At 43.6% G+C, this 144,179-nt stretch overlaps 1 protein-coding gene across 1 annotated transcript; it reads left to right on the forward strand.

The window, feature by feature from the left end:
- The first annotated feature begins 393 nt into the window (after positions 1-393).
- Positions 394-76,108, forward strand: LOC140455347 (N(G),N(G)-dimethylarginine dimethylaminohydrolase 1-like). The gene is made up of 6 exons (XM_072550131.1): positions 394-1,741; positions 53,045-53,144; positions 59,718-59,791; positions 63,032-63,151; positions 67,866-68,009; positions 73,598-76,108. Exons 1-6 carry the CDS (start codon positions 1,451-1,453, stop codon positions 73,712-73,714), a joined length of 846 nt encoding a protein of 281 aa, XP_072406232.1. The 5' UTR covers positions 394-1,450; the 3' UTR covers positions 73,715-76,108.
- The last annotated feature ends 68,071 nt before the right edge of the window (positions 76,109-144,179 follow it).

Consider the following 144,179-nt stretch of genomic DNA (forward strand, 5'->3'; position numbering starts at 1 on the left):
TGAGAGAGCGAGGGGATCCAGACCGGTGACCGAGCCGGTGCACACCCGCAGGAGCGCCGCACTGTCGGAGACGCCACGCCGAAAAACCATGCAGTGGTGGAGTTGGCGGCGATTGGGTGGGTGGGGAGGAGGTGGAGGTGGAGGTTGAGGTTGAGGTACACCCCCCCACCCCCTTGAGGGAAGTGTCAAGAGTGAGGCGCTGGAAAAGCACGGCGGGTCAAGCAGCATCCTGAGGAGGATGGACATTTCGAACATCAGCCCTTCATCAAGAAATCTCTGGGGTGGGTGGGGAAGGGGGGTTCCTGGCTATTGGTGGGATCTTGCTGTGCATCAGTCCAGCTGCCTCGCAAGACTATTTCCGGGGAGTAAAGGTCTCAGAACTGAAAGGGGGCCGCGTATCTTAACGTGTTGCAATGAAACTTCGCCCACGGTCCTACAGCGTAGGGAGTTACTGACTGGGTACATCTTGAAGAGAGGAACCAACCGTTACCTCATTTCACCTTCCTCCTTCCCTCCGCTCCGCCTCTCCCCTCCCTGTCTCGGTCCTGTCTTTGCTACCCCTCTCTCTCTCTCTCTCTCTCTTTGTAAACACTGCCCGATGGAAACGCTTTAATATCGAGTCACGTTTAAATCTCTGTCTCTCGGCGGCGTTATCACACACAGTATCCATCCGTAAACGGAGCGGGATCCGGAGAGAGAGGGGACAAAGAAAGAGAGAGAGAGAGAATAAAGACAAAAATCGATAGAGAGAAAAAAGAATCGGGGGTGGGGGTGACAAAAAGGGGACTCTACAGATCCGATGTGAGGATTACTGTAACTATGAGTGAGTGAGTGAGTGAGTGCGTGGCGGAACATGAAGGGATTTGTGAGTCAAAGATTTTAGATTTGTCTGGGGGTCGGTGCGTGGTCAAGCGCCGATTACTCTTGGGGAAGAGAAGATATCAGGTCAGATTATACATCGAAGTCGTCCAATTGACAGGAGGCGGCCGTGAGGAGCAGGGGGAAAGAGGGAGGGGGGGAAAAAGAAAAGTCACATTTGTTTTGAATTTTGAAAAAAAGTGCGAGGAGTCCGGGACCCACACACGGTTCGAGCGGGAATGACATGATCGGCCGGTGCTGGGTCAGTGAGGATTCCGAGAGAAGGTTGAAAAGGACGGGAGAGAGAGAGAGAGGGAGGAAGGGATTCTTAACCATAACCAAGTGGGTTCATATCAAGTCGGGAATAAAGCGGTTAGGAACAGAGGGGGGAATACAGGGAAAAGAATATAGCGGGGGGCGAGTTGGACAGGGGTAATTGTACTTTCATAACGGGCACAGAATTAGTTAAACAGGAGCGAGGGACAAGCAGAGACGATTTAGACCGGAATTTAGCAATTGAACGAAAAGTCGAATTCAGATTGATCTGCTGGTCTCCAGCTCCCGGGAAAAGGTACAGTTTCCACCGGGAGCCATGGCTTTGTTCGGGAAGTACACCCACGCCATCGTCAGGGGCATCCCGGCCGGAGTGGGAGTGAAGGACGGGGAGGACAGCGAAGGCTGCGGGCTGGACGCTGCGAAACTGCACCGCCAGCTCGGCGTTTACACCGGGGTCCTGAGGCAGAAACTGGGCCTGCAGGTGATCGAGCTGCCGGCCAGCGAGCAGCCCGGGCTGCCCCTCAGCCTCTGTGTGGAGGACATTGTGGTGGTGCAAGGAGACACCGCTCTTCTGACCCGCCCCGCAGACCCGGACAGGAGGAAAGAGGTGAGAGAGAGAGACAGAGACGGTTCAGGAGGGACTCCCTCCCCCGTCTCTGCTTCCGCACTTTGCTGACGCCCGTTGTGTATCCCTAAACGCACTCAACTGCTCTCTTCACCCTTTGCCCACCCCCCAATTCCTCCATACTCCTCGACTGGTTCTCCTTCCAAACTTTCCTCCCCTCCCCAATCTCTTCCCAAACTTTCCCCCCCAAACTCCGCCTCCTCTAAACTCCCCTTCCCAACCTCTCCCCTCCCCAATCACCCCCAAACTGCACCCACCCAATCTCCCCATCCCCAATTTCCCCCTAAAAATCTCATCCTTCCCAATTACCTGCAAAAATCTCCTCCCATATCCCTGCCCCAATCTCTCCACAAACTCTCGTCTCCCACAATGTCCCCCCAACTTCCTTTTCCCCTAACTCCCCCTCCCCTATCTCCCCTTCCCCCAAAGTCCCCCAAGCTCCCCCAAACACACCTCCCAACAAATCTCTCCCCTCCCTGAAAACTTTCCCCCAAACTCCTTCACCTCCCAAACTCTCCCCCCTCCCTCCAAAGTATCCCTCTCTCAAATCTCCTCCCCTTTCCCAACCTCCCTTCATTTACCCCCACCATCCTTCCCAGTACTCCAACTCCCTTATTTATACCACCCCCCAACTCCCACCTACCCCAATCACCTCCCCAACACCCCCATTTCCCCCTCCCAACTCCTCCCTCCCCCCATTAAACTAATCTCCGTACCCCCTCAACTGCCCCTGTCTACCATTACCCATCATTCTGCTCTAGGCTTTCATTTTCTACGTTTTTTACTTGATCTGATCCTCACCCATCTTCCAGTCCCCCCTCTTTCTTTCTCCCTCCCTCCATCCCTTGCCACACATGTAGCTCTGCTCCCGCAAAAGGTTAAGCTGATTTGTTCTGACAGTCACTGAGGGCCAAGCCTGAGGCTTGGGTGATTTTGAAACATGACACATATTATTTTGTTAATACAGGGCGAGTCACTGCCTTCAAACTGTGATTCCTAACATCTAGCATGCTAGTTCTGTTTCGGGTGACCTATGTTTTTGGGATGTACCATTTTGTCCGTTCTCTCTTTTCACTCCAGCTGCTGGCTCGAGATATCTTTACAGTGTCATTGATCATTCTATTAGTTCAGCCAGGCAGATATTATTTGTTTGTCTGTGTCAGTGTCATCTGTGTCTGAGTGAGAGAGAGAGTGTGTGTGTGTGTGTGTGTGTGTGTGTGTGTGAGAGAGAGAGAGAGACTGGACAACTGCTCTTCTATGTAAAGCAACAAAGCTAAGCCTAATCCCAGTTTCTACTGTCAGTAACCTTTGTTAAACTGGATTTGGATCAGTGTAACATTGTGAGGAATATCTCCATGGGCTTGGCTGAGTGCAGAACACTTTTTATTTTGCCTTTCAGGCAATTCCTTTTTCAAAATCTCAAATGTAACAGCACAGAAGGTGGCTGTTTGGCCCATCACGTTTGTACTGGCTGTCCAACAGATCAATGTAGACTTGTGTCATTACCTAACGTGCTTCCTGTGACCTTACATTTTCTTCATCCTCAATTGACTATGCCTCTGTCACCCGCTTGGGTGGTAAGTTCCATTTGGAAAATGTTTATCTTCTGTCGACTTTGCTGCTTTTGACAATCATCTTCAGACTGTACCCTCTGGTACTTTAACCATCCAATTATTATAACAATTTCCCCTCACTACTCTTCCAAGACCCTTCGCCTCATGATTTTACTCATCCTTGTCAAAGCTAGGAGCATAAGAAAAGGCTGCTGTAGGAAAGATGTTGGAGAAAGTGAGGACTGCAGATGCTGGAGATCAGAGTCAAAAAGTGTGGCACTGGAAAAGCACAGCAGGTCAGGAAGCATCCGAGGAGCAGGAGAGTCGACATTTCGGACATAATTCCTTAATCAGGAATGTTGTTACACTTGTAAAGGTGCAGAAAAGATTTACAAGGCTGTTGCTGGAGTTGGAGAGTTTGAGCAAAATGGGGAGGCTGAACAGGCCAGGGCTATTTTCAGCATCAAAGGCTGAGGCGTGACCTTATAGAGGTTTATAAAATCATGAGATACACTGATAGAGTGAATGGACAAGATCTTTTTCCTCAGAGTGGGAGAGCCCAGAACTGGAGGGCATAGGTTTAGCATGAGAGGGGCAAAGTTCAAAAGGGACCTAAGATGCAACCCTTTCATGCAGAGGGGGTGCATGTATGGAATGAGCTGTCAGAGGAAGTGGTAGAACCGAGTGCAGTTATAATGTTTAAAAGGCATCTCAATGGGTACAGGAAGGATTTAAAGGGATATGGGTTTAATGCTGGCAAACAGGACTAGATTAATGGTGGCTCAGTGGTCAACACTGCTGCCTCAGCAACAGGGACCCAGGTTCAATTGCAGCCTTGAGTGACTGTCTGTGTGGAGTTTGTATGTTTCCCCTGTGTCTGTGTGGATTTCCATTGGTGCTGTGGTTCCTCCCACGGTTCAAAGATGCATTGGCCATGGTAAATTGCCATTGTGTCCTGGGATGTGGAGGTTAGGTGGATTAGCCATGGAAAATGCAGAGTTACAGGGATAGGGTAGTAGGGTGACTCTAGTTAGGATGCTCTTCAGAGAGTCAGTATGGACTTGTTGGGTTGAAGGGCCTGTTTCCACACTGTTGGGATTCTATGATGATGATAAATTAATTTAAGATATTTGGTTGGCATGGATGAGTTGGACCAAAGGATCTGTTTCCATGTTGTAAAACTCTCAGACTCTGAGTAGGCCATTCAGCCCATTGAGATTGTTCTGGCAATGCCTGTTACTCTACCCATTCCCATAATATTGAATGCTGCTGGTAATTAGAAATTTCTGAATTTCCCCTCGAATGTTTTGTTTCTCAAGGACGTTATTCCCAACTGCTCCCATCGATCTTTGTAATTGAAATTCCTCATCCACTCTTGCAATTAAGCGATCTTTATCTAGTATCTCTCAGTTCTAGCACATCAGCCAGACTTGGAGGACAGACTTTCATGTTATTGAGCACTAGTGTGATCTTAGACTTGTGCAGTTATGACAGGTTTTCCTCATCCAGGCAATTCTGCAGTGTGCGATTTACTGAATTCCTGTCGTGTTCTGTCCCCCTCCACTGACCTTTCTCCCTGCTGATTCCCACAGGTGGCGACTTTCTGTTGGGTGCGTGGGAGGACAGAGATGATTAGCTGGAAAATTTTTCAGGACTTGCAAAAGAAAAGGAATGTGCTTGTGCAGATGTTTGGTGTCCTGCCAGATATAGCTGGGCAGGCTGCATAACACTGACAACCCTGGGGAAATCTTCTGGCTGTGAATAATTCCAGATCTTAACCAGTGCATGTGGCAACTTTTTGTTTTTAAAACCTTTCTTTTGCTTTTGTCCATCCACTGGAGACGTTGATAAATTTCAAAGACTTTTCACACTGGTCTAGCAGTAATAGAGCAAAAGTGAGGACTGCAGATGCTAGAAACCAGAGTTTGGATCAGAGTGGTGCTGGAAAACCACAGCAGGTCAGGCAGCATCCGAGGAGCAGGAAAATCCATGTTTCAGGCAAAAGCCCTTCATCAGGAATAGAGGCAGGAAGCCTCCAGGGTGGAGAGGTAAATGGAGGGGGAGGCGGGTGGGTGGGATGGAGGTGATAGGTCAGAGAGGAGGGTGGGGGAAGGTAGCGAAGAGTACAATAGGTGAACGGGGGTTGGGATGATGGTGATACGTCAGAGGGGAGGGAGGGTGGAGTGGACAGGTGGGAAGGGAGATTGGCAGGTAGGACAGGTCATAAAGATGGTGCTGAGCTGGAAGGTTGGAACTGAGGTAAGGTGGGGGGAGGGGAAATGAGGAAACTGGTGAAGTCCACATCGATGCCCTGGGGTTGAAGTGTTCCAAGGTGGAAGATGAAGCATTCTTCCACCGCCACCGCCTGATGCCTGGAGCAAGAACACCTTTATCTGCTGTGCGTTTCCAGCACCACTCTGATCTAAACCCTAGCAGTAATAGAGTGGAATTGGAATCATGTTTATTAAACATTACATCCCATCCATCCCACTCACATGGATTCCAGTTTAGTTGTCATTCCTCTGATTCACAATTGGTTGTTCAATTAACTAGCATCAATCTCCTGCGTGTTTCCCCCCCCCCACCCCCCAATATCCCTGTACTCCATTTCTATCCAAATAATCATCCAATTCCCTTGAGAATGCCTCCGTTGAACCTGCCTCCACCACATTTCCAAGCAGTGCATTCCACATCCTAACTCCTCACTGTGTGAAAAAAACTTTTTCTCATGTTACCCTTCCTTCGTTTGAGCATCACTTTAAATCAATGCCATCTTGTTTCTGAAAAAGCTTTTAACCACCTTCACTGTCCAGCCCCCCCCCCCCCCCAATGTAAAGTGTTGCTTCACCTTCTATTGAGGCAGATCTTTGTACCTGCTTACTTCAATCATCATGATCTTGAGTTCTCTGATCAGGGCACCTAGCAATGGTCAATAAATGTTGGCCCAGCCAACGATGTCTATATCAGAAGTAAATAAAAAAAATGCATGAACCCACCTCTGTTGGTTACCACATTCTGGTGTGGGAGTCGAGCCCTGAGCTTCTTGCTATAGGCAGCTCACTGTGCCACAATCTCTCTTCCATGCCTTGTGCCCCTTCAATATTTCTGCTTGAAGTCACTTGCTGCAAAACGTTTTGTCATTCTTCTGAGCTGAACTCACTGAGCTAATTCAAAAACAGAAAGTGCTGGAAAAACTCAGCAGGTCTGTTGTGGGGAGAGAGAACAGAGTGAAACATCTTTAGAATGTTCTGATGATGAGTCACTAGACCCGAAACGTTCACTCTGCCTATCTCTCCTCAGATACTGCTGAGTTTCTGCAGCATTTTCTGTTTTTATTTCAGATCCTCAGCACCTTCTTTGTTTTCATTTCACTCAGCTAAAATGTTGAGTCAGCAAACAACTTCCATAACTGCTCCAGTTCCACTCTAGGGGACCCAGTTAGCTAAACATCTGTGCAAACGTCACGTTTTCATTACCACTGAATCATCAAATGGTTACCCCCACACAGGGACACCATTCAGCCCACCGGCTTTGGGCCAGCTCTCTGCAAGAACAACTCAGCTACTTCCACAGAGCCTGCCCATTGACATTTTCAACAATTTCCTCTTTTGATGATCGTTCTCTTTTGCAAGTTGTAATTGAACATCTTCTCTGCGTTTCTTTTAAAATTAAGTTCTAATGCAGAGTTTTAAATAGAGTCTGTGTCCCTTTCTTTCAAGTAAAATGAAATATGCAAGCGAGCTGGTACATATTTGTGCTGCAGTGATTAGAGGGAAAGCAAGTGGGTGAAGTAGAGACCGCCAATCGACGTTATTCATGACCTTATTCATTGGTAGAGCAGGCTTGAGGGGCCAAATGGCCTACTCCTGCTCCTAATTTCTAAGTTTGCATAATTTGCTGCTATTGCCAACCAACAGATGAAACTTTTTGTTCAGTTGAAGGTAAAGAATAACTTCTGAAAAACAGTTTGTACTCAAGTTTTTTTTATTTTTATGATTAAAGCACAACAGGTTTCTGAGACAAACTGAATTTTCTTTTAAAATCATTTCAGGAATATAGGGGCGTATTTATTATACACTTCTATATCCAGAGGAATCCGTGTTGCTGGTAATCCAACCCTGCTCTCTCAAATTCTGGGTAATTGCGTCCACTCCATTTACCTTCCAGTCGATTTTGTTTGAATATGCATTGACTTGGTTTGGTGGGGATTTGGAAGAGGCAGGTCAAATGGAGGTGTCACTTCATTTGTATATCAATTCCCACTTGTATTCACAGTGCACTGATATCAGTGACATGCCTGTATGCAACTATGTGTATGAACAGACTGAGTTACATTGTTACATGTGGCGGCTGTGACAACAATGGTACGGAGGCAAGGCGTGCTGCTAAATGAAAGCATAACAGTTTTGAGAAGCTGCATTTGTGGGTATCTGTATCTTCAGAACAGAGTGATCGACTTATGTTACAATTAAAGTTTAGGGTTGATTGTAGAGGAGCAATGGTCTCCTCTTTCAGTCACACAATGCAGTATTGTGAACTTGATGTAGCTTATTAAAGTGCAATAGGATCATTACAGGGCTGGATCACAGGTGGGTGCAGACAAGTGATGGTAATGTGGGATGGGAGGGGAGTCGCTAAAAATGATTTTCTTCTCCCCATTACCTAGTTGATAAGCTGCAGGAATTTTGAATTAAGAAGCATATCGCTACGCGTAGTTTGTATCTGAATGCAGTTAAAGTCCACTAGTGTGTTATCAGCTTACATAACATGGAGCCACTTCAGCACATGTTGAAACAATTCAGCAGGAATTTGGTGGAGGATTGATGCTAAGGGCTGCTTAAAGGAGGAGCATGAGTTTGGATGTTGCAGGACAGGGTGAGGTTGATTGCATTCGGTGGCATTACCTTGGTCACCAATGGTGGATCGATGAAATTACTGATGCTTAGAGATGTTGGAGGAGTGTGGTGCTGGAGAAGGCTATGAGATATGTGAAGGAGTGAGGCCATGGTGCAATCTGAAAAATCGCAACATGCGTTTCAAAATTTCATGTTGCTGGACTGCTAGCTGGTTGCGATGAGTGAGTAAAGGGGTGGACTCTGGGGTCTGGGGCAGGGAGGGTTGAGTTGAGAGCAGCTTAAATAGTAATTTGGCAACATTTATATAGTTTCACTTTGAAGGTCAGTTGATTTCTTGTTGGCCGTTTGGATTGTGCTGATTTGTACGGAGTGTGCTGGACTTGTCAGTGATTGATAAAAGAAACTAACAGACTGCCCGTCATTTCAATCACTCTTTAAAAATCAATCTTTTGCACACGCACGCTCCTCATTGGCTGTTACATGACATCTGCTTCTCAGTGACTACAGCTTCTGAGAACATAGGATGCTATTCCACATAGAAAGACATTTCAATGAATGCTGTTTTCTGAAGGTTGGTAAGGAGCTATTATCATTGGTATAGTTATAGAAATAGGGTCATTCAACCCATTGTTCAATTAGGTCATACAGACCTCTGTGTTCAATCAATCTAACTGTCTTGGTGTTCTCTGTAATCCTTACTACTCTTTGCCTAGTGAGGGTCAAAGTGCAAAGTTCACAAGCATACTTTGACTGGCAGGGGTCACTGTGTGTTATGAAGGAGCCTGGACTAACAGGGGTAATTGAAGATTTAAAGTCATGACCTTCTGATTCTGTGACAGCTAATGGTCTTGCATTAGAGGTTCCTGCTTTTTAAGCTTGAATATCTTTTTATTAAGTTCACTCCTGGGATGTGGGCATCGCTGACTGCTTAGCATCTATTGCCAGCTCCTAGTTGCCCTTGAGAAGGTAGTCAATGTGCTGTAGGACTACTTTGGGCATTTGTGTTTTTAGATTTTGTGAATGCCTCTCTGATCCTGTTAGCTTTTGTCCAACAACAAAAGAAAGCTTGCAATATAAAACTGCTTGTCACTGAATCAATGCAATAAATTGAACAGAACAATAGAAGCTTTTGATCTTCATTCAGATGTGCCCAGTTTGAGCTTAATATCTGCAAGCTAATTTCAGTAGCTGGTTGTCACCTTGGTCAAGATTGCAAAGAGCACCAATTTGGAGAGAATTTGTTGAACCGTTCTTAGAAAATTAAATTGATATCATTGTAATTAATAAATCTGAGACCAGCAGATGGTGCTAGCCAAGGGTCATGGGGATGGGTCATACAGCCAAGGTGGGTAAAGATCGCCATTACTCAAAGGTGGAAGAGGCTTGAAGGGCTGAATGCCTACTGCTGTTCCACAGAGCTTGCATGCCCACTGGTTAACTTGACTCATTCTTATAACTGCCTACAGTTTTTCGTTTTCTGATCTTGTCTTGGTTTGTCATCGGGGAGTGTGTGTGTAATTTGCAAATGTGGATGCTTTGTTTGGAATGGTGCTTCTTAGGCGTGGCTTCTGCAGAATATCTCTGTGGTTGGATATTCTGGCATTATTAATGAAACGAGTTTGATGAGCAGAATGACTCACTTGAGAATGGGAGGAGCAGTGTGCAAACACACTGACGTGGCAAAATGTCCAGGTTTGTGTCCATAGACATTGTTGAAGGCAAATGGGCCTGGACAGAAAAGGCAAATACAGCTATGGGGTGGAAGTGTCCCACTTTTGAGACATCATTCCCACTTTAGCACAGGGCCAGCAGCTTTAATCACCAGAAATAGCTGATTGTTCGGGTAGGATTATTGAGAACAGCGGAGCCCCAAGGAAGCTAAAATATGGAGCAAAACTGCAAGATTGTTGCTAATCATGAGTTCAGGAGATATTTCCTCACCTACAATGTAGAAATTGCTACCAAACAGCGTGGTGTTAAGTCAACAGTGTGATTAGTGGTAATGATGAAGGCTATTTGGCCCATCCATCCCTGCTATCTGGAGACCAATCACGCTCATTTCCCCAGCTCTAATTCCCTAACCTTGCAAATTTATTTGTTTCCGTGCCCAACCAATTTCCATGAATTGATGGTGGGTCACGTGCTTCGGAGAGGAAAGTCAATGCACTCAAAGGGGCAAAGAGTACGTCGATGGAATTGATGGTGCAGCGTAGGTTCCTTGGGCCAGATGCCTGTGTGTGTTCTGTTAACTTAGTAGTGAGAAGATGAAGCTTTGCATTTCACAATCTGTCAATAGGAAAGGAAGACAGCGCAAAAGGGTTTCATTGTATGCAGTCCTGTGAGAGATTCAGGGAGCCACTCTGTCCTCTCGCTGTGACAAGTCTTGAATGAAAGCTTTTCATTTCACTTGTGCCTGAATAATGCAATTCCGCCTGAAATTGTTTCTCAAATTGTTTCTCTTGCAAGATCGGAGTTGATGGCAGACGCACTCCCATAAAGACGACTTTGTGTATACTCAAGGGTCTGCCTTTTTCTTCCTCCACCCAGGATTCAGGAGTGCAGCTTCTTATTATTTCACTGTCGTTCAGTGCCTGGCTCAGATCCAGAATTGGTTAAGCAGAAGATCGGAATTTTGAGTGTATGGACTGGGCATTTGTGCCTGCAGCAGAAATTGGTTTGACCTCAGACCACCCAGTTCATTCCGGGTGCACCAGTGGAAATTCAACTTCTACCTCTAATCTAAGCAGCTTAAAAAAAGTGGTCAGCTAGTCTTGACACCTAGGAAGCTGTTCGGCATTGTTGGAACAGGGTGGAAAAGTGGGTCATGAGACAATATTCTATCCATTGACATGTTTAAAAGCCAGGCAGCGAGGACACAAATGTGCCCCTTTTTTGTTTAAGAGGGTTGACGTTTGGAAGAATTAAAAACCATCGGTTCAGGCATGAGATTCCTGTTTAAGGCTTAAATCTCCATCTCCTGTGGCGTAATGTGGATTTATGATCCCATGACGGATCCTGCAGAAGGAATTTTCATGTGGTGTTGCGCAGAAGATTTACAGCATGAGAGCAGACCACTTGACCCGTCTGGTCCGTGCCAATGTTCGCATTGTCACCCCACATTATCTCCACTTATCAACATGTTCCTTCTATTTCTGTCTCCCTCCTGTGCTCCCCCCCGAAACGTGTCTATATTATTCAGCTCAAATGTTCCACATGGTTGCAATTCCATTTGTGAGGGCTGGTTGTGTCTATATTTAATAGCGACATCCTTGGACCACCCCGCCCCTTCCCTCTCTCTTCCGCTCCCCCGAGTGAAAATACCTTCCTGTACAACCCGTTCAAAATTTGAAGGAACAACATCTGGCTGCCCATCCACCTCCCTCCTGAGAGGAGAACTGAAGTCTTTATTGATTTGGTTTGAACTTTTACCTTGACCTCTGTGACCTCGGCAAGTGTTTTTTGGAAGGGTTTGTGTGGAGCGTTGGAAGACTGTCAAGTTGGAAATGCTCAGCATCTGGTTGCAAAAAAAAACATTCTTGAGAGCCAGCATCCTCTTTTCCTGCTGAAATGGGGCCTACATTTGGACAGATTCCTGTTGAATTAATGCTCTACCCCGTGGAAATCCTCGCAAAATCTTTCTTTCTCTTTTAAAGATTCTGAAAACGCCTTTTCCAGTATTTTGTTTTTTAGCCTGCAAAGCAGCGCAAACATCTTTAATGAAATTTATTAAATTTAATTCAATGTACTTTTGAAATCTTAGTTACCGACTGACCTTCTGGAAATCCTGTCAGCAATTAGACCAGGAAACAACAAATATGTTTCCTCATCTCCCTACAGCAAGACAGAAAATTCCAGTGACTGGGTTTTCTAATATTGCCTTGTCTGTCCACAATTTTTCATTTTAACTCAACGTCCCCTTCCAGAGGGGACAGAAGAATACAATGACAAACAGTGTGCTTTGTGATTTGAGACTATTCAATAGACCAGACTGAGAAACTAGTAACACTGGTGTAGAGCCAGATGTACTGGTCACTGTGCCAATCATACTGCAATCAGAAGGGTGTTATTAAATGGGAAAGAGTGCAAAAAAAATGTTACTGAGACTGGAGGGTTTGAGTTATAAGGAGGGGCTGATAGGCTGGGGCTATTTTCTCAGCAGTGTTGGAGGCTGAGGGATGACATTATTGGAGGCTTATACAATTATAAGGGGCATGATAGGGTGAATAGCCAAGGTCTTTTCCCCAGGGTAGGGAAGTCCAAAACTAGAGGGTATAAGTTAAGAATGAGAGGGGAAAGATTTAAAAGGGACCTAGACTTAAGAGGGTGCTGCATGTATGGGATGCCAGAGGAAGTGTTAGGGACGGGTACAGTTACAACATTTAAAAGACATTTGGACATGTACATGAATAGGAAGGGTTCAGAGGGATGGTCAGGGGTGGCACAGCGTCATTGCCAAGGTTCAGTCCCTCATTTGGGCGACTGTCTGTGTGGAGTTTGCCTGTTCTCCCCACGTCCGTGTGGGTTTTCACCGGGTGCTCAGGTTTCCTCCCACAGTCCAGAGACATGCAGTTTAGCTGGATTGGCCATGCTAAATTGTCCGTAGTATCCAGGGATGCGAAGGCTAGGTGGATTAGCTATGAAAAATGCGGACTCATGGGGATAAGGTAGAGTGCTGGGTGGGATGCTCTTCAGAGAGTCTGTGCAAATTCAATGGGCCGAATGGCCTGTTTCTGTTCGGTATGGATATGGAGCAAATCGGACTACGGTTTAGGAAGTAGTCAGCATGGACGAGTTGAGCCGAGGGAACTGTTTCTGTGCGGTTTGACTCTACAGTCAAGGTGCTGTTGCAGTGTAGCACCGTGGAAGTGTGCATTACGCTATCAGTCTGTGTGCAGTAAGTGTTACCGTGATGTTATATATATAGCTGATGCCGAGACAGAGTCACTATTTCCCCAGGGTCTAACAAACTAACTATAAAAATATGTATGGTGAGAGTTTGTGCTGCTGAGGTTGGTATGGTGCCTGCAGGATTTGTAGGATAGTTTATTGAGAATGTGAGAGTGAAAATGCGCAGTTGATATATAAAAAGAGAACAATTCGCATTGTTAAAAAAATAGGGACTGGAAACAGTTCAGAAAAGGTTCACGAGATTCAGTCTAGAGGGCAGAAGATATGGTGGCTCAGTGATTAGTGCTGCTACCTCCCGATACTAGGTACCTGGGTTCAATTCCACCTTTTGGGCAACTGGATGGAGTTTGCATATTTTTGTCTGTATGGGTTCCCTCTGGGTGCTCTGGTTTCTTCCCACCGTCCAAAGATGCGCAGGTTAGGTGAATTAGCCATGGGAAATGCAGGGTTATAGGGAATGTTGGGATGCTGATCGGGGTGGACTTGATGGACCAAATGCTTCTATCCTGTAGGAATTCAATGAAAAGCTTGCCTTACGAAGAGAGATGGAGCAATTTAGGCCGAAACTCAATAAGGTTCATAAAAACGAGGGAAGATCTAATTGAAGTATATACGATGCTAAAGGCAATTGACAATGTAGAGGTGGAGGAAACATCCCACCCATGAGACAATTTAGAACGAAATTCCCTAGCTTTAGACTAAGGGGTAGTAGATTTAAAACAAAGAAGAGGAGGAATCTCTTTTCTTGAAAGGTTGTAAATCTGTGGAGTTCACCCTCCCAGAATGTGGTAGACACCAGGACATTGAATAAATTTAAGGAGGAGGTAGGCAGATTTTTCACTAGTACCGTAATAGCTTAAAGGGTTATTAGATTACTTCGTGTGGAAACAGGCCCTTCGGCCCAACAAGTCCACACTGCCCCGCCGAAGCACAACCCACCCATACCCCTACATCTACCCCTTACCTAATACTACCGGCAATTTAGCATGGTCAATTCACCTGACCTTCACATCTTTGGACTGTGGGAGGAAACCGGAGGAAACCCACGCAGACACAGGGAGTATGTACAAACTCCACACAGAGAATCGCCTGAGGTGGGAATTGAACCCGGGTCTCTGGCGCTGTGAGGCAGCAGTGCTAACCACTGTGCCACCGTGCTGCCCACGGTTATGTTGAGAGACAAGAAAAAACTGCAGATGCTGGAATCCAAAGTGGAGAAGTAGGAGGATGGAAGAACACAGCAAGCCAGGTATCATGAGGTGGCGGTGAAGTCAACGTTTTGGGTATAACTCTTCTTCAGGATCTCTCCTTCAGGAGAAAGGGAGGACTGCAGACGCTGGAGATCAAAGTCAAAAAGTATGGTCCTGGAAAAGCACAGCAGGTCAGGCAGCATCTGAGGAGCAGGAAAGTCAACGAATTCCTGACGAGGGGCTCATGCCCAAAACGTCGACTCTCCTGCTCCTCGGATGCAGTCTGACCTGCTGTGCTTTTCCAGCACCATACTTTTTGACTCCACCTCCCGATGCTGCCTCTCTGTTCTTCCAGCCTCCTGCTTGTCTGCTAAAGGGTTATGGTGAGCAGATTTGAAAGTGGAGTTGAGGCTCTAATGAGGTCAGCCATGATGGTGTTAAATGGTGAAGCAAACTAGACAGGCTGAATTGCCTACTCCTGGTTCTGGTTCTTATGAACCTTCTGTTTTAATAAACTGGGAGATATGATAGATCTGTTAGCACATACTGTAACTGTAGAAAGCCTTGATTTGTAGGCCCTGAGTTTGCCTTGGTAATTGGAGGGAGCCAAACCGGTGGGATTTCTTAGTTTGACGCTGCCTGCAGTCACTAAAGGTAGAGGATGCTTCAGCCGCTCAACGCTGAATGAGTGAATCTTTGAACGTACAGTGACGTTGGCAGGTTTGGGTGGGAGTGGCTCAATCCGCGTTTGCAACAGGCAGCTTGTGATCCAAGCTCTGCAGTGTTTCAGGTCAGACTTTTAGATTTGTTTGCTCAGTAATTTTAGTTGTTGTTGATTCTCTGGTCATGGAATATTCCAGGCAGCTGCTCTTCAAAATGCAGAACCATCCAGGGGGCAAAGTGAATTGAAAACGTTTGAGATCATGTGCTAAGGTCACAGCCCTCCGGACCCACGAGAACTGTGTGACATTGGCCCATCCAGCATTCTCCCTGCAAAGTGATGAGCCCTTCCGCAATGGCAATAGGAACCTGCATTTACATAGCGCTCTTCCCGGCTGCTGGATTTCTCGGTAGTGCTGGACAATCCACGAGCTGCTTTGTTGCAATGTGGCAAAACTAATCTGCAATAAATGCACGCTAATGCCAGTGTGATGGTGACTGTTTTTGACTGAGGGACAATTACTGTCTAAATCTAATTACAGTTTGAAAGGGAGAGGGTAGAATCGGAAGTGACAATATTTCAGTTGAATAAGGGGAATGATGGAGCTATGAGGGAGGAGCTGGCCAAAGTTCAATGGTACAATACCCTAGCAGGGATGGCAGTGGAACAACGATGGCAGGTATTGCTGGGTATAATGCAGAAGATGCAGGATCAGTTCATTCCAAAAAGGAAGGAAGATCCTAAGGGGAGGCAGGGGTAGCCGTGGATGACCAGGGATGTTAAGGAACATGTAAAGACAAAAGGGAAAAAGTATAAAATAGCAAAGAAGAGTGGGAAATCAGAGGACTGGGAAGCTTTCAAAGAACAAAGAGGATAACTAAAAAGGTAATACACAAAGAAATAATAAGGTGCGAAGGTAAACTGGCCAAAAATATAAAGGAGATGAAAAGTGTGGTGCTGGAAAAGCGCAGCAGGCCGGGCAGCATCCGAGGAGCAGAAGAATCGATGTTTCGGGCATAAGCCCTTCTTCAGGCTTTTGCCCGAAATGTCAATTCTCCTGCTCCTCGGATGCCGCCTGGGCTGCTGCGCTTTTCCAGCACCACACTTTTCAACTCTGGTCTCCAGCATCTGCAGTCCTCACTTTCTCCAAAAATATAAAGGAGGATAGTAAAGGCTTTTTTAGGTATGTGAAAAGAAAAAAAAAATGTTTAAGACTAAAGTTAGGCCCTTGAAGACAGAAACGGGTGAATTTATTACGGGATACAAAGAAATAGCAGAAGAGTTGAATTGGTACTTTAGATCTGTCTTCACTGGGGAAGACATGAGCAATCTCCCAGATGTAATAGTGGCCGAAGGACCTGAACTGAAGGGAGTTTATATTTAGCAGGAAATGGTGTTGGAGAGACTGTTAGGTCTGAAGGCTGATAAGTCCGCGGGACCTAATGGTCTGCATCCCAGGGTACTGAAGGAGGTGGCTCTAGAAATCGTGGATGCATTGGTGATCATTTTCCAATGTGCTATAGATTCAGGATCAGTTCCTGTGGATTGGAGGGTGGCTAATGTTGTCCCACTTTTTAAGAAAGGAGGGAGAGAAAACAGTGAATTATAGACCAGTTAGTCTGACCTCAGTGGTGGGAAAACTGCTGGAGTCAATTATAAAGGACGAAATTACAACACATCTGGATAGCAGTAACAGGATAGGTCAGAGTCAGCATGGATTTATGAAGGGGAAAATCATGCTTGACTAGTCTTCTGGAATTTTTTGAGGATGTAACTCTGAAGATGGACAAGGGAGATCCAGTGGATCTTTTAGAAAGCCTTTGATAAAGTCCCACATAGGAGGTTAGTGAGCAAAATTAGGGCACATGGTGTTAGGGACAAAGTACTGACATGGATTGAAAATTGGTTGGCTGACAAGAAACAAAGACTAGTGAAAAACAGCTCCCTTTTGGAATGGCAGGCGGTGACCAGTGGTGTGCCGCAGGGATCAGTGCTGGGACTGCAGCTTTTTTCAATGTACATTAATGATATAGATGAGGTGTTAAAAGTAATATTAGCAAATTTGCTGATGACACAAAGCTGGGTGGCAGGGTGAAATGTGAGGAGGATGTTAGGAGAATACAGGGTGACCTGGACAGGCTAGGTGAGTGGACAAATGCATGGCAGATGCAGTTTAATGTGGATAAATGTGTGATTATCCACTTTGGCAAGAACAGGAAGGCAGATTACTACCTAAATGGAGTCAAGTTAGGTAAAGGGGCAGTACAACAAGATCTAGGTGTTCTTGTACATCAGTCAATGAAAGCAAGCATGCAGGTACAGCAGGCAGTGAAGAAAGCTAATAGCATGCTGGCCTTCAGAACAAGAGGAATTGAGTATAAAAGCAAAGAGGTCCTTCTGCAGCTGTACAGGGCCCTGGTGAGACCATACCTGGAATATGGTGCGCAGTTTTGGTCTCTAAATTTGAGGAAAGACACTCTGGCTATTGAGGGAGTGCAGCGTAGGTTCATGAGGTCAATTCCCGGAATGGCGGGACTATCTTGCGCTGAAAGATTGGAGTGACTGGGCTTGTGTTCCCTTGAGTTTAGAAGGCTGAGAGGGGATCTGATCAAGATGTATAAGATTATTAAAGGATTGGACACTCTGGAAGCAGGAAACATGTTTCCGCTGATGGGTGAGTCTTGAACCAGAGGACACAGTTTAAAAATAAGGGGTAGGCCACTTAGAACAGAGTTGAGGAGAAACTTCTTCAACCAGACAGTGGTGGGTGTATGGAATGCTCTGCCCCAGAAGGCTGTGGAGGCCAAGTCACTGGATACTTTCAAGGAAGAGTTGGATAGAGCTCTCAAGGATAGTGAAATCAAGGGTTATGGAGATAAGGCAGGAACAGGATACTGATTGAGGATGATCAGCCATGATCATATTGAATGGTGGTGCAGGCTCGAAGGGCAGAATGGCCCACTCCTGCACCTATTGTCTATTGACATTGGGTATAAGTGCTCCACTCGTCATCTTTGTATTGGTACCTTGTGAGATCTTTTGGTCTGGATCTGTTTTAAGATGATTCTGAAAACCCTACCTCTTTCAATGAGCTGTTGGCCATTGACCTCACCTATATGGCTTAGCATAAGCTCAAAGAACTATGTTTAATTATCCGCTTGGGAATCCTGTAGCCTCTAGGACTCAACATCCAGTTCACTTTATGCCTGTCTCCACCCTCACTATCGCGCCCCCCCCTTTCACCCACTTGTTTACTGAGAATCTCTCTGCCTCTGCCTTAAAAAAATTCATAGTGTCTGTTTCCATCACCTCTTGAGGAAGACTGTGGGCGGCACGGTGGCACAGCAGTTAGCACTGCTGCTTCACAGTGCCAGAGACCTGGGTTCAATTCCCACCTCGGGCAACTATCTGCGTGGAGTTTGCACATTCTCCCTGTGTCTGCGTGAGTTTCCTCTGGGTGCTCTGGTTTCCTCCCGCAGTCCAAAAATGTGTAGGTTAGGTGAGTTGGCCATGCTAAAACTGCCCGTAGTGTTAGGTAAAGGGGTAAATGTAGCGGAATGGGTCTGGGTGGGTTGCTCTTCGGAGGGTCGGTGTGCACTTGTTGGGCCGAAGGGCTTGTTTCCACACTGTAAGTAATCTAATCTGACCTAAGATGGTTCTGTAGATTCTCAATGCCCAATGAGGAGGAGAATTTTCTCTTCCTCCATTTGTGTTTTAAGGGAGTGGCCCCTTATCATTCAGTGGTGACCTTGAGTTCTAAATTCTCCCATCTTCGACACATTTAGCCTGTTGAGGCCTCCATTATATTTGTGTGTGGAAGAGTTGAGAGATATTATATGGGTCAGAGCTCCATTACAATGCTGGGCAAAGGGTTGGACCGCCAGTTTCAGCATTCAGGAGTTTCCTGGAAGTGTGCCAGAAGTATTCAGCCCTTGTTTCATTGATCACAGTATTTACGCTTGTGTACACAAATAGAATGTTCTTTTCATATACATCTTTTAAGGGTTCATTGATATGGAGGAAGCGGTGGGTGATGTGAATAACTGTGAGGACCCCATGCCAGTTGCACAAGGAAGAGGGGATTTGAGGACCAGTGGGCTGAGAAACTGCACAGATACTGCTACCAGACATAGAGGGCATAAGGTTCAGGGTGAGAGGGAAAGATTTAAAAGGGACCTAAGGGGCCAACTTTTTCACCCAGAGGGTGGTGCATGTATGGAATGAGCTGCCAGAGGAAGTGGTGGAGGCTGGTACAATTGCAACATTTAAAAGGCATCTGGATGGGTATATGAATTGGAAAGATTTCAAGGAATCTGGGCTATTTGCTGGCAAATGGGACCTAGATTAGGTGAGGATATCTGGTCAGCATGGGCGAGGTAGACTGAAGGGTCTGTTTCTGTGCTGTACATCTCCACGACTCTATGTGAGGATTGCAGGAAACATCTTCAGGTCTCTGTGACTGTTTTGAATGGGTTGAACCACAAACCATGTATTGAAATAAAACCTTATGAACACAGGCGTGCACATGACCAGAACGTACTGAGTGCTTTTTAAACTCTACATTTGAAGAAAGTGTGTATGTTGAATCACTATTCTTAGGTAGGAGTTTGATTTCCATTAGTTTATTTTAATCTCTGTCACTGCTGACATTTCTGGTCAATTGAATGCAGGCAAAACTAGCAGATGGTGCTTTTGGTCACCTAAGCTTTTGTGTTGTTAATGCTGCTAACGTCTCTGACTTCCTTTCACTTGGCACAGAAAGACGCAATTCAGCCCATCCAGTCTGTACTTTTTCCAATTTGTTTCTCTCTCTCTGACCTTGCCTCCTGTTTTCCCCTGTGAAATCCATTCCTAAAATACTTGTTCCCTAACACCTTTAAATCTGGTTGCTGACCCTTCAGCCATTAGGAACAGCTTCTCTTTGTTTTCTCCACCCAATCCCGCACAATTTTAACAGCCTGTTCACCACCTCTGCCCTCAGGGGCATAATCTCATTTTCTCTGGTCTATCCACAGTTGTATGAATCCCTACAATTCTTCAAGTAGATCCCTGAAGCCTCTCAGCAGCTTTGAACACAGTAATGAAATGTGTAACTTGGAATTCTAAAACCAACAGTCAGGCATGCAGTCTAGGTCTGAGAAGAACAACTATGCCAGAGTGTTATAATACAATGAACAGTATTCTGTATATTTAGGATATATGTAGAAGTGTTTATTTGAACTCCTGAGAACTGCATGTTTTTCAATGCCGCTTCCTTTGAAACAAAGGCCTATATTCCATTTGCCTTCCCAATTACCTCTGAACTTGGATGCTATCTTTTGGCAATTTATACACAAGGACTCTCAATTCCCTCTGTGCTGTCGGTTTCTGTTGTAATAATATTCAGCTGTTCTATTCTTGTCAAAGTGCATAATCTCACACTTTCCCATATTATAGTCCACCTGACAAGTTTTTTTTCGTACTTGCTTGACCTGTCTATGTTTCTCTGCAAAGTGTTTGTGTCATATTGTCCATTTGCATTTTTGTGTTATCTGCAAACTTGGCTACTGTGCATTTGTGGGAAAATTCATGCTTTTTAGATCATGTTTACTGCAGAGAGAAGGAGCGAGAGACAACTTCTGCCCTTTTACGAAATCTTTTGGCCACATCCTTCACAACTGCCAGTTGTTAAATTTCATCATCCAAGTCAAAATATGTATCATAGAAAACAATTGTAAATAGAAGTATTTATTTCTACTCCTCCTTTTGACCCTTGATTATTTAGCATTATTTCTTCGACATCCTGGCTTTGTACTTGTTGCTGTAGCTCGTAAAACATTTGAAAACCTGTATGTTCTTACCTGTATCACACCTCACTGGAGTGGAAAGATAAAAATTAAGTCCTAAGTTTAAATATTTTCTATAAGTTCACAAATAACTCCAGTTTACCTGTCTTTTAGATCCACATTAATAGGAAGCACAGACCAGGTTTCTGTAGTTAAACAGAATTTCCATCCATTACAAAGAAACAAATTCTAGTTAAAGTAAACAATTATGAACCATTGTCATATAACTTTTCTCGATTAAAATTCCAATCCCCTTATAAAACTCCTCCTATACACATACAGAGATAAAAACATTGGTGTTATGAGTTGAACAAAAGCTATGAAGGCAGTTCAACAGCCCCTGTCCTCAGGGTTCACTGAGATGATTCTATACCCGGTCAGGATTTGCTGTTTATCTATCTCTCTCTTCCCAAGGAATTTCTCACTTTCTTGGAGGAGGTGCAGACTGGTTCAGAAATTGCAAGTCTCTGGTCCCTGGTTAAAAGCCACAGCTCACAGCAAATACTGAGAAAATGAATGACCCATCTTCAGGCTTTAGGTACTTTTTATGTTGCATGAGAGAGAGAGAGAGAGAGAGAGAGAGAGAGAGAAACCTGGTTTCCCTGCTATCGAAAGGATTTTGTGAAACTTGAAAGGGTTCAGAAAACATTTACAAGGATATTGCTGGGGTGAAGGGTTTGAGCTATAGAGAGAGGCTGAAGAGGGAAGGGGATGTTTTCCCTGGAGCACTGGAGGCTGAGAGGTGACCTTATAGAAGTTTATAAAATCATGAGGGGCATAGATAGGGTAAGTAACCAAAGTCTTCTCCCTGGAGTGAGGAAGTATGAAATAAGGGATCATGGGTTTAAGGTGAGAGGGGAAAGATATAAAAGGGACTTTAGGAGCAACTTTTTCATGCAGAGGGTGGTGCATGTCTGGAATGTACTGCTAGAGAAAGTGGTGGAGGCTGATGCCATTACAATGTTTAAAGGCATCTGGACAGATGTATGAACAAGATGGGTTTAGAAGGACATGGGCCAAAGGCTGTAAATGGGACTAGATAAAATTAAGATATCTGGTCAATACGGATGAGTTGGACTAAAGGGTCCGTTTCCATGCTGTACAGCTCTGTGACCATTCCACTTTTGAAATCTTCTGGTCATATTCTTCATAACCACCAGCTGTTCCCCTACAAGCCAATCACATAGTTGTTGCCAGGCAGAAGGCCTTTCTCACTGACAACTGATCACTCCACAGTCCAATCAGCTACTTTTTCACAGCAGAGTCCCACTTTGTATATACCCCTCTTGCTAATTTGTCGACGAGGAAACACCACTTACAACAATAGATTTTGCTCCAAAACAAAATACATCAATCCTTTCCATGATCCTTGCTTTTTTTTGTAAACAGTCCCTTTCCCATAACAGTTCGCAACCAAAACTACAGAAAATAAAACACCTGTTGTTGATGCTAATCTGGACTGGTGCTTGGGAGATCTGTGGACAAAATAATCCCAGATTTTCAGTTTCTGCATCCTATTTGCCTTCTAGACTCACTTTGATGTCCATTAGCCGTTTTCAAGCATTTTTGCAACTTCACAGAACCTGACCTCTGTGCAAACTGCAAGATTTTCTGCAGGCTGAAACCTAGAGGTGACTTTGGTTGTGTGTTTTTCGGAATTGTGCCAGTGAGCTTGTATTCTCTCTCCCTATGCTCCTCACATTTCCTCCACTGTGTATTACTTGCTGCTTCCCTGTCCCCTTGAAGCCTGTTACTGTCTTTCCTGATGCATGTTCTCATAGAATCTCAAAGTGTGGAAGCAGGCCATTCAGCCCTTTTGAGTTCGCACCAACCCTCCAAAGAGCATCCCATCCACCTTCCCCCATCCCTGCATTTCCCATGGCTAATCCACACAGCCTGCACATCCCTGGGCACTATGGACAATTTAGCATGGCTAATCCACCTAACCAGCACATCTTTGGACAGTGGGAGGAAACCGGAGCACCTGGAGGAAAACAACGTAGACGTGGGGAGAATGTGCAAACTCCACACAGACAGTCACCCAAGGCTGGAATCAAACCCAGGTCTCTGGCGCTGTGAGGCAGCAGTACTGACCACTGAGCCACCGTGCTGCCCACAAATAATTCCAACCTTTTGCATCATCCAAAATATTTGAAGGTGTAACTAACACCCAACTTCTTCCCCGACCTCACTCCTACTTTGCCCAATGTATTTCAAAAACAGCAGCCTTCAGAGTACTGAACCTGAGGGAACATCACTGTATACCTAACACCACTACCCTTCCCACCAACCCCTCTCGCACCAACCACCACCTGAAAACCACCTTCAGAGTCCACACCAACTCCTATCACTCTTTGTGTGATCAAATGGAATCTCCCAAGTTTACAAAATACCAGATTAGATTTAACCCCTAGAGCAGTTTAGTTGTATTTGGTGCTGGTCATGTTTTTTTAAATGAGTCATTTCATGGACTAGAGCATTAGATGATCCTATCATCCTCTGGGTTATATTTTCACATACTTACCATTAAAATGCAATAATTGTGAATTGGACCCAAAGTCAAATCACCTTTGGTCATCTTTTGAATGATGACTTCCAGAAGTCCTTCCCAGCATGAAGTTGGAGGATGTTTGATTTGCACAAGCTCTTTTCACAGTCTCAGAAGGTCTGTTTGATTTGAGGTCACTGTAAACATGTAGAGAGGCCATGGAGGGAGTTGAAAAAGGTGAGATGTTTTCAAATCTAAAGCAATTTCATAGAACATAGAAATGCACAGGACAGGAACGGGCCCTTCGGCCTATAATGTTGTGCTGAATGTGACTGTTTAAACTTATCTGGCGGCTCAGTGGTTAGCATCGCTGCCTCACAGCACCAGGGACCTCGGTTCAATTCCACCTCAGGTGACTGTTTGTGTGAAGTTTCCATGTTTCCCCATGTCTGCATGGGCTTCCTCTGGTGTTCTGGTTTCCTCCCACAGTTATAAGATGTGCAGGTTAAGTGGATTGACCAAAGGAAATGGGGTGGGCCTGGGTGGGATGCTCTTTGATGTGGACTGAGAGTCGTAGAGATGTACAGTACAGAAACAGACCCTTTGGTTCATCCCGTCCATGTTGACCAGATATCCCTACTTAATCTAGTCCTATTTGCAGACTTGGCCCTATTCATACACCCATCCAGGTGCTTTTTTAAATGTTGTAATTGAACCAGGCACCATCACTTCCTCTGTCAGCTCGTTCCACACACTTATCACACTTTGCGAGAAAACGGTGCCCCTTAGGTCCCTTTTAAACCTATCACCTCTCACCTTAAACCATGCCCTCTAGTTCTGGACTCCCCCCAACCCCGAGGAAAAGACCATGTCTATTTATCCTATCCATGCCCCTCATGGATTTTATAAACCTCTGTAAGGTCACCCCTCAGCCTCTCACGCTGCAGAAAAAAACAGTCCCAGCACATTCAGCTTCTCCCTATAGCTCAAACCGTCCAACCCTTACAATATCTTTTGTAAACCTTTCCTGAACCCTTTCAAGTAGGAGAGAACCTTTCAAGTTTCACATCATCCTTTCTAAAGGAGGGAGACCAGAATGTCACACAATATTCCAAAAGTGGCCCAACCAATGTCCTGTACAGCCGCAACATGACCTCCCAACCCTGATACTCAATGATCTGACCAATAAAGGAAAGCATACCAAATGCCTTCTTCACTATCCTATCTACCTGCGACTCCACTGGATGGGCCGAATGGCCTGCTTCCACACTCTATGATTCAAATTTAACTGATCCATTCTGCCTGCTCTTGGGTTCACATCCTCCGATTTATTCAAGTACTCATCTAAAAGTCCCTTAAACGCCCCTATGGTTATCTGCCCCCACCAGGTTATTTAGCATATAGGTCCCTGTGATCTTTGGCCATCAAAGACGACCACCAAACTTCGAGGGATTTTTTGTTGTTGTTGTGGCCTTGAAGATTGATTGATCCTTGTCTCCAGATCTTGGGTGGAGAGGTGATTGGGAGTGATTTGTTACTGCTGGTAGTTTTGAGTTATCTCCAGTGAGAGGTGTCATGTCCATTTTTATATATATAAGAAAGTGATTTGTTCATTGGAGAGATTGGGTGGGGAGCACCAGGCATGAGTTGAGTGTAATGCATCATTGCTTTACAGTCAAATGTCATGTTATTTTTAAAATATTTAATTATTTACCGCTGAGAGACACTCCAGTCGCTCTCCTGGTTAAGTATTTCCACTTAGAAAGATTGGTTCTCATTTGTCCTTTTCTTCCCCCCTTTAAGAAGCACTCCAATCCATTTAAATCTCGCATTCCCTTGAGATCTGCTACCCTGGGGCTGGTCTTCCTTCAGTGACTCAATTGTGAAGCATTAACATTTACCAATTTGCCGGTCGGTAGTCGTGGCAACGGCAACCGGGCCTGAAATCCTTTGCCTTATTGTTCATAGCTGCCTCCTGACCTCTGCCTGCACTCTCTGGTTTTTTGAAACAGTTTTTGGGGGTCCCCGGTCACTTACCAGACTGCAGGTCACCTGCCAGACTGCAGGTTTTTTTTTACCGAGGCAGTGATTCGCTCAGTGTACTTTCATAACTACCTAACTGTAATTGGAGACTGAAGTTTCTGAGTTTGTGCAGTCATTACTTAAAATTGTCACATCAGCCATCAGCGCGACGGAGGGATGCCCTTTTAAATTCTTCCGTTTCAAACATTTGCCTGTCCTCCTGATTCACTGGCCGTACATGCCCTTCACATCTGGCACCAATGCAATGTTGCCAGTAAATCTCCAGGAATGCCCTGGGGTCTTCCAAGGTTCACCTCCGTGGAACTGCTACAAAGCAATCACTGGCAAAGATATTTGAGCTCATGAGGATTAATGTAATGAAAACTTGTTTTGAAGTTGTTTTTCTTTAATAAATAACGCTGTGCTGGCTTTTGAAAAGAAATGATTGGAAGTTGGTTGCAAGAGGTATGTGTGTGTGGTTTTCAGATTCTTGACTGAAAAACTCATTACCTAGGTAATAGACTGTTTTATTAATGCTTTGCATTCGGGGTTGACAAATGTGATTAAACCTGTTCCTGGCGGTTTCACCCTAAACCAAGGGGAGACCAATAAAGACTGAAAGAGGTGATGCATGGCTGTCGCTCAAGTTGCCCTTTCTTCACCCCTCTTTCCAATATCATATCTGATCAAATGAAGTGGTGGTGTAGAGGACTAATGTTAGGAACCTCAGGGGCTAAGCACTGGGGGAGATAACATCTCAAAGGTGAAATTTGAATTTAGTACAAAACTGGAATTATGATGTTAGCCAAAGGGTGATTGTAAAACCATTGTTGAATTCTGTTGAGAAAACTCATTTACATAGAACACAGAATAGTACAGCACAGGAACAGGTCAAAATTAAACTAATCTCTTCTTCCTGTCCTTGGTCCATATCCCTCCATTCCTTGCATATTCATGTGCTTTTCTAAAGGTCCCTTAAATGCCCCTATCATATCTGCATCCTCCACCACCCCTCCTCGCACATTCCAGACGTCTATCACTCTTGTGCAAAAAAACTAACTTGCCCCTCACATTTCTTTTAACTTTCCCCCTCTCGACTTAAAAGCATGCTCCTTGGTATTAGATATTTCAACTTGGGGTTGACAGTCAGAATCTTTTTCCCACCTAATCTGTGTGTCTTTTCACTGGAAACGGAGTACCTGGAGGAAACCCACGCAGACACTGGGAAAATGTGCAATCTCCACACAGACATGTCACCCAAGGTTGGAATCAAGCCTGGGTCCCTGGCACCATGAGGCAGCTGTAAGCCAATGAATTGCCTTTCAATCATGTGTAGTTGCTTGGGACTTGCCATTTGTTGAACTTCTCTTTTTTTTTTGTAATTTGGGTGTTGCTGGAAAGGGCACAGCTGGAATACTGTGAACCATTTTGGGCCCTTTATCTAAGGAAAGATATACTGCCATTGGAAGCAGTCCAGTGAAGGTATGGTGTGACTGTTTCTATGAGGAGCAGTTGACTAGGTTGTGCCTGTACTCATTGAGGTTTAGAAAAATGAGAGACCGTATTGAAGCTTAAAATTCTTGGGGTAGATGCACAAAGGGTGTTTCTCTTTATGGGAGAGTCTAGGGCCAGAGGGCATCATCCCAGAATAAGAGAATACACATTTTAAGACAGAGATGAGGAGGAATTTCTTATGAGGTTAGTGGATCTGTGGAAGTCTTCCTGCAGAAGGTTGTTGAGGCCAGGTCATTAAGTACATTCAAGGCTGAGATAGGCAGATTTTAATCAGTAGGGGAATCAAGGTGGTGGAGAGGCAATGTGAGTAAGTGGTGTTGATTTGATTAGATTACTTGCAGTGCGGAAACAGGCCCTTTGGCCCAACAAATCCACAGCAACCCGCCGAAGCGCAACCCACCCAGACCCATTCCCCTACATTTACCCCTTCACCTAACATTACGGGCAATTTAGCATGGCCAATTCACTTAAACTGCACATTTTTGGACTGTGGGAGGAAACCCAGGCAGACACGGGGAGAACGTGCAAACTCCACACAGTCAGTTGACTGAGGTGGGAATTGAACCTGGGTCTCTGGCGCTGTGAGGCAGCAGTGCTAACTACTGTGCCACCATGCCACCCACAATTGTCAGTTGAGGATTTGCATTGAATGATAGAACAGACTCAATGGGCTGAATGGCCTAATTCTGTTCCTATGTCTCAAGGTTTTATGGCAGCATTTGTTTATCATTTCCTTTGGATTGAGTGGCTTGCTCTGGCGATTTTCAGAGGGCAGGTCAGAGGTGACCACATTGCTGGAGTTATCTGTAAGCCAGACCCAATGAGGGCAGCAGATTGACTGACTATTGTCTGGCAGCAGATTTCCCACCCTAAAGTCCGTGAATGAACCAGATGGAGTTTTATGATAGTTGGTGATATTTTCATGGTCACTGTGAGCTGCTGCTGCTTTACTGTGAGATTTGAGCCTATACATCCACAGCATTAACCTGGGCATCTGGATTAGTATCCCATTGGCAGTACCACTCTGCTATCCTCTCACTGTGTTCTCAGACAGATTGCTGTTTCTCACACTCTCTCTGCTGGTCAGCGTGGAACAGCTGCAACTTATGTGATGCATGTGTTGATTTTAGCATCAAGTGACATTGCTAGTTATTGTGAAGTTGTCTCTCTCTCTCTCTCTCCCCCACTCAGTCTCTCTCACTCTCCTCTCTCTGGCGTGAATACATATCACCAATTCTCCAACCCCAACACCATGCCCAGCATCACCATTCAAACCCTGAGTCCTCATTGTTGTGAAAACTTTTAAACTCTATGTACAATGCTTTGTTTCAGGGTCTCTCTCTCTCTCTCTCTCTCTCTCTCTCTCTCTCTCCCTCTCTCTCTCTCTCCCTCTCCCCCTCCCCCTCCCCCTCTCTCTCTCTCTCTCTCTGTCTCTCTCTCTCTCGCTCACCCTTTTTCTCTCTCTCTCGCTCACCCTTTTTCTCTCTCTCGCTCACCCTTTTTCTCTCTCTCGCTCACCCTTTTTCTCTCTCTCGCTCACCCTTTTTCTCTCTCTCGCTCACCCTTTTTCTCTCTCTCGCTCACCCTTTCTCTCTCTCTCGCTCACCCTTTCTCTCTCTCTCGCTCACCCTTTCTCTCTCTCTCTCTCTCTCTCTCTCTCTCTCTCTCTCTGTTGGTTTTGAATCAAACCTGGCCCCAGCATGAGCTCAGTTCAGACACTTTTTGTACTCAAAATAGTGCTTTAAAGGATGGGCTTCTGTAACTGCCCGCATCAGGTTTAACAACTGGCACTGTCAATATTTTGTCATGGAGTAATTTTCCAGGATTTGTTCTCCCCCAGATTTTCTACCATCTTGTAGTCCACAGCCATTGAGGAATGCTGACTTGAAAAGCAGCTGTGATGGGGGGAGGGCAGTGGAGGGATGGACAGATTAATTTATTCAGACTTTGTGATGAGACAAAAGGAAGTGGCCACGTGCATGCTGTCTGCACAATCTTGATTAGAGCGCCAGGGCTTCTGCTTAAACCTATGTAAAAGATTGATTTTAACAGGGGTGAAGGTGATGTTGGAAAATGGGGGGTGGGGAGGGGGGGAACGGGCGGAGAGAAAGAGAGAGAGAGAGAATTAATTCTCAGTGTATGCTGACCCTGAAAGAGTGCAAAGAAGATTTAAAAGGATGTTGCTGGATTTGGAGGGTTTGAGCTATAAGGAGGGGCTGGGGGTGTTTTCCCTGGAGTGTCGGAGGCTGAGGGGTGACCTTTGCAGAGGTCTACAAAATCATGAGGGGCATGGATAGGGTAAACAGACAAAGAATTTTTTCCCAGTGTAGGAGACTCCAAAACTAGAGGGTACAGGTTTAAGGTGAGAGGCAAAAGATATAAAAAGGACTTGAGCAGCAACGTTTTCAAACAGAATGCAGTGTATGCATGGAATGAGCTGCCAGAGGCATTGGTGGAGGCTAGTACAATGACAACATTTAAAAGGCATCTGGATGAATATATGAATAGGAGGGGTTTAGAGGGATATAGGCCAAATGCTGGCAAATGGGACTAGATTAATTTAGGATATCTGATCGGCGTATAAAAATTGGACTGTCTCCATGCTGTACCCTGTATATCTCTATGATTCCATGATCTGATGACCAGAGAGTGGGCCTTGCCCTTCATTCAGGGACACTGAATTGAGCATCTTCCATGAATGGCACCAGCACCACGGATCAGGCCGTATGTTGTTAAATCCTCCCGGATGCTGCCTATTCTGAGGTCTGGGTGTTGGCATTCTGTCGTGCATTGTCGAGGCTGCTCTCTGAGACTGGACTTGTCCTCACTCTGAGTCTGCAGCAAGTTGACTCTGCCTTATCTAAGGTTGACTGTTGTCTGGCTCTCAGGAGTTCTAACAAACTTTTTTTAATGGACAGTCTAATGTACATTTGCAGACCCATGCAAAAGCCTTGCCAGCAAAGTCCTTAATTATTTTTGATGCAGGCAATCTTTCTGAAGGCAGGGATGGCTGATTGAATGAATGCTAAAACCATCCCCACTTCCTCCCCCCCCCCCATAAGCCACAAACATATACAGTAATTGACAAGTGCAGTGGGTGCAGAGGTCAATTCCTCATTCTCACACTGAATATACAGCTCTGAATCCAGAAAGCCCATTGCTTCTGCAGAGTTTGTAAATATCTCTGGAGAGGAGAGATGCTAATATCACAGTAGGCCTTACCTTTTCCAACAGAAAGTGGCCCAGGGATAAAGTTACTCGTGTAGTAAGCCAGTCCTGGGCAATGCCCTGGGGACATGGGTTTGTATCCCACTATGGCAGAAGGTGACATTTGAATCATGTGAAATCTAGGCTTAAACACAAGTCCAATGAAAACCATATAATTGCTGCCTATTGTGTAAAACCTCATCGAATGCCCTTTAGAGAGAGAAATCTGCCATCAATACCTGAGCTGGCCAATATGTGACTCCAAGTCCACAGCAATGTGTTTGACTGGAAAGGCGTTCCATTCAAGGGCAAGAAGGGATGGGCGTCAGTGTCTGCAATCCATGCAAGAATTAAAAACAAAGTTTCTGAGTTGGGATTTGGAATGGGAATGGGAATGCTGTCTCCATTCCAAAATCCGCCTGCTCTGAGGCTGGCTGTAATTTTCTTCCTTCAGCTGCCTTGCTTTGATTCCAAGCTGGAGATCAATCCTGGGACTCTCCTGTTCTTTTACTCAATGTCAAGCAGTTACCATTTTCGTAGGAGTGCCACAATTCCATCACCCTTTGTCTGTAAAAAATGTTTCCCAATTTTGTCCAGCAAGGTCTGACTCTGTCTTTTATAAATTAACCCCACCCCCCAATCCCTGTATCCTTTGCTCTCTCCAGTAAGAAGAGAGTATTTGGAGAGAAATTATCTGATTGTTTTTATATTGAAATCTTTGATCAAATCATCCTTGACCTCGTAAATGTGAAGAAACACAGTATAACTCTGGTTTGTTGAAGATTTCCTTGTAACCTTTCTTAAATCTTTGGAGACTATGAATTATCTTTGTAAAGCTTTGCAGCAATCTCAGCAAAGCCAGCACAGTATATTCTGTTTCTCTTCTGTTTCTTGGCCACCACAGACACGTTGAGTGAATGGTTAGCTTGTTCGAGCACGATCCCCGATGGTAGGAGATTGACAGATTGTTTGGCTCTTGAAAGAGCTTGGAAAGCCATCAGTTGTGTTCCTTGGGGAACGGTTATTAAATTTTGCTTCTGCTCCCTTATGTGCAGACCTTCTCCAGTCACTATCCTCCTGGTGGCAGAGAAGGGCAAGATGTTAACCCTTGCATTGATTTTCTTCCCCAGTTTAAATGATCTTTTGCATGTTTTCACAACATTGGTGATAAAGCATTACCCCAGCATCATTGCATGTTAATACCAAGACTTGAAAAAACATCTTGATGCAATCAGTTTAGAGTCTGGTAGTGTTGATGGAGCAGGAAGGGTCATCATCCTCGGATTGTTGAGCACCATTCTAAAGCATTGTCTCCATGAGAAATCATAGATTCCCTACAGATTGGAAGCAGGCCCTGAAGCCCATCGAGTCTACAGTGGCCTTCCCGACAGCATTCCATCAAGACAGCCCCCCCACCCAATCCCTGTAACCCTGCATGTCCCATGACTAACCCACCAAGCCTTCACAGTCCCTGGACAATATGGGCAATTTAGCATTGTCAATCCACCAGACCTGCACATCTTTGCGACTGTGGCAGGAAACTGGAGCACCCAGAGGAAGCCCACGCCGACGCAGAGAGAATATGCAGACTCCACACGGACAGTTGCCTGAGGGTAGAATTGTACCTGGGTCCCTGGCAACTCTGTTAGCTGGAGTTGCCAATGCTCCTCCCTTTCTTCAGTCGAGGAAAGAAAATTCTAAGAAGAGAGAAGTCCAGGCTTGCGTTGAACACTGGAGTACTTTGTCGTGCCTTTCGGTGCAAGAAATGCAGCGGCCAAATTGTGCACAGCAAGATCCCACAAACAGCAATGAGAGAAACGGGCCAGGTGATATGTGTGTTTAATGATGCCGGCTGGGGGTTAAATGTTGTTAATTGTGGGAGAAGTAGCCCATTCTTCAAATGGAAACACAGCAGAGCTGACAGGACACCGGAGGTTTGAAATTACTCGTTAGGAGTGAGGGCTGTTACCACTGACTGGAATCGAAACCCGAATCCATGGTAAATAGCCACAGTAGGAGGTCAGAAGTTGGAAACTCTGAAATGTGTAACTCACTTCCTGACTCCCCAAAGCCTGTCCACATCTCCAACGCCCAAGTCAGGGGTGTGATAGAATACTCCCCACGTAACCTGCATGAGTGCAGCTGCAAAACAACTTGAAGCTCGATGACACCCAGGGCCAAGCAGCTTGATTGATTGACACCACACCCAACACCTTCAACACTTACTTCCTTCAGCGTGACGGCGATCTGCACCATCTCCAAGATCCATTGGAAAACTGACCAATGACTCCTGAAACCAAATCTGCTACCACCTGGAAGGACAGGGCCAGTAGGTGCATGGGACCACCACTGCCTGCATGTTCCCTTCCATCCTGTTGCTAGGTCAGTATCCTGTAACTCCCTGCCCCACACCCTTGTACATGTCCCTAGGACTGCATCAGTTCGACCAGGCAGCACACTATCACCTTGAGGGGAGTTAGGGATGAGCCTTAAATACTGGCCCAGCCAGCGACACGCACATTTTTAAAAAAGAAAAATCATAACCTCACGTCAGTTTCAAATGAAACGCCGTTGGCTTGAAGCATTAACTCTACTCTTACAGACAGTCATGATTTGGAGATGCCGGTGTTGGACTGGGGTGTACAAAGTTAAAAATCACACAACACCAGGTTATAGTCCAACAGGTTTAATTGGAAGCACACTAGCTTTCGGAGCGACGCTCCTTCGTCAGGCGATTGTGACACAGACAGCCAGCCCAGAGTGTGATTCCGGTTTTTCTGCTTGGGCTTGGGCTAGCAGCATCTGAAGCTTTCTCTGTTTTGTTTCTCTCATTAATTTGAACCTGATTCTATTGGAGAGATGCCAGCTGCACTATTGTTGTTCGGGGGAGGCAACGTGTTAATCTCTGGAGATGTGGTCAAACTCGGTTAGACTGCTGGGAGAAACTCTTTGTTTGCCTGCTGGCTGTAAGTCCTATAACGTGCCTCAGATTCTGTCTTAAATTTGTTGGCACTTTCAATGGGAAGATTCGTTTTCCTTTCATTGCCACTTTCTTTATCTTGCTTACGATATGCTGCTTTTAGTTTGGTTGAACAAAATGCTTCTTGTGGTCATGTTGCCTTTTTAAAAGCCCGTTTGTACTGAATTTTGTCCTTCACTCCACTAATGTCTTTTCTTTTCCTCTTAAAATTCACATTCTCCTCTAGATTTATCCTGCACCCCTTCCAATTCTTGTATCACTCTGCTCCATGCCCAGGTTTTTGAATTATTTTACCATCCACCCTGTCTTCCTTGGACCTATCTCTTCACCAGGTTTTAAGAAAGGCGGTGGTGGGGGGTGCGGGGGGGAGAAAAAGTTTATTTTGCCCAGATGTCTCAAAGCATTTTACAACCAGGGAAATACTTTGTTACTTTTAAGTATAGCCACTGCTGTAAGGATTGTAAAGGGGACAATTCACCCGTCGGGTCTAATTAGCAGAGATTACAGAGTCTACTGTGTGTTAACAGAAACTAGCTTTCTGTCCTCTTGTAAACCATGTACTACATCCCAGTAAATTTTTGACTCCATGCAAGGTCATCAAGCCAGTGGGTGGTATAACTCACGCTCTTCTTTTAGATTAGATTGGATTAGATTACTTACAGTGTGGAAACAGACCCTTCGGCCCAACAAGTCCACACCGCCCCACCAAAGCGCAACCCACCCATACCCCTACATCTACCCCTTACCTAACACTACGGGCAATTTTAGCATGGCCAATTCACCTGACCTGCACATCTTTGGACTGTGGGAGGAAACCGGAGCACCCGGAGGAAACCCACGCAGACACGGGGAGAACGTGCAAACTCCACACAGTCAGTCGCCTGAGTCGGGAATTGAACCCAGGTCTCTGGCGCTGTGAGGCAGCAGTGCTAACCACTGTGCCACCGGGCCGCCCTTCTGAATGTTAACACTTTAAGACCCTTATATTTTAGTTACTGTTATAACTCAGGGAATGCAGCAGCCAGTATGCACACAGCAATCTCCTACTGATCAACTAATTTGCTTTTGACATGGAACCAAGGGAATCTCCACCTCAAAGCAGTACCGTGAGTGATGTTGCAGACACCTAAGCAGGCAGGTAAGGCTCAGCTTAGTGTCTCATTGGAATGACGGCACTGCCGACAGTGCAGCCTTCCAGCGGTGCTGCATTCTGTCTTGCTTTTTGTAACTAAGCCTAAAGCCTTAAACTGATGATGACACGTCTCAAGAGTGCTGTCAACAGTGTGATGGTTAAAATGTTAGATCTGTCACTTTATATCTGAAGACTTGGTGTTAGATTTTGTCATCTTTCCTTAAAAGCACAGTGAACTGCTTTTTTAAAGAAAAAACTGCATTATGACTTGTATAAATAGAATTTGTGGCTCTGTGCCGGTTCTGTCAAATGAAGGAGATGGTAGCTGGACTGGAACAACCTGGTAGAAGACAGGAAAGGCTAAATGGCAGAGAGAATGATAGTGCAAGGCATAAAGGAGCCAGTAATAAGAAACATAAAGGAACGAAATTAGAGGTAATTGGTAATTTCTCGGCTAAAATACGGGTTTGAATCCCACTATGGCAAATGATGAAACTTGAATTCAATAATAAACGAAATCTGGAATAAAATGGTGAACTTGCAACTCTTTTCGTCTGTTGTAAAAGACCATCTGTTTCACTAATGACCAGGCCAGATATGGTTGAATTACAGGTCCAGACCCACAGCCATGTGGTTCACTGAACTTCTCTCTGGGTGACTAGGGATGAGCTGGAAATGCTAGTCTAGCCAGTGATATCTCATGAATGAATTTAATAAAGTAAAAGTTTAAATGGCAAAGTAAAATTATCAGCAACAATCTCTGTCTGAACTCAATACCCCAAAAAATGTACAACAAACTGGGCACGGTGGGTTTTGAAGTGAAATTGAACTCAGTGTTGGGAGACTGTGAAATGCCCAACTGAAAGGTGAAATGATCAGGTTTTAGAATCACAGAACCTCTGCTGTGTGGAAGCAGGCCATTTTGAGTCCACACCGACCCTTCGAAGAGTATCCCACCCAGGCACACCCTTCTGCTCTATCTCTGGAACCCAGCAATTCCCATCCACCTAACCTGCACATCTTTGGACCCACCTTTTACAGTCGAGCCCGATGGGAACGGTGAGAACGATGGAGGTCACCATGGGAGTGAAGAGAATAATTAAAATGGCAGGCGACTGTGGTGCGGTTGGCACTGGCCCAGTTGCTCTTGCAGGGAGCACGAATGGGCATGACGGGTCAAGTGGCAACCTTCTGCCGTAATCATTCTATGAGCAGCAGTGTTCTGCCAGGTGGTTACCAGATCTGCAAAAATCCAGCATCTAGTGGCAATGCATAACAATGAAGCTCAACATAATTTTTCTTGAGGCATGGGAGAGAGAAGGGCGATGGTTGGGTGTGATTTTAGTTTTGTGCTTGGTAAGGATACTGTTACGCTTACTTGCGTTCCCTAGAATCCATGCCACTGCAACATTGCCTCAGGACCTGCTCTTCATACCAAACCCCTCATCTTTACCATACAAGGGCAAGAGAATAATGTATCACTAGACTAAAACAAAGAATTGCGGAAGCTGGAAATCTGAAACGAAAACAGAAATCGCTGGAGAAACTCAGCGGGTCTGGCAGCATTGGGGGAGAGAAAGCAGCATCAATGTTTTGAAGTTGTTTTGGAATGTAATGGCATTGGAAAAAGTCAAGATGGGTCAGTAAGGGAGACCAGTGGGTGTTGTGGAGTAAGCTGACAGAACGCTAAACAAGTATAAATTTTCAAAGCCAACAAGATGTAATTTGAACATTTTTAAGATGTAGGCGAATGACTGTTAATTCCACTCTCAAAGACCAATGTCAAAGTATTGAGTCTATAATAAAATGGGAAGATGCTCAAAAGACTTGCAGGCAGCAACTGAGAGAAACAGAGTTGAATCGTAGAGTCATAGAGATGTAGAGTACGGAAACAAACCCTTCGGTCCAACTCGTCCATGCCAACCAGATATCCTAACTTAACCTGGTCCCATTTGCCAGCATTTGGCCCATATCCCTTCAAATCCTTCCTATTCATGTACCCATCCAGATGCTTTTTAAATGCTGTAATTGTATCAGCCTCCACCACTTCCTTTGGCAGCTCATTCCATATACGTGCCATCCTCTGTGTGAAAATGTTGCCTCTCAGGTTCCCTTTAAGTCCGTCCCCTCTCACCTTAAACTTCTACCCTGTAGTTTGAGACTCCCCTACCCTGGGGAAAAGACTTCGCCTATTCACCCTATCCATTCCCCCTCATGATTTTATAAACCTCTATAAGGTGCCCCACTCAGCATCCGACACTCCAGGGAAACTAGCCCTGGTCTATTCAGCCTCTCCCTGTAGCTCAAACCCTCCAACTCTGGCACCATCCTAGTAAACCTTTTCTGAACCCTTTCAAGTCACTGAGAGATCCCAGCGGTTCTGGGTTTCCAGCACTTGTTGGCTTTTGCATTTTACACAGTTTTGCAGAGACTGTCTGACACGAGAGCTATTTTCCAGACATTTCTTCCCTCAGTATCTTTCCTGATCACCCTGAGAGGGTTCCGGTGTACTGTGTCTCTGAGAATTTCTTGGCAATTTAATCTGCTGGAGCTGTTGGAATGTGGAAGTTAGAGCGAGGCTGTACTGTTCTTTTTTACAATGAAAGCAGAAGGCTGACCTTGTACAGTAACTGTACTGCCTATTATATGACAAGGCTAATGGGCTAGTGCTTTGACTTGGCGTTTGGGCCCTGACATTAATTGAAGAGGCTGTGATTTAAAGGCTGATGTGCTGAAACCCTCCTCACTTGACTTGGGAAGCATGACTTTAAAAAGCCGCCTTTCCAGACAGTCAGCCCATCAACACCAAATACAGAAGTGTTCTGTGTTGAGGTCGTGTTTTCTAAATCCCTGAAAGGTGGGGGAGGGGTGATGTTACACGTAGCCACCTCTTCTTGTGCTCATTGACCAACTTGGTTTCACCCTGAGCCCAGGGTCCTCGACAGGAGCAAAACATAGGCAGGTCAGGGAAAAGTGACTGCTAGGTTCCTCCCCAACACGTCCTAAGATCTGTCTTCATGCAACCAGGATAGGGGTAGGGAGGAGATGGTGGAGGAGGGGGCTTTGGGGCTAGTGAGTTGAAGGGGGTCGAATGAAGGGTCTTCGTGAGGGTTCAGAGAGGGAAAGAGGGTAGGGAGGAAGGTAAAGAGGTCAGGGTGAGGTATTTTGAGTGGACTGCGGGAGGAAACCCATGCAGACACTGGGAGGGCTTGCAAATTCCATGCAGACAGTCACCCCAGGGCAGATTTGAACCTGATTCCCTGGTGCTGTGAGGCAGATTGCTAATCCCTGAGCCACTGTGCTGCCCTAAAGTATCACCCGACCAGAGGCGTTGACCCTCAGATTAAATGCTCTCCTGATTCGTGCTCGCTGGGTGGTGAAAGGCCTGTCTTTCTGCCTCACTGTTTTGTGGGTCTAATCACATTCCAATGCAGCACTGACTCATGCTGCACTGCCTGAGGTCCAGTCCTCCACATGGAAGGGGCTGGGGGAGGGGGGGAGGGGGGGGGGGGGGGGGGGGGAGTGCGGAGGCGGCGAGGTGTTTGTAGTGAGGGTGGGGAATGATGTTGTGAGAAGGTGTGATCTGCTCCCTCAGCCAGATACATAAATCAGTCATTTGGGAAAAAAGAAATGCGGATTAGGGGATGGTATGAGCTTGTCGTTTTAACTTTTCTGGGATCTTGCTGTGCCATCTTCATTGTAGACAAGCAGGAGGTTGGACGAGCACGGCAAGTCGATGTTTCGGTATAACCCTTCTGCAGGAAAGGAGGTGGAGGTTAGGGGGAGCTGCAGATAAAGAGAGGGGGTGGAAGGGTTCTGGGTGGGGAGAGGGTTGGAGTAGTGTGGTACTGACAGGTGAACACATGTGGTGGGTACGACCTGGTTGGTGGATGGGAGGAATGAATCCGGTTGGTGGCTGGAAGGAAGGGTCGGTGGGAGGAAGAGAGGGGGGGGGGGGGCGCGGGGCTGGCATGGGAGTCAGGTTTTAGGTGGGAAGGTTATTTGAAATTGGACAAAACTCAAATGTTGAGTCCGTCTGGGCTGTAGGCTGCCCAGGCGCAAGATAAGGTGTTGTTGTTGTGGTCTGAATCACTCCGGCAATGGAGGAGGCTGAGGATGATCTTCATCAGCAATTGCTCACTAACTCGTGTGATTGTCCACCTTAGAAACTCACTAGTCATGGCCATTGTGGTTGATGGGCCGATCCTTGAGGTGCATCTCCTGCCACACACTGGGCAGGTGCTTCCAGGAGATGGAAGCGGTCCTCAGCCTTGAGATCACCGGCATTCCTTTCTCTGCTTCCTTTTCTGTACTTCCTTTTACCAACTGGCGGCTCTCGAAGAATTGTGTTCCTTCACACAGCAGTTTCTTCACTTCCTAAAGTCTTTTTAGGATTTCCTGTTGGTGTGAAGGGCGCTGTAAGGGCGCCAGTTGGTGAGATGCTTGTGGTGAGACTTTCTGAAGTGGTACTGGGTTCTGAGACAGAACAAGCTAAAGTGAAAGACAGTGTAATGACTCTTATTTTCAATGTGAACGGTAATGCAAAAATGCCACTCAGGGCTGGGATAGCACAAAAGAGTTCATAGCTTAATGACCTATGCTGCTCATTATTTTAAAATAGAGGGTTGAGAGAGAGAGAGAGAGTGAGCCAGTGCCTGGCTAGCTGCTGTTCTGTGCATACATGAGGGTTGCAGTTTAAATGTACTCACTGCAGTGTGCCAAGTTTCCTCCTGCTTTCCATTGTCTGCATATTATTTGTTGACTTAGGCATCTGTGAGTGAATTAAATGTGAGCAGCTGCTTTATGTCGAGTGTCAGCTGATAAACAGCAAGCCTTCCCTTGGGGAAATGGTGTGGTCTCAACCTCTCATTTTCTGGTGATGTTAGACACACCCAGACCCAGATGGAAAGAGAGAGAGAGAGAGAGGACCGATAGACACTGAAACAGACACACACAAACACACACACACACACAACAGAGTGAGCACAGTGAGATAGATACATTGTCTAGGGACTGAGAGCTGGTACCTGGGACACTTAGTGTCTCTTGAGTCTGCATTAGTTTGCGGAGTTCAGGTAAAGGTGCAGATTTCTGACCATTCCCTTTGCTGGAGGGTGGAGGCCGCTGTGACTTGTCTGCTGATCTAATATTAAGGTGGTGTCACCTTTCTGATTTCCAGTCCAATGCTCTGGGAAAGCTGGGCCTAATTCTGTTTGTTTAATTCTGAATTAATTCCGTATGGTTAAATTCATGATTAATATATAAAACCGATGATATTTCTAAAGGCATATATCCCAGCCCTGCCAGTCTTGATACTACATTTTTAACCCAAACAGAACACTGGTATTTTATGTGAAGGGAGTGATAAAGATTTAAATGCAATTATTCTTAAATTTGCAGCCTTGACAGAACTGGAATAACTGGTCATTTAAAGATCTTGAGGATTAAATGATTCATTCCCAAACACTGCAATGGGAGAAACATAAAAGGAAGTAAAATTCCCTCTATGTCCGCTGGTTATGAAGAAGGGCTTATGCCCAAAACGTCGATTCTCCTTTTCCTTGGATGCTGCCTGACCTGCTGCGCTTTTCCAGCAACACATTTTTCAGCTCTGATCCCCAGCATCTGCAGTCCTCACTTTCTCCTATTTTCCAGTGGATGTCTGGCACTGAGCTGGATGGAGTTCTTGTTTTTTGGGGGGGTGGGGGGGGGTCGGGCTGCTGGTCTGAGGCGTGCAGGGAATGTATAGAGAGCCTGGGCTGAATGGCCTGGGTGATTTCTACACTGTGACGTCTAAGGGATAATCTGCGATTGGAAGATGATGCTCAACTTTGGCACTGTCATGTTTGTTCCCAGCTCCAAAATGGCAGGCAGGCACCGGGTGGATGGAGGAAGTTTCAGGGATACCCTCAAGGCCTCACTGGGGAAGTGCGGCATTCCCATGAACACCTGGTCCAGGACTGTCCAAAGTGGAGGAGGAGCATCTGGGAAGGCGTCGAGTGCCTCAAGGCCTGCCATTGGGGTGGGGAAGGTGAAGTGGGTGGGGTGTGGGGCAATGAAAGCCAGGTGAAAACAGCAAAGGGAGCACCACCAATGCCCCCCTCACTCCTTCCTGGAACCACCACCTGCCCCAGTAACAGAGCCTGCTGACTGTAAGGCCACCTGTGGACTTACCCTGACAGTGGAAGAGAGTCATCCTCATCTGTGTGGGTCCACCGATGATGATGGGGTGTTTTTGTCTATTGTGGTTCTTGAGGAAATGAGTCTGTCCTTTCAGGGTTACAGGGGACCCTCGATTATCCAAACGTGATGGACGGGCACTATTTTGTTCGAATAATCGATTATTCGGTTAATCAATTAAATGCCTTTCCTCTGGGGCTTGGAGTTTTAAAAGTCTGCTCCCCGTTCAGGAGACTGCAGCAGCACACAGCGCGCGAGCCACTGCCCACTGCCCCCTCCCCCCAACCCCGTCCAACACAACCCCCGGCTCCATCCAACACCACCCCCGCCCCATCACCTCCCCCCAACCGCGCCCAACACCACCCCTGCCACCTAAGTCCATCCAACACCCCCTCTCCCCCAACACCAGATATTGGGGGTTTGGGTGTGACGTGGGAGGATGTTGGGGAAGTGTGGGGGAAACAGGCCATTGAGTTAAATGACCACTCATGATCATAATGTTTGATTCCAGCCTTGGGCAGCTGTCTTTGTGGAGTTTGCATGTTCTCCCTGCTTTTGCATGGGTTTCCCCCGGCTGCTCCGGTTTCCTCCCACAGTCCAAGGATGCGCAGGTTAGGTTGGATTGGCCATGGGAAATGTGGGGTTGCAGGAAAGGGGTGGGGTGCTGTTTGGAGGGTTGGTGCAAACTCTATGGCCTCTTTCCAAGCTCTAGGGAATCTATGATTGCACCCAGCTGTGCTGAAGTGAAATGGCCTTGCATGAGAAACTTAAGATAGGGGCGGCATGGTGGCACAGTGGTTAGCACTGCTGCCTCACAGCGCCAGAGACCTGGGTTCAATTCCTGCCTCAGGTGACTGACTGTGTGAAGTTTGCACATTCTGCGTGGGTTTCCTCCGGGTGCTCCGGTTTCCTCCCACAGTCCAAAAATGTGCAGGTCAGGTGAATTGGCCATGCTAAATTGCCCATAATGTTAGGTAAGGGGTAAATGTAGGGGTATGGGTGGGTTGCGCTTCGGCGGGTCGGTGTGGACTTGTTGGGCCGAAGGGCCTGTTTCCACACTGTAATTAATCTAATCTAATCTAATCTAATCCATTCACACAGGCTGTGAACAATTGCCTTTGGTAACCCCACACTGGGCACCACGCTCATCCTGCTTTGTGGACAGAGATGCTGCAGAAGCTGTACTGTTTCCTATATTGTTCTGCTTAAGGCCTTCGATGGGTGATGAGTTAAAAAGTTTTACTCAGTCCGTATGGTTGAGCTGAAAGTGTGAAACCTGAGGCTGCACACTATAGGACAATGGAAAAGTGAGAAACAAGAATATGGTTTATATGTCATATTTGGAGGGAATAAATCTTGGAATGCGGGAACTGAATAGAACTGAAATAAACAAATGCCATCTTGTGATATTTTATATCTGTCCCACATGGTGATTGCAACCTGTGTCGAAGTTTATAATATTACTTCCAACATGTTTAGAATCAAACTGTCCCAAATATGATCAGATCACTGGAGTAATCCAAAGATGTGCAGGTTAGGGTGAATTGGCCATGCTAAATTGCACATAGTTTTCGGAGATGTGTAGGCTAGGTGGATTAACCATGGGAAATGCAGGGTTATAGGGAGAGGGAAGGAGGGTGAGTCTCTGTGGGCTGCTCTCCAGAGACCTGGTGTGGACATGATGGGCTGAATGGCCTTTTGCCACACTGAAGGGATTCTGAGATTATCATAAGTGAATCAAGGAACTGAAAAACTGTGTGGAGTTTGCACATTCTTCATGTCTGTGTGATTTTCCTTCCACAGTCCAAAGATGTTAGTTGGATTGGCTGTGGTAAATTTCCCATAGTGTCCAGGCTAGGTGTGTTAGCCAGGAGAAATGCAGGAATACAGGAATGGGGTGGGTTTAGGTGAGATGCTCTTCAGTGAGTCGGTGTGGACTTGATGGGTCAAATGTCCTGCTTCCAATCTGTAGTGATTCTGTTCTTAGGCAATGTTGGGGGGTGGGATTTGGCTACTTTGAAAGGTGGATAAAACACCAGACTGGATGTATGGTAATTTAAGGAGCAGAGGTAGCAGATGCTCTAGCAATCATTTTTCAAACTCTATGCATTGCGAACATTGAAAACTGAAGCACAGCCTTTTCTTCTTTAAAAATGCAGAAAGACACTGATCAAACAATTGCAGGCCAGTCTACCTAACATCACTGTTGGGAAAATTGTTGGAAAGCATTCTGAAATGAGCGTTAATAGTCGATTAGGCAAGTACAGAGTGATCAAGTTTGTAGTCACAATGGATTGTTAAAAGCCAGTCATGTCTACCTAACTTGTTTGTCATTTTTGGTTGAGTGGGTGAAGATGCACATGGGTTGTTTTTAGTGAGAAGCTTTCGATAAGGTCCCATGTAAAGCCAAGTTAGAAAAATAAACATGCAATTGTGTGGGACATTTCTTGGAAAGAATTCAGGGAAAGCATAAATCGCCATTTAGAAAGGCACAGATTATTCAAAAACAGACGACATGAATTAGTACAGTGTCTGACTGTAACCTGATTGAATTGTTTTGAGACCGTAGCAAGGAAGGTTGATGAAGATAATGCGTTGGTCTCAGATTGTATAGATTGTGGCAAGGCTTTTGAAAAGGTTCAAAATGGCAGACTGGTGAGAAAAGCAAGATCCCATAGAGTCCCATGGTAAGTGGAAGATTCAACCGTGTGACAGGGGGGCAAAAGGGTACACAGTTGAGTTTTTGTGATTATCAAGTTGTTTCCAGTAGGTCTGTCCAGGTCACAGTATCACATTGTCCTCCTTATTGTCTCACTGATTAGACTACATTGTGCTTTGGACATTTTATGAAGTTTACTGATGATATTAGTTGGTTGATTGGCAGAATGGATGAAATTTACAGACAGAAGAAGGAAGCACAGTGGGGAGGCACAGTGGCTCAGTGGTTAGCACTGCTGCCTCAGCATCAGGGACCACTTTCAATTCCACACTTGGGTGACTGTGTGGAGTTTGCCCGTTCTCCCCGCGTCTGTTTGGGTTTCCTCCGTGTGCTCCAGTTTCCTCCATGGTCCAAAGCAGATTGGCCATACTAAATTGCCCTCAGTGTCCATGGATGTGTAGGTTAGGTGGATTAGCTCTGGGTAATGCAGGGTCTTAGGGATGAGGTGGGTCTGAGTGGAATGCTGTTTGGAGGGTGGGTGTAGATTAGATGGGCCAAATGTCCTGCTTCCACACTGTTGGGATGCCATATTGCTGAGATGGTCAGGAATGACTAGTATCCACTTTCTCCACATGTAGGATTTAGAGGTTATTGCTGGAAATGTGGAACTTTGGTCACAAGGAAAGGTTGGAATAATTGGGTTACTTCCATTGGAGCAGAGGAGGCTGAATAGAGATTTAATTGAGCTTTAATCCTAGTCATTATCCATGGATTATTACGAATAGTAGATTGGATATTGCAACTGAGAATGCAGATTGATGAGAAGTCTAGATTTGTTTCAACCAGATAGCAGTGAGATGCAGTAATGTATTGCATGAAAGGATGGTGGAGATAGAAATGCTTCACCCATTTAAAATGCATTTGGATCTGCACTTGAAGTGCCTATGCCATTACCTACAGAGCTACACACCAGGAGGTGGAACAAAACATAAGGTTTAGTAGCTCTTTTTTTAGCCAGCATGGGCACACAAGGATGAATGACGTTCTCTTCCTTCAGTGCTGTAAATTTCTCTCAACCCACATGAGCTGCCTGTGCTTTCTGTTTTCTCTACTCTTGCCATCTGGTGCAGTACGGTGAGTGGTGCTGGTGTTCAGGGTGGGGGAGGGGAAGAGGAAGAGGTGAGCGGAAGGTAATCAACCCATGCTGCCCTGAGATACTGTCCATCAGCTGCCTGTTCTTTTATGTCTCATAAACAAAGATGTTTCTTGCTTTATTTTCCAATAGAACTGTAATTGGTAGCGGAAGTGGGCTGACTTTTCCCACCGTAGACGAGTGGACTTGGAGCCAGCATTTTCCCTCCAGGACGGAGCCTACTTTTTAAAATAGAAAACCTACATTTTATATATAGAGCTATATGCATGTCTTTTTCACAGCCATACATTTTGTGTGTGTGTGTGTGTGTGTGTGTGTGTGTGTGTCTGGGTGTCTGGATGTCCCAACGCACTTTATAGACAATAAAGCACATTTTCTGAAGTTGCTGGTATGAAATGTGGCAACCCACTGAACAGAGAGAAAGTTAATCTGCTGTTCAGTCAGATCAGTTAAGGAATTAAATGTTGGCAAATTATACTGATGATGAACTTCCCACATTTCGTCAAACAGCGAGAATGGAGATCCTCTGTTACTCACCTGCTTCTGTCAGCCTCTTCAGGCTGACAGAGGAGGTGTGTATGCTTTAATTCAATGCCTCATGGTGTATTCACAGACCAGTTTAGCAGGACAGCATCTAAGAGTTTTTTCCAGACTTGGCTTGGGGGTCAGGATCATTTGAAGCTCCAGTTTAATCATGGTCTCTCCAGGTTTGACATGGTTCTTAACTGTTCCCAGCAGGGACCCTTGGATAAATCCTGCAATGCAGCAAATAGTAGATTGAAGATTTGGGACCCGGCACACTTTGTTCACTGTGTCCTGTGAATCACAGAAGTTAAAGCACACAGGATGATATTTACCCCTTCAATACCCAGTGGGTCTTTCTCCACGGATCTGCATTTATTTCTCACCTATTGGGCAGAAACCTGGAATGGTCAGGCTACCTTATGAGGAAAGGTTAGACAGGTTCGGCTTGTAAGACTAAGAGACAATTTGATTAAAAGTTGCAAGATCCTAAAAGATTCTTGACCGGATGGCTGTGAAGAGGATGTTCCCTCATGAGAAAATCGAAACCTAGGGGGTCACTGTTCAATCATAAGAGGTAACCCATGTTAAGACAGAAGTGAGAGAAATTGAGGTTTGAGAGACTGCAGAAACTAATCTTTAGAAGATTGTGGAAGCAGAGTCCATGTGCATTTTAAGGCAAAGACAGATAAATTCTAGTTCAGAAAGGGGGTGAAAAGTCATTGGGCTTCAGCAAGAAAGTGGAGTATTCAGAACATGGTGGCTCATTGGTTAGCACTGCTACCTCACAGCACCAAGGTCCTGGGTTCAATTGGAGCATCAGGCAGCTGTCTGTGTGGAGTTTGCACATTCTCCCCGTGTCTGTGTGGGTTTCCTCTGGGTGCTATGGTTTCCTCCCACAATCCAAAAATGTGCAGGTTAGGTGAATTGGCTATGCTAAATTGCCCATAGTGTGAGGTGCCTTAGTTAGGGGAAAATATGGGGAATGGGTCTGGGTGGGTCACTCTTCGGAGGGTCGGTGTGGACTTGTTGGGCTGAAGGGCCTGCTTCCACCCTGTAGGGAATCTAATCTAGTCTTATCAAATGGCAGAGCAGGAATGAGGGGCTGAACGGATCTGATTCATAAGGTTCTTCAAGTATTTGTCAAATTCCCTTTTTTAAAAGTTGTTACTCACCTGCTTCTGTCAGCCTCTTCAGGCTGTGCATTCCAGAAATTATTTTAAAAATTAGCTGTGTTTAAAGAGGTTTCCTTGTGTCACTTCGCCTCTGCTCTTCCGGATTACCTTAAATCTAGGCCCTCTCTTTACAGGGTCTTCTGTAAGTTTCTCTTTGTTTACTGTTCATCAAAATGATTTATGATTTTTGAAGTCCTGTCAAACCTCCACTTTCTTCATTCTGAGGAGGCAAATAAAACAGCAATTTTGTATTGATGTTAAACTTACAACAAAACTCATGGCCATCTTGGTTTTCACAGAACAGACTTCCCTCGTCCACAATGGCATTCCTGTAAATCTCCTGTGTATTCTCTCCAAGGTCTTGTCATCCTTTCCAAAGTGTATGGTGCTCAGAATTGGACTCCTGGGCCCAAGTTGACTATTAAGCCTGTCAGTCACCTTGTGAATGTATTACACAGCAGTGAAGCTCAGTGCCATGTAACAGCTGCTGAAGGCTGAGCTTTTAAGGTCTCAGGTTCCAGGCCAGCTGGCCTGTGATGCTGGAAGTCATTGACTTCATGCTGACTTCAGTTCACGCTGCCATCTATCTGGTTGCCTTGGTAACGACTAGCCTGAACTGAGGCAGGATTGCCTTTGTCTTCTTATCTTTCGAATCTCCATTTATTTACATCTCTGTGCTCTGTTAGATGTTATGGCAGTGGTAGCTGCTGTATACTTGAAACTGAGGGTGGGACAGGGCATGTTTAGATTAGATTCCCTACAGTGTGGAAACAGGCCCTTTGGCCCAACAAGTCCACACCGATCCTCTGAAGAGTAACCCACCCCCCCCACACCGACTAATGCACCTAACAACTATAGATAATTGATCATAGCCAGTTCACCTGACCTGCACATCTTTGGACTGTAGGAGGAAACCGGAGCACCTGGAGGAAACCCACACAGACATGGGGAGAATGTACAAACTCCACACGGACAGTCGCCCAACTGTGGAATCAAACCTGGGACCCTGACGCTGTGAGGCAGCAGTGCTAACCTCTGAGCCACCACTAAAGGAGGTCAGCTCCTCCCAGTGTCAATTTCACTTCAATTTTATCTGAGATTTCACAAAAGGTGGCTGAGTAAAACAAATATATAATTGACACATTGTTAACCTTTCTTGTGGGTGGGACAGAGGATGAGAGTAAAATTCTTGCCACAAACGTGCAGGGTGTGGGTGAGACCATGCTGAGGGTATTGAGTGTGGTTTACCTGTTGGACTATAACCTGGTGTTGTGTGATTTTTTTTTGACTGTGTGGGGTTTAGTTTTTTTATGTAAGTTGAAAAATATTTGCATTGGAATCAAACTTGAGAAGGTTCACGAGACTGAAACCTGGATAAAGAGATTGTCTTCTGAGGAAAGATTGGGCCGATGTTTATTAGAGCTTGGATGAACGAGAGGCAATCTTCCTGAAGCATACAGAATTTTAAAAAAAAATCATTGGATGTGAATATTGTTGGATAGGCCAGCCCATCCCTAACAAAAAGCCAACCACATTACTCTTTTGAAGAGTCATATTGCACTTGAAATGTTTACTCTGTCTTTTCACAGAGGCTGTTGAGACTTGCTGAGTTTCTCCAGTACTTAGTTTTCATTTCATATTTCCAGTATCTGCAATATTTGGCTTTTATATTATATATACACCAGACTGGGTAAAGATTATAGCTTTCCTTCCCTAAAGGACACTTGTGAACCAGATGCATTTTTACGACAATTAACAATGGCTATGTGGTTGCCATTAGGTAGCTATTTATTCCAGAAATTTCAAATTTCTCCATCTGCCACAGTGTGATGTGAACTGATCTCCCCAAACTTTAGCCTGAGTTTCTGGATCACTGGTCCATTGACATTATGTGACCAGCTCCCCTTAACCCAGGATTTTGAGGAGCTTGACAGGTTGGACACCGAGAGGGGATTATTTCTTCCTGTGAGGGAATGTAAAATTAGAAGGAGCAGTTTGACAATAATAGATCTTCAATTTAAGATAGTCAGGACTTTCTTCTCTGAGAATGTTAACCGTGGGAATTCTCTTCCCAAGTGAACAGTGGAAGCTGGATGATTGAATATATTCCAGGCTGAGTCAGATGTGATCAGATCAGCCAGAGAGTGCACCTCCCTCTCTGTTGCCATAGTGGGTATAGTAGTAGCAAGTGGACTGCAATGGAAGAAGAAGGCAGCTTACTACCATATGCTTAAGGGGAACTAGGAATGGGCAGCAAAGATTGGTCCAGCCAGTAATTCCCATAATTTCCTAAATGATGAAAGAATGATGCAGTAGACTAGAGGGGCTGAATGGCTTACTCCTACACCAATTATTTGGATTACTCCCTGTGCCACGTGCTGGTGAAGGTAGGAATAGAAGGGCAGAGCAGGTGAAGGCGTGACTGAGGCGCTGGTGCATGGGGCAAGGATTTGCATTTTTGGATCATTGGAATCTCTTCTGGGGTAGAAATAACCTGTTTTAAGAAGGATAGATTGCACCTGAATTGAAAGTGGACCAATATCCTGATGGGGAGATTTGCTTTGCTATTTGGGAGGCTTTAAACTAATTGTAGGAAGTGCGGGAACGCAAAGGGATAGTGAGGAAAGTGATAAGTCTGAGGATGACACAACTGAGAAAAGGACCAAGTCAAAACGTCAAGGTAGGGAATGAGGTAAGTTCCAGAGTACAGATGCTAGAGGAAGGATAGAAACGGGGGCAAGAGAGAAGGGGGAGTAGCATTTTTGGTCAGGGATAGCATTATGGCTGTACTTGGGGAGGATATTGCAGAGAGTACGTCGAGTGACATTATTTGGGTGGAACTGAGAAATAAGAAAGGGATGATCACATATTGGGATTGTACTATAGGTCCCCAGTAGTCAGTGGGAAATTCAGAAGCAAATTTGTAAGGAGATCTCAACATCTGTAAGAATGAGGGGTTTGGGTTTTAGTGGGAGGGGATTTTAACTTTCCAAATGTTATGGACTAGGCCAGACCACTCAAAACATTCTTGAGCAGACAGCCCAGACCATAACTTTGCAATTTGTTTCAGTAAGTGTACAGTGAAAATTACCTGGATTAAGTTAGCAAGGTTGAATACCAGGTTCAAAACAGACAAACAATTTCTTCACAAAATTACACAATGAAACATAAAGAACCCCTTCAAAACTCAGTCTATCCAAACTAAACCAAGTATGCTGTTCTGAATATACACACAAGTCCCAATAAGCAAACCCCCTTTAAAACACAATATAAAAAATAGACAGATACTTACTGGATGAAGTTAGAAGGGCAGAAGACAGAGTTTCCACATGCTCACTGTTGAACTCTCAACCAGTTCTGGACTGAACTAAACTACTCAGCTCAGCTTAGCTAGAGAGCTGACCACTCTTCTTTCATTCTACAGGTCACTTCTAAAACATGAACACTACGGCCTGAAGTCCCATCTGTTAACATATAAACAAAAGGCTTCTCAAAATCCTTTTCATCTCTACCAAATCAGTCAGATCGGAGCCTAGTTTATTACCCCTCTGAAAAAAAATCAAGCAACAGCTTTTAGAAACAAAAACAGTTTTGTGACACAAACATAGATTGGACTGTTAGAGTGTTAAGGGCTTGGATGGAGAGGAATTTAAGCGTGTACAAGAAAAGTTTCTTATTCAGTATGTGGATGTATCTACTAGAGAAGGAGCAAAACTTGACCTTCTCTTGGGAAATAAGGCAATGCAAGTGACTGAGGTGTCAGCTGGGGGAGCACTTTGGGGCCAGTGATCATAATTCTATTAGTTTTAATGTAGCTATGGAAAAAGATAGGCCTGATCTAAAAGTTGAAGTTCTAACTTGGAGTAAGGCCAATTTTGATGGTATTAGGCAAGAACTTTCAAACATTGATTGGGAGAGGCTACTTATGAGTAAAGGGATGGTTGGAAACTGGATGGCCTTCAAAAATGAGATAACAAAAGTCCAGAGGCAATATATTCCTGTTTGGGTGGAGGGCAAGACTGGTAGGTGTATGAAATGCTGAATGACTGGAGAAATTGAGGCTCTGGTCAAGAAAACGAAGGATGCACATGGTAGGTATAAACAGTTGGAATCAAGTGAATCCCTCGAGGAATATAAGGGAAGTAGGAGTATAAGTCGAGGGAAAATAGGAGGGCAAAACACAGATAGGGTTAAAGAGAATCCAAAGGGTTTCTACAAATATGTTAGGGACAAAGGAATAACTAGAGAGAGAATAGGGCCCCTTTAAAGATCAATACGGCTGTGTATGTGTGGAAGCACAGGAGATGGGTGAGATTGGAAACAAATATTTCACTGTGAAGGAGGACATGGAAGCTAGAGAACTTGATGAAATAGATAGTGATATCTTGAAAGATGTCCAGATAAGGAGATGCTGGACATCATAAAATGCATAAAGCTGGAATCTGATCAGATGTATCCAGAACTTTATAGGAAGCGAGGCAAGTGATTACTGGGCCCATTGTTGAGATACTTATGTCATTGGTAGCCACAGACAAAGTGCCAAAATTCTGGAGGTTGGTTAATTTGGTTCCGTTATTTAAGAAAGGTGGTAAGGAAAAGCCAGGAAGCTATAGACCGGTGAGCCTGATGTCAGTGGTGGGCATGTTGTTTGAGGGGATCCTGAGGGACAGGATTTACATGTGTTTGGCGAAGGTGGGTACTGCAGATGCTGAAGATCAGAGTCAAGATGACTGTGGTTCAGGAAAAGCACAGCAGGTCAGGCAGCATCCGAGGAGCAGGAAAAATCAACGTTTTAGGCAAATGAAGGGCTTTTGCCCAAAACGTTGTTTTTTTTTCCGACTCCTTGGGTGCTGCCTGACCTGCTGTGCTTTTCCAGCACCACTCTAATCTTTACATGTATTTCGAAAGGCAACGACCAATGAGGGATGGCTTTGTGCTTGGGAGTTGTCTCTCTCTAATTTGATTCAGAATTTTGAAGAAGATTGATAAAAGCAGAATAGTAGACATGGTCAATATGAACTTCAGCAAAGCATTAGACAAGATTCCACATGGTAGACTGATTAACAAAATTAGATCACATGGAATCCAGGGAGAGCTAGTCATTTGCATACAAAATTGGCTTGAAGGTAGGTGACAGAGGATAGTGTTGGAGGGTCAATCTTGGACTGAAGGCCTGTAACCAGTGGTATGCCACAAGGATCGGTGCTGGGTATACTGCTTTTTGTCATTTATATAAATGATTTGGATGTGAGTATAGGAGGAATGGTTAGTAAGTTTGCAAATAACACCAAAATTGGTGGTGATGTCGATAGTGAAGAAGGTTACCTCAGTACAAAGGGACCTCGATCAGATGAGCTGATGGGTCAAGGAGTGGCAGATGGAGTTTAATTTAGATAAAGGTGGGTTGCTGCATTTTGGTAACGCAGTTCAGGGTGGGACTTAATGATAAGGTCCCGGGGAGTGTTGCTGAGTAAAAATGTCCTTGGGTGCAGGTTCATAGTTATTTGAAAGGTAGACAGGGTAGTGAAGAAGGCATTTGGTATGTTTGCCTTTACTAGTCAGTGCATTGAGCATGGGAGTTGGAATGTTATGTTACGGCTGTATAGGACATTAGTAAAGCCACTTTTGGAATATTGCATTCAATTCTTGTCTCCCTGCTATAAGAAAGTGTTATGAAACCTGAAAGGGTTCGGAAAAGATTTACAAGGATGTTGCAAGGGTTGGAGAGTTTGAGCTATTGGGAGAGGCTGAATAGTCTGGGGCTATTTTCCTTGGAGCTTTGAAGGCCGAGGGATGACTTTATAGAGATTGACAAAATCATGAAGGGCAGGGATAGGGTGAAGGGCCAAGGTATTTTTCCCAGGATAGGAGAGTCCAAAACTAGGGGGCATAGGGTTAAGGTGAGAGGGGAAAGATTTAAAAGGGACCTAAAGGGCAACATTTTCATGCAGAGGGTGGTACATATGTGGAATGAGCTTCCAGAGAAAGTGATGGATGCTGGTACAATTACAACAGTTAAACATCTGGTTGGGTGTATGAATAGGAAGGGTTTAGAGGGATATGGGCTAAATGCTGGAAAATACGATACACATTAATTTAGGATATGTAGTCGGCATGGATGATTTGGACCAAAGGGTCTGTTTCTGTGCTGTACAATTCTGTGATTCTGTTTATATTTTTGAGTTTTCTCTTGGGGGCAAGCTCAATTTGTTGTCAATGAGCACATCCTGAATACAATACGATGGTTCTATGGCATCTTTCACCATCCCAAGACTTCTGCTGCTAGTAGATTATTTTCCATGTAATTTTGTGGCAATTGTTCACAATTGCAATGGAAAAATGTACAGAATCCAATTTATTCACAGCAAGGTCCCACAAAGAGCATTGAGGAAATGCCCAGATCATTATCTTTTCATGTTGGCTCATACATAGACATCAGCCAGATCTGAAAAGGGCACTCTGCTGCATTGCTTCAGAATAGAGATCCGGGGATCCATTCCTTTGAGAAAGGAGGACAAATGAGGTCTCAGCTTAATATTCTTTTCCAAAGATGATTGTGGTGTAACACAGACTGGGTACTGAATCCTCCTTTGGTTGCATGGATTATTGGAGAAATGCTTAACATCCTTTTTTTAAATGTGTTTAACAACATGAATGGGCCATTTGCCCTGCTGACTCTGCTCCATCTGATTTTCCACCTCTTTGCTTTTTTTCACTGTGAATCCCATATCCTTGATATATGTGTATATATATATATATATATATATATACACACACACACAGAGGATCTATTGATTTTGGTCTTGAGCATTCTCAGTGAGTGAGCTTCCACAGCCCTCCGGTCGAGAATTCCAAAGATTCGGCTCCCTCTGAATAGACAAAATGCCTCCTCCTCTCTGTCTTAAATGGCCTGCCCTTTTATTGTCAGATTAGAGCTAGGGGAAACCAGAGTCACCAGCCAAGGGGGTATATCCTATCCACATTTAGTAAGAATTTTGTAAATCGAAACACCGTAGTACTATGCTCTTGCTGAGAACTAGTGCAGGGTCAACTGGCAGATTGGTCGCTTGCTGTGCTGTGCAACAATTCTAAATGGAGACTTTTCTTGTAAACCGATCCTGACAGGCATTGAGATTGTAGGTGGAGCTCTGCGTTCAACTGAAACAGCACACACTGCTTGGGAAGAGGGTAGTTCAGCTGTTATTGGTAGTTTTTTTTTAGTGTGAGGTTAGTTTGAACAACAGCTTTTTGTATCGCAGGTGGCGACGGTGAAGAAAGTTCTGGAAGAGCTGAAGCTGCGTGTGTTCGAAGTGACGGATGAGAAAGCCACACTTGATGGCAGCGATGTCTTCTTCACAGGTGAATAGAACATAGAAAAGTACAGCACAGCACAGGCCCTTTGGCCCACGATGTTGTGCCGAGGTTTAATCCTAATGTAAAATATAATAACTTAACCTTCACACCCTGCAACTCACTGCGATTCATTTGAATGTCCAGCAGTCGCTTAAATGTCCCTAATGACTCTGCTTCCACCACCACCATGCATTCACAACTCTGCATAAAGAACCTACCTCTGACGTCTCCTTTATACCTTCCTCCTTCAAACTATGACTCCTTGTACCAGTCAATCCTGCCCTGGGGAAAAGTCTCTGGCTATTGACTCTACCTATTCCACTCATTATCTTGTATTATCAGTTATATTTTCTCTCCCACAGCTCCTGACAACTACTTCTGCACCACTGCCAGAAACCCTGTTGTGTGAGTTTTCACTCACTCACTTGTGGTCACATTACCCATGATGGATTTGCTTAATTTACAAGGATGTTGCCAGGGTTGGAGGATTTGAGCTATAGGGAGAGGCTGAACAGGCTAGGGCTGTTTTCGCTGGAGTGTCGGAGGCTGAGGGGTGATCTTACAGAGGTTTACAAAATTGAGGGGCATGGATAGGGTGAATAAACAAAGTCTTTTCCTTGGAGTCGGGGAGTCCAGACTAGAGGGCATAGGTTTAGGGTAAGAAGGGAAAAATGGCGGGTTAGTACTGCTGCCTCACAGTGCCAGAGACACGGTTCAATTCCCACCTCAGGCCACTGAATGTGTGGAGTTTGCACATTCTCCCCGTATCTGCGTGGGTTTCCTCCAGGTGCTCCGGTTTCCTCCCACAGTCCAAATATGAGCAGGGTTAGGTGAATTAGCCATGCTAAATTGCCCATAGTGAAAAGTGAAGGGCTAAATATAGGGGAATGGGTCAGGGTGGGTTGCGCTTTGGCGGGTCGGTGTGGACCTGTTGGGCCGAAGGGCCTGTTTCCACACTGTTAGTAATCTAATCTAATCTAATCTAATCTAATAAAAAAAGAGACCTAAGGGGTACCTTTTTCACAGAGAGGATGGTACGTGTATGGAATGAGCTGCCAGAGGAAGTGATGGAGGCTGGTACAAGTGCAACATTTAAGAGGCATTTGGATGGGTATATGAATAGGAAGGGTTTGAGGGATATGGGCCAAGTGCTGGCAGGTGGGACTAGATTGGGTTGGGATATCTGGTTGGCATGGACAGGTTGGATCGAAGGGTCTGTTTCCATGCTGTATATCTCTGACTCTATAACTGCTGATTTGGGACTTCGTTTCCAGGTTCCAGTAGCCCTCTAGCATTGCCTGCGCAGTCTCCTGAGTCTGGACCCATGCCTTGCATGTGAACTGGCTGTTCAACTACAAGGGAATGAGTGAAGCTCATCCATAGAATGGCTATAGCACAGATGTCAGTATTGCTGGAGGTCAGTCATCTCAGTTCCAAGGCATCTCTGCAGGAGTTCCTTAGTCCTAGGCCCAATCACCTTCATCTGTTTCATCAATAGCATCCCTCCATCATAAGGCCAGAGTGCGGATGTTTGCTGATGATTGCACAATATTCAGCACCATTCATGACTCTTTAGATACTGAAACAGTCCATTTTCAACACAACAAGGACAATATCCAAGTTTGGGCTGACAAGTGGCAAGTAACATTTGTGCCACACAAATACTAGGCAATGACCATCTCCAATAAGAGATAATCTAACCACTACCCCTTGGCGTTCACTCATGTTACCATCCCGGAATATCCCACCATCAACATTCGTGGGGGGGGGGGGGGGGGGGGGGGGCGCGTTGCCATTGACCAAAAACTCAACTGGACCTGTGGACTATAAGAGCAGGTCAAAAGCAGAGAATGCTGTAGCTCACCTCCTAACTCCCCAGAGCCTGTCCATCATCTACAAAGCACAAGTCAGGAGTGCGATGGCCCTACTTGCCTGGATGATGCAGCTCCAACAATACTTAAAAATCTTGACACTATCCAGGACAAACCACCTGCTTGATTGGTACCACATCCACAACCATATGCTCCCTCCAACAATGACATTCAGTAGCAGCAGTATCAGTACTATCCATAAAGTGCACTGCAGAAATTCAAAGATCCAAAAGCAGCACCTTTCAACCCCACGACCACCATCATCTAGAAGGAGAAGGGCAGCAGAAACACAGGAGCACAACCAACTGCAAGCGCCCATCCAAACCACTCACAATCCTGATTTGGAAAAATGTCACCATTCCTCCATTGTGGCTGATCAAAATCCTGAATTCTCTCCCTAAGGGCATTGTAGGTATACCTACCACACATGGATTGCAGCATTTCAAGAATGCAGCTCACCACCACCTTCTCAAGGGCAACTGTGAGCAGGCAATAAATGCTGAGCAGCCAGTAATGCCCACGTCCCATGACTGAATAATGAAAAGAAAGAGGCCACTCAGCCCATTGTTTCTGTGCAGGTTCTTCACTGTGCAAGTTATTGGTCCCAATCCTTTGCTTTTCCTATAGACTTGAGAATCTTATTTTCTTCCAGTAATTATTCCATTTCCTTTTGAAAGAGTTGGCACTCCGTCTTCTTCCACAACACAATTGGGCAGCAAATCCGAGATCCTAATCATTTGCTTCAAATAAAAGATTACCCTTGCATCACCTTATAAGAACCAAATATAGAGTCATAGAAACAGATCCTTTACGGGAACAGTCCAACTCATCCATGCTGACCAAATATCCTAAATTAATCTAGTCCTATTAGTCAACACTTGGCCCATATCTCTCTCAACCCTTCCTATTCATATACCCATGCAGATGCTTTTTTAAATGCTGTAATTATATGGGCATCCACCACTTCCTCTGGCAACTCATTCCATACATGCGCCACCCTGTGCATGAAAAAGTCGCCCCTTCGGTCCCTTTAAAATTTTGCCCCTCTCACCCTGAACCTATGCCCCAGAAAAAATACCTTGTCTATTTCCCTTATCCAAGCCCCTCATGATTTTATAAATCTCTATAAGGTCACCCCTCAGCCTCTGACACTCCAGGGAAAACAGCCCCAGTCTATTCAACCCTCCAACCCTGGCAACATCCTTTGTAAATCTTTTCTGTTTCACAACATTCTTCCAATAGGAGGGAGACCACAGCTGCACATAATATTCCAAAAATAGCCAACCCAATGTCCTGTACAGCCGCAAAATGATCTCCCAACTCCTATATTGGATGCTCTGACCAATAAAGGAAAGCATACCAAAAGCCACCTTCACTCTACTTTCAATGACTATGAACCTGCACTGCAAGGTCTCTTTGTTCAGCAACACTCCCCAGGACATTACCGTTAAGATGGTGATTTGCCTTTCCAAAATGCAGCACCTCACATTTTTCTAAATTAAACTCTATCTGCCACTCCTCAGCCCATTGGCCAATCTGATGTACTCTGAGGTAACCTTCTCTGCTGTCCACTACACCTGCAATTTTGGTGTCATCTGCAAACTTACTTGGTATACCCATTACATTCGCATCCAAATCAATTGCTTTGATTTGATAATACATAAGCAATATACTGCTGATACCGGAGAAGTAAATGTCATTGGACTCTCCACAATACTGCCAGACCTGTTAAGTTTCTCCAGCATTTTCTGTTCTCACTGCTCTAAATTGATACTTTCTTGTTTTTCACTTCGTCCACTAACTGGTACGGTATCTCTCGATCTGCTCTCCCTGACCTTTCATGAATTTGAATATCTAGATTAGATTAGATTACTTACAGTGTAAAAACAGGCCCTTCGGCCCAACAAGTCCACACTGACCCTCCAAAGAGCAACCCACTCAGACCCATTCCCCTACATTTACTCCTTCACCTAACACTATGGGTAATTTAGCATGGCCAATTCACCTAACCTGCACATTTTTAGACTGTGGGAGGAAATTGGGGCACCTGGAGGAAACCCATGCAGACACGGGGAGAATGTGCCTGAGGCAGGAATTGATCCCAGGTCTCTGGCGCTGTGAGGCAGCAGTGCTAACCACTGTGCCACCGTGCCGCCCGCCCATCTCTGTCACATTGCAAATATTGGGAGGCAATCTGTCTGTAAGACTGAAGTCCCTCATCCCGAGAACCATTCTTGTGATCTTTTTCTGCACCCTCTCTAAGGCTTTCACTTATCAGTCCTAAAGTGTGGTGTCCTGAACTGGACACATCCATAGTTTCATTTTCTCACAGCAGCATTCACTTGGAAGTGATAAATGTGACTTTGCACTATCTGCCCATTTTCGTATCAGAAGATGTAGTAGTAAAAGTAAGCCATTCAGTCCATTGCATCTGCTCTGCTACTTAATGAGATGAATGGCTGATCTGATCATTTACACCACCAATTGTCTGCCTTTTCACTATAGACAGGTAAACTCAATAGGACAATGATGGGAAAGCTCTCCTCCTCAACTCAATCTTGCTTGGACACTCTACTGTACAGAGATCCTATACAGGAAAATATCAGTGTCTCCTTCATTCAGTTTAAAACTCAAGTTGCTGCTTCAACTTTAACACCAACTTTGTTTAAAATAATTGCACTTCGCAGCCTACTGTGTTTTAGTCCAGTTCTCTTCCATCTTTGTGGTTTTCCTCCAAACATCCAGCAAAGAATGTGCACTCTGGAGTATTGAACACTTTCTCACTGTGACCTTTCCTAGGGCAAGTACAGAAGAAACCTTTGTGTACACGACTCATTCCGTACTACTTTGGTCCCAATCTCCAAGTGACCAGTTTGGCATTTCTGCACATTGCACACTTTCTTGTGCCCTGTTGGAAATTATTAAAATGAGGGAGCACTGGATGAGAGTACTGTGGTAGGCCACACAGAAAGTTTTGTTCCATTTGAGACTTGAGGATCTTTGTACTGGATGTTCTACATTTTGGATCCTGCAGGTAGCAAACCCCTCCCCAGCTTGCACTTCATGTCCCCCCTACCCCACCCCAAGTCTCTGTACCTCTCCCATCTGTTGTTCATGCAGGAAGTGACACATTTAAGCTAAGGCTATTTTGGTTTTGTAATGGTTCTATTTTGGACTCTGTTTAGAATGAGGAAGTGGTTAGTGTGAAGTGCTGACAGCATGAATGTATCCGTGAAACTGCTTCTTCATGAGGGTCAGGACGAGCTCAGTACACGTGCCTGTTCCCTCTGTACGAGAGGTAATCTCCCTGAAATTGGTTTGCTTTCTTCGTCTGTGGGGTTGGCAAAGTTAGATGTCAACCTGATAGTTCTGCCAAGTCTTGTGTAAGCCTTGCTGCTGAGTTAAGGGTAGCAATGATTGTTCTCCCAAATATTTCATGGGAGGGGCATTACTGGCAAGGTCGGCATTTGTAAACCACCTCTACTTGCCCTTGAAGATGGCCATCAGCTGCCTTCTGGAACCACAGCAGACTATGTGGTGTAAGTGGTAGAGCAGGGGCTATAGGATTTTAACTGTGAGGGAATGGTAATGCATTTTTGAGCCAAGATGGTGCATGGCTTGTAAGGAAACTTGCAGATGGTGCTATCCCCACGTATCTGCTGTCCTTCAAGTAGGTAGAGGCCACACATTTGGAAGGTGCTGTGAAAGGAACATAGGTGAGTTGCTAAAGTGCACCTTGTACAAGGTACATGCTGCTGATGGTGTGTGGCATTGGTAAAGGGACTGAATGTTGGTGGATAGATGTTGTCCTGGATGGTGTTGAAGCATCCTGAGTGTTGCTAGAACTGCACTCATCCAGGCAAGTTATAGAGTCATATAAGACAAAGTCCAACCAGACCCTGCCGATCATAATCCCAAATTAACCTGCCCCCTGCGCTTGGCCCATATCCCTCCAATCATTTCTTGTTCATGTATAGTACTTATCATAATGCCTTTTAAACATTATAACTAGACCACATCCACCACTTCCTTTGGAAGTTCATTCCACGTACCCTATGCCACCTCTCTAAGAATGAGCTGCACACCACAACTCTTTGCCAATTGATCCACCAATGTGTCTGCTTCATTTATTGCATTTTGAACATAGCTGTTATATCTGCTTCCATCCTGCCTTCAGGTCACACTTTGCAAGTCATCTTATCGCAGTGTGTAAAATAACATTTGAGCTCATCGCTGCTCTGGTTCATTCTGACAGTACATGCTGCTGCTCTCAATTCTGTGCTGTGTTAATTGCTTTTAAAGTGACACTTTCATGTGATGTGGATTGTCACTGGAAAAGCCAGCACTTGTGCCCATCCTGAGTTGCCCTTGAACTGAGTGGCTTTTCGAACCACTTCAGTAGGGGGGGGGCTTAAAAATCAAACACGTTACTATGGGTCTGGAGTCTCATGGAGTGCAGACCTGATGAGGGTAGAAATTAGCCTTTAATAAAGGATATTCCTGACCCAGGTATCTTTTATGACAATTAATGATAAATTAGGTTTTTTTTGTTAAAATAACACTTACATTCCACCAGCTGCAGTGGTCAGGTTTTCAACCTGCATTAGCCTGGGCTCGTCTGGATTTCTTAGCCAGTGGCGTTACCACCCAGCCACCACAATGCTCGGTATTCACCTTCTTGTCCTCCCTCTCTCCTTCTTGGTTTCAGGCCGCGAGTTCTTTGTTGGGATCTCCAAGTGGACCAATCACAAAGGAGCAGAGTATGTGGCGGAAGCATTCAAGGTGAGTTAGATTGTGGTCAAATGCTCCCTGTTGTTGCAGGGAGATGGTCCATTGCCAAGAGCAGGCATGTGAATGTGAAGTGGACAGTCCAGTTCCATTGTAATGAGTTTTTCTTGAAGATAACATGCAAATGTGGGGCGAGAAGCTTAAATTGGGCTTGAAGCCTGGAAATAGTGCACACCCCAGGTTAAACACTGAGATATTTGTTGGTTTAGTGGAAAAGTGGCGTAAAGAGTGAATGTTCAGCTTGCTATTCAGATGTAAAGCTGTCGGTGTCCACCAAACTCCCATTACAAAAAAATTAGCCTGTTTTAATGATTAAATGTCGTTTTTTCAAAAAATTGATTCTGTTGACAAGTAGTGAATTGTTACAATATAGAAGGAGGCCCATTCAGCCCATCATGTCTGTACTAGCTCTGTGAGCATTTTTGGCTTATCTGCAATCTCCTGCCTGTTCCCTGTAAACCTGCACTTTTGTTTCAATTTAGAGGTTTAGAGTTCTAGAATTACACAGCACGGAAACAGACCCTTCGATCTAAATCGTCCATGCCAACCAGATATCCTAAATTGATCCAGTGCCATTTGTCAGCATGTGGTCCATATCTCTCTCTCTCCTCTCATACCCATCCAGATATCTTTTCATGGAATCCATAAAGTGTGGAAACCGGCCATTCAGCCCAACAAGTCCACACTGACTGTCTGGACTCAGCCCCCTAGCCTGTTCCTGTAATCCTGCATTTCCCATAGCTAATCCACCTAACTTCCAGGTCCCTGGACATTATGGGAACTTGAGCATGGTCCATCCACTTAATGTACATATTTCTGAACTGTGGGAGGAAACCAGAGCACCCAGAGGAAACCCACTCAGACAGTTGCCTGAGGCTGGAATTGAACCCATGTCCTTGGTGTTGTGAGGCGGCAGTGCTAACATAGTGAGCCAGGTGGCTGCTCCAAACTTTAGATATTGTGACTGTACTAGCCTCCACCACTTCCTCTGGCAGCTGATTCCATAGACACACGACCCGCTAATGAGAAAAAGTTGCTCCTTTGGTCTCTTTTAAAATCTTTCCCCTCTCACCTTAAACTTATGCCCCCTAGTTTTAGACTTCCCTATCCAGGGAAAAAGGCTTTGGCTATTCACGTTATCCATGCCCCTCATAATGTTATAAACCTCCATAATGTCACCCCTCAGCCTCTGACGCTCCAGGGAAAACAATCACAGCCTATTCAGCCTTTCCCTATAGCTCAAGCCCTCCAACCCTGGCAACATCCTTGTAAATCTTTTCTGAATCCTTTCAAGTTTCACAACATCCTTCTGGTAGCGGAGGGACCAGAATTGAACAGAGTATTCCAAAAGTGGCCGAACCAATCTCTTATATAGCTGCAACATGATCTCCCAAAGTCCATCCTCAAAACACTGACCAATAAAGGTGTAAATAATCATTCATTGCCCTCTTGAATCTGCTTCCACCACACTTCCAGGCAGTGTACCTTCCAGAACTAAGCCACTACTATTTGTTAAGATATGTTTTTCACGCATCTTGTTTGCTTCTTTTGCAAAACGCTCTAAAACCGTGACCTCTGGTTCTCGATCTTTATACGAGTGGAAACCATTCATTCCTATCTATTCTATCCAGATCCTTATGAGTTTGAAATCTTCTGTCAGGTCCCCTCTCATCCTTCTCCTCTCCAGGGAAAACAGCCCAGTCCCAAGTTAGAATCATAAAGTCATAGAGTTTTACATTAGGATTAATTCTTGACTTTTCAAGTGAAGATTAATAATGTTAGACTCACTGGCCAAGTAGTTCCCTGGTTTATCTCTACCACTCTTCTTGAATAATGGTTCCAAGTTAACTGTCCTCTTGTCCTCTGGCACCTCTCCCGTATCCAGAGAGGATTTGAAAATTAATGTCAGGGTCCTTGCAATCTCCTCCCTTGCCTCCCAAAGCAGTCTCAGCTGCATCTCATCTGCACCTGGGGACTTCTCCAATTTTAAGCTTGTTAAATCCGATAATACCTCCTCCCTTGTAATTTTGTTCAGATATATCACAGTCCTCTTCCCTGATATTTACACTAACAGGTTTCTTTATTGTGAATATAAATGTAAAGTACCATTTTAAATCTCACTATGCCTTCTTGCTCCATCCACTTGCCAGTTGAGTCCCTAATATACCCCACTCTTTCACCGGTCAGCTTCCTGTCACTAATATACTTGTAAAATGGGAGCTGTTGTGGTGCAGTGGCAATGTCCCTACTGCTGGGCTAGAAGGTTGATGTCCCTCCTGGACCAGAGGTTGCTTTAAAATGCTCCAGGTTTCCTTTTATTTTACTCGCCAATCCTTTTCATGACCCATCTTTGCATTCCTAGTTTTCTTTTTAAAGTAAACCCCCCTTCAATTTGCATACACCTCTGGGACATCTGGTGTTCTGAGGTCTCATTCGCTTCCCTTCATATCCTTATCCAATCCTGTACAACCCAAAACATTCAAGATTGTTTGGAATTTCTGGTCCAACTCTTCACCTTTTACGGGAACATGCTGGACTCCCACTGGTCTGATGTGAATTTTTCTCTGCCTCAGTCCACTTTCACCAGATCCTGTCTTATTGTCTTACTGGCTCCCCGCAAACCCATTTCAAACTTTTTATATCTGACCCCGTTCTTTGTCCTTTCCCGTGACCACTTGATCATTATGGTCGTGTTATGGTCTTTATGGCCAAAATGTTCTATGGATGCTTCTACCATTTTCCTGCCTTCTCCCATTTTCCACAGTACTAACGTGCCTCATCCCTGGAACTACTGCAGTAAACCTCTTCTGCACTTTTTCTCCATCCTTTCCAAAGTGTGAAGCCTGGAAATATAGACAGTACTCCAGTCCATGTTTAAACAATGTTCAGTAGGTTTTACATAACCTTGCAACTCTTGTACTCTGCTCCCATATTAATGAAGCCCAGCATACTGTGTTCATAATTGACTGCTATCTCCATCTGTCCTTCCACCTTTAATGACCTAAACATGTACACAGTCAGCTCCCTCTGCTCCTGCACACTCAAGAGAATATTCCCCTTTACTTTGCATTGCTCCCCCTGGTGGTTTAATACCCGGGAAGTTTTATTATTGACCTCAGCTTCCGTGTCCAGAGAGAAAGTAGGTTTTAGGGGCTGGGCTGATTGTTATGGATGCATCTCTTGTTTGGAGAAGGTAGATCTGTACCAATTGATTGTTCCTTCTTTTCTGTCTAGGATTTTACAGTGTCCATTGTGCACGTTCCTGAGCCCCATCATTTGAAGAGTTTCTGCAGCATGGGCGGACCCAGCACCATTATCATAGGGAACAGTGAAGTTGCTCAAAAGGCCATCAAGGTAAGGTGCTCCTCTTTATGCACAACTGCTGGATTCTCCAAACATCTCATTTGGGCCTCCTGTTTTCCCCAGTTATCTCCCCTTGTCTGAGATTCTCTTGATCCAATATGCCCAGGCTCTAGATGGAGTAGACAGGAAGAGATTCTTCCCTTAAAGACAGGTCAATACCAGGAATTTAAGAGGATCAGGCAGCATGGTGGCTCAGTGGTTAGCACTGTTGCTTCACAGCGCCAGGGAGCTGAGTTCAATTCCAACCTCAAGTGACTGTGTATTGAATTTCCTCTGGTTTCCTCCTACAATCCAAAGATGTGCAGCTGAGATGGATTCGCCGTGCTAAATTGCCTATAGGGTTCAAGGATGTGTACGTTAGGTGCATTAGTCAGGGGAGATGCAGAGTAACAGGTTAGGACAATGGGTCTGGGTGGCATACTTTTTGGAGGGTCAGTGTGGACTTGTTAGGCCAGATGGCCCTGTTTCCACACTGTAGGGATCCTTTTTTTTAAAAAAGTAATATAATTAGACAGGATATGTGGAAAAATAATTTCACTTCAGTGTCTGAACATCACTGCGTGGTTTGGTGGCACAGACAGAAGCAGGAATACACATGCTGTGGCTTGCAAGGCTTCAGTCCAGATACTGAGAGGTGAGATGGTGGCTAGTTTTGTTTTTGGCCATAAAATGGCCCACATGACTTCTTCCTGTGCTGTAACATTTCTCTGGTTTTGTATCTTGGCCAAGCCATACATCATCTCCCCCTTCTCCTGTGCTTTTACAGTAAGACTCACTGGATAGTGTTTAGGACTGGGACTTTATCCCAGAATAGGGCTGGATGTGGTTAACTTGGGAAGACAGTGGCGTAGTGGTGATATCACTGGAATAGCGCTCCTGTGGCCCAAGTTAGTGGTCTTTTGGACACAGGTTCAAATCCAGCAGCTGTTGGAATTCAAAGTCAGTTAATATAACCAACAAATTAATATAAAGCTAGCAGCAGTAATGTTGATCATTGTCAGCTGTTGTAAAGAGCCATGTGATACACGAATGCTCTTGAGGGAATAACAAGATGGTTATGGTAGGGAATTTTAACTTTCCAAACAGAGACTGGGACAACACGGCAACAGACCCTTTGGTTCAACTCGTCCATGTCAACCAGATATCCCAACCCAATCTAGTCTCACCTGCCAGCACCTGGCCCATATCCCTCCAAACCCTTCCTATTCATATACCCATCCAGACGGTTTTTAAGCATCTGGATGCTTAAGTATACTCCTGCTACCTCCATTATGTTCCTCTATTAGAGAAGGTGCAAAACTTGACCTACTCTTGGGAAATAAGGGAGGGCAAGTGACCGAGGTGTCAGTGGGGGAGCACTTTGGGGCCAGTGGCCATAATTCTATTAGTTTTTAAAATAGTGATGGAAAAGGATAGACCAGATCTCAAAGTTGAAGTTCTAAATTGGAGAGGGGTCAATTTTGATGGTATGAGGCAAGAACTCTCAAAAGCTGACTGGGGGCAGATGTTCGCAGGTAAAGGGACGGCTGGAAAATGGGAAGCCTTCAGAAATGAGATAAGAATCCAGAGACATTATATTCCTGTTAGGGTGAAAGGAAAGGCTGGTAGGTACAGGGAATGCTGGCTGACTAAATAAATTGAGGGTTTTGTTCAGAAAAAGAATGAAGATAGATCGAGTGAATCCTTAGAAGAGTATAAAGGCAGTAGGAGTATACTTAAGAGGGAGATCAAAAGGCCAAAAAGGGGACATGAGATAGCTTTGGCAAATCGAATTAATGAGAATCCAAAGGGTTTTTACAAATACATTAAAGACAAAAAGGTAACAAGGGAGAGAATAAGGTCCCTCAAAGAACAGCAAGGCAGCCTTTGTGTGGAGCCACAGGAGATGGGGGAAGATACTAAATGAGTATCTTGCATCTGTATTTACTGTGGAAAAGGACAAGGAAGATGTAGAAAGTAGAGAAATAGATGGTGACATCTTGGAAAATGTCCATATTACAGAGAAGGAAGTTCTGGATGTCCTGAAATGCATAAAAGTGGATAAATCCCCAGGACCTGATCAGGTGTACCCTAGATATGGGAAGCTAGGGAATTGATTGCTGGGCCACTGGCTGAGATGCTTGTATCATTGATAGTCACAAGTGAGGTATGTGGAAGACTGGAGATTGGCTACTGTGGTGCCACTATTTAAGAAGATTGGTAAGAACAAGCCAGGGAACTATAGACCAGTGAGCCTGACATCAGTGGTGGGCAAGTTGTTGGAGGGAATCCTGAGGGACAGGATGTACATGTATTTGGAAAGGCAAGGACTGATGGATAGTCAGCATGGCTTTGTATGGGAAATCATGTTTCACAAACTTGATTGAGTTTTTTTTGAAGAAGTAACAAAGAGGATTGATGAGGGCAGATCGGTCGACATTATCTATATGGACTTCAGTAAGGAGTTCAACAAGGTTTCCCATGGGAGACTGGTTAGCAAGGTTAGATCTCATGGAATACAGGGAGAACTAGCCATTTGGATACAGAGCTGGCTCAAAGGTAGAAAACAGAGGGTGGTGGTAGAGGGTTGTTTTTCAGACTGGAGGCCTCTGACCAGTGGAGTGCCACAAGGATTGGTGCAGGGTCCACTACTTTTCATCATTGGATGTGAGCATAAGAGGTATAGTTAGTAAGTTTGCAGATGACACCAAAATTGGAGTGGATAGTGAAGAAGATTACCTCCGATTACAATGGGATCTTGATCAGATGCTGAGGAGTGGCAGATGCATTTAATTTCAATAAATGCGAGGTGCTGCATTTTGGGAAAGCAAATCTTAGCAGGACTTATACACTTAATGGTTAGGTCCTTGAGAGTGTTGCTGAACAAAGAGACCTTGGAGTTCAGGTTCATAGCTCCCTTGAAAGTGGAGTCGCAGGTAGATAGGATAGTGAAGAAGGCATTTGGTATGCTTTCCTTTCTTGGATATAGCATTGAATACAGGAGTTAGGAGGTTATGTTGCGGCTGTACAGGACATTGGTTTGGCCACTTTTGGAATATTGCAAGCAATTCTGGTGTCCTTCCTGTTGGAAAGATGTGAAACTTGAAAGCATTCAGAAACTATTTACAAGGATGTTTCCAGGTTTGGACGATTTGAGCTATAGGGAGAAGTTGAATAGGCTGGGGCTGTTTTCCCTGGAGTGTCAGATGCCGAGGGATGACCTTAGAGAGGTTTATAAAATCATGAGGGGCATTGATAGGGTAAATAGACAAGAGGGTCTTTTTCCTGGGGTGGGGAGTCTAGAACTAGAGGATAGAAGTTTAGGGTGAGAGGGGAAAGATATAAAAGAGACCTAAGGGGCAACTTTTTTCATGCAAAGGGTGGTGCGTGTGTGGAATGGGCTGCCAGAGGAAGTGGTGGAGGCTAGTATAATTGCAATATTTAAAAGGCTTTTGGATGGGTGTATGAATAGGAAGGGTTTGGAGGGATATGGGCTGGATGCTGGCTGGTGGGACTAGGTTGGGGTTGGGATATCTTGTCGGCATGGATGAGTTGGACCGAAGGGTCTGTTTCCATGCTGTACATCTCTATTACTCTGTGAATCTAAGTAAATCTGCCATCCTTACCTGCTCTGGCCTACACATGCCAGAATTTTATTTATCCTCCTGAAATGGCCCAACAAGCCACTCGGTTCAAGGGTAATTATGATTGACAACAAATGCTGGCCTAGCCACATATCCGATGGAAGAATAAAGGGAAACAAAAACATTGTTTGCAGCCTTCATTAGGGAACCATTGATACACTATGTCCATGCTGGCTCTTTGAAAGAATAATTCATGCAGTCCCACTCCGTGCCTTTTCCCTGTGGCGCTGACAATGTTATCTCTTCCAGATACTTATTCAGTTCCCTTCTGAAAGCTCAGCTGAATCTGCTTCCACCTCAGTCACTGCAGTGTATTCCCGATCATGATGAGTGACTGCATTAAAACGTTTTTCCTGATGGCACCAACACTGTTGGTCCTTCCAGTGAGCTGGAGGTGCAGTTCCTGTGACTAGCTGTATCAAATACCACCCAGTGTTTGTGAAAGTGTAGAGGGAAGCTTTATTCTGTATTTCACTTGTACTGTACCTGTCCTGGGAGTGTTTGGGCGAGGACAGCATCGATTAATCTTAATTTTCAGTTTAAAAGAGCAGAGAGAGCTTTGTTTTGTATCAAATCCGTGCTGTGCCTGTCATGGGAGTGCTTGGTAGGGACAGTATAGACAGAGCTTTGCACTGTATCAAACCCTGTGCTGTCCTGTTCTGGGAATGTTTGCTGGGGACAGGACAGAGGAGCTTTACTCTGTATCTAACCCCATGCTGACCCTGTTCTGGGAATGTTTGATGGGGACAGTACAGAGGAAGTTGTAGTTTCAGTTTAAAAGAGAAGAATGAGTTTTAATTTCAGTTTAAAAGGGTAGAGGGGACTTTACTACTTTACTGTGACCCTGTCAAACTCCCCCTGGCACTGAACGGGTTAAATACAGAACGAAGCTTCCTTTACAAAGACCCAGGTCCAGAATGGGCACAGCCTGGGCGAATCGCTTTGTATCTGTCTGTGAGTGGAGGTCATTGAGAGTGTCACTATCACGGTACTCAGTGTGAGGTGAGTGGTCACTGGCAACAGGCCTGTGGTTTTCAGAACATGTGCCCTAATGCTCGCTGGTTTCCTCTTTCTGCCCTCAGGCGATGGAGCAGCTAACGGACTATCAGTACGACAAACTGAGCGTACCAGATGACGCTGCGGCCAATTGCATCTATGCACGCGTTGGCAACAAGTGCAATGCCTTGGTCCACCGGACAGCGGATGAGTTTCCGGAAAGTTCCAAGGTCTATTTTCCGTGTCTTGTTTTATTGGGTCACAGCCCAGAGCCGTGCCTTTGATTGGGGGTGGGGGGGAGGAGAGGGAGTGTTCTGGCAGGAGGGGATCCTTCAGTGTTAAAATCTAAAACGTTCAAACAGTTGGAAACGAGCAGCTTTTGATTCCATTAGGAGGCCCTTTAAAACAGGTCAGTTGCCAGTTCGCATTTCCCTTTAAATTGTTCATATTTACACCAGCTCCTGAGTCCAATGTTAGCTCCTGGTGGGAGGAGAGCAGTACTGCAAGGAAAGGGATGGGGGGCCCTATTTCAGGGGGGAGAAAGTAGCCTAATTTAACATTGCTTAACAATGCCTCTGCTTCAAGCTTACCTTTAAAGAGCTCTAGCCACTATTCTTCTGGGTCTGGTGACGTGAGGGACGGGCTGTGCATATTCTGAAAACTGTTAATTTTATGCTGAAAAAGAACTTCACTACATTCTGTGACTGAGGCGGCATTGAATTAGCACCACAGCTGCAACGTGTCTGCACATTGGTTTAATACTTCACAGATGTTTGAAAGCAGTGCGGAAACATGGTGCAGACACGTCAGTTGTTTCTCTCTCTCTCTGCTTTGCTTTCACCCTCTCCCCACCTCACCCAACCCGTCTGTCTCTGTGTTTCTGTCTCCCTCCCTTCCTCTGTCTGTAAAACATAGAAAAACTAACAAGTGACACATACTGGTCCAATTTGTCGCCTGTAGTTCAAAATAGAGCTCCAGCATGTTCGTTTCCCAGTATTACGTTTTTTTCCATTGTTTTCATATATGACCACCCCCACATTCTCTTTTTTTCTTTCTCCACCTCTCTCTCCCTATCTCTCTTCGTGTACCACTTTCTCTCCTCTCTCTCTTTCTCTGTCCCTGGTATGTGCTCTGTGTTCCACTTACACTCTCCCTTTTTATGTGTGTGTTTTTCTTTTTCTCTCTCTCCCTCTCTTTCCCCCTCCCCCCCACACTTTGCCTGCGTTCCTCTTTTGCTTATGCTGTCTCTCTGTCTCCAACCCCACCCTAGTTTCTCTCTCTCTCTAATTTACCCTCTTTTTCACTCTCTCTCTGTCCCTGTCACGCTGTCTCTTTCCCTCTCTCTCTGCCTCTTCTCTGTAATTGTGTTTTCCTCTCTTTCTCCTGCTGTATTTTGATTTGAACTCTTTCTGAAGAGGCCATGTAGTGAAAGGATTGATTGTATCTGACTTAATGAAGCATCCCCACTGCCACCGCCCACCCAGTTACCTCGGTGCTTTAACTCCTCCTTGCCTTGTGAAATTTATTACAATATATAATCTATTGAGTTTACTCTGCACTCAGAGTCTCCTTTCACTTCCCACCCTGATTCTTGTGTTAGTGAAAGTGCCCGGAACCAGCTGATGTCTTACATTTATCCTGATGCTAGTTAAAGTACCAGATAGGTAAATCAAACAGCTGCTTTTCTTTTTTTTTAAAAAAAAGGGGCCCATGGGAGCACTTTTAATTACTAAGTGACAGTTGCGTGAGCAAATTATAGACCTGAGAATTGCCTACGCATAGAAGGAGCATGTGCTGACATTACTGCCAGGCCTGTGGAATCATTGCCCTGCTGCTGAGGACTGTCGCTAAGGAAACGGGGCCCAATCTAACCCCGGTGACCATTTTGTTTTTTAGAGTCATATAGCACAAACAAACGCTATGGTCCCACTTGTTCGTGCCAAACAAATATCTTAAACTGACCTGGTCAGCATTTGGCCCCTCGAAACCCTTCCTATTCATATGCCCAATCAGATGTCTTTTTTTTTGATGTGTGAATGGACTAAGCAACCTTGGTTTGTCCTTGAGACTCTGAACTACTGGGGTATGTGATCAGATTTTTAAAGTCTTTTTTTTTTTTGCTTCTCTCACCCCACCCCGGCCTGATTTTGATGGTTGGATTGATCTACATTGAGCTTGGTTTTGTTTTAAAACACACAAAAGCAAGTTGGCTGTCATTTTGCCCTTGGCTCTGTAGTATGAGCAGCGATGAATGGGAACTGAGGGTATACGTGTAAAAGATGCTGGCAGCTTTAGTTACTTTTTAAGGAGCCTTTGTCTCAAGGGCAGAGGTGAACACAGCAGAAAAAGTTCAGCGCCGTGGATTTGAACATTCCTGGGTTTTCTTGTGCAGCAGTATTAACCCTGGCCCAGATTACTTAATGGTCAATCTATTCGGAATAGTAATAGGCTAAAGGCAAGAAGTCAAAGAGTTTGGGGTGGGGGAAGAGACATGATAAGATGTACTCAAAGGCAAAGGTTTCTCATCGTGCTAGTAAGGATGAATTACCCCAGAGGTCATTGAATTTAAATAATTCTGAAAAAAAATGAAAGGGGAAACTAGTAGAAATTTCTTCAGAGAGCAGTCCCTCTCTTAGAGTAGTCCTCCAGGATCCAGGATGACTTGCTTTCCCTTGAGTTCGATTGGTTAGAATCATGGGGTCGAGAGCACAGAAGGAGGTATCCCTGGTGGTGTGAGGCAGCAATGCTAACCACTGTGTCACCCCAATACATAATTGGAGATATATATTTGAACGTGCTTGAATCATATGGTTGGGAATGGGAAAGTGTATTGGGTGTATGAAAGCTAGCATGGGAGATTAAATTGAATAGGATTCTTGCAAGAATCAGGCACAGTTGGGCTGAGTTGAATGGTCTTCATTGCTACCACATTCTTTAAAAGTATATAGAGCAAATGCTTTCAGCCTCAGTCCCAAAGCATAATTCACTGTAAAATACTACCAAGAAATGCAGCAGCCAATTCATGCAAAATAGGATGCCCAACTGCAATAGGTAAATAGCTGGATCCATGTTTGTTAAATTTAGTGATGTTGACTGAGGGAAAATATAGGGTGGTAGGGTGAACCCCCCTTCTTCAAGATAGTACTGAGAGTTTTCTGCTGATTTGGCAGATAAGGCCTTTCTGCCAAGCCTCATCCAAAAGGCAGTGCCTCTGACAGTGCAGCATTCCTTCACAATGCCGCTGGCCGTATCATAAATTCATAGAGTTATACAACACAGAAACAGACCCTTTGGTCCAACTCATTCATGATGACCAGATATCCTAAATTAATCTAGTCCCATTTGCAATATTTGCTCCATATCTCTCTAACCCAGAGGTAGGGAATCTTTTCATGTTGGAAGACCACATTGTTAGTTGTAATCTAATAAGGCCGCATCCAAAAAACTTCAATTATATATTCTTCAAAATTCACATTATTTTGTAAAAATCTAACTACTATGTACTAACTAACTTAAAATAAAGAAAAAAAATGTTAATTCTAAAATTAACTAATCTTTTAATGACTTTGTTGCGACTGCTTTTTGTAGGAAAGCATTTGTATATTTGGTTGCAGCATGGAGGTTTGCAGTTCTAGCTGATCCTCTAGATGGGTATCCGTTATTTGTGACCTTAAGGGCGTCTTGATTTTGGTTAAGTCGGAGAATGTAGATTCGCAGCAATAAGTGGTTGAAAAGTGGCACATGTCAGGCGGGGAAGATAGCGTACATTCTAGAATCGCATTATAACTAAATAGCAGCATAGTAGATGTCGAAATGGCCCTTATGACTCACCAATTTTTTAATTGTAGCTGTCAGTCTGTGAGGATTATTTTGTTGAATGTTCTTTTACTGTCTGATATTCTAAATACATTCATTTTAAGATGAAAATAAAAATAATAAAGGACAAAAAAACATATTAATAAAAAATAAAAGATTTATTCTGCAAAATTTGGATTCATTCAAAAGGCCATACACAAGGTTCCCACCCCTGCTCTAAACCCTACCTATTCATCTACACATCCAGATGCCTTTTAAATGCTTTAATTGTACAAGCCTCCAACACCTCCTCTGTCAGCTCATTCCATAAACGCACCACCATTTGTGTGAAAAAGTTGTCCCTTTGCCCTCTAGTTTTGGAGTCCCTACCCTGGGAAAAAGACTTGGCTATTCACTCTATCCATGCCCTTCATGATTTTATAAACCTCTATATTTGACACTTCAGTCTTGAGTGAGACTTGAGCCCACAAATTTCTGATGTTGACGTGTGTATATGATCTCTGCAATACTCACACTTCCTGTCAGGAGGCTGAGCGTTTGGTCGGTATGAGTGAGGAACGTGTGCCAGGAATGTCCTTTAGCTCTGAGCAGGGAGCTGAGTCTCCTGCTTCTCTGCTGAACGCTGCCTTCTGCTTTGTTGTACCTCATGTGGCATATGGGTGGGGAGTTCTCTCACTCATCGGGGCTCCATACTTTACCGAATCTGACTGTCGGACATTTGTAAAATGGGACTCCCTTTCCCCTCCAGGCAGAGCCATTAGTGCAGCATCATCAGAACAAATTTGAAATATTTGTAATAGTTATTGAATGGACTTGAATGGGTTGTCTTTCTATTTTCAACTGTGAGGAAGGAACCACAAGGAATGTAAACTTCAGCTTATCCAAACCTCTGTTGCCTGGAATGTAACTCTGACCAAGTCCTGTTCACCCACCATTCCTAGGCCTCTAACCTATTTAAGCTCCTAGTCCAGCATCACTTGCATTTTGTAAGTTCTCACCTTTGATTACTTACACGGTCTTGCTTCTCTGTATCATGTAAAACCCTCCAGCCCTATTACCCGCCAAAATCTCTGTGCTCCTCCAATTCTGACCTCTTTACATCTGACTTCCTACTCTCCACCATTGATGGCCTTTAACTGCAGAGATTGTGAGATTCCCTCCATACTTCCAATCTCTCATTTCATCATCTTATTTTAAAGCCTGCATGTCTTACTACATTTTTAGAATCCTTTTACACAGAATCCCTACAGTGTGGAAATAGGCCCTTTGGCCTAACGAGGCCACACTGACCTTCCGAACAGCATCCCACCCAGACCTATCCCCCTACCCTCTCATGGCTAATGCACCTAACCTAAATATCCCTGGACACTACGAGCAATTTAGCATGGCCAATCTACCTGAACTGAACATTTTTGAACTGTGGGAGGAAACTGGAGCACCCAGTGGGGACCCACACAGACACGGGGAGGACTCCACACAGATAGTTGCCCGAGGCTGGAATCAAACCCCGGTCCCTGGCGCTATGAGGCAGCAGTGCTGGCCACGGAGTCATTGTGCTGCCTTGACATCTCATTATTTAGAAGTGCCTAGTATGGGAATCCCAGCAGTACCTGCAAGTTGCTCTCCTGGACTTATATCACTGTTCTTCCATTGTCACTGAGTCAAAATTCAAGAATTCCCTCCCTGCCAGTTCTGTGGGTGTTCCTGCACTAGTCTAAACACATGGGGGTTCAAAAATATAACTCACTACCACCTTTTCTGAGCAGAATTGGATATGGGCAGTAAATAATGACCCACATACAGAGGGTGAGTTAAAGAGCTCAGTGTCAAAATTTACACATTGCTTCTGTTGTGTATTCTTTGGACATTCTGAGTAATTTAAAAGATGCTTAAAGAATGCTGAGGGGAATTAGTTTGTCAGGGAGTTCTGCTCTTGCAAATGGGCATTGCATTTCTGTTTTTTGATAATAAGGATTTTTTTCCCTCCCATCTTTATTTCCAGGCCTTCAAGAAGCTTCCAGACTACACATTGATTCCAGCGTCCTGCACGGAAGTGGCTAAACTGGGAGCATCCCTGAGCTCCTGTTCCATTTTAATCAATAAGAAGTTTGAATATTAGAGTCAATTTGGGAGGGTGTGTGGTGTGAGGGAGGGGGAGTTGTGGGGCAATGGAAGGGGAGTGGTGCTTAATCCACAACTGCCTTAAATTCCATGGTGGAATACAATAGAAACGACTCTGAATCGACGGATATGCGAGGGATGTACTGGAATTTTTGGATCAGGGACAACCCGCCTCAACTCAATCCCAGAAATGAGGTGGAATTCTTCCATGGGGCTAGAGACCGAGTCCTCATCTTCAATGTAAACTGGGCTCGACATGCAGAGCAAAGCTGCTGTTCATGACGTTGGGTCTACCCACGCCACCTAGGGGTGAAACATCTGTATTAATGTAGCTCTAATCTGAGGAGCATTTTCTTGCCTCCGGATCCAACCCAGTGCCTCAAATAGGGATTAATCACCCTCTCAGAACAATTCCAGAAACCCTGCCTTCCTTCCGCGATTGGATTTCCTCGTGTGTGCTTTTCCAGGGTTGTTCGATTACTGACGAATCTTTACTTTGAGAGATGTTTGACCCTCATCCTGTGCAACACATCCTCGACCAGACTTCCATCTTGTCTATTCCACCCCCTTCTCTCCCACCCTAGTTTTCTCTCAACTGTTTGTTTCTCCGAGAACAAAGTAGCCATCGGGTCTGCCTTTTTCTTAAAAAAAATTGTTATTCATTTTCTCGTCTGCAACTGACTGGGCGAAATCTGAAATAAATATGTGAGGAGGAAGAGACCAAAATGTCAAATTCCTCAAACTAGGAGTCATCCCCAACCCAGCTGTGGTCAAACCCACTCTGACTTAATCCAGTATCGAAATAAACTGAGGAATGCTTTACAGTATCGTCCTCTACTGTTCTAGAACATTATTGAGAAACACAAGACAGCCTTCCTTTTAAAAAAAAGTATTAATCGTTCACCAGATGGTTAATATAATTGATGCAACAAAAAAAAAGTACATAACTGGGGATTGTCACATTACGTCAATTTGTGCCTTTGGAATTTTTAATAGATTTTCTCAAAACCAGAGCTAAAAGGAAGATCTCGAGCTTAGTTCCTGCAGGGAGCACCTTTGCTGATCAGTTGTGTGTTTTTATGCACCTCATTATTTGAACACCGATTTATTTTAACCGAGATGGATCCATTGCTAAAGGTATCTTGATCCGTCCGCATCTATAACAAGATGAGGGGCAAGAGAGATTTACGCTTCCACTGGAGAGAAGCAATTAGCTTTTTAAACAGCGTTGCAAATTTTTTGCCCCTACTGAGTATTTAACTTCAAATGGGCGCGCAAATAATGGGGCAGTTCCGGGAAAAGACAATGCCTGCTTTAGTCTCGGTTGCCAATTTGAAAACCCCGCGCGCAAAGAGGGCTTCAATTTGGCTTTAAAAAGGACTTTTTTGGGGGGGGGGAGAAAAAAGTCCACTTCTGCCTGCCATTTTTGTCTTGTGCAACAACAGCACCGCCTAGAGTTCAAAAAAAATATTATAGAGGCACACTTCAATTTACCTTGCTCCTCTTGGGTCCCTAAAACAAATGGGGAGTTTTGTTTTTTTTTGTTTTAATTGCCGACAAAGTAATTAAAATCCTAGGAGAGTTCCTTTTGATAGGATTAATGCGGACGAACAGCGCATGTCGTAATGCTGCAGAATGAGGTAAAACCATAATCTGGACAACACCTAATTGAAAATATTCTTCTCTTCACTTTTAAATACGGATTTTCAAATTACGTGCTGAGAAATTGAACTTTACAGTATAAATGGAGCCCTTTCCTTTTGTTTTTGCAAAGAAAATAGTTGCAGCCACAGTTCTACAGAACTTCCGCCATGTTGTGTGTCAGACCCCCAAGGAAGGGACCCCCTGGCAACTTCACTTTCGTGCCACAACCTTGAGTGGCCATTTTCTTGGACAGTCAGGTCAAAGCCGGTGCATATTGAATGCCTGGCAGTTTTACAAGGAGCCCCACACTTGGTGTTTCCTGCAAGTTGAGCTTGAGTGGAAACCACGGCTCATCTATGGTTCCCCAATTCTTAATAAGAATGAGCCAATTGCAGCGCTCCCAACAGCTGTCCAGGTTTAAGCTGCATACCCATTGAGATTTAGAGAGAGTGTGTGTGCCCTCTGTCTCCCCTCTTCAATCCACTCCCCTTTCTCCAGCCGAGGTCTGTGAACTACCTGTAGTTTAGTGACTAGCACTCCAATATATCAATTTAGTTTATCCACACCTCTGACTTTCATGCAGTCTAATCCACTTCCAGTGTGTTACCTCCTCTCGCCCTGGATTGGGAGTGGAAGAAGAGTCAGATCACTTGGTGCTTTTATTCTGATGCCTGAAATTCAGCTTTTGTATGGTGTCTCCTTTGTAAGCAACTCTTCTGATTTAATAAAAATGAGAATCTGCTTCAAATGTCCAGTGTGTATTGAATATTATTGCCCCCTTCCTTTCGTTTAGCTTTGTGTGTTTGGCAAAACTAATTTTGACACTTGAGCCCTTCCTCCCCTGAGGTAACTTACCTTCACTCCATATGCTACATATTTCAGTTGTGATATTTTTATTGTCTCTGAGCCTCACCAGCTTCTTGCAGAGAGAGCTCCAGGTTTTCATGCATTGGTATGGAATCCTTTATTCTGATCTATTTCCAGAATATCTTGGCACCATCGAAGGCTTTAGATTATGCCCCCTAGTTTTAGACTCTGATCATCAGAGAAAAAGAAAATTCAGATTATCAAGTTTCTTGCATCCAAAATGCATATCTTCCCAGTTTTCAAGGAGCTGCAAGCCTTGTCCACCCAAATTGTCGTTACAATTATCCCCACGAACCTTTATGGAAACCTCTTCAAACCCAGTAAAACCTTAATGATGTCAGATGCATTCCAGAACTGACAGCAGTATTCCAGTTGTGGCCTATAACTTTATCATAAGGTCTGCCTTTATTTGGTCCAGTTCTATTATTAAATTGAGTAGCAAAGAGAGTACTGATATTAGTTCACCATGTACAAGTCTTTATTAGTCTATGTTCACTCCATCTGATTTGTTGGTATATACCCAAGTGATCAGTCAATCAGTCCTTTGTGACTGTTAATATATGAATTAGGAACAGGAATAGGCCAGTTGGCTGCTCAGGATTAGTCTACCATCCATTTAGAGTTTGGCTGATTTCAACTCCAGTTTCCTGTCAATACAGGGTACCCTCCGATTCCTGCCTAATGAGGAAGTTTAACAATATGTAATGACCTTCACCACACTCTGGGGAAGTATCCACAGACTCTCAACCATCACAAAAGGAAAATATCCTCAGCAATATCTTGAGTGGGAGCTTTCTTACGTAACATTGTGTTGTCTTATTCTAATTTTTTTTATGATTAATCATCCTTTCAGTATCCACTATGTCCAGCCTCTAAGGGTTTTGTATCTTTCAATAAGAATAAGGCATCCTTTCAAGGATAAGGCATCCTTGGATGCCTCTTGTTCTTCTCACCTCCAGTGGAAACAGACCAAAACTGTAAAGTATGTCTCCATGAGATAAATGCCTTATTGTGGGTATCAGTTGGGAATCTTTTCTGAACTGCTTATAACACATTAATTTTCCTTTTAAAATATAGAATTCAAGACTTCCAATTGCAAACTTACAAAAGATGGCAAGGTACTAGGGTAATGATTTTCAAATTTGCCTATTAAATTAATGACACTAAAATTTCCAATTTGAAGGCAAGAGAGTGTTGCAAGAATGGGATAAATGCATATGTAATATCCTTACCAATTTAGTTTGATATCCTGAGATGAAAACACAGTTCACCAAAATGTTTTTCCTTTCAGTCTTGTTATTTTCTCCATTACCTTTTTGTTTAAAATTTATGGCAAATCTAGGACGTTCTTCTGCTTGAATTAGTTTTCAGTTTTCTTGTCTCCCTGTTACCTTTATCTTTGTTCTGGAATGAAAATCTGTTCCTGCCTGAATGTCAGAGAATCATTCTATTAATGTTTCAGAAACACCAGAAGAAAGCTGGCTGTTTGAAATTCACAAAAGGCCAATTTCCCTCAAGTATCTTGTCTATGCCTTTGTAAATTCTTGTTCAGATGTTCAGTAGTGTGCAGAAGAAGGAGAAAGTAAGGACTGCAGACACTGGAGATCAGAGCTGAAAATGTGTTGCTGGAAAAGTGCAGCAGGTCAAGCAGCATCCAAGGAGCCCCTCCTCCCTACCTTCCCCTCCCCCAAGTCCCTCCTCCCTACCTTTTATCTTGGCCTGCTTCCTCCAACCACAAGGGATGAACTCAGATTTCTCCAGTTTCCTCATTTCCCCCCCCTCCACCTTGTCTCAGTCAAATCCCTCGAACTCAGCACGGCCTTCCTAACCTGCATTCTTCTTCCTGACCTCTCCGCTTCCACCCCCACTCCGGCCTATCACCCTCACCTTGACATCCTTCCACCTATCACATTTCCAACGCCCCTCCCCCAAGTCCCTCCTCCCTACCTTTAATCTTAGCCTGCTGACACACTTTCCTCATTCCCGAAACGTCGATTTTCCTGCTCCTTGGATGCTGCCTGACCTGCTGCGATTTTCCAGCAACACATTTTCAGCAGTGTGCAGAAGAAGCCTTAAGGTACATTTCTAAGAATTCACAAAGTTGTGGACTGCAGATTTGTGTGTAAGGATTCAACTTGCTGAAGAATTAAAGAAGTCTCATATAATTGTACTGTAGTCATCGATCACAAGTTAAATCTACAATCAAATCATTAGTCTGCCTGTCTGTCCTGAGAAGAAAGAATAACACTTCATGATTTAAATTAACCTCCTTGTCAATGATAGCAGAACCAATTAGAACTCTTTTCTTATGTTAATATTCCTTTTCCAAATCTAGTTACTTGTATCCACATTCTGATGAGTGCAAGACAATGTCTCCATTTAACAATGATTAAGAATTGGTTGGTAGTATATAACTTATTGAAATGCATAAAATTCTGAAGGGAATATGTAGGATGGATTGCAGTAAGATGTTTCCTCTTGTAAGAGACAATAGAACTAGAGGTCACAATTTAAAAATAAATGCGATTTTATTTTTAAAACAGAGATTAGCAAAGTTTGTTTATTAAACAGCATTGGTAGTGCTTAGAACTCTCTTCCCAACAAAACACTCAAGGCTGGGATATAAAAACAATCAAGGCTGAGTTTGATAGATTTTTGATATGCAGGTGAATTAACCTTGTTGGGGGTAGACAGGAAATAATGGTTGTGATCACAGCTAGATCAGCTATAATTTTATTGAATATCAGAGCAGAGTCAGAGGCTGAATGGCCTTCTCTTGCTCCTATGTTCTATGTTCCACTGTGCTGTTATTCGAGATTTAAGGCTTTAGACTCAAATCCTCAACTTACTGATTCCAACATGTGTGTTAGACACTGAGCAAAACAGTACAGCAACACAAATGCTAATTACTCTGGAAAAGCAATGGAAAGCTTATATTTATTTGGAAACTTGCATGATCACCACATGTCTCAAACTGTTTTAGAGCCAATCAAATCCTTTTGAAGTGTAATTACTACTTCACTGTATTGCAATCAATTGTGGAAGGTGTAGTGGTTGTCACAAAGACAGCTAGATGAATCTTTTAGAATATGACTCCCTGTTTGGGCCTGTTTAACCTGGTCCAATTATGAAATCATCATCCATGTCGACCAGATGTCCGAAATTAATGTAGTCCCATTTGCCAGCATTTAGCCTATATCCCTCTAAATCATTCCTATTCATGTAGCCATTCAAAAATACCTTTTAAATGTTGTAATTGTACCAGCCTCCACAACTTCCTCTGGTAGCTAGTTTCACACATGCACCACCCTCTGCATGAAAAGGTCGGCCCTTTTAAATCTTTCCCTCTCAACTTAAACCTATGCCATCTAGTTTTGGACTCCCCTACCCTAGGGAAAAGACTCTATCCATGCCCCTCATAATTTTATAAACTTATAAGGTCACCTTTCAGCCTCCAATGCTCCAGGTAAAATAACATCAGCCTATTCAGCCTCGCCCTATAGGTCAAAACATCCAATCCTGGAAACATCTTTCAAAGGGTTCAGAAAATATTTTACAAGTTTCACAGTATCCTTCCTATGGTAGTGAGACCAGAACTGCACGCATTATTCCAAAAGTAATCACAGTGCTGCACAGCTGCAACATGACCTCCCAATTCCCATTCTCAATGCACTGACCAATAAATGTAAGCATACCAAATGCCTTCACTATCCTGTCTATCTGTGACTCTACTCTCAAAGTTATCAAAATAAATTTCACTCCCAATGTTTACCACAACCCTATAAATGTTTCTGTCCTTCAAATATCTGTCCAAATCTCTTTAGAAGCAACTTTTATATTCCATTTTATGCATTGCATCCCATATTTCAATAATTCACATTTAAACAAACATCTCCTGTCACCTTTGCATCAATTTTAAACCTGTGTCTTCTAATTATTGACCTTTCTGCCACTAGAAATAGTTCCACCTTGTTTATTCTATGCACCACAAATCGAATCTACTCAACCTTTCTGGCTGTCAAGAGAACAACCACAGTTTCTTCAATGTCTCCATATAACGGAAGTCTCTCATCCATGGCATCATTCTAAGAGCTCTCTTCTGCATGGCATGGTGGCTCAGTGGTTAGCACTGCTGCCTCACAGCACCAGAGTCCCCCGTTCAATTCCAGCCTTGGGTCTCTGTCTGCATGGAGTTTGCACATTCTCCCCATGTCTGGGTACTCTGGTTTCCTCCCACAGTCCAAAGAGGTGCAGGTCAGGTAAATTGGCCATGCCAAATGGTCCATAGTGTGAGGTGCATTAGTCAGAGGGAAATAGGCCTGGGTGGGTTACACTTTGGAGGGTCGGTGTGGACTTGTTGGGTCGAAGGGCCTGTTTCCACACTGTAGGAAATCTAATCTCTCCAAATTAAGATAATGGCTCAGCCAAAAGTAATATAGCAAGGAAGATCAATCATTGCTGAAGGGAGACAAGAAGTTGTAACTTTTCATTATTAGAACCAGGAAACAAAAAACAAATTTGAAAAAAGAATGGCGCTGAGTTACACCAAAAAAAGTTTTAAAACATCAATTGAGTCAGCAGTGATGTAGATTTCTACATGCCAGAGGCTAAAACATAAATACTCAAGGCCCTGTTTTCTGTCAATAAATGAATTTGTATATACATTGACCCTTTTGCAAAACAAGGATCATTACGACAGCCAAACTGCTGCAACACCATGGCAACAGTCTGGCCAATCAGAATCTACCTGCCTGTTGGAGAATAAAGATAGATGGTCAATTGTTCTTGCCTATCTCCATGTCAATTATCATGCGCACAAACTAATGGACAACCCTCTTTTCCTCACACTGTTTCAAACAATGTCTCTTTTCTTCAAACTGGTTCCTTGCATCTTAGTCCGGAGGAGTGCAAAACAAAAATCTTCAACTCCTGGTCTCTTTTGAGCATTTTTTAAGTTCTGTTCTACCAGGCATCTAGTTATGAAAAATTCATAATTGCTTTAAAATGCGTGTAGAATACACAATTGTTTTTAATAGATATTTGTAGCTCTTATAAGCAGTTTGCATCAACTGCAAATGCATTGATTGCAATTGAGAATGACAAGAAATACTCGTTTTGTGACCTGATGACTCTTGACCTGGAAGTAGTACCAATCAGCGAGATCAATATTGGAGATGACAAACAAGTCGTGCAGAAAGAATGTTTTTTTCCTCAGGCAAATGACAGGGCATATGAAAAGAGCATTGCAGCAGAAAGGAGAACACAGAGAGGCACATCTACAAGGAGTAAAACAGTCAAAAAAAAGGACTGGAATCCAACAGCAACAGATCTAAATTTAGATCTACAGTGGAGAGCTAAAATTTGACCATTCCATTGCTTTCTTTGATTTTACCAAAGCCGACCAGATTGGTTGTGATGTTTATAAAAGGCGATCCAGTAAACAGGTCCCTGGGGGAAATATGCATTGTCAGGATTGATGTGAACCTACATTAGAGTGACAACTATCGTCAGACGATTCTGATGGAGTGGAGCAACATCGCAGGTGACTCAAGGACGAAATCCGAAATGAGAAAAGTGCAAGATCCTGCATTCCAGAAGTCAAGCTGAAAAGACAGATGTGGTACAAAGGCTCGTGGTCTCACAAGATAGTGTTTGTTGTATCCCCAACTCCATGCATAATTTGTAGTTTGCACTGGCTCTTATTTGCCAGTTAATTCATGCTTAATTTACATTTATTTTGACTGGTGTTAAAATAAGTGCTGCAAAAAGTTGGAGATTTCCACATTCATGGGCCTTCTAGTGAATCTCATGATTTTGGTTTAGGTTCCCTATATGGTTCAGAGTACAATTGCTTGTATTATACATAAACAGGCATATCAGGAGTTCTGGATTAGTAGTGCTGGAAAAGCGCAGCATCCAAGGAGCAGCAAAATCGATGCTTTGGGCAAAAGCCCTTCATCACGAGTTCTGTTCACTGTGAGAGCTGGTTCTGCGGAAGCTGGACCAGTGTCAAATATTGTACACATTTAAATAAAGGGTGACTTTGTGATGGGATACCAGCGTCTCTGGAGTTATTTCAATGGAAATAAGAGAGGGGAAAAAAAATGCTCCTGAAGCAATTGTTCACAACAGTCATCTTTGAGTTGGGGTAAGAATTTCTGGCATCATGCCATTTTTTGGGAAGCGTGACTCATTCAATCCTGCTGTCAAAAACTGGGCCCAGTTTGCGGAAAGAATGTTTTTTATTTCCCAGGCAAATGACATTAGGGCATATGAAAAGCAACAAATAATTCTCTTGACAGCTTGTGGACCCACAGCTTTTTCAGTTATTAGGAACCTAACATTTCCTGAGACACCGGATACTACAACCTGTCAAGAGTTGACAGATTCTGTTAAGGAATATTATGACCCCCAAGCCTCCTCTCATTTACTTGGCAATTCGAGAGCTAGGGGAATCTGTGTCAGGGTTTTTGATGAGGTTATGATGACTGGCAGAGGTACATGACTTTGGTTGACCCTTCATGAAATTCTGAGAGATTGTGGGATTATTGATATAACCATGCAAAAGCTGCTAGCTACTCACTGAAGCCCAACTGGACTTCAAACAGGCGCTACAACCGACTTTGGAGAAAGTGAGGACTGCAGATGCTGGTGATCAGAGTCAAGAGTGGGGTGCTGGAAAAACACAGCAGGTCAGGCAGTATCTGAGGAGCAGGCGACTCAATATTTCAAGCAAGAGCCCCAGCAGGTCAGGCAGCATGCGAGGAGCAGGAGAATCGAGGTTTCAGGCAAGAGCCCTTCATGACTCTTGCCCGAAACATCAATTCTCCTGCTCCTTGGACGCTGCCTGACCTGCTGTGCTTTTCCAGCATCACACTCCTGACCATAACTGGCTTTGTGATTCAAAAATATTGCAACTGGAGCATATGAGTTACAGGGTATGCCAGGAGAAGTGGACACCCTTGCCAGGTGACTGAGCCTGGGGGACACCACTTGACTGAAGTTAGTTGCATAGCCTCACTCAGGACATATCATGAACATATGGATTGTAGGTCAGCCCACAGCAAAACCCCAAAACAAAGCCGAGCCTCAGCCAAATGGTTAACATCTTCTTCAGGATCCAGGCCAGAAAAACCAAAGAAAAACACTGGAACAGTCAAATTTTCCATGTCGGCAGTAACCTTGCTTGTGGATTTCAGTCCTTTATTAGCTGTTTTACACAGAGCTCCTTATCCTTCTCTGTGTTCTCCTTTCTGCTGTAATGCTCTTTTGTGTGCAGGACTCCTTTGATATCTACAACACTGATCTATCAGATTGGTACTACTTCCAGGCCAAGAGTCATCAGGTCACGTAACAACTATTATCTGTCATTCACAAATGCAATAAATGCATTTACAGTTGATGCAAACTGTTTATAAAAGCCACAAATATTCATTAAAAACAATTGTGGATTCCACATGTATTTTAAAGCAATTGCTAATTTTCCTTAAATAGATGCCTAGTAGGCCTGAAAGAGTGAAAGAGTCCCACTAGACCAAGATTGAGAATGATGACTCAATAGGCCAGCATCCAGGAGAATGCACACCCCGGAAAGCCCACCTATATCTGGCTTGGAACAGTTAGGTTGTTTAGCAACATTCAAATCAGAACCAATCAAAATAAATACCTAGCTAAAGAACCACCAAACCAGTACAGTGTATGGAATGGACAGTATGGGTCATACTGATTGTAAAGCCTGACAGCTCAGTTCACCTCCATGGGCGATTTTAAACAATTGGTAAACTGCTTCTTGCAGCTGGATAAATAATCAATCCCTTTCATCGAGGACTTATATGCAAAGTTGGTGGGGAGGGGACTGTCTTTCACAAAGCTAGACATGAGCCACGTGTACATGCAATTCCGGTAAATTGAGGATTCCCTGAAGTATGCTGCAATTAAGACCTATAAGGGGTTGTATCAATATACGAGACTGCCATTTGGGGTATCATCAGCCTATGTAATTTTTTTAGTGGACAATGGAGAGCATTGTACAAGGTCTACCCCAGGTCACTATTTATCTAGATGATATGCTAATAACAGGGACAACCAATAAAGAGCATGTAGAGAACTTAGACATTTCTCCAAGGCAAGTGTACACCTGAGAAGAAACATGTTTGTTCCTGGCACCCCAAATGACCTACTAGCCTACAGAGTGAACAAAACCATTTTACAACATTTGGAAGATGAAGTGAGGGTGGTCAAAAGTACTTAGGAGCTGAGGTCTTTTTTTTGATTGGTGAACTATTATGGAAAGTTCTTACATACCATGGCCTCCATCTTGGCACCCTTACATTTGTAACTGAAAAAGACTCAGCCTCGGACATTGCCTCGTAACCAAAATGTAACCTTTAGGGAAGTGAAGAAGCAGCTATTATTGTCTAAGTTTTCATCCCATGTGAGATCAGGAGCTGATGTGCGATTCCTCCACAAATGGTCTCGGTGTTGGCTTACAGTTGGCCCAGTGGAGCGGAACCAGCATACAGACAAGTCAAGGAAGTCCACAAAAGACTAAAACACATAGTAGAGGGCTCACACCACTCCATTCACTACAACCAAGAATTCCTGAACATTATTAAAGACACAAAGATAGAAGAGGATGAAATAATGGTCTCCTTTGATGTAACAGCTCTGTTCACATCCATTAACATCAACCTGGCCAAAGAAACACTGACTACACTACTAAACGAACCAAAGGCACAAACACCAACCAGCACCAACTTGATCAGCAAAAGTAACATTGTCAAGCTAGTGGACCTGTGCCTTACCACCCACTTCACATTCAATAACAAGACCCATAAAGAAATCAATGAAACACCTATGGGATCACCAACATTAGGTTCCTAGCAGAGGTAGTCATGCAAAGATTGAGAAAAAACAGCTCTCCCCACCATCCAACCCAAACTTGGATCCGCTACGCGGATGACACCTTTGACATCACCAAATAAATCAAATTAGAGAAAACCTACAATACCCTCGATAATATCTTCACTGGCATACAATTCACAAAAGAGGAGGAGAACCACAACAAAATGCTATTCCTAGATGTCACAATAGAGCAAACAATCAATGGGAAACTTCAAACCAGTGTCTACAGGAAAACAACACACACAGACAAAACACTTCACTACAGAAGCAATCATCCCAACACCAAAAAACGAAGCTGCAATAGGACATTATTTCAATGAGCCACCACAAACTGCAGCACTAAGGAATTGTGAAGAGCAGAAGAATAGTTAGCTAATAAACACAGTCTGCTGATTCCTCAGTAACAAACCCAAACAAGCAGACACAATGTGCCCAGAAACCCTAGCCTTACATCACAGACACCTCGGAAATGACTTCCAGATTACTCAGACCTCTTGGCATCATGGTAGCCCACAAACCTATCAACACACTAAAACAGCAGCTAATGGACTTAAAAGACTCTCTACAAACAACAAGCAAAATGGATATAATTTGCAAAATACCTTGCAAGGACTTTAACAAACACTACATCAGACACACAGGTAGAAAACTAGCCACCAAGATACATGAGCATCAACTTGCCACAAAAGGACATGACCCACTATCACTAGCATCCTTACATAAGACGAAGAAGGACACCACTTTGACTGGGACAGCACATCCATTCTAGGATAAGCCAAACAGAGACACGCACGAGGATTCCTTGAAGCATGATATTCCAACTGAAACTCTTTCAATAAGCACATTGATTTGGACCCCATCTACCATCCTCTGAGAAAAAGAATCAGTTATGTCATCACCCACCCAAAGAAACCTAAACACATAAATAGAAAATGGATCACTAACACCAGTGCTTCACCAGAGGCTCACTAATGATGTTACCTCGTATGGTGATGAAACATCTGAAAATGAGCCTTCCAGCTCAGTGAGCAAACTTGCATCCAGAGCAAATGTAAGTCAAGTGTTCCAGTATAATCCAAAGTGTCCATTATTTAAAAAACGTCACTACTTTTGCAGATTTTCAAACAGAACAATTTTCACAATTGTTTAAACATAAGTTCATTAACAAAAAAAAGTCACCATCATAACAAACGCTAGAAACACGAAAGGAGATTATCAAGGGCAATCTTTAATATCAGTTTCTGATCTGACTGAGAGGTATTAGAGAACCTGAGAAGACTTCTTAAATACAAACTGACTTCATGTCATGTGCTTTACCACTTCGGTCATTCCTTGTGGAGCCCTTTCACTTCAGTGCAGTTTTTTCAATAGCTTTTGTAATCCTGATGAAAGATGACCTGGCCATAGGAGACATGTTGATTTGAAGAGGTGATTTCTGTACCAGCACTCAGTACTTGTACTGTGCTGTACACAGGTACACAGGAGATTTGGCTTTTGACTGGCAGAACTGCCTCCTGCCTTGGACCTGTAGATATTTCCTAGGAAGAATGTTTTATTAATTTTCAAAAGTAGACTTCATTCACAAAAAAATCTTTATATACAAACTCTACAGTCTTTGCAAGGAGGTCAAACAAAACCTAGGGTATTTCTTATTTATGCAAGATACCAGTTATATATATCTGAGGCACTGGGAGGGTCAGATGCAGCACTATTTAACTTCAGAAGAAGCACCTTAGGTAGCATTCTTTCCCATGATGCTTTGGCAGCAGCTACGCCAAGCTGTATGCATCCCTCAGCATGCAGCCCTGGACCTTGGAATGTGCCAGTCTTCAAAACTTGGGCAAGGTCAACTCCTTGCTTTGGAAGGCCAACAAGTTTCAGGCAGACTGAAGAGTGTTTTTCACAGAGTTGATGATCCTCCAGGCACAGTCAATCTTTAGAAACACTCACAGAAACCTTAAAGAGCCTCAGAAAAACTGAAACCCATGCTATTCAGGAGGGAAATTTATTACTGGTTGGAATCATAGCTTGTGGTTGTTTTCAACTATCTTCTAACCCATGGCAACTGCTGCCTGAGCTCCTCAATATAGAGTCCTGGACCAAAGCTACTGTATTACAGATCAATTTTCCAATATATGATCAGAAATAGGGAAGTTCACTGTTAGAACATAGAACATAGAACAGTACAGCACATAACAGGCCCTTCAGCTCACGATGTTGTGCCGACCATTGATCCTCATGTAAGGTAAACCTAATGTACGAACCCTCAAATTCTGTGATCATATGCATATCCAGCAGTCTCTTAAATATCCCCAATGACTTCGCTTCCACAATTGCTGCTGGCAACGCATTCCATGCTCTCACAACTCTCTGCGTAAAGAACCTGCCTCTGACATCCCCTCTATACTTTCCTCCAACCAGCTTAAAACTATGATCCCTCATGTTAACAATTTCTGCCCTGGGAAAAGTCTCTGGCTATCAACTCTATCTACGCCTCTCATTATCTCGTACACCTCAATTAGGTCCCCTCTCTTCCTTCTTTTTTCCAATGTAAGAAGTCCGAGCTCAGTCAACCTCTCTTTGTAAGATAAGCCCTCCAGTCCAGGCAGCGTCCTGGTAAACCTCCTCTGAACCGTCTCCAAAGCATCCACATCTTTCCTATAATAGGGCGACCAGAACTGGACACAGTATTCCAAGTGCGGTCTAACCAAAGTTTTAGAGAGCTGCAACAAGATCTCACGGCTCTTAAACGGAATCCCCCTGTTAATGAAAGCAAAACACCATATGCTTTCTTAACAACCCTGTCCACCTGGGTGGCAATTTTTAGTGATCTAGGTACCTGCACACCAAAATCCTGCTGTTCCTCCACACTGCCAAGAATTGATTACACAATGCTAAGTACCATTAAAAGGTCCTCAAATATTGAAGTGTTTCATGTCCACATGCAACAAGATCTGGACAACATTCAGATTCAAACAGTGTTCACACCACACAATTTTTGGATAGTGACCATCATGAACAAAAGGTGATACATCTATCTCCCCTTCATATTCAATGCTGTTCCCGTCCCTGAATCCTCCGCAGTCAACATTCTGGGGAGCTGTCATTGGCAAGAAACTGAACTGTGCCAACTACATAAATGCTGTGGTTGCCAGAGCACATCAGAGACTGGGTATTCTGTGGTCATTCCTGACTCTCCAAAGTCTGTCCACCATGTGCAAGACACAGGTCAGGAATGTGATGGAAAACCACTCATTTTCCCAGATGAGGGGATCTCCAACAACGCTCAAAAAGTGCTGACCATCCATACAAAGCAAGCTGCTTGATTGGCACACCTTAGGCATTCATTCCTTTTATCACAGGCACAGTGGCAGCTGTGTGTACCAGTTATAAGGTGCACTGCAGCAACCCATCAAATTCCCATAACCACAATGTCAGAGCAAATTACTGCAGATGCCACAAGTTCCTGTCAGCAGTGTCTTTCAAATCTCTGGCAACTTAAAAAAAAGACAGCAGACACAAGAGAATACTACCACCGCAAGTCCCATTCCAAGTTGCTCTCCGTCCTATAATGCAGTTATATCACCATTCTTTCTCTATCACTGGGTCAAAATCCAAGTGTTGCCTCATCCACAGTCCTTTGGATATACTTGCATCACTTTGACTGCTGTCAATTAAAGAGGCTTCACACTAAAGACACTAAGACGCAAGCAATAAATTCTGATGACATTACATTTGTGGATTTAAAATACACCTGTTTGATAGCTAAAAGTATTAAGGCAAGGACCTTGCTACTCAGAGGCAAAAAAATTGTTCAACTGGTCCGAGTAAGTAAGTCTGTAACGTTATTTAAAATAACAATTTTAAAATGTTCTTACCTGAGCTTCAATTTCCTCTGGAATAGAAACAGATAAGGATGCACAGTTACAAAATGCAAATTAGTTATCTCTGCCCTCAAACAACTGAGCACACTTTCAACTTCCTCCCCTCAAACCCTCCTTCATTCCTGTCATGAGGATACTGGCACTGGGGTTGGATACATTTCTCGGAGTGCTCACCTTGCAATTATACTTCATGCAAGCGAACATTCCTCTTACATGGAATTTAAGCAGACAGTTCAGAATTCTCTGCACAACGTTCTTTTCACAGTGTCCAGGTACATATTGAGAATCACCGACCCCATAATTTTTCCAAGTCACCCAGGCTATGGAAGAGGAGGAGACCATTCAGCCCCTTTATCCTGCTCCTCCATTCAGCTAGACCATGGCTGCTCTGTTGACTTACCTGCATGGCCACACTTGACAAAGAAAAATCTGACAATTCAATTTTGAATTTTCAATTTCTCCATTCGGGTTTTTTGCGAGGACAAGGTTCCACCACCCTTGACATGAAAACGTGACTCCCAGGACATCATTGCTTTGAAGTGTAGTCACCATCGTAGCGTAGGGAACACAGTGGACAGTTGATGCAGTTACTCCTAAATACAGCATAGTGATAGATGGATCTGAAGTGGCCCGTCTTATTCTTTTTCTTCTTCTTCTGAGGCAGTCCCTTATGGTCAAGGAAACCTGCCTTCCTGCTATAAATGCCCTCTCAGGTGACTGAAGAGTTCACAGCATGACCCAGTCTCTGCCATAGGCGGGACAGAGGCTGGTTGCGGAGAATGTTAGGATTCCTATCACCGTCGACACTTGACCTCAGCTTGCCATCGGCGATGATACTTCAGGCATGTGGATCCTTCCCAGATGCTCTCCTTCCACTTCTTATGTCTTGGGCATGACTTTCCACTGTACCAATGGATTCTGCACTTCTTCAGGGAGGCATTCAGGGTGTCCTTGAAGCATGTCTTCTGCCTTCCTGGGGATCAGTTGTCACACTGAAGGTCCAAGTCAAAATCTTCTTCGGGAGCCTCATGTCAGATTCACAGATGGTGTGGCCGCCCAGCAGGTCCTGTGAAAGCTTCGATGCTGCAAATACGGGACTCAACACAAATGTTGACATTTGGGGAAGCAATGGCCTAGTACTACTATCGCCGGACTGTTAATCCTGGGACCCAGGTAATGTTCTGGGGATCTGGGTTTGAATCCCACCACAGCAGATAGTGGAATTTGAATTCAATAAATATCTGGAAGGGAGAGTCTAATGTTGACCATAAATCCATTGTTGATTGTTGGGAAAAAACCCATCTAGTTTGCTAAGGACCTTTAGGGAAGGAAACTGCCATTCAAACCTACATGTGACTCCAGTCCCACAGCAAGTTGGTTGACTCTTAACTTAAAAATTGGCAATAAATGCTGGCCTCGCCAGTGGTGCCCGCACCCCATGAATGAATGTTTTAAAAATGGTCTGCCAGTCCTTTTAACGGATTTGCAGAATATTGCAGACGTAGTTTTGGTTGTAACTCTTCAGGGTTTTGACATTCCTGTTGTGCGTAGGCCACATTTCTGAGCCATATAGGAGCGCAGGTATCACCACTGCTCTGCAGACAATAAGCTTGTTGCCAGTTATGGTGGTTCTGGTCTTCAAATAATTTTTTTCTCAGGTGAGCAAACACTACGCTGAGACAGTGAAGATGTTGTTGAACATTATTGATGTCTGACCTAGTTGACAGTAAGCTCCCACGTTATGGAGACTACTCCATGTTGTCCAGTGCCACATTTTGATAACCGGGGACAGGTTAGTTGAGTAACTTTGTCTTATGAATGTTTAGTGTAAGGGCCATGCTGCTGTACCTGTTCTCGTGTTAATGTTGGCCTGGAGTGAGTGCAAGCATTTGTCTGCATGCTGTAGTTCAGCGACAGATGATGAGGTGACCATGGAAATGGCTGAGCTAGAGATCTGGACAGCACATCAGCAAGAACTCCCTAACTGCATCATCATGGTGTCTTTTATGCCCAACTGAGCAGGCCAACTCGGCATTGGTTTCAGATAGTGTCTGGAAGACAGTATCTTAAACAGCTCAGAATTAAGGGAAGTGCCATCCTCAGGTTTTTTTCCTTCACTTTAAGGAGTAGGACCTGCAACCCGAACATTCTGAGACAGAGGCAAGAGTTCATTTTCTTGCCCTAGATCAAGGGCAATGAAGGGTTTTCTTTGAAGTGAAATTGTAATTTTACAGGCTGTTCTGGTTATTAATAAGTAATTTCACACCCATGTGAAACAGCTATTTATAGAATAGATATTTAAGCACGACTATGAAGTGCAACATAGTAGCAAAGTTAAATTAGTCCAAAAAAAACAGCAGATTTAACATTTCACCTTAAAATTGTCTGAGTATAAGAAATGGACATTAAAAAATTACCATATACACAGTCATTTCCTTTCATCTGTGTGACTATGTGTGACCTGCAAGACAAGATCACGTTGAAGACAATTACAAATTGCATATTGCTATGTTGTAAAAGCCAATTTGTAGTGAAAACTGAAACATTCCATACTTACTCTTTTAGCCTTGATAAAGCTAAATTAAAAAGGAAAATTCATAAAATTAGGGAAATTTAAGACACTTTCTTATGTCTCTCTGCTAATTACAGTTTTTATGTTATTGTAAATACATATGTAAATAAATGTAACTCACAATAATCAGCACCAAGCTTGCCAAAACTGTACAATTATAGTTATCAGAAATAGCATGAAAACACATAACTGCTTCTGCATTTACACCATACCTTTATGCTGACAGTATAATCGAGAGAGTAAGACAATGATCACAAGGGTGAATAATCCCAGGAGTCCCAGCATCAGTGAAAATAATTGACTGAAGTTCAATGGAGGATGATCAGCTCTATTTTCTGGTGAAGGACAACAAAGATGTTTCATTTCACCATGCATGATTGAGCAATTTACATAGCAATCTGAAGCATTTCTGGAAAAGGCAACGGGAGAATGATGGTGTGCATGTAGTATTCCAATAAAATCAAGTTCGACATTCTCGAGATAATTCACAACAGCATGCTAGTAAATGTTGCAGGGTCTATGAACTCAATACAGCTTGTTAAATATTCCTGAAGGAATAAACTAAATGCAGCTAAGGTTTCCAGTAACATTCATTCAATGCAATCACCTCAAGTTCAGTAACGCAACAAAGTGGAAACTTATATCCCTGACTGCTGGGTTAGAGTAAAATTTTAAACTCCTGCTCCCCCCACCCACCTCAAAGCCCACTGTCGGCTAGCCACAAGATCTCAATTAAACTATTCAATTTCTGAACAGTCACTCGTAGGAGAGGACTTGCAGATGGCTGAAAAAAAGAGGAAATGTTGCCAAAATGTTTTATCTTGCACTCAATAGGACAAATGAAAGGTTTCCAAATTTCAAGCTATCACAATAATTTATGCCACAGAAGAAAAAGGAACTGATTATCTGTCAATCAACTCTGATTGGTTGAGAATTTACCATGCAGAAAGCAAGGGGGAAATGTAGGTTCTTCAAACTCTCTGACAATTCTAAAAAAGGTGCAACTTGAACATTTTTTGATCAGAAATTAGGTCTCTGTGTGTGAATGCATATGGTACTTAGTAAAGGTAAATGAGCCTTTTAGAAACTTATCTGATAGTTTTAAATTGGTTGGTAGTGTAGCTAAGAGCACAAGCAGGACTTCGATCATTTGAAATTTGTCATTCTTGCATTTGATGAATGCAAGAGGCAACATCTCTCCCTTTTCCACGTGTCTTTGGAGGTGATGACTTGTAACATCAACATGACACATGAAGATATCAGAGAGCAACATCCCAGTACAGCTTTGAAACTGTCTAGGCAATTGAACAAGTAAGTAACTCATTGCAACTAACTTTGGGCCAAGGTCATTACTGACATTAAACTATAAAGTTAGAGATATGGATTGGAGTGGAGATAAAATTTCTGATCACTGTCAGATTTATTAGTAAAGTTCTTGAATCAAAATATATTTTAAAACACAGTGACATTTATAAACAACTATTTTCTCACTTGAATCCCAGTAGAAATCCAGGCTGCAGTATTTGATTACATATGATCCCCACTCCCTTATTCAGTGGGAAAGTGCAAGTCATTGCTGAATTTGGAGATCAGTCACTTGGGGGTCATAGAGATAGAGAATGGAGAGAGAGGACTTAGTGCTTTATTGCATTACAGCATTCTACCAACAAGAAGAACATCTTGCATTTGTATAGCATTTTGTATGTCCTAAGGCATTGTAGCATTAACATCGAAAATTGAGGAAGGGCATTGGAAGGAGTTATTAGAAAAGGGTTACCAAAAGCTTGGTCAAATAGAATGAGGCATTGACAGAGGACTATTCAAATTAGGAGCAGCGGTAGGCTACTCAGGCATTTGAACCTGTTCCACCAATCAATAAGGCCATGGCTGGTCTGATTACACCACATCTCAAACTATTGCTGTTAACCTTTCACCCTGCTGCTTTTCAATAGCATATACACTCCTGCCTTAAAATGATTCAAGGACTCAGATTTGACACTTTCTGAGAAGAAGTTCCAAAGACTCAAGTCCCACTGTTAAAAAGAAGCAAATTCTCCTCCTCACTTTCACAAATGGGTGAACCTTTAACTTGAAAACAGCGACGCCTAGTTCATGATTCTCCTCTCCAGACCCGCTCTCCATGTATTCCCTGCCAAAGCTCTTCCAGGATCCTATGTAGAGTCACACAGCAAGGAAGCAGACCCTTCAGTCCTTCTTGTCGACAAACAGATATCCCAATCAGACCAGTTGTGAGGGAAGGTCACTGGACTCAAAATGTTAACACTGATTTCTCCCCACAGATGCTACAAGATCTGCTGAACTTTCCCATCCATTTCTATTTTTGTTTCCAATCAGATCTTGAAAACTCAGTTCAGGTGCTTGAGGGTTACAAGGAAGTCAGGAAAGACCTAAAAAGAGAGCTCAGAAGAGCCAGGAGGAGACATGAGAAGTTGTTGGCAGATAGGATCAGGGTTGACCCTAAAGCTTTCCATAGATATGTCAGGAATAAAAGAATGACGAGAGTCAAATTAGGGCCAATCAAGGATAATAGTGGGAAGTTGTGTATGGAGTCAGAGGAGATAGGGGAAGCACTAAGTAAATATTTTTCAAGAGTGTTCACTATAGAAAATGAAAATATTGGCGAGGAAGACACAGAGATACTTGCATCTAGACGAGAAGAGATTGAGGTTCACAAGGAAGTGGTATTAGAAATACTGCAGAGTGTGAAAATAGACAAGTCCCCTGGGCTGGATGGGATCTATCCTAGGATCCTTTGGGAAGCAAGGGAAGAGATTGCTGAGCCTTTGGCATTGATCTTCAAACATAATTGTCTACAGGAATAGTGCCAGAGGACTGGAGGATAGCAAATGTGGTTCCCTTGTTCAAAAAAGGTAGTAGAGACAACCCTGGTAATTACAGGCCAGTGAGTCTCACTTCAGTTGTTGGTAAAGTGTTGGAAAAGGTTATAAGAGATAGGGTTTATAACCATCTAGAAAAGAATAATCTGATCAGGGACAGTCAGCATGGTTTTGTGAAGGGTAGGTCATGCCTAACGAATCTTATTGAGTTTTTTGATAAAAGTGACCAAACAGGTAGATGAGAATAAACCGGTTGATGTGGTGTATATGGAATTCAGCAAGGTGTTCGATAAGGTTCCCCACAGTAGGCTATTATACAAAATGTGGAGGAATGGGATTGTGGGAGACATAGCAGTTTGGATCAGTAATTGGCTTGCTGAAAGAAAACAGAAGGTTGTAATTGATGGAGCATGTTAATCTTGGTGTCCAGTTACTAGCGGCATACTGGGTCCACTGCTGTTCGTCATTTTTATAAATGACCTGGATGAGGGCTTAGAAGGGAGGGTTAGTTAATTTGTGGACGATACTAAGGTCAGTGGAGTTGTGGATAGTGACGAAGGATGTAGTAGGATACAGAGCTGGACTGAGAGGTGGCAAATGGAGTTTAATGTGAACAAGTGTGAGGTGATACATTTTGGATGGAGTAATTGGAATGCAAATTACTGGGCTAATGGTAAGGTTCTTGGGAGTGCAGATGAGCAGAGAGATCTTGGTGTCCAAGTATACAGATCCCTGAAAGTTGCCACCCAGATTGACAGGGTTGTTAAGAAGGCATACAGTGTTTTGGCCTTTATTAATAGAGGGATTGAGTTCCAGAACAAGGAGGTTATGCTGCAGCTGTACAAAGCTCTGGTATGGCCACACTTGGAGTATTGTGTACAGTTCTGGTCACCGCATTATAAGAAGGATGCAGAGCTTTTGAAAGGGTGCAGAGGAGATTTACTAGGATGTTGCCTGGTATGGAAGGAATGTCTTACGAGGAAAGGCTGAGGGCCTTGAAGCTGTTCTCGTTAGAGAGAAGAAGGTTGAGAGGTGACTTAGTAGAGACATACAAGATAATCAGAGAGTTAGATAGGGTGGACAGGGAGAGCCTTTTTCCAAGCATGGGAACAGCAAACATGAGGGGACACAACTTTAAAGTGAGGGGAGATAGGTATAAGACAGATGTCAGAGGTAGTTTCTTTACTCAAAGAGTAGTAAGGGCATGGAATGCTTTGCCTGCAATGGTAGTAGATTCGTTAATTTTAAGTGCATTTAAGTCGACATTGGACAGGCATATGGACGTACATGGAATAGTGTAGGTGGGATGGGCTTCAGATTAGTATGACAGAGTGATGCAACATCGAGGGCCGAAGGGCCTGTACTGTGCTGTAATGTTCTATGTTCTATGTTCTATGTCCCATTTGCCACCATTTGACACACATCCCTCTCAACCTTTCCTCTTCATCTACCACCCAAAGGCCTTTTAAATTATGTAATTGTACCCACCTCCACCAGATCCTGTCACAGGTCATTCCATACACACATCACCCTCTGCGTGAAAAGAATTACCCTTCAAGTCCTTTCTAAAATCTTTCCTCCTCATCTAAACCTATGCTCTCTAGTTTTGGCCTCCCCTACCCTAGGAAAAAGACCTATGTTCCAATAAGTTTGCCTCTTATTTTTCCAATGGATGCAAGACTAGTCAGTAAAACCTTACCGCATAATCTTCTCATCTAGTACAGGTGTTAGAGTTTAGATCAGAGTGATGCTGGAAAAGCACAGCAGGTCAGACAGCATCCAAGGAGCAAGACAATCAATGTTTTGGGCAAAAGCCCTTCATCAGGAAAAGAGGCAGGAAGCCTCAAGGGTGGAGAGATACACATGGGTGTGTGGGGCTGGCGAGAAGGTAGCTAGGAGTACAATAGGTGAATGGAGGTGGGGATGGAGGTGATAGGTCAGAGAGGAGGGTAGAACGGATAGGTGGGAAGGGAGATTGGCAGATTGCACAGGTCAAGAGAGCAGTGCTGAGCTGGAAGGTTGGAACTGAGGTAAGGTGGGGGGAGGGGAAATGAGGAAACCGGTGAAGTCCACATTGATGCCCTGGGGTTGAAGTGTTCTGAGGTGGAAGATGAAGCGTTCTTCCACCATGCATCTGGTGGTGAGGGAGCAGTGGTGGAGAAGGCCTAGGACATGCATATCCTCAGGAGAGTGGGAGGGGAAGTTGAAATGTTGGGCTACGGGGCAGTGGGGTTGATTGGTGCAGGTGTCCCAGAGATGTTCCCTGAAGCGCTCTGCGAGGAGACGTCCAGTCTCACCAGTGTAGAGGAGACCGCATCGGGAGTAACATATACAATAAATGACAATGATGGGTATGCAGGTGAAACTTTGACAGATGTGGAAGGCTCCTTTGGGGCCTTGGATGGACGTGAGGGGGGAGGTGTGGGCGCTGGTTTTGCAATTCCTGCGGTAGCAGAGGAGGGTGCCAGGATGGGAGGGTGGTTGGGGGGCATGGACCTAACCAGGTAGTCACGGAGGAAATGGTCTTTGCAGAAAGCAGAAAGGGGGGGAGGGAAATATTTCTCTGGTGGTGGGGTCTGTTTGGAGGTGATGGAAATTTCGGCAGATGATATGGTTAATATGAAGGTTGGTAGGGTGGAAGATAAGGACTGGGGGGATTCTGCCCTTGTTACGGTTGGAGGGATAAGGTTTGAGGGCAGAGGTGCGAGATGTGGATGAAATGCATTGGAGGGCAGCTTCAACCACGTGAGAAGGGAAATTGTGATCTCTAAAGAAGGAAGTCATCTGGTGTGTTCTATGGTGGAACTGATCCCCCTGGGAGCAGATACGCAGGAGGCAGATGAATTGGGAATATGGGATGGCATTTTTGCAGGAGGTAGGTTGAGAAGAGGTGTAATCCAGGTAGCTGTGGGAGTCAGGGAGTTTGTAAAGCATGTCAGTGTCAAATCAGTCATCATTAATGGAGTTGGAGAGGTCCAGGAAGAGGAAGAAGATGGCAGAGATGGTCCAGGTGAAGTTAAGGTCAGGGTGGAATGTGTTGGTGAAGTTGATGAACTGCTCAACCTCCTTGCGGGAGCACAAGGTGGTGCCGATGCAGTCATCAATGTAGTGGAGGAAGAGGTTAGGAGTCATGCCGGTGTAGCTATGGAAGATGGACTGTTCTATATAGCCGACAAAGAGACAGGCATAGCTGGGGCCCATGCTGGTGCCCATGGCTACGCCTTTGGTCTGGAGGAAGTGGGAGGATTTGAAGGAGAAATTGTTAAGGGTGAGGACCAGTTCAGCCAAATGAATGAGAGTGTCAGTGGAAGGGTACTTTTGGGGACGACTGGAGAGGAAAAAATGGAGGGCTTGGAGGCCCTGGTCATGGCGGTGGAGGTGTAGAGGGACTGGATATCCATAATGAAGATGTGGCATTGGGGGCCAGGGAAACTGAAGTCTTGGAGGAGGTGGAGGGCCACCTCATGCTCCCACGAGGAGATTGAGCAGTTCATCAAGTTCACCAACATATTCCACCCCAACCTTAAATTCACCTGGACCATCTCTGACACCTCCCTCCCCTTCCTGGACCTCTCCATCTCCATTAATGATGACTGACTTGACACTGCCATTTTTTACAAACACACTGACTCCCACAGCTACCTGGATTACACTTCTTCCCACCCTACCTCCTGCAAAAATGCCATCCCGTATTCCCAATTCCTCCACCTCCGCCCAGGAGGACCAATTCCACTACAGCACACACAAAAATGGCCTCCTTCTTTAGAGATTGCAATTTCCCTTCTTACGTGGTTGAAGATGCACTTCAATGCATCTCATCCACATCTCGCACCTCTGCCCTCAAACCCCACCCCTCCAACCGTAACAAGGAGAGAACTCCCCTGATCCTCACTATCCACCCTACCAACCTTCGCATTAACCATATCATCCACCGACATTTCTGCCACCTCCAAATGGACCCCACCACCAGAGATATATTTCCCTCCCCACCCCTTTCTGCCTTCCGCAAAGACTGTTCCCTCTGTGACTATCTGGTCAGGTCCATGCCCCCCAACAAACCACCCTCCTGTCCTGGCACCCTCCCCTGCCACCATAGGAAATCCAAACCTGTGCCCACACCTCCTCCCTCACCACCATCCAAGGCCCCAAAGGAGCCTTCCACATCCATCAAAGTTTCACCTGCACATTCACCAATGTCATTTATTGTATCCATTGTTCTCGATGCTGCCTCCTCTACACTGGGGAGACTGGGCATCTCCTCGCAGAGCACTTTAGGGAACATCTCTGGGACACCCACACCAATCATCCCCACTGCCCTGTAGCCCAAAATTTCAACTTCCCCTCCCACTCTGCTGAGGACATGCAGATCCTAGGCCTCCTCCACTGCCTCTTCCTCACCACCCGACGCCTGGAGGAAGAATGCCTCATCTTCTGTCTCAGAATACTTCAACCCCAGGGCATCAATGTGGACTTCATCAGTTTCCTTATTTCCCCTCCCCCCACCTTACCTCAGTTCCAACCTTCCAGCTCAGCACTGTCCTCAATGACCTGTGCTACCTGCCAATCTCCCTTCCCACCTATCTGCTCCACCCTCCTCTCTGACCTATCACTACTATCCCCACCCCCAATCACCTATTGTACTCTTTGCTACCTTCCCCAAACCTCCCCTCTGACCTATCACCTCTATCCCCACCCCCATTATATTCTTTGCTAGCTTAGCCCACCCTCCTCTATGACCTATCACCTCCATCCCCACCCCCATTCATCTATTGTACCCTTTGCTACATTCTCCCCAGCTCCCCCCCGAAACCCCATTTACCTCTCCACCCTGGAGGCTTGCTGCCTTTATTCCTAATTAAGGGCTTTTGCCCGAAACATCGATTTTCCTGCTCCTCGCATGCTGCCTGACCTGCTGTGCTTTTCCAGCACCACTCTGATCTAAACTCTGGTTTCCAGCATTTGCAGTCCTCACTTTTGCCCATTACAGGCATTAGTCAAGCAAATCTTCTCTGAACAGTGTTCAAAATATTTGCACCCTTTCTTAAAAAAGGACACATAATTCCAGCTGTGTCATGGATAACAGAAACATTGTTTTCCTACTTAAGCATTAGATTCCCTTAGCAATACATAACAATATACTATTAGCTTTCCTATTATTTGCTTTCCTCACATACTAACATATTGTGAGTCAGACATCAGACATCCAGATCCCAACACATTTCAAAACTCTGTAAATTCTCAATTTGGATGATGTTCTTGCTGCCAAAATGAACAATTTCATATTTTTTTCCACATTATAATCCATATTTTTGTCCAATTTCTTAAGCTCTCTACATCACTTTGTAACCTCCTTTGTGTCCTCTTCATGACTTATTCTCTGACCTAGTTTTGCGTTTTCAACAAATTTGGTTAAGATACCTTCAGTCCCTTTGTCCAAGTTATTTGGATAATTTATAAAAATATGAGAACATGGCACTAATCCCTGGTGCACACTTTTGAAAAGTGACCCATTTATGCCTACTCTTTCCTGTTAGCTAGCCAAACTGCTACCCATGTCACTATGCTTTTCATTTCCACGATAATCTTTGCTGCGTTGCCTTCTGAAATGCCTTATGGAAAGATAAGCATTAAAAATCCATCAGTTCCCTTTTATTGACAACACAAATAACATAATAAGTTGGTGAGAAATTGTTTCTTTTTCACAAAATCATTTTAACTCTGCCTGATTACTTTGCGTTTTTCAAAATGTACTGCTATAATGTGTTTAGTGATAACTTTTACCATCTTTCCTGTGACACATATTAACTAACTGACCTGTAGTTCATGTTTTCTGTCTGTCTCTCTCTCTCTGTCTCTCTCTTTGATTAAAAGAGTTATATTTTCCCTGTTCTATCCAGTTGAATCTATCTGGAATATTGGAAATTCTGGAAAATTAAAACCAATGCATCAACAATCTCAAAAAACACTTCATACAAGATACAATGGTAAAGACCTGGGGCATTAAGAGGGTGAATGGGGTCTAGATGGAGGGAGAAGTTTAAAGAGCATTTTCCAGAGCTTTGGGAGCTGATGGCAGGACCCTGAATGTTGCAATGAAAGAGGATAGAAATGTCAATTACTGAGGGGCATAGGTTGATGGTAGAAGGAGGAGAGTAGAAAGGAGATGTGAGAGGTAAGTATTTCTTTTACACAGAGGGTGGTAAGTGCCTGGACGTGGTAGAAGCAGGTACAACTGTGATGTTTAAAAGGTATCTTGACAGATACTTGAATAAGCAAGGAATACAGGGAAGTGGACCATATTAAGGTAAAAGGTTTTCAGTTTAGTACATTGTTGTGTGTCAAATCAAGGGTTGGTGGTTTGAAGGACTTGTTCCCATGCTGTCCTGTTCTTTAGTCCTTGTTCTTTAAATGGTGGTTTGCATAAGAGTCCAGAATTGAAGGCATAGAGAACCCCCGAGGGCAGAAGCGATGACAATAGGGAGAGGGTGTCCATGGAGAAATGTCACAAGTTGTGTGCAGCTGAGGAGTCAGCACGGACGAATGAGCACAGTAGGGGAATGGATACCCATGGTATCAGTTAGAGCAAGAGCAACAGGATGAGCTATTAATTATCCACCAGGTAGATACCGTTCTTATTGGGTTTACTTTTGTCCCTGCAAACAATTTGCCAAAACTGATCAAAATCCACGAATATAATTGATGATGCCCGCATGCAATCAGGGGGAATAGCTTGAACATAAGCTATGAAAATGCAAGGATATTGGGAAAAAAATCTCTTAAAATCAACCCTTGTCTGTTTACTTACTGTCAGTTACAACAAGTTGTGTTGCGGTCCCGTTGCCTCTCCCAATTGCCGGGAGTTCCACCTCACAGTAGTAAAAATCGGAGTCCAATTTCAATACTCTGTTGAGTTTAATGAAAGACTTGCCCTGGACAAATAACTCAGCCCCCGATTTCTCCAGCCGTTTCTTATAGAAAGGATTACTGTTCGAAACTTCCATGTTTTCAATGGCACGCCTCCAAACAATTCGTCCAACAGCGTTCGGTGGTGCATCGAAGGTGCAGTTCAGCTGCACAGATTCACCTTCTGTGACATGAACATTTGGAGACTGCAACACTTTGACTTCTCTCATCAGCACGTTGTCTGGAGTACAATGGAGCAATTTCATAAGGACACATGATCAGTAGCAGTCAGCACTTGGAGCTTGCTCCACCAATAACTAAAATAATGGATGATTTTCTACCTCAAGAACACCTCCAGAATAATTCTCAAGAAAGTCAATCCTAAGGTATCCAAAATTTGATCAATTTCTTTCATATTCAATGGCTCAGCATCCACTTCTCTCTGAGGTGGTGAATTCCTGACATTCACATCTGTTTGAAACAACAACTTAACTTTATTCCCCAAAGCCTTCCTCTAACATGTGGGATACAGGAGGGGTCTGCGATTCAAGTCTGTTCACTTGCTCAAACAGTTACAGTGTCAACATTTCAGGAAACAGACATCATCCCAGACAAAGCAGACAGATAGTTTGGCACCCCATCCATCCAAGCTTCAATATTCAAGCTTTCTGTGACATTGCAAAGTGGCAGCAGAAATAACCATCGACAAAATGTACTGCTGTACCTCGCTGAGTCTCCTTTGACATCAAATTCCAAACCTGTGATCTCTATCAGATAGGAGGATAATGGCTGCAGAGGTATAGGAAAACTACGTGTTCCCTTCCAAGAGAAACATCTTTCTGACTTGGCACTATATCATTCTTCCGTACTGTTAATAGGTCAAAATTCTGGAACTCTATTCTAAACAGCACTAGAAGCATAGCTTATTAAAAATGATGTCCAATCATCAGTCTCTCTAGTGTTATTCAGATTCAGAAATAAATGTCAGTTCTGCCAAAGATGCTCACATGCCAATAAAGAATAAACAGTGCCCCTATGTATTTGAGTGTGATGTATCCGTTAATTAGAAGGTTGAGAGACTTTTCACTTAAATGTAAAGCTCACTGGATTGGGGCCTTTTGTGGTGCAGTGGTACTCTATTTTCCCCAAAACTGATAGACCATTGTCAAGTCTCTAGATATGTGCCATAACACGAGGATAATAGGCTACATTTAAAAATAAATACTGGATTCGTAATCCAAAGGTGCAAAGGTAATGCTGCTGGACCATGGGTTCAACACATTATTAATAAAAGCAATCCAAAGATTATTAATTCTTTTGAATAACGGTGACTGTTGAAGTATCTGAAATGTTTGTAAAACTAATATGTTTTAGGGAAGGAAACCTGACTCCAGGTCCAAAGCAATTTCTGTTGACTCTAAACTGCCTTCTGAAATGGAGTCAAGAATGTGGCGCTAGAAAAGCACAGCAGGTCAGATAGCATCTAGGGAGCAGGAAAGTCGAAGTTCAGGCAAAAGCCCTTCATCAGGACTGTGGCTGGAAGCCTCGAGGGTGGAGAGATAAATAGGAGGGGGTGGGTGGGGCTGGATGTGCTCTCTGAAAAAGCCTAGCAAAGTTAATTTGGGTTTGGCAACAAGCACAAACCTTGAACAAATGCCAAGCTTGCCAGTGATGCCCACTGCCCAAGATGGAAATTGGACATAATGTGCCAGATGTGACCTCATCATTAACCTCCATAGTCAGATTTCCTAACTCTTATATTTCATTCCCCTCCAGAAAAAAAAGAATTCCAAACGTCTTGCTCATTACTCGCTATATGTGCAAACTAGCTTTTGGTGATTCATGTATCGGGTGCCAAGATCACTTTGAGCCTTTGAGTTTTGCAAACCCTTCCTATTTAAATAGTATGCTACTTTTTTATTCTTCCTGCCAAAATCGGCAAATTCACATTTCCCCATTTGATGTGAATTAAGTAAGATTTTGAAAATCTGAGATAGGAACGCCGTATCTCTGGGACTGAGTCTGTGCAACAATGACTGTGGAAAACAGATTGAATCTTTGTTTTGGTGTTAGAATTAAAATCTTCCTAGCTAGCTGTGTCTTTTATTTTTCATTTGTGTAAAAAAAATGATTGCTGTTCGAAATTATATCTGCAGATACATGGCAACATGTTTCAGTGAGAAACCACAATGTTAATCAACTACAAAAATGAGGGATATGATCGCCCAAATTAGGTTTCATGCTGAAGTCTGATTATTTCCCAGATCATGTCACAAGAGCTGCTGAGTATTTCCAGCAATTTGTGTTATTTTCAATTTCAGATCTCCACAGTATTCTTTGTATTTGCATTTTAAAAATTCTGTTAGGAGTCCAAGGGTTTGGTTATTTCCAGAACTACTGAAATTAATCTTTCGTGGCGATCCTCAGAATTTTCTAAAATGAGAATGGTTAATATATATAACATATGAAACCTGGAATTCACCAGTTAAAAGCATATTGGAAACCAACAAGCAATAAGAATACACAAAATAATTGGCTAAAAACTTGCAAAAGAAATCAGTTAAATGAACGTAGGAAAACAGCAGCAGGGTGGCACGGTGGCTCAATGGTTAGCACTGCTGCCTCACAGCGCCAGGGACCCAGGTCCCATTCCCGCCTTGGGCGACTGTCTGTGTGGTGTTTGCACGTTCGTCCCCTGTCTGCGTGGGTTTGCTCCGGTTTCCTCCCAAAGAACTGTAGGTTAGGTGAATTGACCATGCTAAATTGCCCGTAGTGCAAGTCAGAGGGGAATGGGTCTGAGTGGGTTGCTCTTCTGTGGGTCGGTGTGGACTTGTTGGGCAGTCGGGCCTGTTTCCACACTGTAGGGAATCTAATAACTCTTTCAAGGAGCCACAGGACGAACCGTGGGCCAAATGGCCTCAATCCAAACTGTTTCAGTTTATGATAAAACTGTTCATATTAGAATTGTAACTCTGTACGAAAGTACCATTTGGCCCGTCATGGACGTATGCATTTTTAAGCCTCAGTTGAGGTATTGTATACAGTTTTGGGCACCAAACTATAGGAAGGATGAGAATGCATTGGAAGGATTGAGGAACACATCTACAAAAACAGTTCCAGAACTGTGACAGCGAAAAGAAGTTTTTTCACAGAATGCGTGTTTGAGTCTAGCATCCACTGGCTGGAAGTGTGATGATGGCAGATTTAATTAAGGCATTTGATAGATCAATAGATATTTATTTAAATGGCAACTATGCACATGATTAAGGGGGAAGGTACAAAGTGACGAGGCTCATAGGATAGATGGTGCAGATACAGTGTAGGGCCGAACGGCCTCCTTCTGCATCCGGACTGTTCTGTGATTTGTAATCACTTCTGCACCAGCTCCCCATATTTGCAGCTCCGTGTTATATTTTCTGCCTTTTCCCCATAAGCATGCCCGTTGTTCCCTTTCAGATAGCAGTCTAACTCCGCTGGTAAATTTCTCTGGAATCATAGAATCACGCAGTAAAGAAGAGGCTCTTCGCCCCATTAACGCTGTACTCGACAAACAAATTTCTAAATCTATAGTAATCCCATGTTCCAGTACTTGGCCCACAACCTTGAAAAATGCATTTTAAAGGTTACGTGGTTTCCTGCCACAGCTAGCCTCCAAAGAAATGCATTTCAAATTCCCACCACCCTCTGAGTTTCTCCAAATCCCTTCGAAACGTCACATCCTTCACCATAAAATAATGTCCCCTGGTTATTCACCAATAACCTAAGGGGTTAATAACTGTTACTCCTACACCCTCTCACCACCTTTATACTCTTTTATAACATATCAGGAGAAACCTTTGAGCCAGGAGACCCAGGTTCAAGTCCAGAAGTGTGTAATAGTATTTTTAAACAGGTTGATGAAAACAACTCAATCAAGTCCCGTCTCTGCTCCAACTGTACTCCATTACACTCTCAGGCAGTTTACTTTATACCCTAACTACTCACTGCAGGAAAATTCCTTTCTTTATAATACTTTTCCTTCTTTTACTAATTGCTTTAACTCTTGCGTTCTTATTCTCCACCTTTCCACGAGTGGGAACACTTTCTCCCAAAGTCTCATGAGTTTAAACACGTCAATCAATTCTTCCCTCTGCCTTTCCTTCTCCAAGGAGGACAGTTCTGGCTTCTCCAATCTACCTTCGGAACTGAAATTCCTCATCCCCGGAACTGTTTTGTATACTTCTGCACTCTCTCCAAGGTTTTCACGTCCTTCCTAACTTATGATACTCCAGCTGAGGCTGAACCACCTTCGACATAACTTCTTTACAATTGCCCTTCATGCATTAAAAAGGCCTCGGATACTGTTTGCTACGCTCGCCACACTCAAACTGTCTTGCCACCTTTAATGACTCATGCACATTTGCACCCTCTTGTAGACTTCACTTAATGATGCCTCTCAGCCCTCTTCTCACCAAAATGTATCAATCTCCATTATTCCACGGTATTAATCAAAACGTTTTCTCTCCTACACACATTGTGACTTGATTAACCGTTAACTTGGCTCAGCAAACACCACGAGTGGCAGGGTCCAGCACTGGACAAAAAACCAAAAGAACAGCGGATGCTGTGAAGCAGAAACAAAAGCAGAAGTTGCCGGAAAACCTCAGCAGTTCTGGCAGCATTTGTAGAGAGAAATCAGCGTGTCGGGTCCAGAGACCCTTCCTCAAAACTGGCAGATAACTCTGACAGATGCGATCAGGCCTGCTGAGCTTTTCCAGCAACTTCAGTTTTTTGATTGCTCTAATATTGGATAGAACATAGAACATAGAACAATACAGCGCAGTACAGGCCCTTTGGCCCTCGATGTTGCGCCGACCCAAGCCCACCTAACCTACACTAGCCCACTATCCTCCATATGCCTATCCAATGCCCATAAAGAGGGAAAGTCCAATACTGATACTGGCAGGGCATTCCATGAACTCACGACTCGCTGAGTAAAGAATCTACCCCTAACATCTGTGCTATACCTACCACCCCTTAATTTAAAGCTATGCCCCCTCGTTTAGTCACCTCAGGGCTCACAACACCGGAGTGGAAGGAAGTCATCCTCGATGGCTTAGAACTGCTTAATAAGAAGCAACTCTCCTCGAAGGTAACACATTCTCCCTTCAGAAACAAAAACAGAAATTGCTGGAAAAGCTCAGCAGGTCTGGCAGCATCTGCGGAGAGAAACCAGAGTAAGCGGTTCGGGTCGAGTGACCCTACCTCAGAACTGGACCCGAAAAGTTAACTTCGATTTCTCTCCACAGATGCTGCCAGACCTGCGGAACTTTTCCAGCAATTTCTGTGTTTTTTTTTGGTCTCTGATTCACAGCATTCACCACGTTCATTCTTTCGCTTTTAGTTTGTCCTTTCGTCCGTGTTAAAGCCCCACATGTATATACGCGATAATAGCAGGGCAGATACTCACCTGTCTGCAGGAAAACGGTCATGACATTCAGGAACATCCATCTTTGAACGGTTTGCATCTTGTTTCTTGCTCTGCACGGTAATAAGAACTCGCATGTAATCTACAGGAATACGGAGTGACATGTAATGCTGATGCTGGCCGGAATGGAAATAAAAACAAGCGGCGTTTGGTTTCATCCCAAACAGACCAGACGTATTCATCCTCCCAATGTGATCCGAGCGATAAACAATGAGGACAGAATAGGATTTAGTTATCACACAGGCATCACCGAATACTCTGAAAGCGTTAATAAACATAGCCAAAGTTAATGTTCGTGGTTCAGTGGTTAGCACTCCTGCCTCAAAGCTCCAGGGTCCCTGGATCGATTCCAGCCTCAGGTGACTGTCTGTATGGAGTTTGCACATTCTCCCCGTGTCTGCGTGGTTTCCTCCCACAGTCCAACAATGTGCAGGTGAGGTGAATTGGTCATACTAAATTGCCCATAGCGTTAGGTGCATTAGTCAGATGGAATTGGGTGTGGGTGGGTTACTCTTCGGAGGGTCGGTGTGGACTTGTTGGGCCGAAGGAACTGTTCCCACGCTATAGGGAATCTAATCTTTACTGTTCATGCATTCCAATAGGTATTGACTCCATTGAGGGGATTGGTGAGCTCAGTTTGCTTGGATGCCGGGGTTTGCGATAAAGGGTGATGCTAACAGTGTGGGTTCACTTCAATTCAGCCCGGCTGAGGTCACGATGAGTGACTGTCAATCATGAAGACTTTCATTGGTAGTGTCCCTACCTCCGAACTAGGAGACCGGGGTTCAAGTCCCAGCTGCTCTAGAGGTTTGTTATCATAACTTTAAACAGATTGATTAAAATAAGTCTAGCTCAGTCAGGTCGCTTCTCTGCTCCAAGTGCACTCCATTACACCCTCAGATAGACCCTAACTACTCGCTGCATGAAAATTGATTTCTTTATAATGCTTTTACTTCCTTCACTTTTACTTTTTTTTTAAATTTTGCTTTCTTGCTCTTCATTTTTCAAAGAGTGGAAACATTTTCTCCTTATTCACTCGGTCTAATGTGTCATCATTTTAAACACTTCAATCAATGCTTCTCTCCTCCTCCTCCCAGGAGAACGGTATCAAACTCCCTGCCCACCCACACCCTCCGCCTGTGTTGTGGTGGCCCTCAGGTTAAAGCACCACCAATCCTCTATTCACCTCTTACCTCACCTAGAATCTTCAGATTGTTCCGGTTAATAAGGTTAATGCGAACCTAGATGAAAACTTGGCCTCCTCTATGCTCTGCACAAAACAGCTTACCTTCGGAGAACCTAGATTGTTTCCGAGCACCGGCGTGGAAAGAGAGAAGTGAAAATCAGACGGGAGGTATTGAAAATAAACCTTAAAAGCATTTAAAAACAAAACGCAAAGTCAAAGTCAAGAGCTCTGAGAGAGAGAGAGAGATCGTCACCACGCCCCACGTCAAGGGGTGAGGATGAAAAAGTGGAATCTTCATGGTAAACTGAGCCGGTAACGGAACTGAACTCACGGTGTAATTGTACATTGCAAGCCAACCGTTTAGTCTATCGAGTTAACCGATCCCCACCTCCCACCCCAAAAAAAACAATACACCAGAAGCGCAAAAGCGTGGCATTTGTAGATTTGTAAAGTGAGGTTGGCGTGGACAGTACATTCAAGTCAACTGTATACAGCCTTTGCGATTTGATCTTACAAAGTATGCAACGTTCGCAAGGGATCTTGGGTAAACAATGTGGAGCAATGGCAAGGGTTGAAATATTAGAGAAAATTAGGCGAAATTTAACGATTTGGAGGATTGGGGGTATTTTCAAAGCTGTAGTTCGGGATGAAGGGAAGGCCGAGGCAACAGAACAAGAGAAAAAGCCATAACTGTCAGTTCCCAAGGTATTTGGTAGAAACTTGTTTTCAACAGCAATAATCTGGGGGAGAACGAGTTGAATGCCAAACATTGAGTTCAGGGTGCACAAGAGTGGGAAATTTGTGACGGGGGTGGCGGGTGGAGAGAGAGAGAGATCATGGTATAAGAATCAGGAAAATAGGTTGCTGGGAATCAATATAAATATCAATTTAGTTAAAACATTTCAACAGTTCAGGTTAAAATAGACATTTCCCATCAACTTCGTCAGACAGGTAGAACAGGTGGGATTGCGATCTCAGGTGTAAAGGTATAACTGCTCCACATGAGTCGCTAACGTGTTCATTGTGTCAACGATGTGTTGCTGTCACTTCACTGAGATGGGTTTAGCCCCCCTTTATTGGTGTTTATGAGGATCCTGTTTTGCTTAGCCATGTCAAAACAAAATGTGGTCTTTAATCAGTTCCGCTGCACAGAGATACTGAAACCTGCGTGCGAGTTTTCAATATTAGTTGTTCAAAATAGAGGAGAAGTGTCAACCCGTAAAGAGCAAGTCAACTTGGGAACATATTCTTTCACAACCAGATTCACTCTCTTCAAATGTTGGGTACAATTGCAAAGTCAGTGCACTAGTGCTCAGGGGCCCAAATTCGTCCATTACCCTGTGGCTTTTAAGTCCAGCCAAAGAAAGAATGCATTGAACACCAATCTCAGTAATGAATCAATGGTCCACAATACATTCCTCCACCTTTACCTGGCCCAACACATGATCCCAGAATAAGGCTGTTCCGGTGCAGAAGAAGGTCAATCTGCCCATGGTCCTTTCTCCCTGATTCTCCAAATGAAAACCACGATTTAGCACCATCCTTCCCAGGTAAACTTGCACATTATTTCTGTTGAAGTAATCATCAAATAGATCTCTTGAATGCCTTGATTGAATCTGCCTCCATCCCATGTCCAGGCAGTGCAAACCGGACCCAAAACATGCACTACCTGAAAAAAAAATCTTCTGGGTGACCATAAGAAGTATAATTAGCAAGTTTGCAGATGACACCAAAATTGGAGGTGTAGTGGACAGCGAAGAAGGTTACCTCAGATTACTTCAGATTACCTAAGATCTTGATCAAATGGCCCAAAGGGTGAAAAGTGGCAGATGGAGTTACTTTTAGATAAATGCAAGGTGCTGCATTTTGGGAAAGCATATTTTAGCAGGACTTATACACTTAATGGTAAGGTCCTAGGGAGTGTTGCTGAGCAAAGAGACCTTGGAGTGCAGGTTCATCGCTCCTTGAAAGTAGAATCACAGGTAAATAGGATAGTGAAGAAGGTGTTTGGTATGCTTTCCTTTATCAGTCAGAGTTTTGAGTACAGGAGTTAGGAGAACATGTTGCAGCTGTATAGGACATTGGTTAGGCCACTATTGGGATATTGTTTACAATTGTGGGTCTCCTTCCTATTGGAAGGACGTTACAAAACTTGAAAGGGTTCAGAAAAGATTTACAAGGATGTTGCCAGGGTTGGAGGAGTTGAGCTATAGGGAGAGGTTGAATAGGCTGAGGCTGTTTTCCCTGTAGCGTCGGAGGCTGAGGGGTGACCTTATAGAGGTTTGTAAAATCATGAGGGGCATGGATAGGATAAATTGACAAAGTCTCTTCCTTGAAGTGGGGGAGACCAGAACTAGAGAGCATACGTTTAGGTTTTGAGGGGCAAGATATAAAAGAGACCTAAGGGGCAACTTTTCACGCAGGGGGTAGTACATGTATGGAATGAGCTGCCAGAAAAAGTGGTGGAGGCTGGTACAATTACAACATTTAAAAGGCATTTGAATGGGTATACGAATAGGAAGGGTTTGGAGGGATATGGGTCGGGTGCTGATAGGTGGGACTAGATTGGGTTGGGATATCTGGTCAGCAGGGATGATTTGGACTGAAGGGTCTGTTTCCATGCTGTAACTCCTTATGGCTCTATGACTTTATAACTGACTGATGAAATGTTCCAGAAGTTACAGATGAGCCTTGTCGGTTAATTTGTAAAAAGAGGTTAATGTTAATAGTACATTTGTGCAAGTAAACAACCTTTATGGTTTGTTTTTGTAACATGTGATTGTTCAGCAACATTTGCAGGGACCCGAGGTACACGCTGGCGAGCACCCAACTCCTCCCTCACTCCCACAGCACACCCCCCCAAGCCACCTCCCCCAACACGTGCACATACACATACACACACAGTCACACACATACACACACGTGATAAATTACCAAATCATTGTTCTTTGGTGTTTGGGGTTTGAAAACATGCCAGGACATGAGGACACAAAAGATCTTGGCTCTTCTTCAAAAGCATACCGGTGGATATTTATGTCTACACAAAGGGCCAAACTGAGCAGCAATTTAAAATATAATTCTAAAGAGAATATCCATGGTAATGCAACACTGAGCAACTTCAAGTCTCAGAAGTGGCACACTGCATCCAGAACTGTCAGACTCAGAGGTGAGTTTGCAACCCACTGAGGGGTGAGCAAACTCTGTCGTGTTGGAAATTTTCACTTGTGAGTGCGTGGACAACTTCAGGCTTTAAAAAGTTTACTTGATTGAAGTTAACAAAGATACTTTGTGTGCTGCTTTAATGGAAGCAGGAAAAGTTGTGTTGATGTTAAGAATTCTGTGCACTTTGGTGCACAGAGAAGTGAAATCTTTCAGAATGCACTCAAAATAATGAATAGGGAAGTCATACATAAAGAAACTTGAAGATTACATTGTGTAGTCATCTAGAAATGGAAACATACTTGCTTTCTTGGTGACCTTAAAGATGTTTATAAAATTATGAGAGGCATAGATAAAATGAATAGCAAAGGCCTTTTACCTAGGGTAGGGAAGTTAAAGACTAGCGGACATATCTTGAAGGTGGAAGGAGAAAGATCTAAATGAAACCTGAGGGGCAACCTTTTCACACACTGGTTGTTTGCATACGGAATGAGCTGCCTGAGGAAGTGGTAGATGCAGGCACAGTTACACCATTTCAAAGACATTTTCAACAGGTGCGTGAATATGAAAGATTTAGAAGGATATCAACCAAACTCAAGCAAATGGGACTAGTATCGTTTGGAAACCTTGGTCAGCATGGACGAGTTGGACTGAATAGTCTCTATCCATGCTGTATGAATAAATGAGTCTATGACATGCTGTAATCCAATCTTCCTCCAGTGATTCCACATCAATTTACAGACGTCATAGAAGTTAAAGGTGAAATCTAGATCTGAAATTAATTCTTGATCTAGAACCTTAAATGTGCAATTGACAAGTTGATGGAGGAGCTGGATAGGTAACTAATGAATTTCAGTCAGGTGAAGTGTGAGGTGACACTTCAGTTGTAACAACATACAGTGATAATGTAAACACTATAGAGTAAAACTCTTAAGGAATTATAGGAACAAAAAGACTTGCATGTATATGTGCATAAGGCAAAAACAAAGACAGTAGATGCTGGAAACCAGATTCTAGATTAGAATGGTGCTGGAAAAGCACAGCAGTTCAGGCAGCATCCGAGGAGCAGTAAAATCGACGTTTCAGGCAAAAGCCCTTCATCAGGAATACAGGCAGAGAGCCTGAAGGGTGGAGAGATAAATGAGACGAGGGTGGGGGTGAGGAGAAAGTAGCATAGAGTACAATAGGTGAGTGAGGGAGAGGATGAAGGTGATAGGTGTGTGGAGTGGATAGGTGTAAAAGAAGATAGGCAGGTAGGACAAGTCATGGGGACAGTACTGAGCTGGAAGTTTGGAACAGGGGTGAGGTGGGGGAAGGGGAAATGAGGAAACTGTTGAAGTCCACATTGATGCCCTGGGGTTGAAGTGTTCTGAGGCAGAAGATGAGGCATTCTTCCTCCAGGCATCTGGTGGTGAGGGAGCGGCGGTGAAGGAGGCCCAGGAACTCCATGTCCTCGGCAGAGTAGGAGGGGGAGTTGAAATGTTGGGCCACAGGGCGGTGTGTTTGATTGGCGCAGGTGTCCCAGAGATGTTCCTTAAAGTGCTCTGCTAGGAGGCATCCAGTCTACCCAATGTAGACGAGACTGCAATGGAGCAATGGATACAATAAATGATATTGGTGGATGTGCAGGTAAAACTTTGATGGATGTGGAAGGCTCCTTTAGGTCCTTGGATGGAGGTGAGGGAGGAGGTGTGGGCACAGGTTTTACAATTCCTGCGGTGGCAGGGGTAGGTGCCAGGATGAGAGGGTGGGTCGTAGGGGGGGGCGTGGATCTGACCAGGTAGTCACGGAGGGAACGGTCTTTGTGGAAGGCGGAAAGGGGTGGGGAGGGAAGTATATCCCTGGTAGTGGGGTCCTTTTGGAGGTGGTGGAAATGTCAGCGGATGATTTAGTTTATGCGAAGGTTGGAAGGGTGGAAGGTGAGCACCCGGGGTGTTCTATCCTTGTTATGGTTGGAGGGGTGGGGTCTGAGAGCGGAGGTATGGGATGTGGATGAGATGCATTGGAGGGCATCTTTAACCACGCGGGAAGGGAAATTGCAGTCTCTAAAGAAGGAGACCATCTGGTGTGTTCTGTGGTGGAACTGGTCCTCCTGGGAGCAGATACAGCAGAGGCAGAGGAATTAGGAATACGGGATGGCATTTTTGCAGGAGGTAGGGTGGGAAGAGGTGTAATCCAGGTAGCTGTGGGAGTCGGTGGGTTTGTAAAAAATATCAGTGTCAAGTCGGTCGTCATTAATGGAGATGTAGAGGTCCAGGAAGGGGAGGGAGGTGTCAGAGATGGTCCAGGTAAATTTAAGGTCAGGGTGGAATGTGTTGGTGAAGTTGATGAATTGCTCAACCTCTTTGTGGGAGCACGAGGTGGTGCCAATGCAGTCATCCATGTAGCGAGGAAGAGGTAGGGAGTTGTGCTGGTGTAATTACAGGAGATGGACTGTTCTACGTAGCCAACAAAGAGACAGGCATAGCTGGGGCCCATACGGGTGCCCATTATTGTGGTTCTGTTCGCCAAGCTGGGAATTTGTGTTTCAGACGTTTCATCCCCTGTCTAGGTGACATCCTCAGTGCTTGGGAGCCTCCTGTGGAGTGCTTCTGTGATGTTTCCTCCGGCATTTGTAGTGATTTGTATCTGCCGCTTCCGGACAACACTACTATTATAGAACAAGCCAAACAGAGAACAGCCAGGGAATTCCTAGAGGCTACTGTCCCCATGACTTGTCCTACCTGCCTATCTTCTTTTCCACACCACACACCCTCCCCCGACCTATCACCTTCATCCCCTCCCCCACTCAACTATTGTACTCTAGGCTACTTTCTCCCCACCCCCACCCTCCTCTCATTTATCTCTCCACCCTTCAGGCTCTCTGCCTGTATTCCTGATGAAGAGCTTTTGCCTGAAACATCGATTTTACTGCTCCTCGGAAGCTGCCTAAACTGCTCTGCTTTTCCAGCACCATTCTAATCTAGACTCTGTATATGTGCATAAGTCAGGATAGGTGGAGAGAGTGCTAAATGAAGTATGCAGTATTTTAGGCTTTATTAAAAGGGCCATTGAGGACGTTATGCTGAACTTGTATAAGACACTTGTTAGATTTCAGTTTGAGTAATATATACAATCCTGACTGCCTCACTGCAGGGTAATGTCCAAGTAGAGGACCAAATATTCATGATCATAAAACTTGGCTTGTTATGAAATGATTTTTCACATTGCTTCTAATGGTGTTGCACATCACTGAAACATGGCAACCTTTTTTTGCCTTTTTATCATCTGCTACTGTGAATATTTTTTTCCTGATTAAGTTTTCAAAACTATCCATGATTTTGACGAACTTGATTAAATTTCTTCTTAAATTTCATTGCTGAAGGTAAGAATCTGGACTTCTCCAGTCCCTCTGCATAAATGAAACCTCTCATCCCTGTCTGCAATTCCATCTCCTCCATGCTTCCTCTCTCTAAGGCCTTGCCAACCTTCTTAAAGCGTTTCATCCAGAATGGGACTTTGTCCTCCTCTTAAGGCTGAGCAGTGTACTACAAAAGTTTATCATAGCTTCTTTGATTTGTATTTTATGAGTTGATTTTCCCTCCCATGCAGAGATGGAAGTGATGGGTTGGAATGACGGCCATGTGGGGTCAAGGAAAATAAATTCAGATGGTTCCTTGATACATTGATTTCTCTGAAAGTTCCACAGCCTGTTCCAGTAGGCCCGGAAGTCTCTTCTTTCACTGAAAAGCCAGTAGGGTCTGTTTTCCAATGGAGAAGGGAATGGTCTGCTATTGGAATGGCCTGCTTGCGTCCAAAGGGATCACCATATCTCGGCAGGTTACCTTCTGAAGGCTGGCTGGGAACCAAGTGCTGCATGTCCCAACAAGAGCACTGCTGAGCCACCAGGACTCCCTTTGTCTGTGTTCCGCAACAAGAGTCATAATGGACTCAAAATGTTAATTCTCTTTCACTCTGGACAGATACTGTTGGAGCTGTTGAGTTTGTTCAGTACTTCTTTGTTGCTTTTATTTTGTAAGTTGAGCAATAAGTTTTCAAACTGCTCTAGCTCTCTTAGCTACTGCAACCCTTTTAAATATTTGGTAAATACCGTCTTTCCACATTTTTCTTACCAAATATATCATCTGAGGGTCTTCATTGTTAGGTTTATCTTGTTGGAACTAATGAACCCCTAGCCCCACACCCCTTAGAAGCTGAGATTGGTTGCATGGTAGGAATTTAGAAGGGTACTTTACTTTTAATAGCACAAGATTCACACTAATATTTCCTTATTCACTCACGAGACGTGGGTGTCATTGGCTGGGCCACAATGTATTGCCCATCCTTAATTGCCCAGAGGTCAGTTAAGTGTCAATCACATTTCTCTGAGTCTGGAGTCACAGAGAGCTCAAACCAGCTAAAGGTGACAGATTTTCTTCCCTAAAGGACATTAGTGAATCAGATGGATTTCATTAAAAAAATCGATAGGTGGCCACGTGGTCACTATTGGATCAGAATTTTCTTTTAGAAATTCTGGGGTTTTTCCATAATGAAATGGTTCATTTTGCTTTTTACCCATCAAAGTGGAAAGAGATGCTTGTCAGATTTTAAGCTCTACGAGTCTAAACGCACTACTACCATTACCTATTTGTGTTGGATAATGAACATGTTGATGTTAACCAGCAAACAGCTCCACACTTATGAGTTTAAGTCAATAGCAGGAGCCAAGCAACTCGCCAGTTGGTTGCATTTGATGATTTGTTATTGGTAATTTGATTATGGTAATTTGACAACTAGAAGTTACAGGACACTGAGTTTGTTAATGCATCACCCGTCGAGTGAGCACCAGTGAGAGATTTGCTTTAAGTTCACAACGCCTAGCTATTATTTGAAATGTGCATCTGTGGTGCACAACTAACAACAGAATGCGGTTTTCCGGTCAGTTGAGTAAATTGGCTGACGCATGACAACCACATGCTATCGACTCCTTGCTGCTTATCTCGGAGAAAAGAAGGGAATTTAAAGAAATAATTGGCCAGATAATTCTACTGCCACAGCAGTTTAGTATAGTATAGGATATACAGGATGAAATCAATGCGAACGTGCAGAAACTACAATGGTGGGGGTCGAGGACGGATAGTGGAATGAACATTTTCCACCCATTTTGCAGTCAATCATTTCACCTACAGAAGAAGTCTTTTCTGCAATGCCTCCCTAACCAATTATCGAGAAGAGTTGCCTCAGAAAGAATCTGATTCCCTTTCACTTTCTTTATACCCTAATTCAGTCGAAACCTAGATGATTCTGTTTAGATAAGATTACTTACAGTGTGGAAACAGGCCCAGCAAGTCCACACCAACCCTCCGAAGAGCAACCAGCCCAGACCCATTCCCCTACATTTACCCCTTCACCTAACACTATGGGCAATTTAGCACGGCCAATTCACCTAAACTGCACATTTTTGGACTGTGGGAGGAAACCCACGCAGACACGGGTTAAACGTGCAAACTCCACACAGTCTTTTGCCTGAGGTGGGAATTGAACCCGGCTCTCTGGCGCTGTGAGGCAACAGTGGTTGCCACCGTGCCGCCTTACACTCTTCCAACAGTAATTATTGGTATTGTTTACATAGTCCTTTCATGAAATTTATGATAATTTGATGCAGCGTTGTTTGAAATGTTCCTCCCTTTTTGTTAATCGCTAGTGTGGTGTCTAAAAGGGCACCCATTCAATAATATCTGCTTTTCATAATCGCTAAGTAACTGATGGCATCTGGCTAAGCTTGCAGACACTACAAATATAGGTTAAAGGAACAGGTAGCATTGAGGAGGCGGGGAGGTTGCGGAAGGATTTGGATAGGTTAGGAGAGTGGGCAAAGAAGTGGCAAATGGAGTTCAACATGGGAAAGTGTGAGGTCATGCATTTTGGCAGGAGGCATAGACTATTTTCTAAATGAGGAGAAAATTCAGAAATCTGAAATGCAAAGAGACTTGGGAGTTCTAATCCAGGGTAAATTTGCAGTTTGAGTCAGTAGAAAGGAAGGCAAATGCAATGATGGCATTTATTTTGAGAGGACTTGAACAAAAAAGCAGGAATGTACTTCTGAGCCTCTATAAGGCTGGGGTCAAACCATATTTAGAGTACACTATTGTGTGCAGTTTTGGGCCCCACTTCACAGGAAGGATGTACTGGCCCTCAAGCATGTTGAGGGGAGGTTCATGAGAATGGTTCAGGAATGAAAAGCTTATCTTTGAGAAACTTTTGAGGACCCTAGGTTTACACTCGATGGAGTTTAGAAAGATGGGGGTGGGGGGTGGGGTGGGGATCGAACTGGAGTGAAGGGAAGATCTTTACAGAATGAAGATAAAGAAAAACTTCTTCAGCCAGAGTGGCGAATTTATGGAATTCATTGCCACTGAAGTCATTGCCACAGAAGGAGGTGGAAGCGAGGTCATTGAGTAGATTTAGAACTGAGAAAGACCGATTCTTGAGTATCAAAGTTACATGGAGCAAACAGGAAAATGAAACCTTCAGAAACCCTACAATGTGGAAACAGTCCCTTCAGCCCAACAAATCCACACAGACGCTCTGAAGTGTAACCCACCCAGACCCATTCCCCCACTTAGCCCCTAACCCATCCGACACATCCCTGAACACTGTAGACAATTTAGCACAGCCAACCCGCAGGAGAGTGGAAACCGGAATATACCCGCGCAGACACGGAGAGGGAATGTACAACCCCACACAGGCAGTCACCCGAGGCTGGAATCGAACCCTGATGGCGTGAGGTAACAGTGCTAACCACTGAGCCCACCGTGCTGCCTTGTCAGCTAGGATTGAATGTCAGAGCAGTCTCGATGGGCCGAATGACCTAATTTCTGTTCCTATGTCTTATGGTCTTCTGGTAACCCTGTTGCTACTTGTATCTGAGGAAAGGCAATGTCCAAAACATACGTTTTCCTTGACTTAAAGTCTATCCAAACTTTAACTTCCATTAATTGTCATTACATTCAAGGCTATGTGTGGAAAGTCTGACTAGTGTAGTTAACAATGTATTTTTGGTGGTAAAGACTCGATTGATCGAAGGACGATCCATCTATGCTGTATGATTCTGTGAATCTCTAATTATTTCCCCCATTTCCCCATCTGCCCTCACCACCATCCCGCTCACCCCATGAAAACATTAGCAGATTGTGTATCGTGTTGGTACCATTCTTACCCCGATAAAAAATACCGTTTTCCAACCGCCTCAGTTAAAGAATGGCTCAAAATAAGCGCGAGTAATGATAATGTGGTGACCTCTGGTGGTAATGTTGCGGTACTGAAGCCGATGAACAATATTACCCACAATGCGTTTTGCTTGGCTGGAGATTTGAGTGCCGGAGTGAGCGCCAGAAGTGTATTCATGTCTTCCTGTGTTAGATTAGATTAGTTTACTTGTTGCATAGCTGATTGCATAGTTCAGCGATTATAATATCAAGGTAGCAAAGACCTCAAGTTCAAATACCAAAAAAAGATAAACTGGGATTGAATTGAATGAATTTTTTTGCCATGAGGGAAAGACATCGAGGATTTTGACTGAAGGGACTGTGACATATTTCCAATTCAGGATGGTGTGTGGTTTGGAGGGAAACTTTCAGTTGGTGGTGTTCCCACGTACCTGTTGTCCTTTACTTGTAGATGGTAGTGGTCATGTGTTGGGAAGGTGCTCTCTAAGGAGATTAGTGAATTTCTGCAGTTCATGTTGTAGATGTCAGAAACAGTTGTTATTGAGGGCTATTAAGGGAAGGAATAAATGTTTGTCGACGAGGCACCGATCAAGGGGGCTGATTTTTTTTCCCCTCATGGTATCAACTCTCTTGAGTGTTGGCGGTGCTGGGCTCATCCTGGCAAGTTGGGCGCATCCCAATACATGTCAATTTTGTGTCTTGTCGAAGGTAGATAAGCCTTAAGGAGTCTGTCGATGAATTACTCGTTGCAGGACTCCTAGCCTCTGACCTGTACTTGCAGCCATCATGTTCATATGGGAATCCGATTCAGTATCAAGTCAATGGCAACACCAGGATGTTAATATTCGGAGATTCAGAGACGGTACTGCTATTGAATGTCACTGTGAAATGGTTAGGTTCTTTCGTGTTGGGGAGACATTGTCTGTCACTCACGAGGGAAATATTATTCACCAATTATCAGTCCAAACCTGGATATTGTCCAGGTCCTGCTGCATTTAGGCATGAATATCTTTGGTACCTGAGGAGTTGCAATTGGTGCAGAACACTGTATAATCATTTGCAAATGTTTCCACTTCTAACGATACAATGGAGTAAAGTCATTGCTTAACACTTCACCTTGGTGATCATTTAACCCATCGAGCCTGACCTATCATTCAATTACATCATGGCTTAGCATCTACCTCAATGCCACTTTCCAACAATATCTCCCTATCTAATAATAACATTAGTCTTCAGAAATCGACTGATTTGCATCCAACCCCTGCTGAATGATTGCGCTTCCATGTCATTTTGGGGTAGAAAATTCCAAACAGTCACCATCCTCTAAGTAAAGCGATCCTTCTTTATCTCAGTCTGACCATTTTCTTTATGAGACTGTATTCCCTGATTATAGAATCAGAAGCCAGAGGAAATAGCCAATGTTTGCCCTGTAACACCCTGTAAGCGTTTCATAAACTTGAATGTGCTCAGTTGGTTGAATGGCTGATTTGCAATGCCAGAGAGAGAGACGCCAACAGAGTGAGTTTAATTCCAGCACCGGCTGAGTTACCATGAGCGTTCAACCTTCTCAACCTCATTCCTCGCCTGGGGCATGGTGACCCTCAGGTCAATCTCACTGTCTGACATATATCCAAAAGAAGACCAACCCTACTGTGACTTTGCACCAAGCTCCTGTACCTGCTGTGCCCAGAAGATGGTTAATCCTGCATCAGAATCTTCAGCCATGAGAAAACTCATAGGAAATGCTGACGTTACTTACAGCATAAATCATGATTGGAGCTGGTCATGGACGTGTTTATTTCGAAGGTATAACAGCCTCCAGTAGAGTGCAGAAGATTTTTAATTTTGTTGCCATGCGTGCTCAAGTACAAAAGTACAGGTGTACAGTGAAAAGTGTACAAGTCGCTATCTAACGTACAAGTACCTAAGTACAGACCTTAAGAGCAAGGTAGAAAGAAAGAACAACGTTATAAGTTTAATATTGCAGTAATTATAGTAAAACATATGAAGTAAGGTTAAAGATACACAGTACAGACCTTCTTAGTTTTAAGTTAAATAAGGAATTAAAGCTGGAAATTCAAATATTGCAGTCTTTCTTCAGTGCTTAGCCAGCATGGGACCACCACTTCGGAATCACCTCAAGACCAGAAGTCCACGCTGAGGCCACGCCAACTGCGAGACCAACTTGCCGGGCCAAAAGACCGTCATGCCGGACTGAGATGCCACTACGGTAGGACGGGGAAGCTCCCCGCTGGGTCTGGAGAGGAAAGAAAAGAGGAGAAAGTGAGGGGTGGGAACACAACATAGAAGAAAATGATGAGAAGGTAAGAAAAGAAAATGGACAGAGTGGACGAGCTCAGTCTGAAGCTTCCTGCTCCAGCTTGGACGTTTCACTGAGTTAACAGAAGTTTACAAGGAATTAATTGCTGATCATCTAAAAGTAGAAATATTACTTCGCAAACTTGATTCCTAATATTCACTGTAATTGACATTCTATTAATGAGCACTATGGCAAACATCACAGACCATTTTCCTTTACACCGTCGATTTCCTGTTACAATTGCTCACTCTTGCATTTAGCAAGAGGAGGACATTGTTCGTGTTTTGAACATTGAATTGAATTGAATTTATGGTCACGTGTACCAAGGCACAGTGAAAACCTTTATTTTGCGAGCAATACGGACAGATCATAGAGGTAAGTAACATAGATATGCAAATAGTAGCTAAACAGTGGCAAAAACAAAAGGACGAGTACAGGTGAATGTTAAGAGTTTGTGAGTCCATTCAGTATTCTAACAACAGGAGGGTAGAAAATGTTTCTAAACCAGTTGTTGCCTGTGTTCAGCCTTCTGTACCTTCTTCCCGATGGTCGAGGTTGTAGAAAACCATTGCCAGGGTGGGATGGACCTTTGAGAATGCTGGCGGCCTTTCCTTGACAGCTGGCCTGGTAGATGGATTCTATAGATGGGAGGTTGGCCTTTCTGATTTTCCGGGCCGAGTTCACCACTCTCTGCAACCATGTCCGATCTCGAATGGCACAGTTGCCATACCAGGTAGTGATCCATCCAGACAGAGTGTTCCCGATGGCCTGTCAGTCGACGTCTACCGTCGGAGGAGGTGCGGAATCCGCGCAGCTTGACCGTCTCCAGCTCGGGGATGGTGGACGCGGAAGCGATGGCGCCGTGGCGGCAGTAAAAGAGCACATTGCCAGGTCCCTGGAGCATAGGAGGCTGATGTTAACGAGGTTTATAAATTCATGAGGAGTACCGATAATGTGAATGTCAGGTGTCATTTCCCATAGGGTCGGGGAGTTCGAGACATGGGGGCATAATTTTAAGGTGAAAGAATAAATGAACAAGTGATAATATTAAATAAATGTAGGCAGCAGGTACAAGATGTGTGCAACGCACTAGAACATTATATATGTCTCAGAAATCTGAATGGTGCTTACATCTCAAAATTAAATAGGGACATATAGATATTCTTAAATTGTCAGAAATGATCAAGAACAAATTTCAAGAACAACACGAGATCTAAACGATGACCACGATCACACAGGCTATTAATTTGTGTTGGCATCCCGACGCTTGGATTCATTCATTAAACTGTCTGATACACCGCGAACTTGCCCAAGACGGCGCAGGCGCATTTCCGAAACAGGGCAAAAACCGTAACCGGAAATGACGTCGAAAGAAGCCTGTCACAATTATATCAATGAGTGATCAATATTCTACCTTTGAGATCAACTGAAGTTACGGTGCTGCAGCTGTCATCGGAAGGTATTGTTTCATTCGATCTGTGAGCAATGTAGCAGTCATTTCGACCGAGCGGCGAGATTCTTTCGTTTGATAGATCTAATGCAGGAATGCCCTATTATACCTAAGCTAAAAATGATTATTATTATGATAATTTGAAATACATACTACTTGAATTTCAACGAGCGGACACAATGGGCCGAAAATCTTTCTCGTGCTGTAAAATTTCTAAGATTCTACGGCTCTGTCAGCCGTGTCTCAGCTAGTTGCATACACACGCGCACAAATCTTTGAGTTCGAAGGTTGAAGGTCCAAGTATCGATCCAAAGCTTCACACTGACAGTAAAATGTAGGTGGTAAGGGGTTTTGCGCTGACAGAGGTGCCTTCATTCAGATTCATGTCCAGTAGGGAGTTTATCCACCTTCTCAGGTGTGCGTGGCCAATTAAGATGGAGAGCGAATTGAGAGCCCTCAGTGTCCTGGGGAAATAATTCTCCCTTAAGCAGCAGGAAAAGAAAAAGGCGGCACGGTGGATCAGTGGTTAGTACTGCTGCCTCGCCGCTCTAGAGTTGGATTCCAGCCTCGGGTGTTTGTACGTTTTCCCCGTGTCTGCGTGGGTTTCCTCCCACAGCCCAAAGATGTGCATTTCAGGTGAATTGGCCATGTTAAATTGCCATAGTGCTAGATGCATGAGTCAAAGAGAAACTGGTCTTGGTTGTTTACTCTTCAGAGGGTCGATGTGAGTCGTTGGGCCGAAGGGCCTGTTTCCACACTGTGGGGAGTCTAATCAAATATTAGCGCTTTTTGCGGGAGCCTGCTGTGTCCGCATTTTCTGCCGTGTTTTCTACAAACATGTGAATTAGAAGCAGGAGCAGCGCTCCAAAAGCTAGTGTGCTTCTAATTAAACCTGTTGGACTATATCCTGGTGTTGTGTGATTTTTAAGTTTATGTAGGATTCTTATCTTTTTATGTTTCTTTCTCCCCGATTGTAGTAAGATAAAGATAATAAAAGATAATGGTTAGATACATCACAATTTTTTGGACGATGTAGAATGGGTATCAGCTAAAATGTTCTTAAAATAAACTCTTTTGTTATTAATAGGCAGCCTCGAGGGACTATGTTATGGAATCGATTCATTTGGCTCTTGCTGATGTTCCCGAGTGAGTAATCCACAATCATGGACATTTTTGTATTTGAAGGGAATGCCACTAACACACATATCCATACACGCACACAGATAATATGTGCAGTTTTGCAGACACGTATAACCTATACATACACGCACATATAAAGCAAATCTTTAATTCTGTACTACAAGGTGCAACCAACAAACTTATTTGCATTTATATACTGTTTTTAAGATAAGAAATCTTCCGAGCAGCATCAAAATAGGTTCAGATTAATTGCTCAAAAAATCCCTTCGCTAATTGCATACCTGTGTAATTTGTCTCAGTGACCGTCCAATCCCTCGCGGATTAGGATTATACAAGAGACAGGAGTTGGCCATTTCCAAATTCCCTGAAATCCTGAGCGGTCAGGTTGCTCCAGAGGCGATGGGGCAATGCAATGTGCCCAAGCGTCGGGGAGTCTAATGGAAAATCGTGCGAGTTTTATGACCCGCGCCCGACTCCTTTTAACGAAGAATCCAACACCGACGATGCCCCCTCATTCGTAAACTTGGCTGCCTTCTTCCAGTGTTTTCTCCATTCATTCTGCTTTCACGGATTTCGCGGTTCCATAGCCGTCATTTCCATTTATTAGTTCAATCAATGCTCAGGAAATCAGGATGGAATCATTCAATTCCTATAGTACGAGAGAAGGCTATTCAGCCCATCGAGTCCGCGCCGATGCTCCGAAGAGCATCCCATCCACATATAGCTATACCCTGGCTCGGGCTATTTTCCCTGGAGCATCGAGGCTGAAGGGTGACCTTATAAAAGTTTATAAAATCAAGAGCAGCATGGATAAGGCGATTATTTTTCCTAGGATGGGGGGAGGGGGGAGTGGGGTGTTGTCCAAAACTAAAGAGCATAGGTTTAAGGTGAGAAGAGAAAGGAATGAAAGAGAACTCAGGGGCAACGTTTTCATACAGAGGGTGGTACCTGTCTGGGATGAACTGCCAGAGGGAACGGTGGAGACTAGTGCAACGTACACATTTAAAAGGCACCTGGATGGGTTATGAACAGGGAAGGTTTAAAGGTGCATGAGTCAATTGCTGGCAAATGGGATCAGATTAATTTAGATTATCTCGTCGGCGTGGGTCGAAGGGTCTGTTTTTGTGCTGTCCATCTGTATGACTCTATGATATTTACCCTGGCTAATCCATCTAGCCTGCACATCCCTGAACACTACAGACAATTTCAGCACAGCAAATTCACCTAAGTTGCACGCTGTTGGAACCTGGGAGGGAACCCGAGCCGGGGAGAAACTGCGCACGTGCGTGTAAACTCCACACAGTCATGTCAGACTGGAATCAAATCCGGGTCCGTGACGCTCCTGTCTCTCGTGTCATCCCAGTCCACACCGACACTGAGACAAATTGCACAGCTACACAATTTGCGGATCGATTTTCTTGGTAAATAATCTGAGCCTATTTTGAAGCCGATCTTGAGGTTTCTTAACATAAAGACACGATATAAATACAATTCGGTATGGTTCATTTAATTGTTAGTAAAATAAAAAAAACTTAAAACAAACCAGTCAATATGCTTCAAAGAGAATCGGAACGTTCCGAGAGCTGCACCACTTGTGATCAAGTTCGTGAGTGGAAAATCAGGGTGCACCCCCTTACAGCCCAGTGCGATTCATGCGGTTTCAGTTCTCAGGACGCCTTTGACGGCCTGTTCTGGTCGAAGTCGAGATGGGCCCAATTAGCAATACATTTAAGTGGTCAGTCAGAGGTAACTCTCGTGTCAAGTCAGTTTTGCATTCTATTGGCAAGAATTTGGACAGCTTTTACAGACTTCCGGGTAGGTCTGTGACTCTATGAACAGCGATGATATTCAAGAGATGCAAAGCAGTAGGACCCCATCAACTTCTTCACCTACATTAAATGGTTGTCTTCTGGCACCTCACTTGCAAAATAGTTGACCATTTTATCGATTGAAAAGTTAACTGTCCAATTAATAGCCTTTCCATCTGGAATTGAGACAACATTTCAAACTGTCCATCTCGTGGAATAGGAACATTTATTTTAAAGATAATTTGACCCTTAACCCTCGTTGGCTCGAGGACAAAGGTAGTGTTACGTTTGGCCGCCAAATCTACTTTTAATTACTTTGGATTTTAATTTATTGCCTCATTTCCGCCCCGCTGCCCCATCGATAACTCAAGCCGCAAAATAAATGCAAAAGATAATTAGGATTAAAGCGTGAAATGAGCGCGTTTTTGTGCAACAACGTGGATGAACGACAATTTTACAGAAGCAGCTTTAATTGTTTTAAGGCAGTCACTGGTTTGTCTGCGAAAGGGAAACTGTTCGTTTAGTGTCCACACATCAAGACAGTTGGAACCTCATTCCCCAGTATGTTTATGGATCTGAGTTAGGGCAGAAAACCAAGTTTCTCATTGTGTGTAAATCTGAGTGAAAGGTCGAAAATACTGGAAATGGGCAGTAGTTCAGGCAATGTCTGCGGGCAGATCAAAGGGCATCAATAATGGTTGAAACTCAGGAAGTGAAATCTGTTATTCATTACTTAGCCAACGGCTTCTATCTTCATAAACCGCGAGGTTGCTGTTATTTCATTCAGAGTAGAATTTTTTTGACTGAGAGTATCTGCTGCTACTGAAAGGCACACAATGTAGAACGGCGTGATTATCCATGAATTCTTGTCTTTACAGAAATCACTGACTTCAAAGTCACAGTCAAGCAAACCCCGGCCTGGATTAACGTTGCCATAGGTGACACATTGAATCTACACTGCAAATTTAGTGTGGATGCCACCCATTCAGAAAACACGCTGGTTGGTGCCTACACGTGGTACAAAGATCGCAAGATGTGTAATGTTTGTAACAACTGCACAGGATATATCGGACGTGTCCAAGAAGCAGGCAAATCTGCCTTCCTCAACTTGAAACTAGCATCTATATCAATAACCGGGATGAAACTGAACGATACAGGAACTTATTACTGCCAGGTCAAAGTCTTGAACTGTGGGCTCGGAACGGGAGAAGGCACAAGCGTCACAGTAAATCGTAACTTTGTCACTTTCACTGGAGATTGATTTACTCTTGAACCCTATGCCTCTCCCCACCCCAAAAGAAATATATAAATGGAAACTTGGAGGATGAGCAGCTGTGCACATTGTGCACAGATTGTTGTGCACATCGGTGCCAACAACATAGGTAGAAAGAGGGTTGGGGTGCTACGGAGTGAGTACAGCGAGTTAAGAAAGAGGCTGAAAAGCAGGAACTCAAGGGTAGTAATCTCAGTGCCAAGTGCTTCTGAGGCAAAGGACAGCAAGATAGTGATGGATGTGTGGATAAGGAGCTGGTGCAAGGAGCAGGGTTTCACGTTCTTGGATCATTGGGACCGCTTCTGGGGCAGGGGTGACCTGCACAAGAGGGACAGGTTGTACCTGCTAGAGGGGAGCAAATACCCTCGCAGGGAGGTTCGCTCGTGCTATGCGGGAGGGTTTAAACAGTGTGGTAGGGGGTTGGGAACTACAGCAGATGTCAACAAATGCAGGGATTGAGAAGACGGTACATGTTACGATCAGCACATCAGAAAGAAAGGAGAAGCAGAGCCAGGTCAATGAACATGATGGGTTGAAATGTGTTTATTTCAATGCAAGGAGTATTATAGGTAGAGCAGATGAGCCTACAACCTGGATCGGTACATGAGACTATTACAGAGACTTGGTTGAGAGAAAGGCAAGGATTGGATGCTCAACGTTTCAGCGTTTTGATGTTTTAGACGAGATAAAGAGGAAGGTAAAAGAGTTGGAATATTTGCATTACTAATTCGGGAGAATGTTACATTTGCATTCAGAAAGGACATACTGGAGGGTTCATCCACTTAGGCAGTACGGGTAGAGGTCAAAACTAAAATGGGTGTGATCGCTCTGATAGGATTTTCCTATAGGCCCCCGCTGTACCCCTCTCCCTTCCAACCTCCCCCCACCACCCCCCCCCCCCCCCCACACCTCCGACCAACAGCACCAAGATATTGAGGAACAAATATGTAGGCAGATTTTGGAAAGATGCAATAAAAACAGATTTGTCAGCGTGGTTGAATATAACTTCCCCAATACTGACTTGGACTCTCTTCGAGTAAGAGGCTAGGATGGGGCAGTGCATCCAAGAGGGATTCTTGAAACAGTATGTGGATAGTCCAACTTGGGGAAGCGGGGTGGCGAGACGTGGCGGAGGGAGCATACTGGACCTTGTACTGTTAATAATCCTGATCAGATGACCTACCTTTCAGTGGGGGAGTATTTTGGAAACAGTACCTTCTTAAGTTTTAAGGTAGCTATGAATAAGTCAGAACCATGTGGCAATATACTAAATTGGGAAAGGGCAAGTTACATAGGGTAGGGTATTTGGCAGGAACTAGGGAATGTTAATTGGGAGGAGCTGTTATTAAGCAAGTACACATTTGAAATGTGGGAATCATTTAAAGACCCGTTGATAAGAGTTCAAGACTGGCATGTTTCAGTAAGGATGATATGGATGGCAAGGTGAGGGATCCTTGGAAAAACGAGGGAGGTGGTGAATTTATTGAAAAGGAAAACAAAAAAGCATAGGTAAGGTTCAAGAAGTTAAAAGCAGGCAAGGCCCATGTGGAAAACAGGATATAAAGAGAGCAGGAAAGAACTGAAGCAGGGAATTAGGAGAGCAAGAAGGGGCCATAAAATAACCTCAGTAAGTAGGTTTAAACATAATCCCAAGGTATTCTATATATACATTAAAACCAAGAGGATAACTGTTGGGAGGAGGTAGGATCACTTAGGATAAAAGAGGGTACTTACACTTAGAGACAGAAGATGTGGGTGAGATCCTAAATGAGTGCATTGCACCCAGCAGAAGTATATGGAGGAGAGCGACATTTGTGTGGAGCATGCTAATATGCTAGGGCATTTTGGGATCAAGAAAGAAGTGGTGTTAGTTCTTCTGAAGCGCATTGAGATGGATAAGTCCTCACGGCCTGAAGGTATCTACCCTAAGTAAGTGAGAGAGGAAATTGCTGGGACCTTGACCAAGATCTTTGCATCCTCACCAGCCACTGGAGAGGTCCCAGAGAACGGGCGAGTGGCTAATGTTGTTCCACTATTAAAGAAGGGAAATAGGGAAATTGCAGGAAATTATAGACCAGTGAGCCTCACATCTGTGGTTGAGAAGCTGGTGGAGAGATTTCTTAGAGATAGGATTTACATGCATTTGGAACAGTATGGTTTAATTCGGGGTAGTCAGCATGGCTTTCTGCAGGGCAGGTCATGTTTTACTGACCTGATTTGAATTTATCAAGAACATGACAAAAGTGATCAATGAGGGTAGAGCAGTGGATGTTGTCTACATGGATTTTAGTAAGGCTTTCGACAAGGTTCCTGGTGGTAGGCTCATGTAGAAAATTAAGATGCACGGGATCTACTGTGACTTGGTTACGTGGATTCAGAATTGGCTTGCCTATAGAAGGCATAGGGTAGTAGTGGAAGGTTGTTTTCAGGCTGAAGGTCTGTGACTCGTGGTGTTCTGCGGGTATCTGCACTGGGACGTCTGTTGTTTGTGATATACATATGAGTTGGATGAAAATGTAGACGAGTGAGTCATTAATTTTGCAAATAATACAAAGATCAGTTGGGTTGTGGATAATGTAGAATGTAGTCAAAGGACACAGTAGGTTATAGATCAAGTTGCAGAAGTGGGCAGAGAAATAGCAGATGGAGGTTAATCCATCTAAGTGTGAAGTGTTGTGCCTAGGGAGATCAAATGTTAAGGAAATTTATGCAATTAATGGCAGGACCCCGAACAGCGCTGATGTACAGAGGGATCTTGGGGGTTCAAGTCTATAGCTCCCTGAAAGTAGAATTACAATGTTCTCGACCTTTAATAGCCTACCCCAACGGCCTAGCAAACCACTTATTTGCCAAAAGGGAGGCACACTGCCAACTCTTCAAGGCAACATTGGATAGCAGAGGTGCAATAAATGCTGGCCTAGGCAATGATTCCCACATTCCAACTTGGCAATAAATGGTAGTGCTGGTGCAATATCTTGATATCTGTCATGTAGAATAACGAATGACCTGATGAAACCATAACAAAACAGGATACTTGATTTTATTTGGGCTGAATTAATTAACATGTTTGAAGTGCATGGTTACACATTTGTCAACTGGTATGTGACTACATAATAATGAAGAAGGGACGATGAGCTCTTAATATGCTTTCCTTTCCCTTTTCATTTCAGGAAGCTGCTTCGTTAAAAAAATGACTTGTTACAGCCATCATACATTACATCATAATTGACTAATAACTGGCTAGTTGTTCTACATGATATGTAACTTAAGATAGTTTCAATGCAGTCAGCAATCTCTGTGATCTTCACAAAGTAGCATGGAGGGGATCTAAGCTGCAAAGTGTAAACTAGAATTGTCTTATTCTAATTGATGACTTAATCGGGTAGAAGATGTGTGGTGCATAGTTATTGATATTTAATTTATGATTATTAATATATTCGATTCAGAGTAGCAGGATTTTTGAATCCATTTTGAATCCGTACTGCGTTGCTAAGGTCAAATTAGTGGAAAATAAGCAATTTATATGACAAGCGGTTTTTGTTCTAAAATAGACTGTAAGTGAGAAAAATGAAGAGATAGACAGCACAATGTACAATGCTTTCACCTCCCTCTGTTACTACAATCTACATCTGCCCCTCCTCCACTCTAACGCCTTGCACTCACCCAACCGAATCTTTATTGTGGCTTGGCTGCTGATCTTATTTGTGCTTATTTTGTACAAGTTTATCTTAATTATAACAGACTAAAAATAACTGCAGTGAATAGCACAGAACAGGATGATGAAAAGATACTTAGTTTTTTTGTTTTATCTGCTCATGATCCAGGTGCCCTGCTTTTCATTTGCAGCTTTTAAATTAAACATGAAACCAATATAGCCACTACTAAGAACACAAAGAGAAGTGGGAAGACATTAAGAAATAAATAGCTTTTCTCCCCTTTATTTGCAGCTCATATTGATTCTGAAGAAATACCATCTCCAAGTCAGTGGAACACCATTCTGCTTATACTTTCAGTGGTGATCCCGGTGCCGGTCGCTTTAATCATAATCAAAAATTTTTCTACTCGGCACAGTAGCAGACCTCCTTGTAAGTATTGAACTCAACTACAAAACAACATACAATGAGCGACTACTTAGTGTTCACTTCTTGAACCTCTTCCGACCTATTATCATCTCAATTAATAAATCTAATAATTTTAATGTCTCTTTCAGTGTTTTTCTAGATTACTTTTAATTATAGCTCTATTATTCGATTCAATCACACTGTGGTAATAGGCTTCACGCTCTTGTCATAGTTTACTTCTCGATAAGTTGCTTCTCGATTTCCTCTTAAAATGCTTAATGGTGATCTTGTATTGGTGACTTCTATCTAAGCTTTTGCCCATAAAAGGAAGCATTTCCTTGTATCGATTGTAAGAAAGCTTTCATAATTTTAAAGAATCCGCTAAATTCATGCTTCAATCTTCTTTTCTCAAGAGAAGATATTCAGCCTTTGTCGATGCGTATGTCTGCATATTTTTGGTATCATACTTGCAAATCTTCTCTGTGCTGCCGGCATAACTGGCCAAATTATTTGTTGATGAAAGCAAACTCTTGAAAAGGAAAGCGAAGGGGAGAGCTCTATAAAGGAATAGTGGAAGTAAGCAAACTAGGAAATTATAATACTTACACTTGTATCAGAAAGACAAGAACACAAAATCATTACAGCATCAGCGATAGATTTGTCACGTTTAAAATGTATTTCAATGTTCAGCTTCGAACCCCACCTGAAATTTCATTATTGTATTATAGTTTTAACTGTTTGGATTAGAGGTAATCCCACCTGTACTCTAACCACCTTGCAAGATAATAAACAATGGCAAGTTAGATTCATAGAATTCATACAGTGCAGATAGAGGCCTTTTGATCTACAGAGTCTGCACTATCCTTCCCAACAGTATCCCACCTAGGCCCATCTTCCCACCCTGTCCCTGTCAATCACCTTGCCTACACATCCCTGAACACAACGAGGCAATTTAGCATGGTCAATCCACTTAACCTCTACATCATCAGACTGTGAGAGGAAACCCATGCGGACACGGGAAGACCGTGCAAACTCCACGCAGTCAAACATCCAAGGGTCAACTTAAACCCCCGGTCCCTGATAATGAGAGGCAGCAGTGCTAACCATTGTGCCATCATTCCGCCCCAATAGGCTAGATATCATTATTTGCAAAATTAAATGAATGAAAATACTGAAACATTTGTTCTTAAAGTTTTCATGACACCAGCTGATGATATTACTGAATGAATAAGCTACCAGAACGAAACATGGATTGATAGATCATATATTTATCTTTACACTTTGTCTAGAGCAATTATTAAGAAGCGATTTACGTTTCTAACAGTTAACATGGTGGCCAATGACTGAAATTAGTCACACGAAACTCCAAAGCTTATTTAACAATATAAGTTTCTTGCAAAGACAAAAAATAAATAAATGAAACCCAAGACATCCAAACATATTTTTTTAAAAATCCTTAAAAAGACAAACCACAACAAAACAGCATTTTAATGAGTTTGTTGACATTGTCCATTACAATGAATCAAATCTGGAGTAGGAAGCTCAATACATCAAATACTTACATTTCACCTGATTCTCCCTGATTTCTTTTCTGTAAACTGCGAAGATCTTCTTTCAGCGGTATCCACAACTCTGAAACCTTAGAGTTTCTCAGCTTCCAATACCATGCAGATTCCTAACTGTGCTCTTCTGACTCGAAAGAGTCAACAAAAAATTGACTGAGATAATAAATTCCCTGACTTGCTCTGAAAATTTCCTTTCTATAAGACGAACTTTGATTGTCCCTGAACTCAGTTAAGTGCCTCTGGTACTGCCCTAGAAACTATCAGACTCCGGGTTTTTAAACCAAAATCAATCCTTGGTGATTATGGATTAAAAACAATCTACTGGCCTTCATATTTATTCACTTGCCATCAACTGCTATATGTATAAACAACTTTCCATTGGCACACCACAGAATTCTACTTCTACTCACACTCTGAGCAGTGCCACAGAATCACAGAGAAATATAGTACAGAAACAAATCCTTTTGTTCAACTCATCCATGCCGACCAGATATTCTAAATTAATTCCGTTCCATTTGCTAGCATTTGGCCCGTATTCCTCTAAACCCTTCCTATTCATGGACCCATCTGTTTGCCTTTTAAATCTTGCAATTTTACCATTCTTCATCACTTCCTCTGGCAGTTAATTCAATACACGCATCATTTTCTGTATGAAAATGCTGCCCCTAAGGCTCCTTTAAAATCTTTCCCCTCTTACTTTAAACCTATGTCCTCTAGTTTTGAATTCATGATTTTATAAACTACTATAAGGTCTCCCCTCAGCCTCTGACACTCCAGTTAAAATAGCTCCAACCTATTGAGCATCTCCCGTATCTCAAACCCTCCAATTATGGCAAAATCTTTGTAAATCTTTTCTGAATTCTTTCAAGTTTAACAAGATCTTTCCTAAAGCAGGGAGACCAGAACACTGTACTCCAAAAGTGGCCTAACCAATATGTTGTATAGCCGCAACATGACCTCCCAACCGCTATACTTAATGCACTGACCAATAAAGGTGAACACCATCTTCGTTATCCTGTCGGCCTGCGACTCCACTTTCAAAGAACTAGGTACCAGCCCTCCAAGGTCTCTTTATTCAGCAGCACTCCCCAGGACCTTACCAGTAAATGCATAAATCCTGCTCTGGTTTGCCCTCCCAAAATGAAGCACCTCATATTTATCTACATTCTATCTGCCACTTCTCAGCCTTTCTGATCGAGATTCCCTTGAGCTTTGAGGTAGCCTTCTTCGCTGTCCACTACACCTCCAATTTTGATGTCATCTGCACACTTACTAACCATACCTTCTGTATTCACGCCAAATCATTTATATAAATGTTGAAAAGCGGTGGACCTAGCACTGGCACACAGTTGGTCACAGACCTTCAGTCGGAAAAGCAACCTTCTCCCAATACCCTCTGTATCCTACCTTACAGCCAATTTTGTATTCAAGTCGCTAATTCCCCAGGATTCCATGTGATCTAACCTTGTTAACCAATCTATCATGCCGAACCTTGTTGAATGCTTTACTAAAGTTCATATAGACAATGTCCACTGTCTTCCCTTCATTAACCTTATTCGTCACTTCTTCAAAAACTCAGTCAAGTTAGTGAGCCACGAATTCCCATGGCACAAAGCCATTTTGACTATACTTAATCGGTCCTCGCCTTTCCATATGCACCTACATTCTGTCCCACAGAATACCCTCCGACAACTTGCCCACTATTCACGTCAGGCTCAGTAGTCTATGGTTTCCTGATCTCTCATTATCACTTTTCTTAAGTAATTTCACCACGTAAACCAACTTCCAGTCTTCCCGTAGCTAGCAATGATACAAATGTCTCAGCAAGGGGCCCAGCAATCACTTCCCGAAGTTTCTACAAAGTTTTATGATGCATCTAATCCGGTCCTGGGGATTTATCGAACTTTGTATGTTTTAAGACGTCCAGCAACTCCTCTTCTATAAAATGGGCACTTTTCAAGATATCACAGTACTAGGCGAAGTCGTTATTCTGGAAGAACCACTTAAACCTCTGTTCTTTTTCAAAAAGAAAAATACTTCACAAAAGTAACCAACCCTCATATGCCAACGTTTTTGACATGCAAAGACAAATTTTACTTTCAATTTATTCTCTGCTGGGGCACAGATGTTACTGGCTGGGCCAACATTTTTTGCCTGTATCTAGCTGCCCTGAACCACCAAAGTCAAGATGTAAAGAAATACAAAAGTTATTGATTTTTCCTCGCATAATGTCTTGACTGTAGTAATGCATTTATGTAAATGTTCATTTTGTTCCAGCTTTAAGTTATCTAATCGATTAAAAACTTTTATAGATAATGCAACTGGAGAGCAAGTTACAAATGAGGTATGTACCATATTCCCATTAAGACTTTTGCTTTGCAATAAGATTGATTGCGATTTTAGGTCATTATCTTTGAGAAAGGCTTATAAGGAGAAAGTTTCACATTATAAGACGTGGTTTCAGGGGGGTCAGGACTGGCAGTTAAACATCCAAGGATTTTCAACCTATCGAAAAGACTGGGAGGCGGGCAGAGGGAGCGGGGTTGCCTTGTTAGTTAAGAACAAAATTAAATCTATGGCACTGAATGATATAGCGTCGGATGATGTGGAGTCTGCGTGGGAAGAATTGAGGAACCACAAAGGCAAAAAAAAACATAGTGGGAGTTATGTACAGACCTCCTAACAGTGGTCAGGACTAGAGGCGCAACATGTACCAGGAAATAGAGAAGGCATGTCAGAAAGGCAAGGTCACGTGATCATGGGAGACTTAGATATATAGGTGGACTGGGTAAATAATGTTGCCAGTGGATCCAAAGAAAGGGAATTCATGGAATGCTTACAGGATGGGTTTTTGGAACAGCTTGTCATGGAGCCCACAAGGGAGCAGGCTATTCTGGATCTAGTGTTATGTAATGAACCAGACTTTATAAAAAAATCTTAAAGTAAGGGAACACTTAGAAAGCAGCGATCATAATATGGTAGAGTTCAGTCTGCAGTTTGAAAGAGAGAAGGCAAAATCGGATGTAATGGTGTTACAGTTGAATAAAGGTAATTATGAGGGCATGAGAGAGGAACTGACGAAAATAGACTGGAAGCAGAGCCTAGCAGGGAAGACAGTAGAGCAAAAATGGCAGGAGTTTGTGGGTAAAATTGAGGACACTGTACAGAGGTTCATCCCCAAGAAGAGAAAGATTATCCGGGGAGGGATTAGACAGCCATGGCTGACAAAGAAAGTCAGGAAATCTATCAAAGAAAAAGAGAGATCCTATAAAGTGGCCAAGAGCACTGGGAAATCAGAAGTTTGGGAAGGCTACAAAAACAAACAGAGGATAACAAAGAGAGAAATAAGGAAGGAGAGGATTAAATATGAAGGTAGGCTAGCCAGTAATATTAGAAATGACAGTAAAAGTTTCTTTCAATACATAAGAAACAAACGACAGGCAAAAGTAGACATTGGGCCACTTCAAACTGATGCTGGAAGCCTAGTGATGGGAGATAAGGAAATAGCAGGAGAACTTATTTAGTACTTTGCATCAGTCTTCACAGTGGAAAACATGAGTAATATTCCAACAATTAAAGGAAGTCAGGGGGCTGAGTTGAGTATGGTTGCCATTACAAAAGAGAAAGTGCTAGAAAAGCTAAAAGATCTTAAAATTGATAAATCTCCTGGCCCCGATGGGTTACATCCTAGAGTTCTGAGGGAGATGGCTGAGGAAATAGCAGAGGCGCTGGTTGAGATCTTTCAAAAGTCACTGGAGTCAGGGAAAGTCCCGGATGATTGGAAGATCGCTGTTGTAACCCCCTTGTTCAAGAAAGGATCAAGACAAAAGATGGAAAATTATAGGCCAATTAGCCTAACTTTGGTTGTTGGTAAAATTCTAGAATCCATCATTAAGGATGAGATTTCTAAATTCTTGGAAGAGTAGGGTCGGATTAGAACAAGTCGACATGGATTTAGTAAGGGGAGGTTGTGCCTAACAAACCTGTTGGAATTCTTTGAAGAGGTGACAAGTAGGTTAGACCGAGGAAACCCAGTGGATGTGGTCTATCTAGACTTCCAAAAGGCCTTTGATAAGGTGCCACATGGGAGGATGCTGAGCAAGGTGAGGGCCCATGGTGTTCGAGGTGAGCTACTGGTATGCATTGAGGATTGGCTGTCTGACAGAAGGCAGAGAGTTGGGCTAAAAGGTTCTTTTTCGGAATGGCAGCCAGTGACAAGCAGTATCCTGCAGGTTCAGTTTTGGGGCTGCAGCTGTTCACGTTATATATTAATGATCTGGATGAAGGGACTGGGGGCATTCTAGCGAAGTTTGCAGATGATACGAAGTTAGGTGGACAGGCAGGTAGTACTGAGGAAGTGGGGAGGCCCCAGAGGATCTAGACAGTTTGGGAGAGTGGTCCAGGAAATGGCTGATGGAATTCAATGTGAGCAAATGCAAGATCTTGCACTTTGGAAAAAAGAATACAAGCATGGACTACTTTCTAAACGGCGAGAAAATTCATAAAGCCAAAGTACAAAGGGATCCGGGAGTGCTAGTCCAGGATTCTCTAAAGGTAACCATGCAGGTTGAGTCGGTGATTAAGAAAGCAAATGCAATGTTGTCATTTATCTCAAGAGGGTTGGAATATAAAAGCACCGCTGTGCTACTGTGACTTTATAAAGCTCTGGCTAGGCCCCATTTGAAGTACTGTGTCCAGTTTTGTTCCCCACACCTCAGGAGGGACATACTGGCACTGGAGCATGTCCAGCGGAGATTCACACAGATGATCCCTGGAATGGTAGGTCTAACATACGAGGAACGGCTGAGGATCCTGGGATTGTATTCATTGGAGTTTAGAAGATTAAGGGGAGATCTAATAGAAACTTACAAGATAATACTTGGCTTGGAGCGGGTGGACGCTAGGAAATTGTTTCCTTTAGGCGAGGAGACGAGGACCTGTGTGCACAGCCTTAGAATTAGAGGGGGTAAATTCAGAACAGAAATGCAGAGACATTTCTTCAGCCAGAGAGTGGCGGGCCTGTGGAATTCATTGCCGCGGAGTGCAGTGGAGGCCGGGACGCTAAATGTCTTCAAGGCAGAGATTGATAAATTCCTGATGTCACAAAGAATTAAGGGTTACGGGGAGAATGCGGGTAAGTGGAGTTGAAATGCCCATCAGCCATGATTGAATCGCGGAGAGGACTCGATTGGCCGAATAGCCTTACTTCCACTCCTATGTCATATGGTCTTATAAGAGACCATCAAGCTGCAAAAGATACGAATGGCAAGAAATAATAAGAAATAATAATAAGAAATACTGATTGTTTGACACCAAACTTTGAATATGATCAGGAACGACGTATTGAGCAAGGTCCGGCAGTTTGATGTGTCGTTTATTGTATTGACCAAACGGTGACTATATTGACCAAATCGGTAGCTTATATCCAAATATTTATACTGATGTAAGGTTTGTTATTGGTTCGGGGTGGGGGGAGGGAGTGCGGGGAGCGCAGCACAGATGAAGACGAAAATACACGTTTGCATTGGAGCCAGACTACAAGTGAAATTTTATCCTGGTATTGCGTTCAATTCTGGTCGCCACATTGCAGAGCGATCTGGAGGCTTTGGAAATAGTACAGAAGAGGTTTACCAGGATGCTGCGTGGTTTAGAGGGTACGACTTATAAGGGAGAGTCTACAAAAAACTCGATTTGTTTTCTCCGACCGGCGGAGGCTGAGGGGAGACTTTATAGAAATCTTTAAAGTTATGAGGTTCATAGATGGGGTTGAAGGTCAGAACCTTTTTCCCAGAGTTGAAATGTTTAAAACCCGGGACATGCATTTAAGGTGAGAGGGAGAAAGTTCAAAGGAGGTGTGAGGAGCAAGTACTTTTTTAACAAGAGAGTGGGAGGAGTGTTGAATGCGCTGACAAGGGTGTTGGTGGAGGCAGATACGGAAGGAGCGTTTAAGGGACTTTAAGATAAACACATTAGGTGCAAGGAGCGGAAGGACATGGACTAAGCGCAGGCAGAAGGGATTGGTTTAATTTCGCGTCGTGTTCGGCACAACATCGTGATTTAACTACCATGATTCCTGACGGCGAGTACAGGCCATGGCTGTTTTAAAGTGTCTAAACGTTAACCCAATCAGCCTTGTCGCTTGCGTGCTGTGGGCTTAGATCAAATTGAGGTCTAGAAGTTGAGAGAGCAATGCACCAACTCTTGTTGTCAGTCTTCATTCGTGACAATCGCTTGTGAAATGAAATCCTCATTTTCAAATGAAAACCTTAAATGGAATGCAACTGGTTTCCTGGTTAATTTTTGCTCATTCCCATGACGATTGTAAAATTTTCACTGCTCATTGGCGACTTGTGACATCGAAAACGAAGAGCTATTTCTGTTGTAAAAATGCTTTTATAAATTTACCAGCGTCAAGAAGAAAGAAAAAGTAGCTGCAATATCACGGATATTTGCTCAGTCCCTATTAAATCTGTGAACATTCTGCAGTTGTGCGAAGCCGAGGAAATGCTTTTCTGCACATTATGGACTAAGATTTACAAAATAAGGTATAGTATCAAAACAGGTACTTGTCACAAGCTGCTCCTTTTTTTCTAAAAGCTGTTCCTTATCTCAAGGACAATGTGCCCTTTGTTTTTTTCCGGAGGAGTCGTAAACCGCTCAGGCTCAGAATCTACTGGTTTGGTACAGAGATGATAGGCTTTTTAGTTTATATGGAAACAGATGAGACATTAGGCCAACGTTTTTAAGCTTTAGAAGTGAACTGCATAATGAAAGGTCAGCTGTGAAAGCATAAGTTAAGTTAGAGTCAGTTCAGCAGTGGAGCTGTGTGGAAACAAAGTTGCTTTCCTTCTAACTTCGACCTGTAGCCTTTGTTTCGTTTTTACGGTGTTTAAGGGGTTTGTATCTTGGAAGTGTCGTGCATATTCAGAACAGCATAACTAAGTCTACTTTGGATAGACTGAGTTCTGTAGGTGTTCTTTATTCTTTGTGTTTCATTTCGTAATTTTGTGAATGCATTTTTGTCTGTTTTAAAACCTGGGAGTCAATTTAGCTAACTTTGCCTAAGTTTCTACGTACGCTTACCGAAACAAATTGCAAAGTTACGGTTTGGGCTGTCTGCTTAAGAATGCTTTGAGTGGTCTGGCCTCGTCCATAACATACTTAACAAGTGTTCTGGGGTTTCATTGGTGTAATTCTGTCCAGTTATGGCTTGTGCAACACAAGATGCAAAATACGGTAAGGAAAAAGAAAGCATTTATTCGAACCGACAGCAACAGGGCAACAAGATTACACATCAATACTACTGCTGCAGCTAATTGCATACTTCTTCACCTAGGAACCCTGACATCCTGCAATTGCAAATGCTGTAAATAATGATCTGGTTATTTGCAGGATCAAGACTTGTCGGATAGCACGATTTATGCCAAGTTAAATATCAGTCGCTCAGACACCCACCACCGTCCTCCCGATCAGGCTGCGTGCACAAAGTTGCGCGTGCTCAGTGAAAACCCAGCAGTGAGTGAGTCGGCGCCATTTCCAAAACGTAATGACGAATCGGTTGTGTATTCGGCACCGAGTCAACCGGCTCAGAGTCTGGCTGGGGTTCGGTTCGATCCTTTACCGACTGCCACGAGGAAGGACGAGCAGATCGTGTATGCAACAGTGCGCTTGTAGTGCTTATGGACCTTGCATTTTCTAATGAGTGAATCATTGTCGTTTTAAACTAAGCTTAGTGATGAGTGTAGCGTTTGACGGATTCATCAACTTCCCATTTTTCTCATGCGCAGACCTTATTATCGATGATTTTTTTACGCACATCCAACTACGGTAAACGTTCTTATGGGAAAACCTTAATTATTCAATGTAAAACAAAACAGGACAGCATTTTAGTGACATAAGCGCTTCAAGTTGTTCCAATAACTTCACCTGAACAAGTTCAAGAATCAAGCACTGCTATTAAATGTAATTCTCTTGATTTCCTCTCTGCATTAAATTGGTTACATTTATTCTTTCATCTTATTTTAACGTGAAGCTTTGTATTGTGCATATTCCTTCCAATTTCAAGCGTAGGGATCAAATTGCCACAGCGGGCGGTAACGTGACTAGGTAAATAATGTAGTGGTCACTGAGAAAAGATTTATATCCCACCACCTGTGTGTTAACTAAACTCTTAAAACTTTGCTGGAATTGTAAGTTTCCGTCGTATTGCCATGAAACTGCCATGGTTGTTTTAAAGAGTTACCTGATCCATTAAGATATTTTCGGGACGGAAATCAGTCAGCCTTAGCTTCTCCAGATGACTTGTAACTGCAATGATTTGGATCTTAACTCTGAAATGGCCTAGCAAGGGCAATTAGGGATACGCAACTCTCTTCCTCTTGAAAAGACGAATCAAGGTTTAAAATTAAGTTTAAAAAGATGATGTTCAACGATTTCTGATTCGCCCATGAATGCCAATATGGTGGTTAATGATCTATTGATTTTTGTTGCGCTGAATGCACTTACCGCGGCATCCAGCGCCCCCTGGTGTAGAAAAGTCTAAATATTCGCAACATTTTGAATAAAGAATGTTCTTCCAATCAATTCTCAACTTCATTCCTTAGCCGGAAAGAGTGTCCCTCGTACTTGATTGTGCGGACAGGCTGTCTTCCAAGGGACTAACGTTTCTTAGAATCGCATACATTTCCCCCAAATCAGCTCTCGTTCTTCTTGGATTTGGGAGCAGGTATAAACAATCTATCATCAGCGGGAAAACCATGCATCTCATGGAACAAATCGCTAACCTAAGTTGACACAGTGGTCAGCATTACTGCCTTGCAGGTCCAGGGATCAGAGTTCAATTCCAGCCTTGGGTGTCTTTCGGTTCTCCCTGTGACGGCTTGGATTTCTGCTTTCCTCCTACAGTCCACAGATGTGCAGATCAGAAAGACTGGCCAAAAGAAATTGGATTGTCCAGTAATGTGCAGGATAGGTGGATTAGGTATGGGGAAATCAGGGTTAGGGGAGCAGGTTTGGGGTCTAGGTGGGATGCACTTCAGAGGGCCAGTGCATCTGGAATATTCTCGGATGCTGCCTGACCAGTTCTGCTTTTCCAGCACCACACTTTTTGACTCTAATCTCCAGCATCTGCAGTCCTCACTTTCTCCAAAGAAATACACTGCGTGATTTTGGGCAGTATGAAGGAAACATCGTGCCAGGCATCTCTGTTTCGCTCATTTCCATTTCACAGAGCCCCACTCGTAATCTTCAAGGTAGAATAAGGTGAAGCAACATCCTCCTATATTACTAAATACTTCTCAGTCAGCAGACGAACGCAAAGACGCAGTTGCTGGACGAAGAAAAAGGATATACTAATAGCTGTGCATACATCAACTTTGTTTAATTTGAAGCACCTCAGATGAGGAAAAATTGATTTGATTTATTGTTGTCACATGTGCCTAAGTACAGTAAAACGGTTTGTTTTGTGACCAGTACAGGCAGGTCATAGGAAACAAGGACAAACACATTATAGGGTGCTTAGACAGAGTGAGGTATACAAGGTTACAGTTGCAATGCAAGATCAGCATTAGCAATATCAACATTATTTGAAATTAGAGTGGTCCATTCAACAGTCTAAAACAGCGAGGAAGAATCTGTTCTTAATCTGTTAGTGACTGTATTCAAGCTTCTGTATCTTTTGCATGATGGAAGTGGTTGGAAGAGAGCATTACCATTTCGCTATGTAATCTTTATATGAAAGTTAATTTGTAGCAATGTCTATTTAAATGTGTAAATTTATATTCTTGTAGACATTTATTGGTCAACAGTATGCACTAATTGGCTGCATAAGGATATCTCTTTCCCTCACTCTTTAAAAACATTGTGCAACATAAGTATTCCGCCTTATCACATAGTTTTGAAGTTAGAAATAACTTCTAGGTCATATAATACATCACCAAAGTTCATAAACTCGTTCATGCACCCGCAGGTACGGCGATAAAATCGTCACCTAACAGACAGCGCCTAAAATCAAATAGTGTCTGTTTCAATGAGGAGCATAAAGAACAAGACTGTCGGAAGTTCAGAGGAGCAGAGGAGCAGGCGAATCCTGGTGTGCTTGTCCATGACTTCCAGCAAGAGCACTATATCTTCAATTTCCATCTTTACGTAATGACTTACAATATTTAATTTCCTTTCCTAATTTATTGCTGTACTTACATCCCAACATTATGTGATTTGCGTAGGATACACAATATTCCTGCACCACCAGGTTTTGCAAGCCCTTTCCATTTTAGTAATATGCACTTTTTCTATTCTTCCTGTCAACTTATAAATTCACAGTTTCTAATATTGCATTGCATCTGTCAGATTGTTGCCCACTGTAATATCACTTTGCAGACTCTTTATTTCTCTTGACAAATTGCAGCACTCCTATTTTGGTGTAATCGGGAACTTTACCGATCACATTTCCAGTCCTCTCATTAAATAGATTCTAAATAGTCTAAATACTGTCACTTATCCATACGACTCGACACTTGTTTTATTTTTCCAATCTTATTTATTTCCTCATTGCAGCTTGTCAGTACAGCAATAAAATGCATGTCAACTCCGACTGATTTTTAAAATATATTGTGAACGACTCCCTAATAATAAGTATTAAACCAATGACTGGTGTTAGGTTAATTTGTCAGTAAGTCCACATTTCATGATTTCCTCCTTTCTTGAGTTATGGTCTTGCAATTACCCTCTTCCTATTCAGTGGGATCGTTATAGGTTCAATGGAATTTTGCAAGGTCACAACCATTTCATGTATTATTCCTGCCTCTTTTGGAATTCGAAGATTTCACGAGATTTGCTAGTTCTTTCGCTGGTATGTTTCTCTGTTGATAGGATTTACATTCCTTCATACACGAGTCAATGGTTCCTCTTTTTAAAAAGATGTTTTAGTTTAAAAATATTTCACAAAATTTGTTTAACATTTCTGCTATACCCTTGTTCCCCATTAGTATAATTGGGAAATCTATTGGAATTTTTCCTTATTACAAGGGTGGTTAAATACAGAAGTATGTAGATTATATTTCAGTTACACAAGGTATTAATGAAACCACATCTGGAATATCGTGTTTAGAATTTGTCTTCCTTTTTAAGGAGGGATGCAGACATGGTGGAAACATGCAGAGAAGGGTTCCTAGACTAATACTTTGACAGAGTTGATTGTCTTATGAGAAAAGTTTGGGAAGTCATGGCTTGCATCGATGGGCTTAGAAGAGTAAGGGGTGACTTGATTAAAGCACACAATGATGGATCCTAAGAGAGTCCGTAAAACCAGATATAATGCAAAGCCAATGAGCGGGTGGTGGCTCAGTTAGGACTCCTCCAAGTGCTTTGGTTTCCTGCCACTCTCCAAAGGTGTGCTTTTTATGTGGATTGGCCATGCTAAACTATCTGTAGTGTCCAGGAATTTGCAGCTGGTGTCTGAGCAACAGGGTAGGGGTTCATTCTAGCTTCAGAGGATTGGTGCTGGCTGGATGAACCAAATACTGTCTTCTGCATTGAAGGGATTCTATATGATTCTAAAACTAAGAATGTCTGTCAAAGAAAAGTAGAGCTGCTCACTTAAGCGGAAATGCAGAAAATTCATTTCTAATAGAGGGTCGTTGGAACTCAGGAAATGATGAAGAGCTTATCCTCAAAAGGTCGATTCTCTTGCTCCTCAGATACTGCCTGACTGGCTGTGATTTTCCAGCACCATACACTTGACTCCTTGGAACACTTGCCTCAATGCCAATGAGGAAAGGCTGTGAATATCTTTACAGTAGATATTGATAAGCAAAGGAATGGTTATGGAATTATGTAGGAATGTACAGTAATCAGATTAGTCATGACCTTATTCATTGTGGATAAGAGGGACATGAGGAGCCCCATGACCTACTTCGTTTCCGATGTTTATATGATTTCTTTCTTCTCAGTGCTTAATGGATCAAAGATTGTTTTGTCCATTATATATACGACATATTTTTGCATTTCTTGTTACTTCTACTTTGATTATTTTACCATTTTCTATTCATTCATGGGATGAGGGTGTCATTGGCTACACCAGCACTTATTACCCGTGGGGCAGTTAACTTTCAAATACATTGCTATTGGTCTAGAATCACATCTAAGCTACAGCAGGTCGGGATTCGCTACCCCAAAGTGCGGTGTATGCTGGGACA

The sequence above is a fragment of the Chiloscyllium punctatum genome, chromosome 30 (assembly GCF_047496795.1).
Source record: "Chiloscyllium punctatum isolate Juve2018m chromosome 30, sChiPun1.3, whole genome shotgun sequence".
In the NCBI taxonomy this organism is placed as follows: Eukaryota; Metazoa; Chordata; class Chondrichthyes; order Orectolobiformes; family Hemiscylliidae; genus Chiloscyllium; species Chiloscyllium punctatum.

Excerpts from the sequence above, each read along its gene's own strand:
- LOC140455347 (XM_072550131.1), top strand. The coding sequence starts at position 1,451 with ATGGCTTTGTTCGGGAAGTACACCCACGCCATCGTCAGGGGCATCCCG. Across the intron at positions 1,742-53,044 it reads ACCCGGACAGGAGGAAAGAG|GTGGCGACGGTGAAGAAAGT; the intron begins GTGAGAGAGAGA and ends TTTGTATCGCAG. Across the intron at positions 68,010-73,597 it reads AGTTTCCGGAAAGTTCCAAG|GCCTTCAAGAAGCTTCCAGA; the intron begins GTCTATTTTCCG and ends CTTTATTTCCAG.